This window comes from Podarcis tiliguerta (genome assembly GCF_965153285.1).
Source record: "Podarcis tiliguerta genome assembly, chromosome: 4".
Classification (NCBI taxonomy): domain Eukaryota; kingdom Metazoa; phylum Chordata; class Lepidosauria; order Squamata; family Lacertidae; genus Podarcis; species Podarcis tiliguerta.
Genome location: NC_139537.1, coordinates 22,137,358 through 22,259,253, shown reverse-complemented (window position 1 = coordinate 22,259,253; position 121,896 = coordinate 22,137,358). Strand labels below are relative to the sequence as shown.

At 43.1% G+C, this 121,896-nt stretch overlaps 2 protein-coding genes and 1 long non-coding RNA gene across 6 annotated transcripts in view; 1 reads left to right on the top strand and 2 right to left on the bottom strand.

Moving 5' to 3' along the window:
- The first annotated feature begins 20,224 nt into the window (after positions 1–20,224).
- Positions 20,225–95,062, top strand: ARHGAP20 (Rho GTPase activating protein 20). Of its 4 annotated transcripts, XM_083436478.1 has the most exons (16): positions 20,225–20,622; positions 35,257–35,342; positions 68,344–68,514; positions 75,612–75,761; positions 77,858–77,899; positions 78,317–78,401; positions 80,496–80,573; positions 81,906–81,972; positions 84,503–84,691; positions 89,231–89,376; positions 89,559–89,720; positions 91,432–91,541; positions 91,923–92,112; positions 94,181–94,212; positions 94,273–94,295; positions 94,721–95,062. In XM_083436478.1, exons 1-16 carry the CDS (start codon positions 20,524–20,526, stop codon positions 94,978–94,980), a joined length of 1,890 nt encoding a protein of 629 aa, XP_083292604.1. In that variant the 5' UTR covers positions 20,225–20,523; the 3' UTR covers positions 94,981–95,062. The 4 variants fall into 4 exon arrangements, with proteins under 4 accessions (XP_083292604.1, XP_083292603.1, XP_083292605.1 ...); XM_083436477.1 differs by having other exon boundaries at positions 20,228–20,622; positions 94,181–94,295; positions 94,721–95,061; XM_083436479.1 differs by lacking the exon at positions 20,225–20,622 and adding an exon at positions 21,653–21,924 and having other exon boundaries at positions 94,181–94,295; positions 94,721–95,061.
- A 2,367-nt stretch (positions 95,063–97,429) lies between these two features.
- LOC310675837 lies at positions 97,430–102,625 on the bottom strand. The gene is made up of 2 exons (XR_014510213.1): positions 102,302–102,625; positions 97,430–98,126 (listed from the first exon to the last, which is right to left on the bottom strand). It is a non-coding gene; the product is annotated as an uncharacterized lncRNA (long non-coding RNA).
- An 11,286-nt stretch (positions 102,626–113,911) lies between these two features.
- FDX1 (ferredoxin 1) overlaps positions 113,912–121,896 on the bottom strand; it is a 13,990-nt gene continuing 6,005 nt past the window's right edge. The window contains exons 2-4 of the mRNA XM_083436923.1: positions 118,301–118,425; positions 116,318–116,447; positions 113,912–115,247 (exon numbers count right to left, since the gene is read on the bottom strand). Coding sequence (XP_083293049.1) covers positions 115,127–115,247; positions 116,318–116,447; positions 118,301–118,425 — 376 coding nt within the window. The 3' untranslated portion in view covers positions 113,912–115,126. The remainder of the gene's footprint in view (positions 115,248–116,317; positions 116,448–118,300; positions 118,426–121,896) is intronic.

The window sequence follows — 121,896 nt, the reverse complement described above, 5'->3', positions numbered from 1 at the left end:
AATGCTTTCAGTTTATATTGTTTCACTCCGACCTCTATCCCTTGTACCAACCGGTCCTCTCTGATCATGTTCAATAGCACCTCCAGGACTGAAATAAATAACAGAGGGGATAGGGGGCACCCTTGTCGTGTCCCTTTCTCAATTCTAAATTCCTCCGTCACCACATTGTTCACTATTAATTTAGCCTTTTGTTCTGAATAAATTGCTTGTAATCCATTCTCAAACCCCCGTCCCACTCCCATCCCTTCCAAGTTCTTCTTCATAAACATCCAAGATATGTTGTCAAATGCTTTCTCCGCATCAATAAAGATTAACACCGCCCTTGTGTTCCTATCAGTCTGCAAAAGTTCCAAAATGTCAATGATGTTTCTAGTATTTTCATATAAGTGTCTACCAGGGAGAAAGCCTGCTTGGTCCTTATGAATTACTTCATTTAATACTTTTTTAAGTCTATTTGCCAAAATGTCTGCAAATATTTTGTAATCCACATTTAGGAGTGAGATGGGACGGTAGTTCTTGAGCTGAGTCTTTTCAGATTCTGACTTGGGTATCAATGTGATGAAGGCTTCTTTCCAATAACAATATGAAGGTATGTGTCTCCCAGTGCCATTTTTGCTCATGTCACCCACCCAGAGATCACTGTGCAGTTCAAACAATCCTGTGTATGTCTGGTACATCCCTTTGCATATTCAGTAGAGCTTACTCCTAGGTAAGCATGCCTAGGATTGCCGACTAAGAGCTAGGTAAGATGGTGATTCAAAAAGCCACATCCTTGGTCCCTCCGCTGGATCCAGCTACTTACATCACCAGCCCTCTCCTCAGGTACTGACATTTCTTAGGTTCCCAATTTGCTTCCCTTAACAGGCTGGGACCCTCCCCAGGATCATCCAGTTCCCATTCTTCTCCAGGACTGGACCATCCCTTCCATCACATCTTAGCCGGACTCGTGACATATCCTTCTCGAGGTGAAGTGGCCAGAATTGTACACAGTATTCTGAGTGCAGTCACATCATAGATTAGTATAACGATAGGGCTTTTTTTCAGCCAGAACTCACTGGAACTCAGTTCCGGCACCTCTCAGGTGGGTACCATTGCCATTGCAAGAGAACAAGGGAGGCTTTCATGGTGAGTTCTGGCACCTCTTTTTCTAGAAAAACAGCATTGTGAAATCAGCAGCTTTGTTTTCAATCTCTTTCCTAATGATTGCCGTTTTCAATGCTGCCACACACCGGGTGACATCTTCACTGAGTTGTCCACTGTGATCCCCAAGGTATCTATCCTAGTCAGTCACTGCCAGTGCAGACCCCATGAGCTATAGGTAAAATTTAATTACTGTGCCCCAATTTACAGCAGGAAGCAAGTGCCACGGAAGTGGGTAGAGGTGATATAGAAGCGGTTCTCCTTGGTAGATTTCAGCGGATTTGCTTTTAATGTTAAAAATAGGAGATCAGTAGCAGGCAGCCCCAATCTAGAAATAAAATAAAAATGTGTTCATCACAAAAAGGAACTGAAATGACCATGAATAATTTAGGTGCTTGTTCAAAGGCTGTTTATTAAAGCAACTCTGGACTTGCCGCACAGTCATTTTTGCTATGCCTATCATACAATACGTTGCACTGTTCTGTGCCTTCATGGCTGATACCCAGCTTCAAAACAGAGGTCAGTTTCATTACTTCTAGTGATCCTCCCTGTCCAGTAACAGTGTAATAACAACGCAATGTCGCAATACATCAAAGGCGCCATGGAGGAAATTCTTTTCCCCTCCCCTCCTCTGATTATTATGCTGATAATCAGGAGGACACAAGGGAGGTATTTTTATTCAGCTGCAGGGTATAAAATTAAGGTTGGGTCAAACAGGTTCTGGTGAATTTGAGAATGAATATGTGCACGATGCAGCTGAGTTTTGACAGGGAAACATAAGCAGCTCCCATAACAAGAGAAAAATCCTATCCCGACGGCGGTTTTGGAAGTGGTCCACTGTGTGGCCTGCATACTTCTGTCATCTCTCCTTTTGGATGTAGCACAGCTATGGGTGACTGTGGTACAGACAGAATCAATGTTTTTGGTTTGCTCTAGCACCATATGAATGATGATAAATATATAAAAAACATTCCCAATGCTTAAGTACCTGCCCCCCAAAACAACACTTTAAAATTCCCATGAAGAGCCCACTGTGTTTGAAGTATGCTTCTAGACTTCCCTTTCCTTTCTTGAAAGGCCCATCTGTAGAACCATCGTGTGCACACATTTGCACCTGTCTAGACGGCTTTGCTAACACTCGCCTGCATCATCTGTTGTCCTCTCGCCTCTCTGGAACTCATTGACTGCTTTTGCTGCTTGGAGGAGCATCGCGGCATCATTGCCGCCTCTGGCGCCTGACCCAGAATTTACATGACAGTGCACACATTTCGCTCTGCTCTACTGTAGCGTGGAAAGTTACATCGCAGGCCAAAGACAGCGTCTTTCTGTGTCTCTGGGAGCAGATTGCACATGCTCCCTTCTCCTGCTCCTGCTGCAAAGTTTCTGTCCTTGACATTTCTGGCTACACTTTCCATGGGAAGCTGCGTTGTAAGAAATATTTTGAACCAATGCTCTCTTTGTCTATGTGGCTTATATATGTATTTATAAGAGAACACTGAAGAGGATCTATGGTTGGAATTCACCTTTTTCAGAGGTGCCAGAGGGTTGGTGTCTTTGCTTATCTATTCACCATGATGCAACATCCCTGACCCTTACCATGCCAGTCCTTGCCAGCTCTGACCCTATCAGTGGATATCTGAACCGAAGTCCTTTTTTTAAAAAAAATTGCCCCAGTGTGCATCATTTTATACTTACTTGCACTGAACCATATTTGACATTTAATTGCCGAGCAATCCATTTTGGAGGTATCTTCACATTCCCTTTACCCTAGCATATGCATTTTTGTACACATTCCCTGTCTGGAGACGAGCATTGCAAAACCGGAAAGAGTGTGGATTTTGAAGAATGGATGTTTTTTGTTTCTCATGTTCTTTTCGAAAGTGTGTATTGGGTAGGTTCGCCTTTAAATGCGGACTGAATTGGTTTTCACCCCGCCTCCGTGGCAGTAGCCCATGGGAGGGCATAAGACTTGACCCCTCCTCACTCCCTTGTCCAAGGGCTTTCCAGCCAATTTTGCGTGGTTAAATTCTAAACGAAACAAGGAAATGTTCTATCCCAGCCCTTTCTGTATAATCCACGGTGCTGATTATTTTGACTCTTGAAATAGAGACTTCAGTTTTGGCATGGGTTTGTAGGCAACAGCTGTCTCCATGCCCATGTAGGTAAACAGAACTGTGTAGTGTACAACTAATGTTGCAATGCATTCCAACACTGACCTTTGCTGTGCGCTGTGCATCATTTTACTCAGCATTGTCTGTGTTCTGTGGCTTCGTCTAGTAATCCCCTGCGGCTCCAGCAGTTCATGCCATACAACTCCATCTGGACCCAAAAATCTGGTGTGTTTGCTTGTGTTGAAATCTAGCTGTGCATCCCGGTCTTGATTTTGAAAGCATAGGTTGTTGTTGTTGTTGTTGCCGTTGCCTTGAGATTGTATTTATCCCCACAGTGCGTGGCCAGGAAGAACACTGTGTATGCATTTGCAGAGTTACCGGTACCTCTTAGGGAACTGGGGAAGAGGATATATAGAAAACAACAGGCACAGACCTAGTCATGGTTGGTTGCGATTCATCTGGCATTTGGGATCACAAGCAGGTTCAGCTGGAAGCTTTCTCAAAGGACATTATGTTATGACTGTTCAAGGTGGCAAAAGGATGCCCCCTATGTCTTCTTGTAAAAGGCAACAGCCAGTGTAGTAGTAATATGTGGGTTTCCAGAGATGTCCACATGTTACCTTCAAAGAGTGTACAGTCTGTGTACCGGTGTACACAATAGTTGAGCTGCGCAGATCAACATGTGTACATTCTTTCAGTGCATGCCCAAACATCATCACCACCACCACCACCACCATTATCATCATCATTTATTGAATATCTATATCCACTTCATCTAGGGATGACAGGGCAGTTTACAAGATAAACACTGGTACACATGTAGAGACATTCTGTCATTTAAAACAAACAAACATATAATTAAAATACATTAGTAAAATTATAAAGTAAGGTTTGAAACCAAGCATGACCAAGGATAAGGAATGATGGGAATTGGAGTCTAACAACCTCTCTAGAAGGCCACAGGTTCCCCACATTTGCCCTAACGAATGTAGGTAGAATGCAGGTGTTTTAAAATTTGTATGTTCTATTTTTTTATTTTTTTGCACGTGAGGTTTATATTCCTCAAGTAAATAAAGAAAACCTGCTAACACCTGGGGTGACTTTTCTGAAGAGGGTCAGTGGGTCCATTTTTCTGCCACCTTGGCCTGATTCTGAGCCACATCAGAGGATGCCTTATATAGACCTCTCCAGAGATCTTACCCTTCAAATCCCATGAGACTCTGAAAGTCCATGAGATTTCACACTCTCCTCTTCCTGTGATGACAGGGAGATCTCAGTCATCGCAAGGGCTTCCTCCTCAGCTTGTGGCACCCAGGAAGCTTCCTGAACACCAGCAGTGGAGCCCAGCAATGGAGGACAGGAGATGGATCAGTGCTGCTTCCTCCCACCATCACGGAGTAAAGGGTGTCTAACTGTTATGGGCTCTCAGACTTCAGAATCAGGGTGGGCTACAAATCCAATAAAGGAGCAGTAAAATAAATACTGTAATACAATTTAATTTTGGACTAAATTGGGCCATAATGTTAAACCATGTTTAAATTATGACCCTGCAAAGGTTTAATCAAATTGCTGGAAATGTAACCTAAGAAAAGCAGATTTTAACAAGTAAGGTGGTCATGTTCAAAACTACAAGGATTCTCAGATATGGTATTGTCAGAGTTAGTCAGCTTATCAAAAACTGGCAAAGGATCCTGTTGTTATAGGCCTTCTTGGACTATTAAATGTAATTGATACAGATGACTGGGCACGAATTTTAATTTTTTTTATTTTTATTTTTTGCAGCAGAAAATGTGTTGGCTGAGTCTTGGAAACACTATACAAAACCCGATCAGGATGGAAAATGTTTGCCTGAGGTTCAGGGTATATTGGGAATGGAAAAATTAAGACACAATATTAAAAATTACCAAAATTAACAAGAATCTTACATACAGGATTGTCAGTTTTTTAGTGGGCAAGTTAAAGAGACCAAGTCTATGTAATGTTCTGCTTTGCTTGCTGTTGAAAAACTTTTAATAACAAAAAATTAAGATGCCGGTGATGTTTTACAAGCATCTGGGATTGAGCATGAAACTTACTTTGCAAGCAAAATTACTTGCAAAACTAATAAATACTAGGGAGGTAACCCCTTTCACCAGGCTTTTATAGAAAAATAAGTAAAAGGGGCTGCTAGCAAGGCCACTTTAAAGGCAGCTCGAACCACATGGAAGCAATACATTTTCCCATGGAAGTGTGTTTTGATGAAGTTAACGTATGGCATACATTCCATATAATTAGAGATGGTAGAAAATAACTGCAAAGAAAAATGAAAAAGCCCTCCACGAAATGTCAAGGGGCAACACAATTCTGTGCAATAAACAGCATGTGTTTATAAATAGAAGATCTTGCCAGGGAATCTTGATTACATATTGTGACAGAGTTTTAATATTCCTGGACAAAGGGAATGCGGGCACCGAAAGATTCTTTGAGTTTAGTAAAACAATGGATACAATCTCGCTTTCAAAATATTGATATTGGCACAGATACAGACAACATCGCATGGACTGAATGCGCTGCCGGAGTAACTATAAACACAAGGTTAGAGCAAAGAGCATATTGTCCCGCAAAGCCGGGATCTTAGGAAAGGGCCTCGTGGGGCACCCTACCGATGCAACTCAGGTTCAACATCCCTTTAATAGTGTCAGAGAGTGACTGGCCTCTCAAGGGAATCTCTGAAGATGAGAGGAAGAACAGCAAACATGGATAAAGATAACAGATTTAAGCAGGCTGACCTAGCTAAATAATAAAAATGGAGCAGAAAATAAAATAGACGTATAGATTTAAAAAGAAGAAGAAGGAAGGCTAAACTGATCCATCCTTTCATTGATTATTGGGAGCGAGGGTGATGGTGGTTTATGACCTAAGAGAGAACATCCTTGTGTTGCCTAGACAATTGGGGGTAACACTTCCTATTTTTATCACAATACAGGAAGATATTGAGAGCCATCCCTTACCGATAATATGCAATGGCATCTTTATCTTCCCATGCTGTGTTACAAGCCAGTGCTGGGGAAATATGGACTATCACCCAGTTGCAGTGCCGACCCAATACATTTTGCTGCCTGAAGCAATGGACGAGATGGCTAGCGCCCATTCTGTGTGCAGAATTTGAATCTTACTTCCACAAAGGGGATAATACTGATATAAGAAAGTAAGCCAAAACCACACAGACCTTTACCTGTCCTGGGGCAGGCATATTTATTTTCTTTATTATTTAAATAAAGTTTATTCAACAACAAAAAGCAACAAAGGGGATTGGGCAGCATCCTTCACTGCACCAGAGGCCAGTTAATGCACTGAAAGGCTAGGGCAGGGGTCCCAAACCTGCAGTCCATGGGCCGGAAGTGACACATGGAGGTCGTTTTACCGGCCCACAAGCTGCCCCCGAACCGAGCCGCCCACTCGTCGAGTCCCCACACGCTGTGCTAAACCGGCACAGCACGGGGACTCTCTTCTGCGGCTCCAGAAATTGCTTCTGCCAGAAATCGCGATTTTCGGCATCTGGGCATGCACAGATATGATTTCCGGTGCTGCGCACATGTGCAGATGCAATTTCCGGTGCTGCGGACATGCGCAGACGTGATTTCCGGCGTCGCGCTGTGCTGGTCCAGCCCACAGAGCATCTCTGTGGGAGTGATCCGGCCCATGCCCGGTAAGCCTTGCCAACCCCTGGGCTAGGGAAATGCCTGGGGACCTCAGGTAAAATGGCCAAGGGAATGTTGGTTTCTGTGTGTTGCCACTGTGCAGTGCTCTTGGAGTCACAAGACTCTGTTTACATTCCAGAGACATTCCAGGCTGTGGAAAGTCTCACGGAAGACAGGAGACGGATGTGATGTTACTGGTTTCCTGTTCCTTTGTTTTTTGGTTGCTCTCTGCTCTCACAGAGAGAGGATGTTTCTTTTCTGTCTGCGTAGTGAGAAATAAAACGCTCTTTAGCCATGTAGCTCATACTATCTCGGCTCCTTTCCTGTGCTGGATACTCTGCGTAATGGGAACCGTGCCTGGAGCCTTATCAGAGGCTCAGGTCATTAATCCCGTCGGAGGCGATTCCGGAGGACTCGACCGGAGGAGTCGCTCGGTCGAACGCAAGTCCGACAGGAAAGTGCCAAGTCACACAGGCAACTGCTTCACTCTGCCTAACGGTAGGGCCAGCTCTGCCCAGTTGCCTAGGCAATTTGGGACACCTCAAGAAGCTGTGCTGCAGAGGCTGATAGCTGGAAGGCAACTGGAAGGAAAACCCTCAAGAAGCATTAATATGCCTCCTCTGCCTGCTAATGACATCACTCAAGTCCATGGAATTATGTCAGTATAATCTCTTAGGGATCGGCCTGATCTCATGTGCCAACTTTACTGAAACATGCATTTCAGCAGACTAAGGAAGTACGAGACATCCAGTTTGTGAGTAAAGTATTTATTAGAGGAGATATAGGGAATCATTTCCTCAAAGGGGTTATGGGGTTTTCTTTGGACATGTTAGCTCTCAGAGACAGTAAATTTGAGAAGGCCTGCAATACCTGACAAATGATTTGGCATGTGAAATAATCACTCATTGCCAGCTTTCTGATTCCCCCACAGCAAAGCGATGCAATGAGGTAACACAGGAATTATGGCATCCTTCAGAAAGTAGTATTGCAAACATTAAATCCATCACAGCGTCCTAGGCAAAGCCACTTTACCCTGAGAAATAGTGTTATTATGCCTGGTTGCAATAGTTCAGCGCTGAAGCATTTCAGGGCCTGAAAAAACAGAGATGATGTCATGTTGTAAAGCAACAAAATTCCTTTAAGATCTGACATACATCTTCACATGTTTAAATTATAGTTCACGGACGACGATTTTTGCTTTCTTGGTTGCTCAAAATTAGCCCCTTGGGCACATAACTTGTCCAGAGTCCAAAATGCATTCATTTTCCTGTCAGGCCTCCAGAGATCATCATTTCCTATTCATTCCTCTGGCCAGAAGGAAACCTCTGTGGAATAGAATGAAGCAATAAACCTCAAAACAGCAAGTAGAACCAAGATACTAGTCCTTCGACTATTGATACATGTGGGTGTGAGACTCTTACTGAAGCAATAAACAACATGTTGTATACCTATCCACACTACAAACTTATAGTACTTTTATTATCTTTGCATCTGGAATGGTTTCTTCTCAAAAGATGCTGCGAATTGTAGTCTGAGTGAAGTCCTGAGAATAGTCTTCAGATCCCCTTACAGGACACCAGTTCCACTTACCAGATTTTCCCGTGAAGGTGAAGGATTGTCCTAAACACTCTTACTACGGAATCAAGTCCCGTTGAACTTAATGAGGAGGGATCTGAAGGAAGCAAGAGAAGAGAGTTTTGAAGGTAAAGTCAAGGAGCTTGTCCTGGATCTGGAAGTAGGCAGGAAATCAGTACAACAGAGGGATTTAAGGATGGATGTCATGTGATCAACATGATGAGAGGCGTGAACGATTTTGCCTGCAGAGTGTTGTATAGATGTGAGGGGACTGAGGTGAGGCCTCGTAAGACCAGAAAGGAGAAAGAGGTCTAGCATCAGCATGGCAACAGAGGGAGAAACACTGTAAAATGCTTTGCAAATGGCATATGCAATGAAAACTGAAAGATCATTGATAATGGGCGTGTGTAGTGCTTTGAGTCCCTGACTGAAATCTGACTGCAGTCATGACCATCTCACTATTCTCTTAGAGCAGATCAACACCATACATTTAAAACACATTTCATGCACATTTAAAGCATATGACTTCTCCCAAAGAACCCTGGGAACTGTAGTTTGCACCAGACAAAGCTACAGTACCCAGCACTCTACTCTTAACAAACGACAGTTCCCAGGATTCTTTGGAAGAAATCATGTGCTTTAAATGTGCCTTGAATGTGATTTAGATGTTGTGGATATGTCCTTAGTCTCATCTACTCTCTGCCTCCCACATCTGCAATATGAGGATGATAATATTGACCTAACCTAAAGGGCTGTTTAAAGGATTAACTGAGATAATGGATAAAGGATGAGGACCCTGTGACCTTTAAAATGTAACTGAACTTTAACTCCCAGAAGCCCTAGGTAGCATGGCCAGTGGTCATGGATGATGGGTATTGTAGTCCAACAACATCTGGAAGATCACAGTTTCCTTATCCCTTATGTATATAATGTGGTATGAATACTCAATAAGCTCAATAAGCTCTTCAACACTACCTACAGCTCAATCCCATGCATGTTTACTCAGAAGAAAGTCTCACTAGGATTGCAGAGGTTCCGTGTTCATGTGTTTGGGAATAAGCATAATTAAACTCAGTGTGACTTACTTTTGAGGAAACCTGTCTAGGAGTGGATTGAAAGTGACAGACTGAGCTTTTTAGAATCAATGCTCATACTAAAATTCAACAGCATATTCTCTACTGCAGGGGTAGGCAACCTAAGGTCCAGGGGCTGGATGAGGCCCAATCGCCTTCCCAATCCGGCCTGCGAACGGTTCAGGAATCAGCGTGTTTTTACATGAGTAGAATGTGTCCTTTTATTTAAAATGCATCTCTGGGTTATTTGTGGGGTATTTGTTCATTTTTTTCTTCAAAATATAGTCCGGCCCCCCACAAGGTCTGAGGGACGGTGGACCGGCCCACAGCTGAAAAAGGTTGCTGCCCCCTGCTTTACTGTATATTTTGAAAATGTTTTGTCTGTTCACTATGCATATGTATATGTTTTGTCTGTTCACTATGCATTTGGACACCTCTTTAAGATACCGCACCAAAATTTTGCATGATGGTTCCTGAGATCAAATAGGTGGTTTCTATGTGTGGATACAATTGGAAGTCATTTTGAATCAAGATGGCAGACTGAACTTTTCAAAACTGCTCTGGTTTTTTTTTTTTTTTTATGTTTCTTAGACTTTACCAGAAATGCCAGGTGCTGCTTTTCGTTATGTTAACATTGTTATAGGTTTTGTTTTCTGGTTTTAGTTCCTGATTTTATTAGAATCTGTGTTTGTTTTGTGATACTTGTATAACCTGCCCTAGAATTATTTAGTGAAGGGCAAGTTGTAAGTACAGTATGTATAATAAATGAATAAGGAGTTATGAGCAAAAATCCTGGGTTATTCTCACCCCTTACTTTAAAAACTTAATAGTATTTGGGTTACTTTAGGAAACAGCTCAGACTGCTTGCCCAGAACATACTGACATATGGGAAAGCTGCTCAAAAATTAGATTTTACCTCAGAAGAAAAGAGCTGAGTTCCCTCCCAATTATTTCCCCATGTCTTCCTGTAGATTAAAGAGCCAAAGAACAGTTCCTTCTTTCTCTATTAGGAAACTGAAACTGGGATCACAATGAAAATGATTAATTTTGATCACAGTTTAGTGTTTTGACAGACACTGAGCTCCGCTTCAGTTAGCTGCAGATGCTGTTAATAAATTTAGATGTGAAATTATAGCCACAGGTGATAAAGTTGTCAAGAAACATTCTGGATGCCTAGAATTCAGATTGCGTTTCCAAGAACACATAAGCTACTGGGCAGTTTTCTGTACTCTGAGACAAACGTCTCATTAGTACCTCATTAACACCAGCTGCCAATGATAGGCAGTTCGGGGGCAAGCTGCTGCTCAGAAAGAGACTCCCGTGAGGCCTGAAAAGAAAAAGCTTTGCCAAACGCACAGCCATCTCAGCAGGGTTGGTCCAAGACAACGTGCCGCCTGAGGCGAAAGACAATATGACCATATACAGAAACCAACTATATGGGCACTTGAAGCTGACTACAGTACCAGTGTTGGAATGTATATTGTTTTGCTTATTAAATTTGTATACTGCCCTACATTCAAAGATAACAGGGCAGTTCACAACATCCTCTACCAAACATCAGGCAACACGACGGGTTAAGGGACTCAGGACAGGCCATGTGGCCACAGAGGGGAATGGCTGAGGGTATCTGATGCTGATCCCTGAATCATTCGCCTGAGGCAGCCACCTCACCTTGCCTATTATTTATTAAATTTGTATACTGCCCTTCATCTTCAGATCTTAGGGCGCTTATAGTCTTGCGGCACCTTGAAGACTAACACATTTATTATGGTGTAAGTTTTCATGGACTGAAGTCCACTTCATCAAACACATGAGGTATTATCCTAAATGGCAGGTATTACCGTATTGGCCCGAATATAAGCCATACTCCCCACCCCCCAAATTCTGACCGTGAAAAGTTAAAGTGTGGCTTAAATTCACGACCTTACAAAAATTGGCTTTTACGATATTGCTGCTGAAACAGACATACGGTAAAACGGAACCCAAAAAAGTTTTATTGCCGATTTGCAAGCTTGAGACTCTCAATTAATTCTAATGTCATTCATCGCTTTCCCCGTATTTTACAGTGTTGATTTTTTATTTGCATTTACGGTGCTACGAACAGGTGTTTAACCCACTTGCGGGTCCTCTCTGGTATCTGTATGATTTTCTTCTACATTTGCCATTTACAGGTGTGAGTGCTTGCAGAATTGTAGCAATAGAACAGCGATTTGTGATTTTAGCCATTGTTCTGTAACTTTTGCAGGCGGCTTATATTTGGGTATTGTCATTTTTTCTCTCCCACCCCTGAATTTTAAAGGTGTGGCTTATTTGCGGGTACGGCTTATATTCGGGCCAATACAGTATATCTTCATATGGCCGGAGGAGCGATTGTAAACACTGAGGAGATTGGATAAGTGTCCCATTTTACAGAGGGGAGTCCTCTATTTGAAGGGCTATCGGACCAAGAATCCTACGAATGGAGAGCAAGAGCGTTGAATTCAACCATCAACCGTCTGAACAGCAAGCAGAGGAATTGCACGAGTCACCTGTTTGGGTCTGTGTACACACTATACTTTCAAAGCACATGCAAAATGCATTCCCTGTCCCCCAACAATTCTGGGCTCTGTAGTTTGCTAAGAGTTGCTCTATGAGAGCCCGGAATTCTTTGAGGGGAATATGTGCTTTAAAGGTCTACCCAGCCACAGTCTAGTCTAGCCTCGCTTCAACACCATTTTAATATGTAGCACAGTAGATGGCAGTAGGTGGAGTGGGGACAGGGTCGATCCCAACCATGGCCAGCCCAATACATTTTGCTGCCTGAGGCAAAAGGCACACTGGCACCACTCCATGTCATGTACAGAAACGGCCAGAACTGGCAGATGAATCTCACTTTGGCAGCGGTGACTGCTGAGACAGCATACTGATGACAAGACAGCTAGCTATGGGGTTCAGGATAAGTCTCATACACACACATTTCTTCCTCCCAGTGTTCACCACTGCTCCCTTGCCCTGCTTTCCACTGCCTAAGTTGTCTGCTACATGCTGCCTAATGGCGGAACCACCCTGATATCTTTTAAGGTCAAGGTAAAGGGACCCCTGACCAGTCATGACCAACTTTGGGGTTGTGGCGCTCATTTCGCTTTACTGGCTGAGGGAGCCGGCGTACAGTTTCCAGGTCATGTGGCCAACATGACTAAGCCACTTCTGGCGAGCCAGAGCAGCGCACGGAAACGCCGTTTACCTTCCCACAGGAGCGGTACCTATTTATCTACTTGCACTTTGACGTGTTTCAAACGGCTAGGTTGGCAGGAGCAGGGACCGAGCAATGGGAGCTCACCCCATCACAGGGATTCGAACCGCCGACCTTCTGATCAGCAAGTCCTAGGCTCTGTGGTTTAACCCAAATGGCTCACCATAAGCTAGGTTTTCCACGTAGCTCTCACATGCTGATATGGTTGAGTTGTTCCTGCTATGCTAAAGAAAAAAAATGGGTTGCACAATATGAGTGATGTGTTTTTTTAAAAAAATATTCTTAGGACATTTGGTCAGGTGTTAGTGCTTCTCCAAAAATACTAATTAGACATGAACATTCAGTTGTATCTGGCATCTGCAGGAAAATTCAAGGTCGCGACGGCACAACTGATGCACATGCCCAAGATACCCTGTTTGCACCATTGCATCCTCTAAACCAGAGCATCTCACTAGGAGCCCAGCAGATGGCAGCAGCTCCAGGTTTGGTTTCCTTCTGACATAGGATCCAAATCCACAAGTTCTGCCTCCTCAAAGTACATTGGGCAAATTCTAAGATTAACTGTCAATGTCACTTTGGTCTTCTAAAAATCCACATTTGGAAGTAATGTAATAAATCATCATCATCATCATCATCAAACCTGTGTCAAGTGATATCAACTTAAATCAGAATAACCTGTGTTACAGCTGGAACATGTGACACCACTTCTGCGCCCTTTCTACTGGTTACCAGTGCAATTATGGATCTTTAAGGCCCTAAATAGTTGGGACTGGATTAATTTGAGGACCATCTGCACTGGAGGAGACTCTTGAGAGTCCCATGGGCTGCAAGAAGATCAAACCTATCCATTCTGAAGGAAATCAGCCCTGAGCCCTGTCACTGGAAGGACAGATCCTGAAGCTGAGGCTCCCAATACTTTGGCCACCTCATGAGAAGAGAAGACTCCCTGGAAAAGACCCTGATGTTGGGAAAGATGGAGGGCACAAGGAGAAGGGGATGACAGAGGACAAGATAGTTGGACAGTATTCTCAAAGCTACCAGCATGAGTTTGACCAAACTGCGGGAGGCAGTGGAAGACAGGAGTGCCTGGTGTGCTCTGGTCCATGGGGTCACAAAGAGTCGGACACTACTAACAACTAAACAACAACAACAATATGCATCTGCACAACTGCCTGTAATCTAGGATCTGCTGCTGAGGCCCTGGTTGTAAGTCCACCAGCAGCACCAGTTAGGTTAGTGAGCACATAAGGCAGGGCCTTCTGGGTGGTATCCTCACAGCTGTGGAACTTTTGCTCCAGTTATCATTTCCTGGTCTCTTTACTTCTGGCATCGAATAAGGCCCCCAATTTATATTTTTACTATTGCCTTTCCTCAAGAACATTTAAGTGACCTAAAGCTGCACTCCTAACTCCAATTAATTGGGAGTAAGCCCAGCTGAATTCAATAAAACTGACTTATCCATTGACATGATTAGGATTGCACTCTCATTGAGGATCTCTCTATTTGTCTGTGTCCACTCAATGATCCATACTCTGCCTGAGGTTCTATTGCTTTGTTTTTCCTTGTACATCATTTTGTGAGGGCTCAGCCCTGAAAAGTGACTAATAAATAACTGGAATGGGATGAGTGAATGAATGAATACAGTTCAGCTCCTTTTGATGTTCTTATCCAGCTACTCCCCTATCAGACCTTTAACAAGAACAACCCAACAGATCTCTATTTATTCACATGAGATTTTGGCTCTTTTAGCTTTGAACAAAAACCACTACTTAGAATCTGTAAAGCTGCTGTACAAAAAACAATTGCTTTCAGAACTCTTTGAATATTGAACAAAAAGTGACCTAGCCTTAACCATAAACCAAACAAGATGAGCAAAGAGGTTTAGGGGAAAAGGTGCATATGTTTTAATAAGAATTGCATGTTTTATATAGATTATTTGGCATATTTTTCAGGTACTACAATCTTTACTGGAATTTATACTCTTTGATTTTGGATTTTATGATTTACGGATTTTATGGTGCAGCAGGTAGGACTGGAAATGTCCCCTGCCTGAAACTCTGGAAAGCCACTGGGAGTCAAAGTGGAGAACATTGAACTAGATGGACCAATGGTTGGAATCACTATAAGGCGAGTTTCTGTGGTCTGTGGAATGTATGGTGAACCAGTGGTTGACCAGATGTTGTTGGGTACCAATTTCCATCAACCCCAGTCAGTGTGGACGGTGGTCAGGGATGGGAACTGCAGCCACAACACCACAAGGTAGCTTCCTGTGTTCCTATCTGGAGGACCAAAAGTTTCCCATCCTTGTTCTATGAGATGACTTTGGGCCATTACTTGCCATGAGGGTCAGTACTGAAGCCTTTGCTTGTTTGCTTTATGCTCCATGAGCTCAATAGAGCTAAGGTGGGGTGGCTGGCAGCTGGAGGGTCTTTATTTAGATGCTTGCCCGGGATGCCTGCAGATTGCTCTCTTGTTCTTGCAGTGAACATCCTGTCCACTCCATGAAAGTACTGCATGTTCCAAAGCTCCTAGGAAGCGCAGTTCATAAATTGCTCCTTCCTCTTGAGTCACTTCTTATACTTTCAGAACCTCAGCACACAACATTCTCCGACTTTGTGACGGAGAAGGGAAGATGATCAGCCAACAAATGCTATCCAAGGTTACAAACATTTGAGTCTCACTAAAGGGCAGAACTACATGTTACATTGAGTCTGAGGTCATGGCACTGCAGGGAGAGCCAATATGCCTCCCTTATGTTGGACTCTGTCTCTCATCAGACCCTGCCAAGATGGCCAATGGTCAGGGGTGATAGAAGGTGCAGCCCATCAATATTGGGACTGGGGGAACAGGTTCCCCATCACTAACCTAGTCTATAGGTGGCTTCCTTCTCCAATAACATTTGTGGGTTATGCTTGCTTCACATCATTGACTGCTCCAGGCTAAGAATGCTATGAGATCAGAATTCGCAGGTGGATCGCCATAGATGTTTCATGCAGATGGTAAAAATTTAATGCAATATGTAGTTCCATCTTAGTGTTACATCAAGCCCAGTAACTAAAACAAAAAGAGAGAGAAATAACTCATAACTTAATTGAACTAAAAGACATTGTATGCAGGAACCATAAATATACATAAACTCTTTGAAAAATACAGAATATTTCTTGTTGGCATTCATACGTCTTGAAAAACAATGGAGTGCGCCTGCGGGGGTGAAGTTAAACGGCTGTGTTAGCAGCACCAAAGTAACCTCTCTGGAGCACAAGCTTGGGCAGTGTGTATGGAGGTCCTGGGCTGCCCAGATAACAAGACCCCCTTCTTGGCCTCGCTGATGTGGTCCAAAGGAAAGCAGAGCAATATGTGTGGCACCAGCTTGGCTGCAGGAATTGCTGGAAGGGGATGCATAAGGCACCATCCACCCATCTTAGGGACTCCAGTCCTGATTTGCGTAGGGTTTACGCCTTTGCCTTGTCTTCTCCCAAATATATCCTGCAAGGCAACACAGGTTTAGGGTCAGAGTTTTCCTTCTCCTAGATTGACTTCCTTCCCAGGTGACAAGCCCCATCTGCCCATGACTTCCTCTACAGCTCATGCAAAAACTGCCTTCTTGACTGTTGTATCCATGATCGGTCTCATCCGCTCAATCTATGCTTGCAGGGCAAGGCCCTAACTCTCCATGGGTTTGAGACCCATCGGCTACCCTCACTTGGTTTAATTGGTCAGTTGAAACCATTTGTGGCCCCTGTCACATATTGGCAGCCTCTAGGAGCTGAGTGCAGGGTGGGGACCCAGAAGAAGAAGGATGTGTCCCCCACCAGAGGTACTACTTATCCCCTAACACTCCATACACCCCAGAATACTTGTATTCTGTAATAAAATGCAGAAACTCACCAAGGCAGTAACACAATACTTTTCTCTCTCTCTCTTGCTTTGAGAATGCTATAACTGTCTAGGCTCAATGGAGTCCAATAACACCTGGAGGGTCACCTGTTTTCCGTTCCTGACCTAGGTGAATAGCAGTACAAATTGCTAAATGTATTTTGACCTCTGATGACTTGGTATATCTCAGCATAGTATATTATTCAAAGCTAGGTAGTAATGAGTCTTGTTTATAAAGAAGGAATGCAATAAATATTTAAATATGAAACAATGGAATTTTCCTGTTTTTAAGAACATGAACCCTGATGTAAACTAGCTTGAAATTGTAATTATTCTTGCTGGGTGCACTCTACCAGTAGCTCCTATTTAGTCACTGAAGACGACATTCTGCAATTTAATTCTAATGATGCTTAGAGATAAGTCAAATATGGGGGAATATGTATCTTCTTATGAACTACCAGTGCTATTTTTCTAGAAAAATAGATGGCTGAACTCACAATGAACACCTCTCTCATTCTCTTAGAATGGCAATAAGTGCCCATTTGAGATGTGCCAGAACTGAATTCTGGTGAATTCCAGCTGAAAAAAAGCACTGTAAACTACTATGAAGTCCTTAAAGGAAGGGTGGCATAAATATAATTTTTAAATATTCATTAAAGCAGGGCTGATGAACACAAACTCCCATCAGCCTTAACTAGCAGGAGGAATGACCAGGAATAACAGGAGCTGGAATTCAGCAACATCCAGAGGACCAGAGATCTGCTCTGTATTAAAGGTTTGCATGGTATGATAATTTACACAATTCACTCCTCAAATGTAGCATATCTTTGCTGCTGTAGACATTTTAAAGGAGGGCAGAGGAGCTATGACTCCCATCTTCCCTGACCATTGGCCCAGCACCCTTTTAAAGCTTTGAAATATTGTCTCCTCTTTTTCCATTGTTCAAACCTGAGTGCCATTGCTTATGTATCCAAAACAGCAGCATTCATACATAAGAGATCGGTTATGAGCAAGCTTGGGGGAACCCCAAGGATTGGAGAACTCCAATTTTGCAAGGGAAGGGGATAACCTCCAACCAGACCAGCAAGCATGGAATGCTGACCGACTGTTGGGGACCAGGGGACAAAAAGCCAAGGGGGTAGAAAGGGAATACGGAATGGAGTATCCTGCAGGAGGGCATGGCTGGCTGGATGAAATGCTGAACAGATGCGCTGTGCAGTGCAGCACAGCATTTTGTTGCAGATCCTGCCTGTTTATTGTGCTTGCCTGAGTGTTATGATGCACGGCCTTACTTTGGCTTCTTACAGCTGATATGGAGAAGGCACCATTTCAAATGAAAAATTAAAGGCAGCAAGGATTCAATGAGCAGGAAACAACTTTGCTCTTGAAATGTTAATGCTCATGCAGCTGAAGCAAATGTGCAGACATTTCTCTCTAAAGGCAATATGGTCTAGGACTAGAAAATAATTGCTTCACCCCAAAGCCAAGTAAACTAAGTCATACAGGTCAATTCCTCCATAGCAGAAGGGGTGTCCCAGGAACAGTGTCTGCTTGCCAAGGGATTACTATGCAGTCACAGAATCACAGAATTGTAGATGACCAGGGGGTCATCTATTGCCCATTTCCCATTCTCTGGACAGAGGGAAAGGGAAACACTTTCCAATTACTAGGCAAACACAGAGAAGGCTATGGGAATTTGGAATGAGGAAACAAAAATCAAGTTATATAGTAGGGGCAAAATGCAAGCTACACATATTTCAAATGGACTGTGCTCCTTTGGGAACAGCCCTGCCTTAAGTTGTCCCTTTGTGGCTGGGCTGAGGTTTCAAGACAGTTTGGCAGACACAATTTCTCCCTTTGCTGCAATAAAAGTGGAAGACGACACTGGAATTGTGTCACAGAATTTCTAAAGGGGTGGAAATCTTATGCCACCTTGAACAGAACGCGTAATCTCAAGAGTGCCTACATGGAAAGGGCTGGTGTTTAAGGTTCTCTTTGTTTGCCCAGCCATTTCCTCTGAAAATACAGAGTGGTAAATAGTCAAGTTAAAGCAAATGGGCTGTAAGGAGACAAGTTGCTGCTAAGCCCAGCCTTAAAGGGGAAACTTAGGTTCATGTTCCTACGCATGAACAATATGGATACAGGATCTGACTTGCAGGGAAGGCTTGCAGCTCCCTGAGACAGAGAAGTTAAAAGATGGTGCTGGGAGGGGGTGGTGGAGATCCTTTATTCAGAAGGTCAAGACATGTGGTCTTAGCTCTTTGCTCATTTTACAGAAGGGGCTGGGGTTTTACCAATCCTTTCCTAGGAGGTCACCCAGCCCAATCCCCTGCCCGATGCAGGATGGAGCTGTAGCATTCCTGACCGATGGCAGTCTGGCGAAGAAAAGCTCAGAAAGGCTGTTCCAACGTCAAAGAGCTCATTCCATTAGGAAGCTTCTCCTTAAGCAAGAACAGGTGTGGGAAAGCTTTGGCCTTCCAGAAGTTGCTGAACTACAACATCCATTCTCCATAGCCATGAGCATGCTTGCTGGAGCTGATGGGTGTTGAACTACAACATCTGGAGGGCCCAAGGTTCCCTCACCTGTCCTGGAATGCTCTCCTGCTCCTCTTTAAGGTGTAGATCAGAGCTTGCATTTGCAGGAGCATCAACATCCTGGCTTGAAAGCCTCTCCCTTGAAATGGAGTCTTTCCTAGCTACTAAATTTTACAAGGGCAGCCGCTGCAGATATACCAGCTAAGGAAGGGCGAAATTTCAAGTTGGTGGAGCCCTCCTAAGATTAAGGATTTTTGTTTCTAGGCACACTGCAGGAACACTGTTCTTGACTTCTGAAAATGGGTTGTAGGCTGCATTCTACACCAAGTTTATATTCATTCTGTTTACTCCTGATTTTTTATTATTTGCCTCACTGGGAGTGGGAGAGAATACGGGAGGTCAGTGGCTGTCAGGAAGCATGAAAGGTCGTTCTGTTTACGATAATTGCGAAATTCCAAAGTTCACATCAGGGCAACACCTTCAGTCGGCCAACCTTAATATTATTTATTAGGCACACAGAAAAGTCCACATTAGACTGACGCCTTTATTGAGCCAACCCAAATGCTTGTTCACTATTTCATGGCATTTTGGCTGCTTTAAATAAAGGTACACCCCGCCCCCCTTACCGACACGATTGTTTTCCTTATAACAGCTCCCTCGCCTTGCAGTTGCAAGACGTTTCTCCAATGCTTACAACCCATAATAATAAAAACGACAAAAGAAATAAAATAACCACCAGCGTTTCAGCGAGCCTCTTAATGAAGAAATTCAGCAAGCAAAAATTAGCAACCATAATGGAAGACTAACAAACGAGCAAAATTAATCAAGCCGCTTTACTTCCACCGCAGACCCAACCACGCGGTGTGTCTGTGTGTGTGGTCCCCCTCGGCGGGCGTGGCGAGGGGCGGGGCTTGTAATTGCAGCAGGCGGGGTTCGAGGCGACCGCGGGGGCGTGGGTAACGTTGCTGTGGGGCGGAGCCTCGCGGCGGAGCTTCCCTGCGCTTCGCCCTGGGGGGCGTGGCCAGCTGCGCCGCTGCCTGCCGCACTCGGGTTGCCTGTATGCATTGGCGCGCGAGCTGTTCGGCGCTGCGAAGCTGCTGCTGTTGGGCTCGTGGAGATGCTGCAGTAGCGGCGACGTTGGCGTTGGCTGGGAAGCCTTTTGCTGCTGCTTCATTCATGGTGGCAGGAGGGGTTGCCGTGGCTTCCGCAGCCGCCTTCTCTTGCCCAGGACCAGCCTGTGATGACCCCGGGCGTATTTCGGGCTGTTTGAACGGCGGCGGCGGGGGGGAAAGGGGAGCTTGATGAAAGCGATGTCTCCCCAACAGGATCACATCGGGCAGGGGCGATCTTCCTCCCTGACCGGAGGGTCCCGGCTCTCCGTAGCTTCCGACGCCAGCAAGGTGAGTGAACCCGCCGCCTCCCCTTTGCAACCCTGCCTGGATCGGGGGACGGGGACGAAAACCACCTCCTCCTGTGCAGACAAGAGACGGACCGGTGGCCTCCTTCGCCCTTGGGTTTTGCAGCGAAGGCTCCCCGATGCTAATAATAATAATAATAATAATAATAATAGCTTAACCTGCCCCTTCCTGAAACTTGTAGGCTGGTTCTGTACGCGCAGCTCGGGGAGCAAGCCCCGTCGGTTTCTAATGGAGCTTTGCTCCCCTAGGAAGCCGGGCTGGCGCTGCAGCCTCTCCGCGTGCCCAACTTAAAGCACGCTCGTGGGGAAGCAGCTCCTGCAGAGTTCAAGTAAAAAGACCTCAGTGGCAACTGCAGCCTCTTAACTGGTAGGGAGAGCTCGAGTCTATGAAAGCCCCTCGTTCACTTTTTTCTTTTTTCATGAACCCCCCCCCCCGCTTCCCCCTATGTCATTTTCTCTCCCTGTCCATCAATTTCGGGAAATAATGGGGGGGGGGAGGTGTACCCCCCACCCTCGATGTCTCCTCTCCACCATTTCCAGTGGGTTATCCTTGTCGATGCATTTGCCCTGAAGCGTGCTGGTGGTGGGCGGGGAAGGTCAGGGTGGTGGCGGCGGTGCAAAAAGCATCGCTGCAACCTGCGAAGGTTCCCGGTCCTTAAATGCTGCGGAAAGACGGTCCTGTGCGCGCAACGCGCACGTTTCGGGAGAGCGCAGTAGATGGAGGTCGCTTGCACTGGGGGGGGGGGGGGGAGAGAACGGGGCTGCGCGCCTTGCGGGAAATGTGCTGCATAGCTGGCGCGGGGGATCGATCGATCTTTCCCTCCCCCGCCCTTGGTAAGATCTCCGACGGAGCGTCGTGATCGAGAGAAACCACCGAGCTGCTTTTTTTGGCACATCGCGTTCCTTAAAAGCGCCACCAGGGATCCCTTGAGAGGCGCGCGATCGCTTCGGTCCTCTTCCCCTCCCTCCCTCCGCGCCGCATGCGTGCTTCACCTTCCCTGCCCCAGGTTTGCATGCCAGGATTGGTGTGTTTTGCACTTGATGGATGGACAGACGCGGTTCTGTTTTTGAGTAGCCGCTGCTGCAAGGCGCTCTCGGGGCTTCTCTTTCATTCTGCGCCGGCTGCTCATGGACGTGAGGCTCGGCGACCGGGGGACTTCGTGATCGGTCTGCTTTGAAGGTGGCATCGTCGCGACAGGCGGGCCGGGCGATCTCGTCGTGGTGGCATTTTCTACATAGATGCTGGTTGGACCAGTGGTGGCTCCCTTGGCATGTATTGTTCCAGGTAGTCTTAGATCCTGGACTTACTGGTCTTAGTCGTCTACCTTCTCTCCCACCAGTAATGTGTATTGATTCACTAGCGCTCCCACTCCCCCATAGGAATGTGTATTAATTCACCTGCTTCAAATTGTGGGGTGATCGAGGGCCCACCTACTCATTTTGCTGAATGGGCACCTGGATTGTGTCCTAAAGTCCTGTCCTTGTGGTGCCATTTGATGCCTCTAAATGAGAATGGGACAAAAAGTGGAGATGTGTTGGCATTCCTGGTTTGGCTTGCGCCTGCCGCTGTATTTCTATCTAAAATTACATATTTTAAATAGAGTGGTGCTCTTGCCCAGTGCAAGCTTATCTGAGATGAATGGGGAAATAAGCCCCCATTGAAAAAAAAAAAGCATAAAATATTATGCATTCTTATAATTTGTGTAACAACCTTGTAAGGCAGGCCAGTATTGTTATCCCCATAGTAACGACTGCAAGGTATGAGCGCGGAACTCAGGCTGAGAGATTGTGCCTGGCCTAGTGTCGTTTTGTGGTTGATGAGATTTTTGAACTTTTTGGAGAAGTGAACGGGAGCTGCCCTTGTTCTTGCTTTTGCATGATGTTGTGGTTAATGTGTTGTTTGAATCAAGACCTGGGAGACGTGTGTTCGAATCTCTATGAGGCTATGAAGCTCATTGGGCCAGCCACTGTTTCTTCTCAGCTTAACCAACCACACAGGATTGTTGTGGGGGTAATAGGGAACCGTGAATGTCACCTGGAACTCATTGGAGGAAAGATGGGAATTAAATGGAATCTGCAGTAAGGCTGCAGATAGATGGCTGCATCTTTTTAACATGTGTGTTCTGTGTACCTGCAGCCACTTCCAGCTTCTCGGCATGCCTGTGAGACAGAAGCATGCAACTATAACTGTACGTGCAGCTGTCACACAGTTTCCTTTGCAGAAGTGACAGTAGTACAGGAAATCTTGCCTTTCAAATAATGGCCCCTTTCTCTGTATGAAATCTTAGGGTATTTCCTGGAGCAGGCCAGCAGATGATGGAGAGGAGGAGAAGAGTTGGGTAGTTCCTCTTCCCATCACCAAATAAGGGGAGTTTTAGACATTCCCTGCTGTTTCTGAATTGACTTTGGATAGTACAACGTTTTACATTGGCGTACGAATTGATTTTTATACCTGGTTTTTGTTATACTGCATAAGATTCCATATCTGCTTGTTTTTCCTTAAACAAACTCTTAAAAACTGCCCTAGGACATGAACTTCTGCTGACCTAAGAACTTAAGAAGAACCGCGCCAAGGGTGCATCTTGTTCAGTATCCTGTTCTGGGAAGTCTGCATGCAGGCATGAAAGCAGCAACCCTCTCCAATATTTGTTCTCCAGCAGCAATTCTGAGGCATCCTGAACATAGAGGCTCCATTTAGGTTTTGCAAACTGGACCTGCTGCAACAAAATTTTGCAGTGTGGAGTGCTGCTTTTCAGGGTGCTGGCCAGCCCGCCCCGTCACCTTCAAGGATATTCTTGTCTATCACCCCTCCCGCTTGGTTCTCTGTGCACTGCCCCTCCTCCGTGGCAGCTTGGCCACTGAGCATGCTCAGTCCTCATTGGGCTCTTTTGGATTCTTCTCCCTCCCCAAATATTTTTGTTCTTCTGCAGATCTTGGGTTTCCTCCAAAGCCTGCTGCTACCTCGCTTTTGTGCATAGGTGGCACTGTTTTTGCAATGCCAGAATCCACATGCAGCTGTTAGAGTATAAATAATGCAATGTGGTGCCCTGAGGCTGATGGGATCTGTGGCGGGGAGCATGTATGTGAAGTCTGGTATGTAGGTTGACTAGTAATATACAAAAAAGGCTGAAATCTTAGAAATCACACCCCTTGACCAAATAGAGACACCTGTGTTGGGAGCTGGTTGAATTGGAGTATTGCTTTTTCATATTCTTCCACCTGTTCTAACTCTTAACATTCAAAACATGTTTTGGGATGAGCCCTGGTTGAAAGTAAATTCTGCACTTGCTGTGCTGATTCCACTCAATACTACAGTTAGTTACACTATTTCTAGAGAACTCGTACATAGATTGATGGCTAAAAAGACCATTTGTAAAATCTGTACTGTGTCCTGAAACACTTTTGCATATATGTTTATGGCAGATTGTGGTAAGCATTTCCTTTATTGCGTAGCCTACTGGTCTTCCAGTGGAATCCTGATCATGATACAGGTAACCTTTAACAATGTATAGGAATTCGCTCCCTTTTTATTGTTTCGGATCACAGGATCTGTGATCTTCCACTGCTCATCCTACAGGAGCTCATCTTAAATTCTGGAGGTTGGCATTGGGTTATCAGTGTGGTGTAGCAGATAGCATTTCAGTACTGGGCGTGAGAGAGCCAGGTTCAATTATGTGTTCCACCATAAGGCCCAGCAAGTCTCACCTTTTTGGAGGGATCACTTAGCTCTGGCCCAGCCATGCAGTAAGGTGAAGTGACCAGGTTTGGGCAACAACATGAAAGAAACAGAATACAGTAAATGAAGACAGGAATTAGTACCACAGCATCAGGTTTGCCAGCAGAGTATCTTAGGTTCAATCCCTAGTATCTCCAGGTATGGCCGGGCAGATGCGTGTCTGATAATAATAAAAATAATAAAAATAATTTATTATTTATACCCCGCCCATCTGGCTGAGTTTTCCCAGCCACCCTGGAAAGCTGCTGTCAATCAGTGCGAGTGAGATGGACCAATGGTTTGACTGAGTGTAAGGCAGCATCCTATTTTGTTAATGGAGTAGCAAGATTTTTAAGAGGTTAGGTTATATTGTTTAGGTATGTTCAATGAAATACAGGTAAATTAGAATAAGCAGAGTGTTATCAACCAAATGCACCACTCTTAAGTCGTTTGTATCATCTGTTGTGCTATAAACACCTAGGAGAATTCCAGTGTAGAAACTGCACTATGCTACAAAATTTTCCTGCACTTCAGAATGTGCTTTGGTGTGTGGGCTTGCCTTTGTGTGTGAAACCTGGCAGAAGAAAGAGTGTGATTTATGAGTCAGATATGTTGGGGGCTCAGAATATGTTTCAGCATACATTCCCCCCCCCCATTTTTGTTTTTTAAAAAAACTGGCCCTGCCAGATACTATTCCAGAATAAATAGTGCGAAGACTAAAAGGAACCAAGCTGGGAAGGAAATCTCCTATTTGCAGGGTTTGCATTAAAATGTCATTAAATCCCCGCAAGCGCATTCTCCTTGGAGAATTGCTGCAGCAGGCTGCCAGATTGCTTATTGGGATTTTAATGCCTGCCTGGGTTATTACAGTACACTTCATAAATATTTCCCATCCTGATCATGTTGGGGAAAGAGGGAGAGAAATGGGGACTCCATATATGTAGTTTTCTCCTGAACCACAGCCCTCAAGCACAATGCGAGAGTCCTGTCCTGGTAAACATTTCATTTTTGCCCAGTGCATTGGCCCTTCAAAGTCAAGTTTGAGCATCTGAAATCCTGTTCGACCGTAGTTCTGGTGGCAATAAGAAATCATGCCTTAGCTTAAGATCAGAGGAGTAACTGTGTTAGTCCTTTCTTATAAAAGCAACACAGAAATCCCAATGAAAATCCTCATCATTATATATTTTACATGGCTGTTTATTTGCACATATTTTAAAATTTTATATATGGATGTTTTATGATGGCCTATACTTACAATGCCTAGTAAAGGTTTGGCAATGTAAAAGTAACACACATTCTTGAGGCACCTTAGTGACTATCAAATGTATTCTGGCATAAGCTTTTGTAGATTGGAATCCAGTTAATCCAGTGCATTTGATAAAGTGAACCGTAAGCCACAAAAGCTCATACAGTAATATATTTACTAGTTTTAAGGTGCCACAAGATTATTTGTTAACATCAGTCGATATTGTAAGGAGAATAGCTGAAAATATTTTATTGTAGCACTGCCAATGCCTCCTATATAGATTTTTATTTCTGTGTGGGGCCAGGCTAGATTCTAGTGAGTATTTGAATTATCCTCGTCAGACTATTAGAGAGAGCATAAGTATATGAATACAAGTAACTATAAAATGAGACCGCACTATTTTGCTGTATCAAAATACTGTAGCAAGGAAACATTTGCTCAGGTATGTATTCTCACTATGGTTGCCTGTAGACATCCAGTTGGGAAGCTTTTATACAGGGAAGGAGTGGGTTCTTATTTTCATGTGTCTGATGTGCCACAAACATTTAAGTTTCCTTCTTTGATCTCATCCTCCTGTAAAAAGTTTCAGTTCAACTTTGGCATGCATGCTTCTTGCCACATCTTTGAGACAAATGGGATACTTGTGGGAATGAAATCTTCCAACCTTGGGGTTGTATCCAATGTTCGCCCTTCTCAGAGCAGACCCAGTGAAAAGGACTGACTTAATTTTAGCAGGTCTGCTCCTGAGTAGAAGGTATTTAGATCCAACCCTCAATTAGCAAATGTGTAAGCGGGAAGCCTCAATCCTATATGAATAGGATTGAGCTCACTGTAACATTTTGTAATGAGTCTAAGGAGTTGCTGGTTTTTAGAAAACGGTGGCAGGAGAATCAGTGTAAATATCAGCTTGTGAACATGTTCTTGCGTAATTTCAGATAACGTAGAGCTGAGTTCTGATAGCTACTTACAAACGCACCACACAGAAAATGTGTAGTGATTGTCCACACAATAAACTCATTTCCCTCTGTGGGTAGTAAGTATAACTAGGTTTACCATGTGGCCAAATTGTTACAGATACCTGGTGGCCCACATCTGTCCCATGGTGAGATTATAAGTCATCGCCATGTGGTGTTCTCTGTCACCTTAAATTGCATAGACACCTCATATTTAAAGAGGATGACTTGCAGTCATAACACAGGTATGCCCCTAATGCCTTTGAAAAGCAGCCTGTTTAGGCACTGTGACTCTGTGTAAGATAGAGCTGTTGATTTGGTGTTAGCAAGGCTGGGGAAAACTGGCTGCCTGAACCTCTAAAAAAAGGTCTTCTGGAGCACAGGAACAGTATACAGTACAGTAAGCTCCTAATCACCTGATGATGGATGATAAAAGAATAATAATGCTGGCTTTTGGGAATTGAAAATATTTTTTTCCAGCTGTGTAGTTAGCTGGGTCAGATAGGAGATTTCGCTGTATGCTATGCTGGTGATACGCTGTACTGTTTATTATATATTAAATTTCTATACTACCCTACATCCAAGGATCACAGGGGGCTTACAATATAAAAACACAATAATACATAACATAGTAACAGTAACAACAACAACAACAACAACAACAACAACATAAACCCCCCCCCCAGGTTAAAAGGCCATATATTGTTTAATTAGCCAAAAGCCTGGCAGAAGAGAAATGTTTTTGCCTAGCACCTAAAGATATGTAACAAAGGTGCCAGGTGAGTCTACCATGGGGAGAGCATACCACAAACGGAGCCACCACAGAAGAGGCTTGTTCTCATGTTGCCACCCTCCAGACTTCTCGTGGAGGAGGCACATGAAGAAGGGCCTCAGATTATGATTGCAGGGTTCGTATCTGTTTATATGGGGAAACATTCAATTGTAATATCTGACTAACCAACCTCCTGGGTGTATTCTGTCTCTCACAAAATAAATGCAGAATGCATACAGATCTGTGTGTGTGTGTGTGAAAATATGCAGTGAAACGCATCAGTGTTTAATAGGTTATCCCTAAACTGGAATAGACAGGATAAAGTGGGTGGGGTAGATTTTGCAGGAATGGGGTGAGAAACTATGGTTTGTGTCAAGCTTCTATCAAAATTTGGCCTATTAAGAATTATCATTGTGAAGTCTGCTACAGGTCTTCTCTAATCACATCTTTTGAAACCAAGAGGCAAATGACATTGTATGCTGGAAGATCTGTGTCTTTCCCCAAGTGGGCTAACTTCCCTTGGTATAAACAGTGCTGCAAAAATACAGGTACTTGATGCTGATGGTAGAAATGTGAACTTTTTAGGTAGCCAACATTTTCCCTCAGTGCTGGGACTTGGGTAGTTGCCTCAGAGAATTTGAAAGAGAAATTCTGTAATCTGGAAAGGAGCTTGTGAGTCATCAAGCTGAATAGAGAGGAAGATATTTATATTAATTATCGCATCATGTCTCATGCATCAGAGAGAGAGGGCTTAAGGTTGGTTATTTAATGCAAATAATTTAAATTGGTTTAGGGAAGCAAATGCTTTGAGAATAAGACTCGAGCACTTCAAACAGATGCACAACATATTGACTAGCAGGGGTTAGAAATTTGCAGTGACTTAAGGCCCCTGTAGTATGTAATAGGCACATTTTTGAGAACTATTATACACATTTCCTTTTAGGATAACAAATTTCCTAAAAGGTAACTTGTATAATAGTTATTCAAGTCAGAATTATCACGTGTAGGCTTTTCAGCTTTCTAGAAGTGTTTATACATATTTAGTAGCAGCATGGCAGGCAGAAATTCAATAGAGGAAGCTTTCTAAAGCGTAATCTCAAGAAAAGCTGCATATTTCGAAATTCTTCCTCATGCAGGAAAACAAAGGTTTATGTACCTGTTAGTGACCGCTGCTCCCCACGTGACAAGCTGTTCTTGTTCATAGATCATTTTTCTATGAGAATTCATTCAAGAACCTAAGGACAGTTTGTTATAAAGCCGGTTGCTGCCAGGACAGCTCAGGCGTTGTAATCAAGTGAGTACATTACATACTGTGACAGCCATGTGTCGGTCCTTTGTATTCTCCATTGTTTGTTATCAGAGGTGTTCATAATACTGTACTGTAGTTGTGTTTCTCCGTATCTCACATTTGCTTTCTGCTGGAGCATAGGTCAGTGTGACGTGTGGCTGGCTGGCTGGGACTGATGGGAAGTGTACTTCAAAAGAGTTGGAGGGCACCAGGTTGGCAAAGGGCAGGGGATTCCTCCCTGATTCCTCTGTAACCGTGTGTATGTGAGTCGGAAGGAGGTAGGATGCTTTTTGAAATAGTATTGCTTCAGATGGCTTATCTCTTTCTGCCCTGACTTCTTCTGGGCAATAAGATTGGATCCTGTTTTGTGTGTCTGAGTCCTCTGCATTTCTGTTTTATTTGCTTTCCTATGCTTTTTATAGAATCATAGAGTTGGAAGGGACCCCAAGGGTCATCTAGTCCAACCCTGTGCGATGCAGGAATCTTTTGCCCAATCTTGAACCCACAACCCTGAGATTAAGAGTTTCATGCTCTGTTGACAGAACTTTGTGTTTTTATTCTTATTCTTTTATTCTTACTGGTTTTAAGCTGTGTTTTTGTGTTGTATATACAATTTTTTGAAACTTGAAGCTATTTATAGGTGCTTTTAAATAAATAAAAATACAGGATTCCTTTAAGGCTGCACATTTCGGAGCTCATCACATTGAACACTGAAACATTGAATGTCCATGTAAACATGCCTCAAACAGAGTTGCAGGGATCTTGAAATGCTTCCAGAAATGGGGAAAAAATGAGTTTGTAAGGGTCAGCTGGGTACGATCAGGTTCACTTCAGGTACTGGGTTAGCTTGTCTCAATCTGCATGATTTTATATCGACACCCTTGTCACCCTTAGACTTTCAGACTGTGTCTATCAAAAAGCGTTCATGTGGTAATTATTGTTGAGAGGACAGTGGAATTCCAGCACCCAGTTAAAATGGAAAAGCTGACAGCGGCCAGGATTCACCTTTTGGCCTTGTAGGACGGTTGCTCTAGCCTTTGACATCTCTGTGATGAAACTGGAGTAGAAAACCAGTTCAGTTTTTAGACCAAAGTGCTGGAATCAGAGGGATGTTGGACTCTGCATCTGTTTCGGTGGTCCTTCCTTGGTTTTGGGCCTCCCCGTTTTGGAGGCCTGTTCTCTTCCTGGAGGCCATTTTGAAGAAGGAAATGGCAGCCAAACAAAGTCACTCGCTGTGGGATCCCTGGTTCAGTGGACAAAATGTCAAGTCAGGAAGAACATATATGGAAACCATGTTTAAATATGGTCATATTCAAACGAAATTAGCATTTCATGACAGGAACCATGTAAAGTGAGGTAAGTTCGTAATGGAGGGAATGTGCTTCGTTATATCCCATAAACACACGGCAAAGGCTGCATGTACAAATGTAACATTGGTTGTACATCAGAGCCATAATTTCCACACAGAACCCTAGAAAATTAAAAAGGTGGTTCTGCCTTAGGCCTCTTTGCAGAACTAACCCACAAGACCTGAGTCGCTTCGAATGAGTCAGTCGGTGTTAACTTGTCTTTTGGTTTACAGCTCAGGAATTTCTCGAGACAGCAAGGCCAAAATATTAAGAACTGGAGCTAGTGCAATGTTCATTTTTTGGAACTGCATACGTATTGTGGCAGATTTATTTGTCTCCTATCTCGCATAAAGACATGTATCGGTGTGACTGGCTTCAGGTTTGGCTGAACTAAGATGTCCAAATTTGATTTTTAGTATTTCGTTGTTTCCCAAATATGGAAAGATAAGAACTAAATGAAAAGAATGTTGACAAATGAACAGGAGAAAAAGTGAATTTTATTTAAAACAGTGTTGACTGTGTCTGAGAACTAATTTCAGATCCACATTTTCCCCCAATGAACTTCATGTGGTATTTCTAAATAGAGTTAGAAAAGCTCTAAATTTTGCTTATGGCAATGAATTCTTACATAAACTCTATACAGGATGCTTAGAAATTGAAAACATTTCCCCTGCTTTGTTTTGAAGCACACACTAGTGAAGATTTTTATTATTATACTGATTCCTAGGGTGGGCTATAATTGAGTGATACCTTAATATATTCTGTTTTTGGCTTGGTCCTGCACAGTTGCCTATGAGTTCAGTGTTGCTATGTGTAGGATTGTACATTTTGTAATTAGATTGAAGATAGGATACTTATTTAAAAATTAATAGTGTGCCATTGTACTTCCATGCTACAAACATTATAACTTTCATGATTACCTAGGTGAAAATTTAAGTAGTCTTAGGCTGCGACACTAAACACAATTTCTTTGGAAGCTGCATTGAAATCTTGGGCAATTTTATTATCCCAGCCATAGGCCAATGTAAGTTCATCCAACAGCAGCTATGTGTCGGTTAGCACAACATACCATGTTTAAATCAACACCAATATGCCAATAAAAACTGCAATATCAAAAGCAGAGAATACATTCTCAAATTGTCCAGGATAGCTGATTACATTAGAAACAACCCAATTGGACCTTAACCTCTGTTTAGCTATTGCAAAAGATGCTTCTCCCCTGGCCACAAACCCATTTCTGTGCGCATATTTTATTCTCTGTGTCCAGTGATGATATTTTTTTAGGAGTGGCCTGAATAAGGAACATTCTAGTAAAGACCAAAGTTTGTTTTTCCTCTTTCTTTAAAATATTTATATACCATTTTTCTATTAAGATACAACTTCAGCCTAGAACAGTAATAAAACACATAAAAATACCAAACATAGAGAACTATCACTGCAGAGTGGGTAAATGGCTTAGCCTTAGGACCACCTTTCTCGATATGCAGTTACCCAGACTTTGAGATCATTCACCAAGACCCTCCTTTGTATGCCTCCTCCACGAGACGGCCCAAGGGTGGCAACACAAGAACATTCCTTTTCTTCATTGGCTCCCCATTTCTGAAATGCTCTCCCCAGGGAAATTGGCTGGCACCTTCATTATACACCTTTAGGTGCTAGGCAAAAACTTCCCTCTTCTTCCAAGCATTTGGCTGATTGATATTTTGCAGGAGAGGGGGTTAATCATTTGTTTTTGTTCTTATTTTTGTGTTTGTGTTTTTTATATTACAATTTAATGTTGTGAACTGCCCTGAGATCAACAGGTCTAATAGGACTGTATATAATTTTAATAAATAATAAAATAAAATAAAAGTGCAGGCAACCAGCAGGTAAAAGAATTAACAGGCCCAGCAGCATCAACCACAAATTTATCAAGGAGGAATCAAAATAGGAGATGGGGAAGCTGTGGCTCTTCAGATGTTGCTTGATTACAATTCATGTAGGTCCTGTTGGCTGGGGTTTATGGGAGTTGGGCTCTCAACAACATCACAACAACATCACTTTTGCTACCCTTTCTATACGAATTGCTTTAAAACAAGCAAACGTATGGTCTTTACACTGCTCAAAAGACCACTGAGACAGGCTTCCCTGGGATTTCCAAAGTTCAGCCACAGAGAAGTCTCTGCTTAGTTCGTGCCAAACATCCTCATATGTTAGTGGAACATGTAAGAGAACCTGCTGTCCCAGGCTCTTTCAGGAGAAAGAGTGGCATATAAATTGAATAAATAATAACCTCTGAAAGTCATGATGAATGGGCAGGCTCATACTGAGAAGACCATTCTTCAGGTATTCTGGTCTCAAATCATATTATTATTATTATTACTGTCTAGGGCCCGCAGGTCTCATATTGGACAGGAATGGTGAATATATGGTTCATGGGCTGCATTCAGCCTGTAAAGTTGTCTTCGGGGGCCTGCCAGTCCTCTGCCAAACTCTATTCCCGTTTCCTTAGCACTGAGTCATGGCAGTGGTGCCATGCCAGAGAGAGAACAGGTTATTTTGCAAGCTAAGTGGAGGGCTTTCCTACTTGTTGCAGTGCTAGACTGGGAGAAGCACTGCAATCGTGAGGAAAAATAATTGGTTCTGCTCTTCAGAATCCAGTCTCTCAAGAGTGATCATTTCTTACTCAGTGATTCCCCTTCCACTGCTGCTTTTTACTGATTGACAAGCATCAATCCTCTCTGTATGTCTGGTATGTATGTGGTTGTGAATGACTGAGAGCCTACGTTTTAATGGTATAGCTTCTTCTTGGTTTTATTCATAATAAACCCAACTACTGGTGATTGAGTCAGGTTATGCAGAAAAATATATTCCTGGTGAATCCAGTAACAGGAATACAGAAGTTGGTCATCCCTTATCTGGGTAATGCGGATTGAACATTGTGGATATGGGATGTGAATGGATAGTAGTGTAGCCTGCTGTAGGGTAAAGATGTTTAGAACTTTCAACTTCTTCCTTGGCTGTATTTATATGTTTTGGTATTTCTTCACACTTTGAATGACTTTCACTTGGGTGAACTTTTAAATTCACTTTTGTCGTCATCTCGTTACCTTTGAGAGGGAGTTCACGCTGAGAAACAGTATCTGAGAGCCAGTAACTTGCTTCAAGCTTTCTTACATGTTTTTGGGTCTCTGAGTGGGGTTTCTTCGGCATTGGAACTTGGCACATTTTGTGCTGGCTCACTTGCAAAGAGACGTATCCCTGGTAGCAGTTTGGAACAAGTTTAGGACTGTCTGAGCCATGTCATTTAAAAAAATCCTGCTGGGAAAGCCCTGAAGTCTAGGAGGATGGGCACACTCTGCCAAGTGTTAATCTACTTGCTTTCTTTGTGTACATTTGTGTGTGCATGCACACGCTTCTGGTTAAACAGAAGCTGGAATAAAGAAGCATGTCAAAGTTGTGCTGCAACACTACAACGTCGTAGTCCTGGGCTGAAAGCCTATTGGCAAAGTGTCTTGTTTAAAACATCCGAGTTTTTTAAGCAAATGGTTCTTTCCACCCAAGTTTGATTAAATGGCAATTGATCTCCTGCTGGCAAATGTAAATTATAGCCATAGTCTTGTATAATCTTTTCACCCTTCCACTATTGATGATATATAATGTACAGGCTTTTTCCCCCCTCAATCTTGCAACAACCCTGGGAGCTGACTTGGGATGTAAGAAGCAGCTCTGTTTTTGTTCCACTGCAGTTCATCTTTCAGTAAAAACGATATTATTCATCTTGCTGTTTGTAGCGCTAAAACTACATAACTGATATTGTCATTATTTTATTCCATCCCATTCATTTTATTGCAAAGGAAACAGTGCAAATGTGGTGATGGTGGGGAAGTTATCAATTTCATAGTGTTTTTGGACAGAAAGCAACTGTAACAGTGAATACCAATTGTAGTTGCTGGGTTGATTTCCATTCCGGGCATGGGATGAATAAGTGAATATTGGCAATTTGTGCTTCAATTTCCTCCAGACTTCTCCAAAATCCGTAGAGCTAAATGAGTCACAGTACTCCCATTTTGCAGGTGGAACGAGGCTGACAGCTGATGTTCTGACCAAGGTGCTGGACTTGGGCTTGAACCCTATTTTCTAGGGCCCAAAAAGGTCCTGTGGCCTTTCCTGCTCCTTCAGATGTGGCAACCATTTTGTGTTTGTCACACACCTCACAGCCACCATTTGTGACTAGTGCCTGCACAAAATTCCTAATGTGCACACTGGTGCAAGAAACCTCACTATCCTGTCGTAGAGGCCTTCTCCCTTCTCAGGCACTGGACTGAATGCCTCTTAACATATGCTTGCGATCTGCAGTTTATAAGTACTTACATTAAACACTTTGCCAAAATATTTTAAATTCCTTTATTTAACCGATTAAATGATGCCCTGACACCTACCAGTCTGTATAAGGCTACAATCTTGCAGTTACTTATTTGGGATTAAGCTTTAAGGAAGGGAGTGGTATTTTATTTTTTTATATTCGGTGTCTCAGGAGACAGTTCTCTTTTCTCTGGATTTCATCAATCCTGCATGTTGGACATAGTTTAGCAGTGTATTTTTAACTAATCCCAGAATGTGTGCTCGTGCTAATATTTTTGTTGCTCAAACTGCGAGTGGAGCATGTTACCATGAAGCATTAATTGTGTTATAGTGGAACCTTATGGAAAGCAGGTTTCCTATAGTGAGTGCATGTAATATATCTATATACCGTAAATATAGCTAGCAGCAGGTGCCAGACTGGGACCTCCAAGTAGCAAAGTCTTGTAAAGTCCAGACAGGATATGGTTATTAACAGTGGGCACGTTACTCTGTTGTCTTTATCTTGTTGTTGAACCTTAATCCATTTTTGAGGCAGAAAACTTTGAGTCTGCAGACATACAGTTTACTTTCTCTGTGTGAGAGAGGACACTTCCATAAGAACAAGTAGGATCTGGAACACAATAATTGCTAATTAAGACCCGAGATGTAATTAGTCAGTGGGCAAACAACTTTAGTAACTCTTCTGGAATAAAACGTGCTAGAGTCCAATAGTCTTCTATATTCTCTTACCTGGCGACCTCCACATTGCCAGCATGGAATATTCTGCAGACATTTCTCTCTTAGCTATTGAGAACTGGTGAAGCCATTTCTGCCAACCTGATGTTTTAGGACCTTCAAATGGAACTGATTTGGTTGTGGTGGTTATTTTTCCCCCTTTCGTGTTTTTCTTCCATACAGCTGTTGTTGTGAAACCTTTCTTACATTTTAATTTTGTTTCTGTTTTTCATCAGAAAATGAAGAGCTTGGCCCAAAGGCGTCAATCGGCACCATCCTTGGTTCTCAGCAAAGCGCTGACCAAGTCCAGAACAAGTGTCAGGTAAGGTGGAATGTGTTGTTTCTGGCTGTACTTTTTTGCAGGTTTCCTGGCCCAGATCATAATGTGTTTTTGACAAGTAGTTAACCACACAAGGCTGAAACGCTGTCTGGAGAGAGAGTGGGGGTCCACAGCTGCCTTTTCCAGGTGGTATTGATTCTGAAAAGCACGTACATGTATTGAGCAGAATGTGATCAAGACTTCATAAATCAGGCTTCCCACATTTTAAGATATCTTGGATTAGAATGTTGATAATTAAAAAGTTATTTATTTACTTAAATGTATATCCTATCTTCCTTCCTAGAACGCAAAGGTGGCATTCAACTAAGTTTTATTCAGAGTAGACCCATTGACATTATGGAACATGACTAAGATCCGTTAATTTCAGTTGTTCTACTCTGAGTAAAACTTAGTTTCATACTACCTCAAGGCAGTATATACAGACCTGCTTACATTTAGCATCTTATAAATTGCCCAGGGAACGTTTTGCTCTAGGTTGGCCTATAAATGGCATACATACTTAAAAGATTTTCCAGTGGAGATCTTTGCAAGAAAATTAGTTATTTGAAATCAAGTGCAAGTAGTATACGGCCTGGAGGCTGCATGTAGCTTACATACCCTTTCTGCAATTTTTTACCTCAGTTTGCTCTCTGAGGACCCCTGTCTGATGCTGAGTGGGAGCCCATTGCTATTTACCGAATGAACATTTTCCTTCCACCCTTTCTCCCAATTGATCCCAGTCAGCAGTGTAGCTGGCCGCTTGGGTGCCGGGTGCGACTCGTGTGTCCTGCAGCCGGGGGCAGGGCGAGCTACCCATGGGGGCGGGGCACATTGCATGGAGCCTCTCTACCGCCGCCTCCTCAGCTGTAGGGCGGCTGAGGAAGAGGTGGTGGGCAGATGCAAGTCCCCCGCTGCCGTTTTAGGCAGTGTGGAGCCTTCAGGTACCCAAGCCACCACGTCACTCCCAGGAGACATGTGTGGCTTGGGCACGCTGCAGGTCCTGCGGTAAGTGCCAGCCATGTCTCATTACATTTGTTGACTGAACTAAAAAGTTTTGTGAGCCCAATTTTTATTAGTATTATTTTTTAAAACTCTTTTTTTTGTCATTTTGTCACCGCCCTCAGTGATGACACCCAGGACAGCCCACACACCCCTTCCTCTGCCACTGTCCCCAGTTTATCCTTTCCACCATCTGTAAAACTGTGTGTTTGATCTTAGGCCTTTCTAGTCCAACCTTATCATACTGGCTTTCCACTGAAGATATGGCCCTGTGTTGAAATTGATTGGTGGGAGTGTGGTTTCCTGCTTTATAACCAACCTACCCATTGTTTTGCTGTGAAAATTGTTTTCACTAGTCATGAATATGTTAGTTGGCTTATGAAGGTTTGAATTGTGGAGATAATTCTGGCTGCAGTTACAGTGGCGGAGGAAGGGGGGGCGAGGGGGTAGTCTGCCTTGGGTGCCGCCGCTGCAGCCGTGAGCAGAGAATCCCTCTGCAGCCGTGAGCAGAGGACCACGCAGCCGCGAGCAAAGGATCCTGCCACCGTCCATATGGTGCCGTCTGTAGAGGCGCATGCACTGCTGGGAGGTTTGCCCTGCCCCTGTGGACTGTTCGCCCCATCCCTCATCACCCCACACCGGGTGCCGGAGAGCCTTCCTTCACCCCTGCGCAGTTATCCATGCACTAGGAACAATTGCAGATAACTCAAACGAGCTGGATAGGAGACTATCTTATCTGCTAGAGATGGTGGTTTTCAAACTTCCCATCTTCAGGGAACCACTTTCACATTGACTTGCCCATCCCAGAAAGCCTGTCTACTGAATTCCTTTGCTTGTGCAGCAATCTTGAGCATATAGGGTGCAGTCAGTTCATGCTGAGCACTGCACTGTGAACTTGCTCTTCATGGACTGAGTGAACCATAGAGCACCTCTGGTACTTTTCAAGGTACTCTTCAAGGAAGTTTGTACTTGATAGACTCGGAGCTCAAACTAATTTCTATGACACTGCATGCGACTTGAGATATGTTTGGATGATAAGATTTAGCTAACGCTTGTGCAGCATTTTCTACCTGCATTGTCTGTCTTAAAGGACTTATGTATCAACTATCCTCAGATTAACTGGCACTGGAGAGATATGTTTCTCTCTCCACATTTTAATGTTCTATCCCAATAACCTTTTGAAGCAATTCCTACTAATTTATATGATAGTTCATATAATTTACAGGGATTGCATCTGTGAAAGTAATTGGCAAAATTACATAGGAGCACAGTTTCAGTGAACTCTAAGCTCAGTTCACTTGATTATTTTTTCTCTTACTCTCCCTTCCCCTGCTCCCCAAATTTCCTTCTCTGATTAACAAGAATTCATTTTCTTCATCAATAATCAAACAAATGGTGTTTGGATTTTCTGGTCTGTGCTCAGTAAATGCTTGACTCTTGTGGATAGCTCCTTTTTATAAGCAGAAAAGAGCAATGAGTGACATGACCTCTGGTATGTTCAGATCTTCAAATATTTTGTTTTTAAAGCTGTCTTAATACTTAGCACCCTTTTGTAGGCAAAACATTGATTTCAAGCTTAAATGGATTATAACTTTATTCTGGCACTAAATCCTGTTGTCGATACTTAGTGCACTGTCTTTTTAGTGGTTGATTAATGATCTGTAGATTACAAAACTCCTTTCCAAATCCAACTTACATCTGTGGGGGATTAATATGAATAGCCTTTCCTTAGCAGTTGAGTCATTTCTGTATTTATTAAACATAATGAGGGAGTTTGGTCAGGAAATATTTAGAAAACCTAGTAAGTTTATAGCTTCATACCATTTTATGGTCCATTCTCAAATGTCTTCTTCGTACATGTATATAAACAGTACCTCAACATAGCATTGGCTTATGGGATTATCCCACTTCCTCCTCCTCCTCCTCCTTTAAAAACTCTGAATGACTGTTACTAGGATCCAACTATTCTAACGTCTGCAAGTAGGTGGTATTAGCATTTTATAGAAATTACAGCATGACTGTAATCATGCCCTGGTTAGATAAAGGTAGATCCTGTTGACTTAGAATCATAGAATTGTAGAGTTGGAAGGGAATCTCAACTAAAGCATCCATGACAAATGGCTATTCAACCTCGGCTTAAAAACCTCCAATGAAGGAGAGTTCACCACGTCCCTAGGAACTCTTTCGTTGGATTACTGTGAGCAAGATAGATGGATATTTTTGTGCACATCTGCAATTTCCATTTTGTAGAAAGAAACATGGCAGGAGGCACCCTATCCTGCTCTGTCCCCAAGGTTCCAGGTTGATACCTTTAGAAACATTGGGTGGTGTTCCCCTGCAAAGAACGGCCCAGCCATGTTTGTTAATTTCATTGGGTGTTATTATTGTTAGTCATTTAGTTGTGTCCGACTCTTTGTGACCCTATGGACCAGAGCATGCCAGGCACTCCTGTCTTCCACTGCCTCCCACAGTTTGGTCAAGCTCATGCTGGTAGCTTCAAGAAAACTGTCCAACCATCTCGTCCTCTGTCGTCCCCTTCTCCTTGTGCCCTCCATCTTTCCCAACATCAGGGTCTTTTCCAGGGAGTCTTTTCTTCTCATGAGGTGGCCAAAGTATTGGAGCCTCAGCTTCACGATCTGTCCTTCCAGTGAGCACTCAGGGCTGATTTCCTTCAGAATGGATAGGTTTGATCTTCTTGCAGCCCATGGGACTCTCAAGAGTCTCCTCCAGCACCATAATTCAAAAGCATCAATTCATCGGCGATCAGCCTTCTTTATGGTCCAGCTCTCACTTCCATACGTCACTACTGGGAAAACCATAGCTTTAACTATACGGACCTTTGCTGGCAAGGTTTTTGGTGTACTCTTAAGTAAAACTTAATTCACTGCCACCCATTATTTCCTTTAGTATTTCCTTTAGTAGCAAAGCTGGGTTATAAGTGCTGACACAGACATAATTAGAACCAAAAATGCGGCTACTGAGAAACAAGGGAAAGATATTGGAATCTTTAGGGGAATCCTAAAATTTGCAGAATTATTATTTTTTTTAATCCCTAAGAGGACAACATTTTTTAAAAGCCCAGTGAGAATTGATCGTGCTTAGCACCAACATATAAAGTTCAATTTCTCTTGGAAAAGGAAAGTGGGAAACAGAAGGAGGAGCAAAATGGCTTGATTGAGCTCCTTATAACTTATAGTATTCCATGGGACGACTGGCACCAACATTTCTGGTTGGGACTAAGGATCACAGCATCATTTTATTGCAGAGCTTCCTTGCATAAATATAATATAAATCTAGTTAAAACTAGGATGCAGTCTACTTGCTAATGGCAGTGTATCATTAAGCACACAATTGATAAGAGCCACCCTACCCTTGACCCATCATTATTATTTCAGGCTTGTCTGGATTCAGTGGATTTAGTTTTGCCAGTTAATATACTGATAGGACAGCATTGGTAATATTCAGATATCCTTTCTATTTCTATGTTTGTTTTTCCTCTTTCTTCCATCAGTGCTGGAAGATTTTACAAAATGCTTGCAGAATTTTTCCCTTTAAACTTGACTTTTGTGGGAAATGCTAAGCAGGTTTGCACTAGACATGTTGAAAATGACAGTCCAGGTTTCAGCAAAAACTGGATCTTGCATTTAAATCTGTGAATATCCGATAAAAGGATAGCTGGCTGTGAGTATGGTACACAGCTGTAATCCACTTGTTTACCGTTGGGACCTCATTGTGTGGGAGGCATCTCAATGCTAACTCGTAATGCGGTGCTTGAGATATGCCTGAAACCAAATAATTCTGTTCTTTTCCAATTCTAGTAAAAAAAAATTTCTAAATGAAGACCAGCTAACAAAGCCCTGGTGGTTTGAGCTATGCAAATACAGAATTTTTGGGCCAAAACTGTTTTGTTTTCTTCATACTTGCTTCCACTTCTACCCTGAGCGAAAGCATTTCAAAATTGATTTATTTTGGAGGCAATATGCTTCTGAATACCAGTTGCTGGAAACTGCAGGAGGGGAGAATGCTGTTGTCCTGCTTGAGTCTTGCTTGCAGGTTTCCCATGAGTATTTGGTTAGACACTGTGAGAACAGGATGCTAGACTCGATCGGCCACTGGCTTGATCAAGCAGGACTGTAGCCTACCCGCCATCTGCATTGTTTGGCAAACAGGTTGCACTCTGGATGTTGTGGACTACAGCTACTATTACCGGTATCTCTATTGGCCATGATAGGAATTGAAGTTCACAACATCTGGAGGATACCATGTTGGCTAGTCCTGAGCTATATAAACAGCATGGTAGGGTACTGTACAAAGCACAGACAAAGACACAGTAAAATTATAAAAGCACCAGCCAGCACATCAGAATAGAGATATGGAAAAACAAAGCAAGAGCAGCAGAGCAGGTCAAAGAGCAAAATTCCCTAAAAATTTCCAAGAAAACTAAGTACTGATCTGGCACCAAAACGACAACAATGTTGGCATCAGCTATTCTGCATGGAGAGGACATTCCACAAATGGGACAGTACCACAAAAAAACGTCTTCTGTGCCACTGAATGATGAGAACATGGTTAAGAGCCCTCTCTGAAGATCTGGTTCTGGTAGGAGTTCAGCATATAGAGAGCCACAGTTTCCTCATTTTTGCTCATTTTTTACTTGGGTCTCCAGCTGTTTTTGGAGTACAAGTTCCATCATCCTTGACCACTGGTCCTGCTAGCTAGGAATGGGACATGGATGGTGCTGTGGTCTAAACCACTAAGCCTCAAGCTTGCTGATCGGAAGGTCGGCAGTTCGAATCCTCGCGACCGAGTGAGCTCCCCTTGGCTCTGTCCCAGCTCCTGCCAACCTAGCAGTTTGAAAGTCACCAGTGCAAGTAGATAAATACTGTATTTTTCGCACCATAGGACGCACCGGACAATAGGACGCACTTTGTTTTAGAGGGGGGAGAACAAGAAAAAAAATTCTCCCCCTCTCTGCCCAGCGCCCCTTCTGCGAAGCGGCAGGAGGCGCTGCGCAGAGAGGGGGGAGAACTTTCCCCCTCTTGTTTTCCCACTCTAAAACAAGGTGCCGTTTAACTTGGAAGCCTGGAGAGTGAGAGGGGTCGGTGTGCACTGACCCCTCTCGCTCTCCAGGCTTCAGGTTCCTTTCAACCTGCTCTTTGGGGCTGGCGGGGGGAAGCCCACCACCAGCCCCAAAAAGCAGGTCAGGGAGCAGCGGAAAGGCTCCTGCCATAGCCGCGCGTCACCTCTCCAGCCGGGAGAGGGTCGCGGGGCTATGGCGTCTTCGCTCCATAGGACGCACACACATTTCCCCTTCATTTTTGAAGGGGAAAAAGTGCGTCCTATAGAGCGAAAAATACGGTAGGTACTGCTGTGGCGGGAAGGTAAATGGCGTTTCTGTGCGCTCTGGCTTCTGTCACGGTGTTCAGTTGTGCTAGATGCAGTTTACTCATGCTGATCACATGACTCAGAAAGCTGCCTGTGGACAAACGCCGGCTCTCTCAGCCTGAAAGTGAGATGAGTGCCGCAACCCCATAGTTGCCTTTGACTGGACTTAACTGTCCAGGGGTCCTTTACCTTTACCTTTTACTTGCTAGCTAGGAATGGTGGGAGTTGTAGTCCAAAAACAGTTGAAAGGCCCAAAGCCACCCCAGTCTAGAATTATCAGAAATATATATCTGCAGAATGAGACTTTATCACTGCACTATGATTATTGTTCAGAGACCATCATTTTAAGTTAAGCAACCTGTCTGTACATTTTCTAAGAGAAGATGGTGTACTTTGTACAGGCTGTAACCTTTTAAAAGGTTTCAAGTAACTTGTGGTTTTGAAATATCCTTTTGTAAAGATGTCAGAAATGGAAATCCCTATGATAGGCAATATAATACAGTAGTCTAGAGATGAAAACTACTTGTTCTAAGGAAGAATTTTTAATAGACTTTATAAATAAATGTATTAGAATCCTGTTTATAATTTGAAGTTTAGATTTGCAGACACTGAGAAAAGATGTGGGTTTTTAGGCATTTCCCTTACTTTCTTCCATCCATGTTGAAGAATACCAAAGATCCATGTTTCATGGAAATCCTGCAGTTGTTTAAATCACAGTAAATGATTTTGACATGTTATTTTATACCCCTGTGCCAAATGCTAAGTATTTCTAGATAACAAAGATCATGTGTATTATCTGGTAATGCAATAGGCTTAGCTCTACTATGGAGATACAGTGTGTACCCTAAAGAATTGCACAGAGCGTTCTCAAGGGTTTAATCAGAAGACATGTGGATCATCTGAGCTATGTGACTCGAAGTTGATGACGGAGATCTATTAAATATAAATTGCAAATTGCCAGAAGGCCTTAATTGTCCAGTCCAAGTAGACAGTACTTTGTCCAAACTATTGTGAATAACAGCTTTGCCATTCACATTAGTTTACATCTGTGTAAAAATGAGTTGTGTAAAATGCGGGAGGCAGCGGAAGACAGGAGTGCCTGGTGTGCTCTGGCCCATGGGGTCATGAAGAGTTGGTCATGACTAAACGACTAAACAACAACAATCATACAGTTTTCTGAATTTTGGTTGGTATTCATGATAAACAAAAAATTAACTTTCTCATGAGTAATCATGGTACACTAAGCTGGTATACCTAATCCTCAGTGTTTGTCTTGTAGATTACCCTAAGCCATTTTAATGCATAGAGGAGAGGTTAAACCTGTGACCATGTTGGCTGGGATTGAAAGGAACTGAAGTCCAACCACATTTGCATGGGTCACAGTTTTCCCATCCCTGGTGTACAGGAAGACCTCCCCTCTGGAATGACTACAGGTCTGGGAGAGCTGATAGCAGCTATAAATGAACTTGTCAAGATACTGGCTGGGTTCACATACAAGGGTAAAACATGGTTAATTTTGTCACTCTGGTTCACTCAACGAACCGTAAGTCATCTCAAGACGAGCAGACAAGCAGGGGTGTAGCCAGCTGCTCTGGCACATGGAGGGGCGGGGCAAGCCACCCACGGGTGATCCCATGGGGGTGCCACAGTGATCTGTGCCTGGCAGTGGCAAGCCCCATGCTGCTGTTTCAGGTGGTGCGGGGCCCAAGCCACCATGTCACTCCCAGAAGAGATGCGTTGCTCAGGCGCACTACAGGCCAGGCCCTGCGGTAAGTGCCGCCCCCCCTGGTGTGCCATTTTATCACCCCCCTCAGAGATGACACCCGGGTTGGCCCGCATCCCCCACACTCGCTTCCTACCCCCCTGCAGACAAGCCATGATATGGTTTTTTTCAAGGCTTGATTTGTTTTCCAGCCGCTATTACCTCATAAGAGCACCTGGGTTGAGGTGGCCAAATAAACCATAGTTAGGCAAAGCTATGAAGTTTGTTCATTATGCCAGATCATAGTTAAAGTAACATCCTGCCCTGCAGAATGTTAAATCAGATGGCCCTTGGGGTTCCTTATCACTGTACAGTTCAATGATTCTATGAAGCCACGGCCTCATATCTGCTGGGCAGGGTTCAGACCTTCAGACAAACCACACTTTAGTTGAACAAATCATGGCTCAAAGTTATTTGTGAACCAGGCCACTATCTCAGGTCTTGACTCTCTGAATTCAAAATGTGTGGGATATACATGTTTGTCTGAAATAACAACAACAACAACAACAACAACAACAACAATAATAATAATAATTTTATTATTTATACCTTGTTATCTTGGGTAGTTATAAAGTCACCGTAGTTGCAGTTCCTTCCCTATTTGTATACTAAAGAAGATAATGAGGCTTTTTGTATACAAATAACAGGAGAACAAATAGCAGGGGAGGTGGATAATAATGTCTTAATGCCCCTTGTATAAAAACTTACGCTGATTATCTAAAAGAAAAATAAGTTCTACCCAGCTGCCCATCTTGTTTTAGGGCAAATAAAAAGGTCAGATTCAAAAGAGGGAAATATACAAGAGTGATGGCTATGGAAGCAAATGATAACTACTGAAGGTACCACAAGCCAAATGTTTACTGCTCTCAAAGCAGTCCATTCCTAAGTGGAGGTGGAATATGCATACACCAGAGAAGGAGGAAGAAGACGAAGTTATTTTCAATGCCTGGGAACTGCCGTGGAAGAAGGGAGACTGTGAAGCATTTTAATTTTGTTTTGAAAGGCTGTGTGTGTGATATTGAGAGCAAGCACTCTCCTTTTACCTGGTTATATCTTTTAGAAAATAAACTTTAAGATGGCACCAAACCCTCATTGGCATTGCGTTTTGCCACCAGTTATATGGGCAATATTCAGGAACTTGTGTTAAACAGTTTCCCCCAGACACACATGTATGCACACTCTATTGTTGTGCTTTTGGATGGGTGGTTTTTAATATTAGCAAATATTCCTCCAATAATGCTATTCTCTGTGCACTCATTTGGAGCTCAGCCCCATTGGAAACACACAAAGATGCATAGGTTAGTTTGGGATTACTTAAAAGGACCTCACAACCAAGTGTGCCACTGGTGTATGTAATAGTGGGGGGAGGTGTGTGTTATATGCACCGAGAAGAGGTTGAGTGCTTCTTCATCTCTAAAAGCACATAAGACAACCTCTACTATTGAGTTTCAGAAGTTAAAGCTTTGAAAATACTGCACACTCCCCCCCACAGCCACCTTTGCAAGCAGCTGAAGAATTGCTATGTGTAATATTATCACATTGAGTAATTGTGCTATTGTATCTTCAGCTGCAAGTCATAGACAGACCCTGCAGGGAGCTCTACTGAGAGAGAATTACAATAATCTAACCTCATAGTTATGAGGGCAAATGTTGCTCTTATGGAGTTGTCCCAGGATAAATAAGGATATGACCTGCACACCTAAGAAAACACCTTTGCTCATCCCTGCACTGGCCTGCATAGTTAGAGAAGAGATATAGTAAAATCAAGTGACCAAGTTCTCTTAAAAGCCAGAGAGAAAACCCTGCCCTTTCCTCTTTTGATGTTTAGAAAGCTAATGCCTGACAATACGTATAATTTCAGTATTTTTCCATTTACTTAGATTGGTAAATCTGATAAACATGGCATGGGGTATGATATGGGTAAACGTGGGGGGACGGACACCCAGAAAAATAAAACCACAGCCATTCTCATGTCCTGAGAATATATTACACTCCAAAACTTGAGCAGTTTAGCTCTGTGATAGGAACAGCTTGAACTTCTATCCTTGCTACTTTGTTTTTCTAGTTTTGTTTTCCTCCCTAATTTTTCTCTTGTTCATACCCCTTGTAGCAAACTTCAAATAGCAGTTTCCTGTTTGGGATGTGCTACCTGCATCCTGGAGTGCAGGGCTGACCTAGGAAGCCTACTATGTGCCAAGCCAGTGCTTTGCTCCCTGTTACGTAGACCATACTGGTGTGGTTGGTGCTGTCATGCGGCAGGATATTTTTACCCATGCGCACAGCATTCTGCGAATATGAAATTGGCATGCTAAGCAAGAGCTCTTCTACATTAAACTCTCATGCTTCCCACATAACAATCAGAACTCATGGGTTAACTTTCTTTGGAATGTTTCTTTAGAAAGTTAACCCATGAGTTCTGGTGGTTAATGTTGGAAATGGCCTTGAGCCCACTCAAGAAACAAATGGCAAAAATATAAGCAGTCCAGTTCCAAGCTTGGTTCATTGGAAGTCATAACACTGCCCTTTCTCAAAGTCAATGTGACTGATATTTCCCTGTGACTTTAGTATATCACGGCTGGATCCTAAAGGAGAAAAGATAATAGAAACAGATCTAGCTATGTATAAAAATGTGGGAGTGGGCAGAATGCCAGCAAAGCAGGGCGCTTAGTCCTCCTCATATGAATTCAATTACACCCAGTTCAAATGACTGACAATGCTATTGCACAAAATGAAATTTTGGATCCTCTAATTCCTGTTTCATTTGGGTCAATTATGATGCTAGTATGGGTCCCCCCCTTCCAAAATTCTGTGCACTTGAACTCAGGGTATTTTTTGTGCAATAACAACGAGATAAAATTTCATTAAAACTGTTAATAAGGGACAACATGAACTCTCTGAGGCCTCCAGTAGGCTCTCTCCTCCCTCCCTCCACCCCAACCTCCAAGTTAACTTACAGACTTGAAATCCCTGTCCTCCGCCTCCTCCTCCTGTGGTTTTCTTCCTTCTGTTTTTGTAGGACGTTTCAATTCTACGGTTATTACATAAAAGTGGCTTATGGCTGTGTTTGTACACCTGGAAAGTGAAATGGGCTGTTTCTACACACACACACACACACACACACACACACTTTTATTAGAGCAAAAGGTAGAGTGAGGAAGGAAGAAGGAAGGTTCCAAAAGTGCATTTTCTGAGAATAACTTTGTTTTATCCAGTGTGGATCTATAATCAAGTTTTCTTTCTGCAATAACTTTGCCCCTTCTAAATCAGAGGGAAGATTGAAAATGTTTTGCCCCAGCTCTGAAAATGCATTCACAGAATTAAATTTATAGAATGTTTATTAGACCAGCATTTGACCAGTGTTCATCATACCAAATAGGGCATTAAGAAAAAGAAGAAAAAGAGTAGAGCTGTGACTAGCAGAATACATTCTCCAACCAAAGAAGTGTCTGAAACTTTTTATTGGAAAGCTAGAAGGGTTCCCAGCTAAGTGACCCATTATATACTGCTTCTAAATGGGCTTAAAATGAATTATTTGCTCTGTGTCTGCCTTTTTGCACAGCAGGTGAGTTTCAAGAATTGGGAAGACTTTCTCTGTCATCTTCTCAACGAACCAGTGCAATACTTCCAAATAACAACCTGCTAAGGTTAGGTTCTCAACAGTCCATATATTTGAATGTCAGTCTCTTGTACCAGGTCATATGGAATCTGGGTCATTCCGCATTTACCACAGCTACCAAGTACAGAGGAACTGATTGAAAGTGAATAATCACTTTAGTACAACAGAATAATTCCTATCCAGTGGGACATGTATTTAAAATATTGTCTAAAGCTCTACAGATGAATCAAGGTTATAGTTATTCATGTTAAGAGCGCATCCATTGTGGAAAATTTGTGCTTGGAAATTTTCCCACAGTATCCACACAATACCACCCTGGGCTCCTCTGAGAGAAAGAGTGGGATATAAATTCAAGAATAAATGAGTGTGTGTTGTCATCAGAATGCTAGACCATACTTTTTTGTTTTGTTTAATCTGGATTTCCCTTTAGTGCAGAAAATCTGGTAAGGTAGAAATAACCTGATATACTTCTGTAGTCTCTGCTGCTGTGGAATCTTCCCTAGCACACTTTTTGGATGGGCTGTTTGTCAGGTGTGTGGTGATGGTTCAGGGGATAGCATCTTTCGCCACACCCGTATACCTCTTTACTCCTCACATGAACAGATTTGTCATGCTCTATAATTATTTTTTAAAAAGTCTTCAGGGGCTGCTTAGTGCTCTGAGTGGGGTTTCTACTCTTTCTGCAAATTAAGATAGCCTTAGCCTTCTCCAACTGGTATTCAGCTTCAGCTTAAAGCACCCAAGGTTCCAGTTCTGCTGGGAACGGTGAGAGGATTCAAATAACTCTTGAGCCACCTCTAGCGTATTTTTCGCTCTATAACACGCACCTGACCATAACACACACATCGTTTTTAGAGGAAAACGGGGGGAGGGGGGGGGTTCTGAATGAAACAGTGGATGTATCATTTTTGTGCTTTATCCTGTGGCCACAGACATGTGATCTGATGGTGAATTTGGGGTGACCCAATGCAAAAATCCTGAGAATCCCTGTGGATCTGTGCTTTGTAACCACGTCTTAAGTGGGGAGGGAAGCAAAAACACAGAAGGGACAAGGAGCACGAGAGGGGTGTGCAGAGAAGCAGCTGGCTAAGAATGCAGGAGAGGGGTTTAACGGGAGGGAGGAAAGGAAGGCAAAAGTTTCCACCCAAGCCAGCCCCTCCCCCTCCCACCTGCATGTTTTCCGGCTGCCTGCGAGTCCCTAGACACAGCAGCAGCACCGGAGCACGGAGAGGAATTAGAAGGACACTTTGCTTTCCCCTCTGCTTGCCTGGAGGGGAGGGGCTTTCCCTGCTCTTTGTTCCGTTTGAGCAAACACAGCAAAGAAACAGTAGAGGGTGGGCAGTAAGACCCTGAGGCAGAATGCTGGCAAGCAGCAGCTTCCTCTCTTCAGGCTTCCCTTCTCAGTGACTCATGATTTGATTTTTGCCTGATTTTTGCCCCTGCACTCGCACCACTCGGCTCCAGGGACCACACATTCGCTCAGTAACATGCACAGACATTTCCCCTTACTTTTTAGGAGAAAAAGTCTGCGTGTTATAGAGAGAAAAATACGGTAACTGCTTTTTCAAACTTCCTGAAGATTGTTCTGCAGTAGGAGAGCAGTTTTTTTGGTGGGGTGGACAACAAGAAGAGGCAAGCATCTCTGTGCCTCAGGAAGCCCTCTTGCCCCCTCTAGCTGGTTTCAACCCCCACCCAACCTTTCTGATGCTACAGGTGACTCTTGGCATTACAGTGGTACCTCGGGTTACATATGTTTCAGGTTACATACGCTTCAGGTTACACACTCCGCTAACTCAGAAATAGTGCTTCAGGTTAAGAACTTTGCTTCAGGATAAGAACAGAAATCGGGCTCCAGCGGCGCGGCGGCAGCAGGAGGCCCCATTAGCTAAAGTGGTGCTTCAGGTTAAGAACAGTTTCAGGTTAAGAACGGACCTCCAGAACGAATTAAGTACTTAACCTGAGGTACCACTGTACTTAATTTACAGAAACATTGGCATATGAACACACGACACTTAGAGAAAGAGGCAGCCCCAGAAAACTTTAAACATTTAACAACACTGACAAGACTAATTTAAAGCACCGATTTACAATTAACATAATTTTGTGATTATCAGAATTGTATAGAGAGTAAAGAGGGGAAATATGAAATGCAATTAAAAATATATGTAATTTAAGGTAATCATGGACTGGGAGGGAGAGGAGTCAAGTGATCGCGAGAGTGGAATATAATGTGAAAAATTTGAATATGTTATATTTATATAAAATGGAAACTAAATAAAAATGATTTTTAAAAAATAGAGAAAGAGGCAGCCCCATTTGTTTTTATTATAGTTAAAAAAAAAAAGAGCAAGCAAACTAAATAGATCGTAGAATAGAGCCATAGAATCATTGAGTTGGAAGGGACCATGAGGGTCATCTAGTCCAACCCCCTACAATGCAGCAATCTTCTGCCCAACATGGAGACTCAAACCCACATCCCTGAGATTAAGAGTCTCCTGCTCTACCAAATGAGCTATAATCCTACAGGATAGGGGAAGGGGAAGTGATTATGGGGAGGGACCAAAAGCCACACCTGGAATATATTCTGTCACACTCCATGCACTGGTGTGGACAGCCCAAGCCTCAAAGTAGCAATGGATATGTTGATTGAAAAAACAGAAATGCATAGACTCCCATGTACCAAATACACTCCCAGCAACTGTAGATTGGAATGACCCATTTGCCAAATACAGCCTCTGCCTGTACAAAGTCTAATTCTATGGTCTTGATTTGACCTTTCAGAGGCTGTTCAGTCTTTTAACATTCAGTTTGAGTTCCAGATTCCAACCTGGACTTCAGTTGTATTGAAAGATTTCCCTGGCACCAGTGGTGGAGCTAATGCTTTTTCTGAAACAACGGCGTATGAAATGTACATCATACTGTGGAATATGGCATCTGGCCTGTCAAGTGGAATTGATTAACTGGAAAAGAGAATCTCCAGTTCAGACAAGCTGCATATTGCATATTTATCTGTAGGGGCTTCAGTGGTAAAAACAGAACTTCACAATACTGCAAACACCAAGGCATCCTCTTCCTGTCATGGGAGGGAGAACTGTGGTTGAGGTGCCAAAGGTTTCCCATTTGTAGATCTGTTTCCTGGTTTGGAAATTTTGAAATGTACTTTTAATCCAGTGTACACTTCATGGATCTGGGACGCGGGTGGCGCTGTGGGTAAAAGCCTCAGCGCCTAGGACTTGCCGATCGAAAGGTCAGCGGTTCGAATCCCTGCGGCGGGGTGCGCTCCCGTTGTCGGTCCCAGCACCTGCCAACCTAGCAGTTCGAAAGCACTCTCGGGTGGAAGTAGATAAATAGGGACCGCTTACTAGCGGGAAGGTAAATGGCGTTTCCGTGTGTGGCTCTGGCTCGCCAGAGCAGCGATGTCACGCTGGCCACGTGACCCGGAAGTGTCTCCGGACAGCGCTGGCCCCCGGCCTCTTAAGTGAGATGGGCGCACAACCCTAGAGTCTGTCAAGACTGGCCTGTACGGGCAGGGGCACCTTTACCTTTACCTTTACACTTCATGGATCACTGCCTTGCCATGGCGAAGGGGCTTGAATAACTCAGAGAAGCTATGAGCTATGCTGTGCAGGGCCACCCAAGATGGACAGGTCATAGTGGAGAGTTTTGACCAAACGTGATCCACCTGGAGCAGGAACCGGCAAGCCACTCCAGTATCCCTGCCAAGAAAACTCCATGGACAAAGGCAACATCACTGGAAGGACAGATCGTGAAGCTGAGGCTCCAGTACTTTGGCCACCTCATGAGAAGAGAAGACTCCCTGGAAAAGACCCTGATGTTGGGAAAGATTGAGGGCACAAGAAGAAGGGGATGACAGAGGACGAGATGGTTGGACAGTGTTCTCGAAGCTACCAGCATGAGTTTGACCAAACTGCGGGAGGCAGTGGAAGACAGGAGTGCCTGGCGTGCTCTGGTCCATGGGGTCACGAAGAGTCGGACACGACTAAACAACCAACAACAACACTTTTGCAGTTTGTTTTACTTGCATGTATACATTCATAGGGTTGAGATGTTAAACAGTGGTGAAGAATAGGCTTTTGTTTTTTTTAAGAAAGAAGAATCTAACCTTTTTCTTTCCTCTTCTGAACTCTGTTATTTGAGTTCAGGATCTAGTTGTTGTGATCGACATGGAAGAACAACAGAGAGATCTTTGTGCTATTTAAAAGACATAGCAGTGCTATTTAATTGATGTAATTGTTACGGGAATGCTGCACAAGGTGACTTCTGCTATGAATAAAACTTTAATGAGAGTGGTGGTTTGGGAACAGAGGGTCGATTCTTCTGCAGTCTCTATTTCAGCATACATCTCTCTTTCTATATTTATAAATATTCTTCTGGGTTGATAGGTATGCTCTGTAGACAAGTTGCTTCTACTCTTTGGCCTGGTTGAGTTCAGTGTTTGGGGTGGGATAGATGCCCGCTGAGTGATCGCTCCTCCTCCTTGCTACAGTTGGTGCTGCCCGTCCATTTGTCCTCCGGGCCCAATTGCAAAGCCGTGCCAGAGGAAGAAGGTAAGGCAAGTGGGGTCTCCTGCTCCTCCCCCCTGCCACTATTCACTCACGCAAAGAGGATAGCAGGTGAACAGGCAGCAACAGCAAGGAGATGCAGGGCTTGAGCTGCGCTGGATTGGGCTGATGGGAGTTGTAGTTTAAAACATCTGGAAGGAACCAGGCTGGGGACAGCTGCTCCAAACTATGGAGGATTATCTGTGCTCATGGATTTTGCTGCTTAACTTTTTACTACAGAACCTTGAAAGCCATTTTCCTCTCAGTCTTGGATTCTTTCATCTTGCTAGTGCTTAAAATCTTTTCCCAGATTCCTCTAGCCACCTCTTTTACTTTTCCCTTCAAACATTAAGCACTGTGCTCTGGTTCAGGACTTCTCTCTCTCTCTTTCTTTTTTTATGATTTTCAATTTTATACATTTTAATAATTTTATAACCATTTTAACATTTCAAAACTTGACTTCCTTCCCCCTCTTTCTGTGGTTCCTAAAATTAATTTTTATTACTTTCTGCATATCCAAAGTAACTTAATTTGCTCATTTATTCATCTACTTTAAATATATACACTTTTAAAACTGCAGGTTATTACAATAATCCTGCCAGTGCTCTTATCTGTTTACAGTTTATTTGTAAATATTCAATAAACCATTTCTATTCTTTTATAAAAAAATTGTTATCTTGATTTCTTATTTTTCTGGTAAGTTTTGCCATTTCTGGCTCAGGACTTCTCAAAGCACACCTGTTCTGAGGTGTGCCAGAAAGGCAGGTAGACATACAGCTCAGGACTGCAATACATCAAGGACCGCAATACATCAAGCCTCTCCCGGAGCTTGAGATCGTTATCTGAGGCCCTCCTTCATGTGCCGTCTCCACGAGGGGTTTGGAGGATGGCAACATGAGAACAGGTCTTTTCTGCAGTGGCTCCCCGTTTGTAGACTGCTCTCCCCAGGGAAATTCGCCTGGTGCCTTCATTATACATCTTTAGATGCCAGGCAAAAATGTTCCTTTTCAGCGAGGCCTTTGGATAATTAACATCTTAGGTACCCCTGCCCGTACGGGCCAGTCGTGTCCGACTCTAGGGTTGTGCGCCCATCTCACTTAAGAGGCCGGGGGCCAGCGCTGTCCGGAGACACTTCCGGGTCACGTGGCCAGCGTGATGAAGCTGCTCTGGCAAGCCAGCACCAGAGCAGCGCATGGAAACGCCATTTACCTTCCCGCCGGAGCGGTACCTATTTATCTACTTGCACTTAGGCGTGCTTTCGAACTGCTAGGTGGGCAGGAGCTGGGACCGAAAGACGGGAGCTCACCCCGCCACGGGGATTCGAACCGCCGACCATGCGATCGGCAAGCCCTAGGCACTGAGGTTTTACCCACAGCGCCACCCGCGTCCCACAACATCTTATAACATTAACATCTTATCCCCCTTTTAAATGTTGGAGGGGATGCGAGGAAGGGAGGAGAAGAATTGGTTTGTTCTTTTTCTTCTTGTTTTTATTGATTGTTTAGTGCTTTTATATTGTATTTTTATGTTTGTGAACCACCCTGAGATCAGCCAACAAAAGGCGGTATACAAATTTAAATTACAACAACAACAGTATTTACTATATTTTCACTATGCTTTTCAGGCAGTGATTGGAATATGGAGGGGAAGGTTAGAGGAGAAAGATCAGTTCTTCAAGGCCAGAACAAAATGGCGATCCATAAGATGGCTTTATATCTGGCTCTGGCCAGTTCGATCTGTCTGTTGCTGGTGTTGTTGCTTGAATAACAACAGTTGGTGGTTCTTGTTCCACCAACCGATGGATGGCATCTGGGTGTTCTGCTAGTATCCTTTTGAATAGGCAACTGTCATTTGGAGAGGAGTTGTGGTAGAGCGAGTATTGTTTGAGTTTTGATTGTTGCAGCTTTGATTGTTGCAGCCACAGTGATCTTTCTGGTAGGAGCGAAAGTGCCTTCCCAGCGATCCTTGGTCCCTGAAATATACTCGGAGTCGAGAGTGGATTTCATGCTCTTTATTCAGCTCATAGTGCTGAGGAGGAATGGAAGTTCCCCCAGAATGTCTGCTTTATATACATTATTTATACAATGGGCCCCACGTGATTGGCTAATTCCGGGATTCTCCTGTAGTCCAATCAGGTTGCGGAATCACTTCCACCTGGAGCTGGATTGGGTGGCTCCTGTGGACCAATCAGACTGCTGCATTCTGGGTTCTATTGTTCTAGGACCAATCAGACTGCTTCATTTTGGATCCTATTCAACTCAGTACATAACAGTCCCCTAAGAGGGAGAGTGAGTAAGGCGGCACAGGTAGAATGAGTTTGAAGCAAGCTCCCTGTTGCTGTTCCTTCTTTGATTGTTGGAGCCACAGTGATCTTTGGAGAACAGTCAGTCACCATTTGACATACTGGCTTTATTAAGCTATTTTGCAAGGCATGTTCAAATAAACGCTGATTTCCAGTGGTCTGGCAGATCCAAGCTTTTCCAGATGTTGTTGGGAATTGTTTTGTTTGGCTATCAGATTCTGCTTTTTGTTTTTTGCTCATGTGGATAATTGGTGTTTTTTATATCATGGAAGTTTGTACTTGATGAGCTGTTTTAACACCAATAAACTTATGCTGATAATAAAATCCCGATTCCTAGCTGCATCTTTTCCAAAAAGTGCTCGTATAATGGCATTATGATAGTGGCAATTTATTGTCAATTCCTTTCCTAATGATTGCTAGAATTGAATTTGCCTTTTTCACAGCTACCACACACTGAGTGAATGTCTTCACTGAGCTATCCATTATGACTCCAAGGTTTTGTTACTAGTAAGTCACCATCATGGGTGTAGCCAAATGGGGGCAGGGAGGGCAGTTGCCCCCCCCCCATCAATAAAACTCAATAAAAATACATAGCAAACTGAAGTTCTGCCCCCCCCCAAGCAAAAGGCCTGCCTCCCCCAACAAAATCCTGACTACGCCCATAGTCACCACCAGTTCAAAGCACATGAGTGTATAGGTGAAATTTAGGGCGGGTGTCCCAGTTTTCAACAGGAAACTGACCCTGAGCCCAAATCCTGCTTGGTAGGGGCCCATAGCTGCTTTTTCTTCAAAATAAGTGCCCAGTTTTTAGCACACTTCCTTTTTTTATATAATATTTTATTAAAGTTTTACATAAAAAAAGAAACAAGAAATAACAGAAAAATACAAAATTACAGAAATACAAACAACAAAAAACAGCAAAAAAGAAAAAAAGAAAAACAGATAAAAACAATTCCATCTTCATAATATTTCTTGCGTTTACTTATTTCCCAGACTTCCCCACACCTCCCCTCACTGTATTCCAATTCATATATTTGATCCGCAAATCCCTTCCCTTTGTCTTAACTGATCTTTATCTTAATTTTGATATCTTAATATATCTTAATCTCCTTGGCATCTCAAAATATTAAATCTTTTAATTTTACACCATTTAACTAATAACCTTTTACGTTCAATCTGATGTCATTCTAACATTCATTAATCTTATAATATTTCTGTAGATAGTCTTTAAATTTCTTCCAATCTTCTTCCACCCGTTTTTAGCACACTTCCCCTCAGAATGAATACAGTTGTTTGACCAGTCTCTTGGCTGCTGCCCTACATTGGCTCTCTAAGGAAGATAAAAATTCAGCTTTCATCTCTACAGGTGAAATTTTAAACCGGCAACTAAATTTTAAACTGGCAACAAAACGTATTTCAGGCACAGAGGGCTGCATCCTGCCCTAGTAGTGATGAAGGAGGGCCTTGCTGAAGGGCCCTTTCTTTTTTCTTTTCCAAAATCATAAGCTTTTTTAATCACAGAAGTACTTCGACTGCTACAGATTGGCCATTGTTAAACAAAAGGGCCGCATTCTTGGAATGAGGCTGGCCTAGAGCTGAAGGGATCCGGTTGATGGTAAAATTTCAAAACAAGGTTGGCCGTCCTTAGGAGAAAGGAAGTTCGATGTTTTCCTGCATCCGTGTACTGTCTATTAATAGTATAATACAGCGACTTCATTGGAAATCTGGAAAGTTACTCTTATTTATCCCAGCTTCTCAAAAGAAAATAATCAAAACAAAAAATAGCTGGCATTTTTAAAATAAAATGTCTCACAGAGCAATGTTATTTAGGCCTACTCAGACGTAAGCTCCACTGAGTGCATTGGGAATTACTCTCAAGCAGTGGCCTTTGGGGGAGAACTTACCTGACCTGGCAGGTGAGTCAGCACAGCTGCTTACTGGGAGGGTGAGGTAGCAGGAAGGGTGTTAAGGTGCAAACACACCAGTAGATCCCAATCTGGCACCCCTGCCAGTGTGTTTGCCCCATGCTGCCCACCTCACCCTCCTCTTCCTCTTCCTTCCAGTAAGCCGCAGCATCTCACCTGCTTGGAGATCAGGTAAGCACCTCTTTCCTCCAAAACCATTTACTGCTGCTCCCAGGTAAGTAGGTCACAATCCTGTGCATTAAACTATAATGCTGTGCCTATTAATCCAAGTGGAAGATCCAATGAATTTAGTGGAGATTACCTCTGAGTGACGTGATCATAGAATTAGAATTATAGAGTTGGAAGGGACCCCGAGGGTCATCTAGTCCAACCCCCTGCAATGCAGAAATCTCTACACACAGCTCCCCATCCAATCTCAAACCATACTAGACCCTGCTTAGCTTTGCAAATGCGCTGGCAGTTTTATTGCTGGTCTCAAACCTTTTAAATAACTTAAGTATACTTGGCCTCTCTGTTTTTAAATCTGTGTTTTAGCTGCAGGCGGTGCAGTGAGTTTTGCTTATGTTTACATTTACATAGTTTTCAACTTTATGACTTTGTCTTAAAAAGAACAAAGTAAAAAAACAGTAGCACTACTTCACTATGAAGAAGAAGAAGACCTAAAAGATGGGAAATCAAGTAATTAAACCATTCTACTTCACAGGATTGGAAATGGACATTGGGGCTGTTAAGAGATGCTGTTCATCACTAATCTCCCACTCATGTACATCAGGAGACACTCAAACAGGCTGAGCCTTAAAACAGGGTTTAATTACACAGGAGCCATTAGAAGCTTTGACAGTATTTTACCTGTCCACATTAGACAGGCTGATACTGCCACTGTCTTTTATTAGAAAAAAATAGCCACAAATCAGATCAGGGAAGGGAAGCAGGAAATGGAAAACAAAGAAACAGGGAGAAGCTACGATCTGACAGCAATGTTGTCTAGTTGGCTCCGTAAAAATAAAGAAAACTAGATTGGACAAAAGATGGCACAAAAAGGCCTAGTGTGGAAGCAGCAAGTCTTCTCTTGCAGCCAGGAAGAGTTTGTGATTATTATTTTTTTGTAAGCTTCCCAGAAGTTTCTGGCTGGTTGCTGTTGAAAGCTGGATTCTGGACTCGATGGATTTTTGGTCTGGCCCTTCGAGGTTCTTCTCATGCTATGGTTTTTCACCAGGCCAAAATGGTTGACCAGTCTGAGGGAATGATAGTTGCCATTTATGGCCTTTTATCAGAACACAAATTAGCTTGAATTAAGCAGGACTTGTTTGTAAGTAAATCTTAGACTAAGATCTTGGTCACAGGGAAGGGATATTTCTATGTAATGGGGATAAGGACCTTTTTCAGCCAAGAGCCACATTTCATTGTGGGCAGCCTTCTGGGGGCCACTTGGGCAAAGCAATGGATGTGCATCTTACATCCATTGCACATCCATTGCACAATAGGCTACATTACAAACAAGCAAGAGTTCCCAGTTCCCAGTTGAAGGATACCTTCCAGCCAGGCAAAAGGATCCAAGGAGGTTGCGGCCTATGGAGAGTCCCGAGGTCCAAATAGAGATGCCTGGAGGGCCAAATTGGGTCCCCAGCCCTGAGGTTTTTAAGCAGAGGTCAGATGGCCATCTGTCATGGATGCTATAGCTGAGATTCCTGCATTGGAGTGAGTTGGACTAGAGTAGGGGTCCCTTCCAACTCTACCATTCTATGATTCTATGAACTCTAATGTGGAAGTGAGTATATATAAGGATGTAATACTTGTAAGATGCCAGCTGAATATAATTTATATATGTGGTCAAATGGATTAAATTTGTGTGTTCTTGCAACTGTGGCACCGCCTTCAAGTGCTCTATAAATAGCTGAGGTACATGTTTACTTTTTGCCATATTCTCCCGTCCTCTGATACCCAGTTTGGAGGTTCATTATAAGATAATAGCTCTGAATGCAAATGATGTAGCAGGCAGAATTAGTTAATTATCAGCACTTTGAAGTCTGCTAATAATGAGAGATCAGTTTGGTTGCTAAGATCCAGTTAGTTACATGTTTAAGTCACATTTCTTCAAACAAGCTTTGAATTAATAGTGCACCAAAGGTTTCTTCTCAAGGGGAATTGTTGTGAGAATCTGGAAAACTGGCCATGAAATAGAGCAGAGGCTGCCATCTGCTCATCAGAATAATCTTTTCCAGAGTGAACTTGACCTAGCTTTGTCATCTTTGGATAATACCAAAAGAGAGTGTCACAGCATCGGTCCTCTCAACATGTGGCATGAAAACGTTATTTGACACAGACTGGGTAGTAAAGGAATTAGAGCAGGAATAAAATAAACTCAGGCGGAATGAATTGTACATTAGAGCACTGTGGTCTAAGTGGGTGCAACAGGCCCAGTGGTTTCTGTTTGGCAGTGTTAGGGTTATATAGGTTAGCTGATGCCGGGCTCCCCATCTAAGTTTTCCCATTTCTGTGAATGGCCATCTGTCATGGATGGTTTAGCTGAGGTTCCTGCATTGCAGGGGTTGGACTAGGTGACCCTTGGGTCCCTTCCAGCTCTAAGACTCTATGATGTATAAAGGAAGGAAGACATGAATATGTTAAGTGGAAATGGCAACCCTGATATAGATAGATAGCTGTTGATAAATCAGTATTTAGTTTTAAATATTTATTCTAAGTTGAGAATTCTCCTTGGCCCATACCATTATGAAAACTAGGTTGGGGGTACCAGGGTTTTCCTGTTCTAGTCCAAGTGCATGATGAAAAGTTTCCCCTTCTGCAAGCACAGACTTCTGGGCATGTGGCATGACTCCATTGCCTGCATTGCTCATAAAATCGTAGAATTGTAGAGTTGGAAGGGACCCAAGGGTCATCTAGTCCAGGCTTCCTCAACCTCAGCCATCCAGATGTTTTTTGCCTACAACTCCCATGATCCATAGCTTGCAGGACCAGTGGTCAGGGATGCTAGGAATTGTAGTCTCAAAACATCAGGAGGGCCGAGGTTGAGGAAGCCTGAGTCCAACGCCCTGCAATGCAGGAATCTCAACACATGGTCTCTCATCCAATTTTAAACCATACCAGGCCCTGCTTAGCTTTGCAAATGTGCCAGCAGTTTTATTGCTGCACTCTTACAAAGGTTAGGACTCTTATAAGGCTACCCAGTGGTCTTCATGGGGGAAAGTGCATGAAGCATATGCCAAAATCAACCCTAAGTGGCCTGCATTTGCACAGTTTGTCCAATTGCCAGTACGGATGACTAATTGAAAGGTCCAAGTTTGAGGTGTCTGGTGGATAAGTTGACAGGTTCAACTTAAGTGGGGAGGAGGAGAAACCAGGTTTGAATTCTCCAGACATGAATGCAACAGTTCTGGTGCTAGGAATGGTAACCAGACATCTTTAATTTACCTTGCTGCCATGGTAGGTGTCCCTTGTGGGATATGGATTGGAATTTGCTTTTGTGTCCATCAGTAGTGCTGGAAGCAAAAGGTATTTTTCTCCCAGTCTCCTAAGATTTTTTCCCATTCCCCATCACTTGATGGGTGAAAGCCAACCCATTATAGGATTATCACCAGCAACTTGACTCTCGTTGTTGGGTACTTGCCTAAGATGATAAGAAGAGTGAACCATTATAACTCAGCACAGGGATGATTGTTTATATCAGTTTCACACATTCAGGTAGTAGATGACTACAGTTGTCACTCAAAACTAGTGGCTCACGCCCCTTTTGCAATAGTGAGAGGCTTATACCATTCGGATGGAATAAAAATATATGAAAGCTCCCCCCCCGCCCCCCAAGTCTTGTGTAAAAGTACCGTAATTGGAAGGTAGTTTCCACGGCACATCTAGATACAGGTAGATATCCTTAACTGCTTCTGTCTTCCTGTTATCTTCCTTTCTCTCCCAGCCCCCTTTTTCACTGCTAAAAAAAAATGGGGAGGAGATACTCTTAGATGGAAATGGTTTTATCTTTGAACAGTATGTTTTTAATTCTAAGGGCATAGGTTGGGGTGGAGAATCTGCTAGTAACAACCATAATACTTGGCTAGAAAATATATTTTCTAGATTCTTTAGACTGCTAAAGCGTCTAACTGTGCAACATACCCGCTGCTTTCTTTGATTTCAGAGGCATGCTAATAATAATAATAATAATAATGTGATAGTTTATGGAATTTCTATTTCCAAGGGGTTATATACCCGGTTTCTGCCCAATTAAATTATTAGCATGGGGCTCTTGCAAAGTAGAACGAGCAATTTGTGCAAAGTTGAGCTGAAAAACAGAAAGTGAATGGAATGCCACACCACAGTTCTCCATGGTCCTTTAAGGTGGGAGTTGCTTTGGCAAATGGGACACATTTTTTAAAACAAAACCTTGCTGGATTGGACCAAAGCTCTGTTTCTGGCAGTGGCTGCCTGCAGGACGCTTCTGAGAGCCTTGCAACTTCTGAAGGCAACAATTCTCTCACTGTTCTCTATCCCCAGCATCTGATATTCAGAGGAATATTATAGGCTTGTAAGTAGTTATTTGTGTGCTTGCAAATGGCTAAAAATTATTGTCTCTGTTTTGTAGATGGCTTGATTTCAAATGTTCATGGTGCTTCTCATAGATCACAATGTTATAATTACCATATGGGGTGGGGGACAGCGAGGCTTGTGGAATTCTGACTTGCCTAAAATCAACTAGTTGCCTTGTGGCGGGGGGGGGGGGGGGTTGAACTAGGGACTTTGGCACACAACTCAATTTTTTGTCTGCTGTGCAGAAATAGTACCACCAAATCCTCCAGGGCAGCCCTTAATCATTCTTCATTCTTTTAAAAGTGCAATGTTACCCAATCTAGATTGGCTCAGTGTTGTTCCATTTCCCAGTATTTAACAAGTCCATTGCTATCCCTTTGCTACACTTGATTTCTATGCCTTGTAGATTGCAAAAGCCCAGTTCCAGTTTTGCTTCAATGGATGTTGATGCTAGTGCTTCTGTTTAAAATTATAGTAGGTTAGCGGGTTTCTAAGAGGCGTCATGATTTCTTGGTTCTGTTTCATCTAGCAATAGATATTAAAATGTAGTATTAAACATTTTGGCATTCACATAATAAAGATATTGGTTTTATTTAGAAACACTGATGAAAGCTTTGGAGGAAGAAACTGTTTGCTTGTGGGCTCTTGGTTTAATTTTACTACTGCAGATGATGTCATAATGATGTGAGACCAACAATGTTTGTTTTCACTCTGGTCGCAGCAGGATGTTCTCTTTGATATTTAGCTGCTTCTTGGTGCTAGGCGCAGAGTTATCAGTTACCCATATTACACAACACCTGATGAAGCTCTTTTCAGGATGACTTCAGGAACCTGCTAGCTAAGTCAGAGGTCAGGATGTCACATAATGAGGCAAAGCACGGAATGGGTTTAGGCAGAATGACTGATTTTGCCATGAAACTGCATTGCTCTGAAAACCTTCCTTTGACCAATGGTGCTGTCCAAGCAGGACTTTGGGGTCCAAGGCCCTATTTAGCGACATGACCTGAAGGGCTACCAAATGCAGTAGGGTGGGCTTAACCACATTGTTAAGTAAGTGAAGTAATAATAATTACCGGGGGGGGGGGGGTTAAACTGTTACATACAGAGTCTAAGATTACTTATTGCACCACTGTCTTTCCCCTTTTGGAAGTTTCCGTTTTACCAGATATATTTTAAAAAGGAAACAAAGCTCTGGTTGAGAATTACACTGTCATTTGGGGAAGGGGCATGGGCATAAATTGTCCACATCCAAAATGACACATTCCTTGCCTCTTGTCATTTCCTGTGTTCTTGGAGCAAGTTGGCTAAATCCAGAAACAGGGGAGGTGAAGTTTTTGTCAGACTAAAGCTGTCTGTCAAAATAACTTGGGGCCAACTAGATCACACTAGTTTTTCCTTAAGTAATTAAAGGACCAGGGGAATCCAGTTCTCACTCTGAAGGTAGCACTTGAGAAGAAGAGAGTTATCCCATACCATTGCTATATAGCTGTGCTGGTTAGAGCATGGTGCTGATATCACCAAGGTTGCAGGTTTGATCCCTGCATGGGACAGCTGCAAATTCCTGCATTGCAGGGGGTTGGACTAGATGATCCTCAGGGTCCTTTCTAACTCTATAATTCTATTATCCTATCTTGTAATTCCCTGCTGATAGCGGAATGGAGATTGCTCTCCTCATATACAGGGCTAGGAAAATTAGGAAAAACTGGTACCAATGGGGATCCCCCCCAAACCCCCTCCAGACTGTATGGCTAATCTCCACGTTGTCTGCTTACTGGGTCCTGGGGTGGGCAGTGGCTTTGACCCATCACAACAAGCCCTGATCCTGGGGAAGCAGTGCTGGGCTAGGTGGCCAGCCTTTGGGAAATTCCCAGGGCGGTGGCTTGGGGATAAAGAGAGAATTGTCCTCTACAGTGAGCATGGCCTTTGCAAAGATATCTGGGTCCCTTGTCCCTGTAGTCAAGGAAAACATACAGTATACAAAGCTCCCTGCTACTTATTAAGCGCAGGTGTAGTCACCACCCTCTGGGTTTCTGTCAGTGACTTTCTGTTGGCCATCTGCCATGCTGCCCTGGAGCTAGATTGTATGTCTGAATTGTGGATAGTATCCAGGTGCTTCAAGTGCTAGGGTGGTCCTTGGTTCAGTTCCAAGGCTGGCAGCTGCTATTTTAAAAATATAACCAAGCAGTTATAGGGTTCTTTAAATTTCAGGAAAAGGTCATTCAGAGTTGACTGACTTGGTGATGCACCAGCAGCAAGAGAGGAGCAGCAGCAGCAGGGACAACTGCAGAGCAGGTAGAACCTTTGCCATCTTCCTGCTCTGCATTCACTGCTGCAGCCTCAGAAACGACAAGAGAGATAGCATCTAGATCAAGGGAAGTAATAGTGCCACTGTATTCTGCTCTGGTCAGACCTCACCTGGAGTACTGTGTCCAGTTCTGGGCACCACAGTTCAAGAAGGACACTGACAAACTGGAACGTGTCCAGAGGAGGGCAACCAAAATGGTCAAAGGCCTGGAAACGATGCCTTATGAGGAACGGCTAAGGGAGCTGGGCATGTTTAGCCTGGAGAAGAGGAGGTTAAGGGGTGATATGATAGCCATGTTCAAATATATAAAAGGATGTCACATAGAGGAGGGAGAAAGGTTGTTTTCTGCTGCTCCAGAGAAGTGGACACCGAACAATGGATCCAAACTACAAGAAAGAAGATTCCACCTAAACATTAGGAGGAACTTCCTGACAGTAAGAGCTGTTCGACAGTGGGAATTTGCTGCCAAGGAGTGTGGTGGAGTCTCGTTCTTTGGAGGTCTTTAAGCAGAGGCTTGACAACCATATGTCAGAAGTGCTCTGGTGGTGTTTCCTGCTTGGCAGGGGGTTGGACTCGATGGCCCTTGTGGTCTCTTCCAACTCTATGATTCTATGATTCTAAAGAAACCTCTCCACCTACCTCTACTTTAAAGCAGCTGGCCTTGATGCCAGACTTCTTGATGGGTGGGGAGGAAACAAAAAAGTCACTGGGTTGATGTGGATGGTTTTTGGGTGAGGGAGGGGGGTGTCAGTGTTGAGCTTTTATTTTTGTCTGTTAGTGGATGGGAGTATTGTTTTGTTTATTGTCTGTGTACTGCTAATGTTTTTTGTCATTGTTATGGGGTGCTGGTGGGTTTTTTATTTCCTCAATATATCGTATGGCATATTCATAGAACGGTAGAATTGGAAGTGACCACGGGGGTCATCTAGTCCAACCCCCTGCAATGTAGGAACCTTTTGCTCAATGTGGGGCTCGAATCCACAACCCTGACCTGAGATGAAGAGCCTCATGCTCTTCCGAGTGAGCTATTCCTCACCAGATGTATTAATGTGTCATATACCCCTCCCACTGCTTTTCAAGGTATAGTGTAAGTCATTTGAAGAGCCATTGGGGGACAAGCAACTAATAAATAAAAAATGTTGAGATGAATTAAGCAAAAGCTTACCTCAACTAGAAAAATTAAGGTCTCTATTGCACGCCCCCCCCCCCCCCGCGCGCGCGCACACACACACACACAGCACTAAAATTCAGGGGTTCTGGGTGAACAAATAATCAATGTGATTTAGTAACAAAACCTTTGTTTCTCTTTGTTGTTTTTTAAAAATAAGAATACTTAAAGTATTAATAGTTTATAAGAAAGAATACTTAAAATACTAACGATAAAGAATCTAACACCCTATCCCTACACCTTTTGGGACCCTAGGCAAGTCCCAAAAGCTCAGGATAAAAGCACAGGATGTGCCCCTTTCCCTTATGTCAACCCAATAGAATTACTTGGAAGTGACCTTTGATCACAGTCTACCCTGAGGTCTGCTGATGCTCTCTAACTTGCTTGCTGTTGGGTCCCCAGGGGGTGGTGGAAATGGAAAGTGGCTCTTCAGTGACTCACTCAGCCACTTACCTCAGCCTGTGAGCTTACACCTCCTCCAGGATCAGAGGTACTGTGTAGACCAGGCACCCCAAAACTCGGCCCTCCAGCTGTTTAGGGACTACAACTCCCATCATCCCTAGCTAACAGGACCAGTGGTCAGGGATGATGGGAATTGTAGTCCCAAAACAGCTGGAGGGCCGAGTTTGGGGATGCCTGGTGTAGACAAAGTGCTAGAAGTGGAAGAGGGCTGCTGCCCTCACGCCCTGCTTGTGGGCTTCTCATAGATAGGCATCCAATTAGCTACCATAAGGAACAGGATACGGGACTTTGGCCTGATATACCCGGGCTTTTCTTATGTCCTTAGGATATTGTATGATTTATTTTGTTGATGGAGAAGATTACTGATCAAGTCAAAGTTGGCAGGAGCCAAGCCAGTCTGGCATATTGGCTTGGTTGCTTTCCCCGTCCCCCTTAAGTATACAGAAACTTCAGCATGATTTTATCTTAGGGTCTAGTAAATATGCTTCTGTTTATGTACATTCTAAATGGTTTGGCTTTAGTTCAAGCAAATATGTTCTGAATGTTTTACTTCGTATGAGTTGATATCAAAATGAGGGATGAGAGCAGGCTTCTCAATTCCTCCCTGTTTACATTACTATTTATTTTGGAGGATTTTATTTTATTTTTGTAAATGGTATTATCTGCACATGCCTGGAACGTGGTGGTGGGGGTCCTCAGTTGGTGGCATTTCTGTCCATTTTCCTATTTTATGAATAGAGTAAAAACAAATAGTTTGAAAAGAGAGAGAAGAGCTTTGCTGCTTTGCACCCTTTGGTGCATAATATTTCTCGGTCAAAAGTTCCACAGTACACTTGATTGAAGCTTTAACCCTTTGACTTTGCTTTTTTATTGCATGTTATTTTGGCTTTAATAAAGTAGCTCTCAAAAACTGCGCACACCCTTTGGCCCCATTTAAAGCAGTGGTTTAGCAGTTAATCTCACTTCCCAGGGAATTCTGGGAATTGTAGCTCTTTGAGGGGACTAGTCTTTTAACAACTCTCAGCACCCTTAACAGATTACAGTTCTACGGATCCTTTGCGGATAGTCATGACTGTTTAAAGTGATGTTATACTGCTTTAAATGTATACTGCAGGTGGGGCCTTTCTACACTTGCTGCATTCTTCACACTGCACCTGAAAAACCTTCTTTATGCATATTTGCCCTCCTGGATAATAATGCAAGAATTAAAAAAGGAGAAATTGCTTATTATCCCACTGGGGTTATAGTTACTATTTGTGAACGTCCTGAACCTTGGCTGTTATAGGATTTCTTAGTAATAAAGGCTTTCAAAATTGTTCACCTCACCTCAACTACCCTTTCCTCTGCGTGTCTCTCACCTCCCAGTTTGAGCACACTGTTCAGACATTATCGCACCATCCAGTTTAGCATGTGAAATTTGAAGCTTTAATGATTTCTGCTTGCTTTTGTACATAACACGGGAGACTTGCCAGGCAAATATCGAAATGAGACCGAAAATCCCGAACACATTGTTCAAGCAAAGTGTACCATAAAAAATTATTCTTGAATAAGTTTCCATAAATGCTGAAATCCCAATTATTTTAATAATCTGAGTTCAGTACCCTGGTATGACCCAAATGCACGAAGCAAAGAAGAGTAGAAAAACTTCTTTGTGCATTTACTATCTTTTTAAAAAAACGAAGAAAAGAAAAATGATGATAAAATGAGGGTTCTCCCTGTTTCTGAAGTAATGTCCCTATGTCTTCAGAAATGGGTACTTTTTTCTACTTGAGCTTGCATGAAGGACTGCTATTTATTTCCAGTTTCCCCGCTGTACCTATTTAACAGCAGAATGTCAAGCAAGAATTCAACAGATGCCATTTCCTTTACACTTTAGCTTCAGGGTTCCATTTCCATACGACTTGGTCAAAAAACCTTTGAACATCTGCTGCGGAATGCTAGTGTGTTGCAGAGGATTGGGGGGGTGTTATAAGGTTGCATACATAGTTAATGCGGGACGCGCTCTTCTGGGCCCCTGTTGATTTACATGAACTGAATATGCAACCTAGAACACACCTCATATTCACTTGTAAACAGGAAGGTCACTAGTGATGGGCAATCTTATTCATTGTTATTGATCTTCCCACTGAAGGAACCCAGCTAAGTATGGAAGGACCCCCAGTGTTTCCTAGAACACGGTTTGAACACTGCATTATAGTATTGTGGTGCTTCAGCTATTGACTCGTTGTCATAGAGGCCTTCAAGGTGCAGAGGCCTTCCAGGAAAATAATGTGGTAATGGAAGGGGGTTGCACCATCCAAATCCAAAATTGTCTCCAGCTGTAATTTGTAGTGTTTTAGTCACACTTGATGAATTGCACATAATTTATAACCTTTCTTTAGTCCAAGGGCTGCAAATCCTATCCATTAATGGGCACTAGTGGTGACAACAGGCCTACTTTTCATTGTTTAGGTCAGGCATAGGGAACCTGTGGCATTTCAGATGTGCCTGGATTACAATCTTCATTCCCCAGGGGTGAGACTAAGAGAGCCTCTCCCACCAGCTAGCCTTACCGGGTCTATGATCCACCCTGGGTGAGGGGCCACCCCACTCTCCCCAGACCAGCCCTGCTTCATGAGTGGAATGGTCAAGTTTAATGAGAGCTCTGAGCAAACTCATACCCCATAACTATTCCCCATAACTGTTCCCCACCCCCTTTTCTTTTCCCTCACCTACTTCCTTCTCCTTTCTGCTCTTTCTCTTGCCATCCCCACTCTTCCTTTTATCCCACCCGCTCTCTCTAACCAGGTGGGGGCAGGGAGAAATTTCCTGAGCAGTTTGTGGCACGGTTATTCCTGATGATTGACTATGCTGGCTGGCTGGGAGTCTCACAAAATCCGGAGGGCACCCGGGTTGCCTATCCCTGATTTAGATTAATATCATGGGGTGGAATAAGATAATGACAAGTACCCAGATTGGGACAGGGTTTCTTGATTCACTGTTCTCCTTCTTGAAGATTTAAATCTTCTTGAAGATTTAAACCAAGGAGAAGGGGGCCTGGGGTATATGGAGAGAAGGGTTTTGTCAATTTTGCAGAGTGGTTAAAAATGGCAGATCTGATCCAAACTGGAAAATATTCATCAGACTTAAGAAATAATAAAATGCAGCATTTTTGACCCAACAAACAAATGATAAGGCTGAATTCTCACAGTCAGGCAGCAACTATCTGCATCCTCCCTGTGGTTGTAGTTTGTGTCCTCTCAGCACCAGCTGTTAGGGTTTCCCAAGTCAGCATTGTCATTAGACACCTCTGAATAATCCAGCTGCACTCAGCAAGGGCCATAACAAACACCAGGATGGTGAAGCCAAGAAGCATCCAAACACAGCATGAGTCTCTCCACTCAGGGAACGTTCCTGCAAAGTTCTTTGGGTGGTCAGCTGTTTCGATTGTTGTTGTTCCCAGTAAATAGGATTGGGTGGGGAAGGATGGAGGATTCTGGGAAACTGTGTGCACAGCCAGATGCAGAAGGGGTGTGTGTGTAAAAATCTGGGTAAAGGAAAGCTGGGAACAAAACTGGGTTTTCCCAAAGATAAAATAAATATTGCCCCACACATCTATGATACCAGTAACTAAATCAAAACTTGGATAAAACTCAAGAATTGGAATTTAGTAAATTTCGATGGTAAAATTAACACTGGAGGGTGTTGCGTGGGGTGTCAATGGTATTCAAATAAGAGTTTGTGGGGGTTTTTTCTAAATAGGTTCTAGGTGTGTCCATTTTCAAAGATTTGATTTTTTTTGTCAGAGTTTGGAGGAAATCCTGTTCTGATCCCTCAAATGATACCTGAATTTCACCTCTGTTCTGAGTACATGAAATTTGTTTGGTTCTCAGCTTGATTTCAAATTTGAAATGGTTTATTCATTCATATTGCTGTGTGGACAAGGATGGCATGTGGATTCTTTGGTTCAGCTCACACTGTCTTCCTTTCACATTTGCTACAGGGAAAGTTGCTTCTCTCCCATCAGTCCAGAGACATGTCCGCTGGTGCAGTCCTTCATTTGTCCCAGCAGAACATTCCTTATGGATGGACATGTGCAGCTGAAGACTGGCCTGCAGACCCAGGAACGACACCTTTTCCTCTTTACAGATATTCTTGTGGTCGCCAAACCCAAGTAGGTCCAGCACTGAAGAAAGGACTCTTTGAGATTCCTGATAATTTTCTTTACAAACTACTGTTCTGGGGTTTGAAGCTCAGAATATTCCTGTAGTTACCTTGTTATTACTATTTATTTAGCCAGATTTATTACACCTAATACATGGTGTAATACCTACAGCCACTGTTGACTTGGAAGTAAGAAGTATGTCCAGTTCTATTAATAAGAATGTACTTTTTGCACATGGCACTTAAAAGGAGCCCTTTTATTTAACTTGCTTAACATGTCACTTTTGAGCATTGTTATTTAAAGCTTTCACAAACAAATCCACGTGTAACAGAGGAACAACCAGATCATTTTTTGTTGCAATAGGGCCCTGTACAGTTTTTAGTTACTGCAAATGCAAATGTCATCTAATAATTATTTTTAAAATGTGAGAACAACCCTGCTTTGATGAGAACTCTGATCCCTAATTTAAGCATGGATTTTTAGCACCTTGGAAACCCAATCACTCTGTGACTTTGGGCTAATGAAGGCATAACTGTAGTTCAGGAGTCAGTTGCAGCATTGCATTCCATCTCACCTCCCATCTTCTTGTAAGAACTTAGCCACAACTATAGCTGTTTCCAGGGAAGAAGTTTATTGCTTGGGCAGTTGCACTGGTGGCGAGTGCATGAATGCAGCCCATGCAAGCCCATTCATGGTGGACCTGGGGGTTTGCTATTTTATGATTTCATTGTATTTATTAATTGTGCATTTGTATCTGTACTTAACGGTAGTTTTGTTGTAGTTTTGTTGTATTAATCTGTTCACTGCTTTGGAGGCAAAAAAAGTGGTATATAAATAAGCCAATGATGGTCCTACCACCTACCAAACTTTCTCAACCTGGTGCCCTCCATATGTTTTTCACTTCCACCATGGACGATGGGAGTACACCAAATTGGAGAAGGCAGTACAACACTTACTATATGACATCAGGCTTTTTCCTTCTTAGCTTCTTCCTCACATATAATCACATGTGAAAGAACCCCCAAGGATTGCCCGAAACCACAAGCACTACAGGAGGCTGGAATGCTAGAGCTCCAGCTTGTAAATTTGATTTAATTTGTGTACGGCTGAGTGAATAATCCAAGCTCAGTGTCAAGCCTGACTGCACACAGACGGCTTACCCAGACTCCTCGGTGCTCTCACCTTCTGTTTCGGAGCATCTTCCAAACAGGTCTTGCTAATGCAAGATCATTAAAGCAAAAGGGTGTACTCGTGATAACAAAGCAGAGAGTGGTATTGAATGAAGTTTTATTCAGAACAGACCCGTTCAAATGAATGAACATGACTAAGTTACATCCATTACTTTTAGTGGGTCTGCTCTAGTAAAGTTTATATGAATACTACTCACTTAAATAAATCTATTTATGAGATAGTTATCAATAGGATCTCCCTTTGTTTTTAAACCACTCATTATTAAGAACTAGATAGATTTCCTTACCTGAACTCACAGCCGCTTGAACTTGTCGCAAATGAACTCTGAACCCCAAAGCCAAATTAAAGCAGGATTTTATTAGAAATATGAAGGAGGAGACAAGAAGGGAAAATAGGTTGGTACTTTAAGAAAAGAAACATCAAATACCAAACACCAAACTTTTCTGTCTATTAGACACCCCCATGTATTAGACGCCCCCTATTTTGGGGGGCTCGCATTTAAGAAAATAAGCAATTGGGGGGGGGGGGATATGCCGAACCAAATGTCACTCACTCAACTGGCATACTCTAACAATCGCAAGCAATGCAAGCCAAATTGCTGAAGCGGCAGCCAATCCAAAGCAGCCCTTGACGCATCCGCTAATAACCCACCCATTTGACAAAGCAGCAGCCAATCCAAAGCAGCTGTTGATGCATCCACAAATAATCCACCTGATTGACAAAGCAGCAGCCAATAGAAAAGCAGCCCTTGCAGCAGACACCATTCACCCACCCAATCGCTAGATCCTGCTTGTGGAAGCAACTACCCATGTATAAGACACCCCCCCCCCCATTTTTCTACTTTATTTTGGAGTAAAAAACCCTCGTCTAATACACGAAAAAGTAAGGTAACTAGTTAATCTATGGAAAACATTGCTTGTAGCCCTGTTACAGTCACAGATAGGTTCACCCAATGCATCCTTGATGGTCAAAAGTGGGGATAAAGGAATATGGACATCTTATCCTGTATTTTTCATGTTCACATCCAAGTGGCTTTGATTGACAGACTGCCTGGCACAACTAATGTGCTGAAGCACTCTAAACGTTTTGGAAAGCCAAGAAGTGAAGAGAGCAAGGTGTTAATTAAAAAGGCGATTGCCAGGTCTGTTGCTGATACACAGGATATATAATCAAAGGCTGGCTCAGATTGTGTACTCAGTAGTGACAGGAGTTAAATGACTCGGTTCTTGGGAGGAATGGTGACTTACATGCCTCAAAGAAAGAAATTCTGACGGGGAAAATCTGCATCTCCATGACAAAGTAACTGTTGATGTTTATCAGAATACCAGACTTCCATATTGCTTCTGTGCAAATTTTAATTAATTTCAGGCGGAACAGTTCTATATATGCATTTACTCATAAATGCAGGATTGCTTCCTCTTGTTTCTTTTGCTATCTTGTTTTCACATTCTAATCCACTACATTAGATCTTAGTATTTTTATGGTATAATCCATACCTCTGAGTCTGTGTGTCAGCCTTCTCCTTGCAAAGTGCTGTGTTAAAGCACACAAGAGGGATACATTAAGATAAATAATGTGTTTGGGGAATTTTTCATCTAGAAGTTCAGAGGTTCCTCACCTGTATGCAGTGCATAAGGAAATGGCAATTGCTTTTCCCTGCTTACAGGAAACTTGAGGGCCTTTGTGATGTTGGCAGCTATAACTTCACCTTCGGTCCTGGCTATTTGCATATCTGGCAAAGATATGGGAGGAAAAGATCAAGAATGACTTAATCCCACTTCAGAAATAACACCTCATGGATTCCATCAATGCACAAATTAGCCCCTCTTTCTGGCATCTGAACATGCAGCCTGAACATCTGTAGCAGAGAAGCTGTATGTGTGAAAAATTCACATGATCTGGGAGAGGCTTTGGAGGGACGATATAAAATTTGCGGCATGCTATGATTTAAAAGAGAACTGCATGAAAATGCTCTATAGGTGGTATTTAACACCTGTCAAGCTGGCCAAAATGTTCAGATCTAGGTGAAACACCTGTTGGAAATGCAGGGAGGTGGAAGGCACATTGATCCACATGGGGTGGAACTGTAAAAAGATCAGAGAATTTTGGGAGATGATCTATAACGAACTTTTAAAAATGTTTAAATGCTCTTTTCCCAAGAAGCCTGAAGCCTTCCAGCTAGGAATAATGAGCAATGAAATCTCAAAGAAATTCAGGAGAATTTTCATGTATGCTACAGTAGCAGCCAAAATTTTAATCGCAAAAGGTTGGCAAGGAGAAGCTATCCCGTCCAAATTAGACTGGCAAAACAAATTGCGAGAATATGCAGAACTAGCTAGATTATCAGCAAGGTTCCATGATGTTACCGATGAGAAATTCAGTAGAAAGTGGGATGTATACAGAGTTTATTTAAAAGAACATTGCAAAAATATAAATCCGTTGGCAGGTCTGGATTGACTTTCTGCGTGTAATAGGAGAATCTTATAAAATTAATGTAATTGAAACAACCTAGAAGAGACAAAAGTTTAGTGTGCAGATAAAGAATGTAATCTGGGAACCACAATGGGGGGACCGGAGGTCATGTTGAATCCAACTACAAACTGTTACAACAAGCACCAACTATGGAATGAATGAATGTTTGTTTATTTTTATTTTCATTTTCTGTTGATTACTTAGGTTACACGGTTTTTAAAACCAATAAAACATATTATTTTTTAAAAATCACATGATCAGGAGCCATTTCACTGTTCATTATCACATGGCACCCTTGTGTGTTCATCTGTAAAGTATTTTTTTGCTACAGGTTTGCTATATGTACAGGTGCCAGAGGGTAGGGTCAGTCAGTAATACCCCCTCTCAGACTGGTCAAACATATGGGTGTAATTTCTCAAGAGGGCTATAGAAATGGAGGCATCCACCAGAACAGTTACTGTCTAGAACACAGCTGATTTGACTGTGCTGAGGAAGCAAGAACATACGTTTTGGTGAATTGGGGCATTTCACAGACACGGTCACCACAAAGATGGGGCTATAACTGAATAGAACTGAAAGGATATGGCGGGGGGAACTGAGGTAATGATACACGTGAGGCGGTGGATAGAGGCAATTAAAGAAACTCTTGGAAGCACTAGTCTAAATATGCTATTTCCATAGGAATTAGAGTAATGTTCATTTGAATCATGCTCATTAAAAGTAAATTACCAATTGAGCATGGGACAGATCTGGGTTACAAGCAAGATTTTATAGTATCAGAAATTGGGAGCAGCTTTTGTTGCTTTAGCCCATAGTCCTAGGTGTGTAATGTGGTATCTGGCACCTGGGAGGAATTTACTCAACTTGCAATTTGCATCATGGAACTTTGTCTACAAGCTGATCTCATGACTACAACATCCTACTTGATTTTTATACTTATTCTTTATTTTTCCTTCCTGGGTAGCATCTTGCCTGATTAAGAGTTCTCAAATCTTTCCCCAATTTTGTGACAATCTGCTTGTTCTTAATAAGGGCATTTCCCAACAGCAGATTTGGAAGGAGATTTTAAACAGAGCAACATAGCTACTTTTTTCTTTCCCCGTCACATTGTGATTGGTTACAAAAAAAAGGGGGTAGGAAGTTTACTTAGTGTATTTGAAATGTCGGTTCTTATTCAGATTTTATTTGAGGCTGGCTCCTAGGAGATGGCCATTAGTACCGACTCCATTATTGTAAACCACCTCTGTACCGTTGTTGATTCAGGCAATTTGTGTTGAAGTGGTTTCAACAAAGAACTGAGCTGCTTTTAATTGTTTAATTAGACAATTAATTGTCAGCTTGGCGTTCTGTGTTCAAGAGAGCTATATAGCTGCCAACTTTTTGGCTATTGCTTCTGTGGCTTTAATGGCTGCTCAGTATGTGGAAATTTAACAGATAAAATGAAGCGTTTCCTGGCATGGGGATAAAGTGATGAGGAAAAGCTGTGTTTCTCAGATTTTCCTGGGAAGATCCCTGCCAGGAAAAAAAGGTTAGCCATAAGAATATAACATTTCCCAGAAATGAAATATCTGAAACTGAGATAGCAGAAGGGAGGTTTGGTGTGGATGTGACCAAAGTCTTGTGGCACCTTATTTTAGTCCCAACATTCAGTTTCATTGGATGCTCTGGGTTCCCATACCATGAGAGAAGAAGATAAACTTTTGTTTATCTAGTTTTTCCAAACCATATATGTATCTTCCACTTACTTACCTTTTTTAAAAAAACAATATCTCCCAGTGTTGTAATCATTTCTCATTGGGAGGAATGCTCTATAGTCCTGCTGATTTACACTGCCATTTTCTGCATCACATTAACCCCTGAGAATTTCAACATTAAATGCTGAACTAGGAGCAGGAGCTATGATAGGGAATACAGAAGTTTGATTCTCAGAAGGCGCTGTCTACCTAGAATGCCTGGGGAAACATCAGCGGAACTTGAGAGAATTGTCTAACGGAACGGCTGTGATCTTGCCCAACTCCTGTTCATTTCGGTGAGGTTTTCATTGGAGGCTCTTCCCAGTGAGTTGTGTCCAGAGCTATGTTTACATCTGTGGATATTTGAACTGGTGCCAGTTCCTCTGCGGCACAGCATCCAGCCACAGCTGTTAACAGACGAGATATTAAAAGCTCTGGAAAAGTAAGAGCATCATAAATGTAGGTCAGTCCTTTGAAATCCACAAGGGTCAAGTGCTTTCACATTGGAGATCTAGATTGCTGAATGTGTCCTATGTTGTTTGTACTGCAAATTAGACTAATACCGAAGAAGGAATTCCACTTTGCCTATCCCTCCCAGGGCTTGTTCTGCCCTTGCTTAGCCTTTGGGTATCCTCTTGAAATGAGACTGGGAATGTGGAACTAAGGCTCATGTGTACCTTCCCCATAACGAGAACATGGAGAGACACCACATTTATTTGAATGTGAGATCTTCCTTACCCTGTGATAGAGATCAGCTACAGCACCTTATAATGAGAATGACTGGTATGTGTGTATATGGTATGGGGGGATTAAGGCATGCTCTCAGTTTCTAATGCATCAGATAACAATAAGCAAAACACTTCCGGACAGAAGTGACTATTAAAGAAGATTATTTGAACACCTACTGGAAGTTAGGTCTTCTCTGAACTCCTAATGCAAGGCTGATAGAAACTCTCCCATCAGCATTTTGGCTGATGGGGCCTGCATATATAAAAGCAGAGATGTCTTGCAGTGGCTTGCAGTATAAAAACACAATATAACCAGCCAAAAGCAAGCCAAATTAGAAATATCAATACTAATATCAGCAGCAAAAGTAATAGTCAGCAAAATTATGCATATGCTCAAGTCAGGCGTCTCTTCCATGTCTGTGGTAAGCCTGCTTGTCCCATTGATGCACATCTGACAAGAGTTGAGGGAAAGGCCAAGTACATGTGACCTTCCCCATACTTCCTATGTCAGCCTTTTTATCCTTCCACACCAGGCTTCACACACAAGGTCAGCAAGTGTGTTCATTTTCGTTTTTATTTATATTAATGAGCTGCTTTTGTACCGAATGACTCGAAGTGGCTTGAATACCAAAGTGACATCAGAACATTCTCTGACCTTTCTTGACATGGCTTTGAGATAACCCTTGTTTCCACTTGTAAGGGCAGATATATACTCCTGGATTCACTGAAATACAGCATTTGGAAGCAGTCTTTGTTTCACTAGAGAACTTGGTCAGGTCCAACGAAGCCCATTTTTGAATTGGTGATCATCTGTTAGTTCACCCTTTTTGCCTCCAGGGCTGTGTCAGTTGCAACTCCTGTGTGTAGTTCCAACAGAGTCCATTGTTTCTAGTTTTGCACTGGCTGAAATGTGCCTGTTTTATAGTTATTTCTAACCTTCAGTTGCCAGGGATTTAGTATAACAGACTTCTTTTAATTACAGGTCACACTTGCATTTCAAACTGAAGAGCCAGGCGCGTCTCTGTGACATGTGGACAGCTTCTTGCCTGGAAGAGGTCTGTGAAGGTAGCACGGACCTGGAGAAGTCTTTTGTTTTAGGATGGCCCACCACCAACTGTGTTGCCAGCTTCAGGTACGAGAGACTATTTGCATTGGTTGCCCCCTTTCCTGCCTGCATTCATCCAACAGCGTTAAAGTTCATGAATGACCAAGAGTTGAAAATACCCAGTACCCTTTTTTATGAATTACCTCAATGAGAGACCCTTCATAGCGCAAATGAAGTTGGTGCCGAATCATGATTCCTTCTGCAGCTTGGAATGAGTGGAGCCCTCTGGGTCTTGCTTTTCAGAGTAACAGTTTTGTGGCAGTTCTTCAAATGCACATGAAATTATAATTTACATGCATGCAAGTCATACTTACTTTTCTCATGGTTTTGTGGTGCATTTGTGGTATAGACCTTCTGCCTGTACAGTTTGACTGTCATGGCTTCTCTCAAAAGATTCTGGAAACTGCTGTTTTGATAAGGCTGTTAGAGATCTGTGGTCACCCTCACAGAGCTTCAGTTTCCAGAGTATCTGGGGAGAGGGATGCTACTGAGGTCCTCCTGGTGGTCCCCGCAATGGATATAGAGCAGAAAAGGGAAGCAGTTGAGCCAGTTGGTCAGTCCCCTCTGATTCACTTTTTACAGCCAAGAAGGGCAAGAGAGATGAGAAGACATAAGATAGGTTGGACCCCTTCTGGTACTAGTATCAATTACTGTCCATGCCTGAAGGAAATGAATTTCTCCTTATGGAATGGACTTCACCTCCAAAATCTGCTCTGAAGGGTTGGGGAGCAGATTTTAGGGTGTGCAGAGGTCTTCAGGGCAAACATAGGAAGTTGAAGTTCCATTTTGTGAGTGGGAGATACAGTTGTGCCGTGTTGGATTCTATCCAGTGAACATCTGTCATTCTATTCTAGAAATCCATTGGCACTTCATCAGTCATAATAAAACCTTTATTTTTAACAACAGCAAAATGAAGTCTAATTATATTGAGAGAAATCCAACCTTTTATCATACCCTTTGGTATTTCTAATTCTGGCTTAAGATTATATTTTTGCTTTCAATACAGTGGTACCTCAGGTTAAGTTCTTAATTCGTTCCGGAGGTCTGTTCTTAACCTGAAACTGTTCTTAACCTGAAGCGCCACTTTAGCTAATGGGGCCTCCTGCTGCTGCCACTCCGCCAGAGCACAATTTCTGTTCTCATCCTGAAGCAAAGTTCTTAACCTGAAGCACTATTTCTGGGTTAGCGGAGTCTGTAACCTGAAGCGTATGTAACCTGAAGTGTATGTAACCCGAGGTACCACTATATTGGAGAAGACTGGGGCAGGAGGATCCCCTAAGAAGATACTTGGAATATGAGTGACAGTATAGGGCAGGCTTGTATGTGGAAGGCTTCTTCTCTGAGATATTCTGTCCCGGGCCAAAACTGTGTACCTTGAATGAAGCCTGGAAACAGATTGGCAGCCTGGCTTATAAATGGCAATGTCTGTATCAAGAGAGAATATATAAGGTGGCACTCTTTTATTTCTTGCCAAATAAATTTGACAGAAAAGTTTTGATTGTCTATGCTGCAGTTCACGACCCATTTAATCGGAATCTCACTTATCTCCACTTTTACAATTTTAGAGTAAGTAGGTTCTGGTTTATGGTGATAGCATAGCTTTGATTTTATATGTCAGTGGAAAAAAACATGTTTTAAAAGGTACTTTTTCTTGACTGTCTTTTGTTGACTCTGAAATAGTCTGACTTTATAAATATGATGGCCTCTGTTAAAAAGGGAATTTTAGATTTTATGTAAGCCAAGCCATTCACAATGGGAGGTAAAGAGGGCATTTGAAGAATTTTACAAGAGTTGTTGTAAAGGAAAGTCCAAATATTTATGAAGTGCATGATGTGGAAGCAATTTATACTTCCCTTAACATCCTCTGAATCCACGGGAGGCTTTGAAACACTTTCTGAGAGATGAAAAGATACAAAGAGGTACATGAATTGATGGGTCGCTTGCTAAGGCCAAAGCTATTGGTGCCATTTACAAGCTGGCCTCATCCAACCAGTTTAGTTTCTCAGCTCTCAGCTTGGGCATGGAGGGAAGGATCTACTTCAAAATTTTGATTCTAAAGCTTTTGTTAAGTTGGGAAATGTGGTACACAGCTATCATTTAAAACTTGTTTTTCTTTGTTTCAGTTCCGTCGAGCAGAAAGAGAAGTGGCTTACTTTCCTGCAAAGGTATTTCTGTTTTGCCATAATAGCCCATACAAAGTCTTGTCTGTCATTCGGAACCTAGGACAGTTCCTTGTTGCCACCTAGTAGATATGTAGTTTCATTTTGTGCCTCCAGAAATTGAAAAAGTTTTGTGAAAGTAGATTAGAGAAACTGGCATGTTGCTTAGATAGCAAAATTGGATGGAGCTTTTCTTACTGAATAGGATTTAATTTTGCAGACTCCAAATCTACCATTTGAAGGGAATAATCAAACTATTTGTGTAGAAGAGGTCCTTCTCATTTTAAAGGTGCTTTTTAGAGGCAAGCCGTTTCAGAAGAGCTCTTCGCATTTAGAGCATCAGCATAACATATTTTCCCTTCTATTATTCTGTTGTTTCAATCTCGTTTTGTTAAACAACTCCATTTCTGCTTGCTTTGACAGCCGTATCAAGGAAGAGAAGGAAAAAGACTATCCCAAGAGCATTCCGTTGAAAATCATTGCAAAGGATATTGGAAGCTGTGCATATGTAAGTGTTCATAAGCTGTGTTGAATGAAAAGCACATCAGTGCTATCGTTGTGCCTGTTCCATTGGCAAACAGCTGTGAAAATTCAAATGCTGCATGATGTGTAACGCTTATTTCCGAGAACAAAATTTAGGTGTTTGTTTACAAGACCATTAACAAATACAGCACAGAGTCTTTGCAGACTATGGTTTCACATTACATGAACAAGCCATGGGTTTGAACACCATACCCCCATCTCATCTGCTATGATGGCAAGGAGGCAGTCAGGAGCATCTGCTTTTAAACTAATCAGAACTCCCTACTGCATCCAAACATGGGGGAGCTCTGGTTAGTTTAAACTATGGCTAGTTCAAACCATGGTTTATGACCTTGGCTTCTTCACAAACCATGGTTTATAACCACGGTCGAACAGCTCTTACTGCCAGAAAGTTCTTCTCTTTTCTTGTAACTTGAATCCAGTGGTTTGGGTCCTACCCTCTGAAGCAGGAGTAAACAAATTTCCTCCATCCTCCATGTGACAGCCAGTTAGATATTTGAAGGTGGCTATCATGTCTCCTCTCAGTCTCTTCCTATTTCCTGTGTTGGAGACTGTTCACCAAAGAGAAGCCCGGCATCCTGCCTGTTCTTGTTTCTACAGATATATGTAGGAAACCTCTAGTAGGCATCTCAGAAGCCCTTTGAGATTTTCCCTATGCTGTACTCGGTACTCAGAAAATTCTAGTCTCCTGCGTGAATTCTGCTGGGGAGCATTGTCCTAATGCTTCCTCGTTCCCCCAAAATTTCCTTGTATATCTCAGAACTGAATTCTAGCACTGGGATTTTATCTAGTCACATTTTACCAGTGGTCCATGACCTTCTTTTTCATTTTTTATCACTCCGGTTCATTATAAAATTGGCTATAAGGAACTGAGGATCAAAGCAAGTATTTCTGATTATATCCTCCAAACAAATGGTAATCATACTGGTTTAAGACAGTTTGAACAAAACTCAGCTGAGATGTTCAGGGAACGGCATCTGTCAGTTTTGCGTACGGACAAAAATTGTTCAGTAGTTCAGAACCTTTACAACTGAGTCTCTGGAGGCTCCCTTGGACTGGTCATCCTTGAAGTACAACACAGTAGTGCCAGAAATATCACTGATAAGGCAGTAGAGTGGCAGATGGAAGCTTCCTAAAAATCTGAACACTTTCTATGAAGCTCGCCTTCCCTTTTTTTGCAAGAGCAGCTGGAGATCTTGGGGAATTGTTTCATTTTATGCTAGAGTAAGGGCTAGTTAGGGAGGAGGCATATGCAGCACAAATTATTTTATTATATTCTCTAGCCAAAGGCAAGCCTTATGCAAATGTGCTGACCTACTCCTGGGTGCCAGATGTCATTGCTTTGGGAAAATGTTACCCCCCCCCCTTTGTTTATGTTCCGATCATTCAGCTATATCCCCAGGCAAAAATAGACTGCGTTTGTACTCCTTCGCTTAAGTCTTTTTGTCAGTTTATTATTTTTCAGTGGCTCATGCAGAAGGCTGTTTTTGATATTTTGCAGAGAAAAAACTGGCGCAAGATCCTGAAACCGAGAAGTCCTGTGGACATTTTTTTACTTTATTTGTCTCACTCTCTGCTAGGGCAGAAGCTTTTGCAGTTAATTATGTAATTAATTTTAGTGCATTTCAGTGGAAGAGAAGCGTCAAAAGCAATGTAGAAGATAACATTATTCACATAATGTTTGCTGACTGAAAAAAACAACAATTGCATCAAGCACTCCTATTGCATGATTTCTGTTAGTGACCTCAGACAAACATGCAAGTTGTGAGAATTTCTGCTTTGGTTTCAGTTTCTGATGGAATTCTTCTATCTCCCTAATCACAAGTGGGGTTTCCATTCAGCCATATTGTATAATTACTTAAGGATACTTTTGATCTGCCCTTCCTCGAAAAGGTATATGGTAAAGTTAAACGTTGCTTCATCAGATGTGCTTCCTGGGTGTAGACATTACATCAAAGTTCTCCTGCAAAAGTATAAGTTTCATGCTGTACTTAACTACTTTTAGAGTGCTGTGATTTGGGTAATAATGTTCTCTTCAACCTCTTTTCTCCCCCAACAGTCAAAAACCTTAACCATAAGCAACACAGACACAGCAAGTGACATAGTCCTCATGGCCTTGCAGCAACTTGGAATCAACGTGAGTATTCATGATGTCATTTTAAAAAATGTACTCTTTAACAACTTGCATTATTGGCGGATGTGTGCTTATGTTATCCCATAGGTAGTAGAAAGCTATAGCACTCTCTAACTTGGGCCACCAGGAAAAATCATTGGTGGGGGAATGAACATTAACAGGACTCAGAGGAAATATATTTATTTTTCTGAGTTTTAATCCCCCCATCTCCTTTCAGCAGAAAAGACAATCCACTTCTTTGCCTTAATGAATCTGTGTGTAGAGGAAGGTTGACTCTTATTTCTACTTAGCCACCCACTTCTAAAGCCTCAGTTGCCCCAAGAACTCATGCAATATGTACAAAACCTACAGTGTGGGGCTCTGGACCAAGATTGTAGCTGGAGTCTGGATAAAGCAAATTGTTCTGCCTGAAATGATCTGGGATTCTTCCTCTTGCCTTAATTTTGCTTCTTAGGTCAGAATTAAAAAAAAGGTAAAGGGACCCCTGACCATTAGGTCCAGTCGTGGCCGACTCAGGGGTTGCGGCGCTCATCTCACTTTATTGGCTGAGGGAGCCGGCATACAGCTTCCGGGTCATGTGGCCAGCATAACTAAGCCGCTTCTGGCGAACCAGAGCAGCGCACGGAAACGCCGTTTACCTTCCTGCCGGAGCAGTACCTATTTATCTACTTGCACTTTGGCGTGCTTTCAAACTGCTAGGTGGGCAGGAGCTAGGACTGAGCAACAGGAGCTCACCCCGTCGCGGGGATTCGAATTGCCGACCTTCTGATCAGCAAGCCCTAGACTCTGTAGTTTAGACTGCAGCACTACCCGCGTCCCTAGCTCAGTGTTACAAATTGCCAAAGGTGTACGCCCATCATTGTAGGAGTCCCTTCCATTAGCTGTGGTCCTCTGTTTCAGAGCCAGGTGTATAAATAGCAGAACAATTGCATTGGGCTTTGAGCACTGATTCTGTGGGGAAAAGAAACTGCATGGTCTGCAGGCCGCTGAAGTGAACCCTGCAGTGGTATTGAAGTAGCATCCATGGTGCAAGACGTGTATTTTAAAGAAGAGAGCAAGAGCCATGGGGATACCATCAGACATAACGTTTCTTTCCTTCACCTATGTAATACCTAGCATAAAATACCCCATCTCCTAATACCACTCTGCTGCATATTTCCATATGCCTGGGAGCAGGAAACCACAAAGCATAGTACCAGTTTCTGTGACTGCCCTGTGTAATAGGAGCTGCCTTAACTGTGGAATTGCATTTCTTTATTTTAGTTTTAGTTGGTTTTCTTCAATATAGAATTACAAACAACAAATTGCAATACTTGTGTGATTGTGTTTTTAAAGGGCTCTGAAAAAGAATATCAGCTTTGGGTGAATTCTGGTAGAGAAGATGCTCCATATCCCCTTATTGGTAAGTTTCTGGGAAGTTTGTTTTTTAGTTCCTTTTCTATCCTGTCCCCTCCTCAGGGCTTATGAGCACGCAGCAGCAGCCAAAAAGCAAGCAACACACACACAAAAGACCAAAAGGAAACCCAACCCTTACTTGCACAAGTTTGGTTGTGGAGAGGCAGCAATTTTTATGGTGTTCTCCATTTGGGATTTCAAATATGAAATATAAAAAAATATGTATCAGTCCATTAAAGTTCCCTTGGGAGGGTGGCTAGTCCTTTTCAGCTTAAGATGACAACCAACGTACATGAGGCACAGGCCTACGGATGGTAATGCAGGTCTAGATCCACTTCTTTGTTTCTGCAGACTAGGTAGGTAAAAATGACTAGGATGGTGGTGTGTTTGCCAGTACATCACTAAAGATTGACCAATGAAATCCAAGCATCCTCCCCCCACCCTTGCAGTTAAGAGCTATTGTAGTTACAGGCTCTTAATAATAGTAGTACTGCTTGATTACTAATAACCTGGACATTTTAATCGAGAAAGATACCCATTTGTCTTCTTAGATTCTGCACGTGTTCTTTAATTCTATATCTGTTGGTGCAAAATATCAGGAACAGTCTTGAAAAGCAGATGGAAGGACGTTGAGTTCGCAGAATCTCTTCCCCTGAAAGTTAGAACATAATTGTCTCCTATTAAAACTGTGCCAGATACTAAAGTGAGACTCCTTTTTTACATTCCCCCAGAAGCTTACCCTGTTTCCATATCTACTTGATTTGCAGTGGGAGTTGCACAGATGCAGATCAGAAGCCAAATTGGTGGCCCTTGTTGCTTCAGCTTTGTTCTCCGACTCCCATTACACCCACAAACAGATTTCCGCTTTCATAGCTTCCAAGTACATTTTAAACGATTAATTCTCTGCAAAATTTCACAGAAGTGATCAAGCGTGCTATTCCAGCATTAGACAGGATGTGTTTGAATTAATTTTGGAATATCTCCTTTTCCTTTTGGAGCCATAAAGTGCCTTGGCTGTTCACATTTGTTGTGATCTGAAATCTACTTCTCTGTGCAACTCAGCAGTGGCCAGACAGATGCATCTGGAAGCTCCCAAGCAGCCGCACAACCACCCCCACTTGTTTGTCTACATGGTGGTTCCATTTAGCTACCATGGCTAGTAGCAGTTGACAGATCTATAATCAGATCCAGACCAGGGCAGTGTAGTGTAGTGTAGTGTAGTGGCTAAAGCATTGGGCTAGGACTCAGAAGATCCTGGTTCATATCCCCACTCAGCCACGAAGGTCAGTCATGTTTTCTCAACCTAGCCTACCATAGTTGTTGTGAAGGTGAATGTCAATGTATGGCACCTTAAGCTCCTTGGATAAAAGGTGAGGTAGAAATGTAATTTAGAGGAAGGGCTTTTTTTCAGCCTGAACTTGCCAGAAATCAGATTGGGCACCTCTCAGGTGGGCGTCATTGCCATTATAAAAGAACAAGGGAGATGTTCAAATTGAGTTCCAGCACCTCTTTTTCTAGTAAAATAGCATTATTTAAATGCATTTGGGTGCCTGGGGAAATAGACAAGATGGCATTCCTCACCTCTCCCAATTCCAGATGCCGAAGTTTATAGGACTGCCGGTTAGGTATTATTTCAGCACTGGCAGTGGAACAGTGACCTCTATTGCACCTGAGGGCAGCACCTTGTCTTAAGGGGTACAAGAAGGTCTTGTGGTGGGAAAGATGGAAGTAAATGGGCAAAAGAAGCTAAACTAAGAACTTGTGGAAGAGCTTCTGATATTTAAATAGTTGAAAGACTGTCAAGTTGGATGCAGAACCTGGTGCCTTTCAGATGTGGCTCAGCTCCCAACTCCCTCCAGCCCCAGCCAGTATGACCCCAGTCTCCCCATTTCTGCAGCAAAGGGTAAGGAGCCCTATGTTGAAGCTTCATCCGCTCAACTGGGCCACCAGAAACACATCCTTTCGCTGGCTGGTGCCAAAATGCACGTGGATGGGGCATTTCATTTCCCTCTATTTCTGATGTTTCGGCTTATGCAGCCAAAACAGCAGGCTTGGGAGAACCCTGAAGTTTGCCAAAGTAAGGGAAAGAAATATTTAGATAAACCCTAAAGGCTTGGGACCCAAGGCAGCCCAAGGACGGTTGAATGTGTTCAGTGCCCATGCAATGGTGACTGACCGTTGAGGGCAGGAGAGTGAAAACCAGGAATACAGTGGAGGAGAGGGAACCCCAACCTGGGGACATGCCATCCTGCAGCAGTCTAAAATCAGGCGAGTAAAATGAGCACCAAACTGCCAGCTAAGGTTTCGGGAATGAGGGAGAACAGATATTGAGGCTTATCAGAGGAAACATTGCACGGAGATCATAGTGTAGTGTAAGTCTGGTAGAGAGCATTTATTCCGAGGCTGCTGTGTGTTTTCTTTCTTCGTTTGTTTTTAAAGAGATAATAAATATCATTGCAGCATCCTTGGGAGGTGCTCATTCGTTGCCTGACCGCCGCTCAGTGAAAATTAAACCCGCTTCCTCTTTCTTTGATAAGGACACGAGTATCCATTCGGAATTAAAATGAGCCACATTCGTGACACTTTGCCTCAGACCCAGGAATCAAAGGACTGCGTCTGCCCTCTGGAAGTTCAGGAGGCCATCCTAATTGAGCAGCTGCCCCGTGAGCGCCAGTGCCAGTTTGTAATCAAGCCAAGGCGCCTGGCCACTGGCCATGAGCTGAATGGTGAGTCTCTCTGCTTGCAGAAGCTTCGTTCAGAGAACATTTGTCAGGTTAACTCTGTGTGGTAACAAGTCAGCATCCATCCTGGAGAACGGGCAAAAGGAAGCACAGGGGCAGGCTAGACAGGGGGTCGTGCCAAACAAACTTCTTACTCCAGGGTTAGGTGGAGGTGGGGGTATTTTAAGAATTCTTTTCTTATTAGACCAAAGCTTACGTGAAGCCAGCCAAAGCTCGCAAGGAAATGGCCAGATTTCTTCATTTTAGAGTCTGTGCTTGTGAATGACTAGAGCTTTTGTTCAAAGCAATCATACTTCAGCTTCAGAAGGCCTACTTGGCTTAAAGAGAGAACACATTGGGTCTAGTTGTCCCTTTTTTCCGCTGTTTTTTTTCATAAGTGAACATTTCTCAAGGCTTACCTGAATGGTTTATCCATACTTTTGCAATTTATTTATATATCATCCATTCACATATCTGGTCTCCTCTTGAGGGCCTTGGGGAAGTAACAGTACTTAAAATGAGGGGGCGGGGTGAATGGGGGATGGACTGCACATTTGAACTCTCTCATTGCAGTGTTGCATCAAAGGTTGTGGCTTCTGGAACCTCTTTTTTGTGAGTTGAGGAACTCCTGAACGTTTGCAGAGGAGCTCCTGTGTGTGTGTCACAGAGGATTCTGGAAGGTGGTCTGGAATGCCCATGCAGTTCCCATGGGATTCCTGTTGAGCTTCTCACTGTTACTTCCTATGACTTTGGCCTACAGGAGGGAACAGGCTTCTTTTGAGAACTGCGCTCCCTCAGATGCAAGCTGTCAAGGGCTGCCTACAGACTCTGGCCAGAGCCGGAGCCAGTGGTGAATGCAGCCACTCACTTCTCTTGCTTAGCCCCCCACCAACACCTCTCTCCTTTCCCCAATTTCAGTCATGGTGGGGAAGCTTGTGTGCTAGATGAAATGCTAGATAAGCTTCCAGTTATGAATTTGGTGAGGTCCCATCCAGGCCCTGTTTATAATCTTGTAGAAGAGGCTGCTGAACCAGCCAAAACAGTTCCTTTGTTAAGATAATGGCTTTGGTTGGCCAGTTATGTACTGCTATTTACTATATCCAAAGAGGTAGCTCTGTTGCCATAGAGATGAATGGTTGGACCATTTCCCATCTCACCTGACTGGATGCTACCATCATTTTAGGATGGGGGGGGGCTGTGCAAGAGAGAGTTGTATGTATAAGAATTTGGCTGAAACTGAAAGCTGGGGACACAGAAGCATGTCTTGCTTTGTGCTGATCCCAAACTGTGGCTGCGGGGGCTTTCCTTGGAAACCTGGTGGGGAAGCAAGATCTGTTGGGGTGTTGACGCTGCGAGCTCCTTCAGCCTGTGCTCAGGTTGTGTATATTGGTAAATGAAACCATATATCCTAAAGACACCACCATCTCCACTGACCATAATTCCATGGAACCTGAACCCTGGGTAAGCACAGGCACCTCAGCACTTTCTTGCTGCTTGGAGATTGGAGTTGCATGCAGCAATACATAGAAGACATTGCCTACTGTTTTCAGGACTACAGCTTTGCATTGTTTTTGCTTAACAGAATGTAATACCACTATCTAATGTAAGCGAGTGTATTATAGCATAGCTGTTCCAGGCACAGAAGACACCTGCCTTCTCTGCCCTCCTGCCCAGGCTCCTTGCCACATGGTTTGCTATTTCTGAAGCAACTTTGCAAGTATAAAGGACATGTTTATTCTCTAACCCATCACAGTCAGCAAAATGCTCCAAGTGCATTGACCAGGGCACCCTACTTGTGAAAGCGGAAGTAGTTTCCAAATTTAGCCTCTCTTATGACCTCTACAAAGACCTCTTTCAGATTCTCTTCTTTTGTTTGGAGTGGTGATAATTTCCACATTCAAGCTTCATATAATGCTTCTCTGAACCTCCAGTATCTCTGTTGCATCCACACACTGCCCCTTCTTATCCACATTCATATTATGACCCTTTATAGCTTATCTTTTCCATCTGGTGTAGGCAGACACTTCCTGCCAGGCTGAAAAATGTGTAGATCCTGTTCTTCTGTGTTCATCAGGAGTTTGTTCTCTGTTCTCTGCGGAGTTATTTGGCAACAGAAGCACCCCCTTGTGGTTATTCAGTGCTCCAATAAGAAGCATTGCTCAGTAAACCCTACCGGACGTGCATATATTCATTAATTTTTCTAGAAACAATGATGGCTAGAAACTTAAGAATCTGAGCAAAGCGTCTTAAACTCCCAGCTTTGTTGCTTTGTGAAGTGGTTGTATATCTTTGCTATCTTTAGCCTCTACAATTCTTAAAAGTTAGCAGTCCAGAATCCAGAGAATTGTCTGTTGCTGCATCATTGCTGCAGATGTTGATCTGATTTTTTTTATATATAAAAAACAAACATCAGTAGGAGGCTATTGGGAGCTGCATATAGAAGTGGGTTGTTATTTTTAAAAATGTTAGTGCAGATGTCTTTGGCTTTTGTTACAGAACCTGACCTTCCTTTGTCTCATTGTACTTCCTTCTGGACATCTTTTCTGCCTGCTGAGATGCCATATGGCAGCTGCCCAGGCTTTCCAGAATTCACCAGCAGTGTGAAATACGTTTGCATAGGAATTAGATTGACAGTTGCTTCCAAAATGGATGTGCATTGCCTTGCAAGGCAGACACTCTACAGCTCTGTTTTTTGACACAGTCAACTGGCCAAGTCACAACTTGAGTACAAAAATATATCCAAACCATTCTGTGTAAGATAATCCTTTCCTTTCTGAGCAGGTTTCCACCACCCCCTCAATATTCATGGGCAGATGTCCCAACATTCGCTTCTCCACACAGTCTTTTATATTGATATTGCTAACAATCAATGTGATGTATTTTATCATTGCAGAGGGTCTGCCCTCCAAGTACTTATATAGCCATCTCTTACAAGACAACTGAGCACTGTCATTTGGTCTCAAATCTTAGTAACTGAAGAAACACAGAAGTCTGCTGCACAAGTAGAGCTGTAATCTTGGATACAACCCAGTATTTTTGGATCGATTTCATGCCAATTACATTGATGCAAATTACATTTGTCTTCTCTTGCCTACGCAGCTTCCCCCATTCTCTTCAAATGCCGGTTTTAACTTATAAAGTGTTAAGCAGCTGCAACCCAGCACTTCTCCACGGAGCTCACATAGGAAAGGGGTTGAAAGTGAGACTGCCCAGATCATAACGCTGCTATACATATCTGCAGTATCTGTCTGATGCAACCTTACTGAAAATCAGCAGGGCCTTCGTGAACTTGGGGTTACGTCAACTGCTTCTGGTTCCAAGAAGATAACTGCTACTGCTGTTCTCTCCTCTGGCCAGCAGCCATGTTAACACAGAGGGCGCAGCTGGTTGCTGAGTCTGGAGGCCTTAGGCTCCAGAAAGGTGATTGCTGACACTGCCACCCAGTGCAGCATCTGATTCCTGAATGGTTAAGTTTCTAGATCTCATGGTTTGGAAAGACAATTAAGCAAAAAACTCCTACCCCAAAGTCTGCATTCAAAAGCAAGCCAAGCAGTGATAGTTTTCACCAGGCTGCTATGCAGTTGGTATTTTTCATTTTTACATCACTGAATATTTTGTGGAAAGAATTCACCAGCCAAACAAGTTTAAAACAAGCTTTAAAACAAAGTACATTTTTCAGTCAAGTGCTGCTGACTTTTAAGCTTTTAGCTAAAAGTATTCTTCCCATTCCCATGGTTAAAGCAAACTTCTGTAATTACATGCTGTTCAACAAAAACAATTTTCACCTGCCTGAAATCATATAGGGTAATATTGCATGATCAATATTTTGCTGTATAACATGGTCAGGGATGGGGAACCGTTTTGGTTCTAATGCCATTTTTTATCATTATTATATTTCTTTATTTGATGGGTCTCTAGTCTGCCTTTTAGAGTATAAGACACTCCTCGCCTTTTTGTACAGTTGCATTGGACATAAGTAGACTTTCTGTGCTCCTTCCCCCTTATGAAGGGAAAGCAACATGGGGAAAAACAAAAACCACCTGCACCTGCAAAAGTTTCGGGGTGGTCATATGCTTTGTTTGCAGTAAGTGCATGTCCTATAATTTCCTATTGAAATGCCATAACTATTCATGCCACAAATATTTGAGATAGCGGGGTTAATCCCACTTGCATTGCACTAACCCCCCCCCCCCCCAGTAATACTCTTGTACCACTGGGGAAGTAAAGCAGAATAAAGCTGAATAAATCCAATCCTAATGCAATATTTTTGTGTCAAGAGCATGTTGCGGAATGTAGCTGCAAAACACCCATCTGGAGAAGGCCTTAGTGAGCTGGATTTTTAAAATATGCCCTTCATCGTATGAATGCAGCCATCGCTAAACACATTTCTAGGAATTCCTCTTAAAGCCATGCACGTTACCATATAGTGTGGGTGCCAAACGGAAGACGGTTGGTTCATCGCAACCACTAAAGAGAAGGAAATAAAGGATATGACATGACTTTGCGTGGTGTAGTGTAACAAGAAACCTCTTTCTTTCCTTGCAGAGTGTAGCCAAAAGCCACTTAAAAGGAAAAGATCCACTATAAACTGGGCCTTCTGGCGGGGTGCAGAAGCTCCTCCTTCCCCAACCTCTGCCCAAGGGAAGCTATTTGGACACCCTCTGCCAGACAAGCTGCCCAAGCCAATCTTTGTAAGTATCCCATACATTCAGTGACTGGTGACTGAACTTCAGTAGAATCCCTTTGTTGTTGTTTTTTGAGATTATCTATGACGACTCATTTTGCATACCTGTGCAAAAGAGGACGTGTCCTGGAAAAATAGGACATATGGCAACCCTAAATATACATATATATATTTCTTTTTCTTTAACAGGACATGCTTTCTTTCCTGAACCAAGAGGGGCCTTTCACTGAGGGCATTTTCCGACGTTCTGCAAGTGCAAAATCTTGCCGAGAGCTAAAGGAGAAGCTTGATTCGGGAGCTGAAGTGAACTTACTCAGCGAGTCCATTTTGGTGATAGCATCTGTGCTTAAGGTAGACAGGCATTTGTCCTCCTTCATCCCCTCTGCCACGCTCTAAGATTTATGTTATGGATTCTGTAGCCTAGGATGTTTCTTTTTTTGAACCAAGTTAGACTTCCAAAATAGTCATCTGTGTTGATCTTATCAACAACTGGATTATGGGCATTCTTGAACTATTTTTGGACTCAAGAATAGGATTTCCACTGGGCAGCCAATTCAGATCTGCTCTTCCATAACTGAGCCATCCTTTAGCCTTTTGTTGTGCCCATGGTAGATCTCTTACTCTCCTCTATGGGCAGGTCCACAGTGCAGGGATGGGAGGCCAGGACGGTAAAGAAATTCCTGCATGGCTTCCAAAAAAGAAAACAAACCTTGTTAGGAATTTTAAAGAAAATGTAACATCTTAGTAAGGAGAGAGAGAAATCAGAGCAAGTGTCTTATCATAGAGGCTCCTGGTGGCTTTCAGGATGTTCTGTAATGGAATGTGTTGATGTCTAGATTATAAGAAATGTTAGTGTAGTGGTTCTAGGGGTTGCTCGTGCGTAAGCCGGTGCAAACACCTGGCTGGGTTGCCTGAGTGAACCTTTCCTGTCCGGACAGCCACTCACCCGTGGCTGTCTCAATCGCTGACAGAATCCGTCAGTAGGCGTTTCTTAAACTTCTTCCAGCAAAGAAGCTCTTTGACGCCTAGTCTTCTCCTACTCTCTCTGCGTGAAAGCCTTCTGCGCAAGGAGGGCGTAGGCAGCGGAGGACCTCTACTCTCCCCGCTGGTCCCCGGCAAGGAGTCATGGGGCCGCTTCCCCCATCTGCTCCCCTTCTCCACTGGTGCTACGCTGATTCTCTTCCCCAGAAGATGGGCTGCCTCTCCCACTCCCGGGACGCTCTCCGGAATCCCTCTGGATTTTGCTCTCTCCCTCTGGCACTGATGGCAGTTCCCTGACAGTTAGTAAATAGAATGAGCTACTCGTGGGGGAGTAAGCTGGGATAACTGGGGCCACAGGATAACTTCAGAATAGGATAGGTTTCAAAATGCAGGTGCTTGATGCCAAACACATGCTGATGGATGAAAGAAGGAATAGCCACCATGACACCCTCCAGATGTTGTGGGTTCCAACTCCCATCATCCCTAGCCATGCTGGAGGGCACCACATTGGTCACCCTTTCTTTAATACATAAGGAGATGTTTTATTTGCTCCTTTGGAATTTTGCCCTTCTTCCAAGGAGCTCAAAGGGGCTATCCAAATAGATTTGTGTAGTAAGCCTCGGAGGTTGGTTGGGCTAAGAGGTGCTGAACTGCATAAGGCTACCCTGGCTGTGTTGGACTTTGAGACAACATTTTGTTTGTTATTCTGCATTGGCTGATAACAGATTAATTTTTTTCAGTCTCAAACCAGTGAAGTTGCTATTGCACTCATGCCCTTCTCATGATCTTCCCATAGGAATCTGGTTGACCACTGTGCAAGCAGAATGCTGGGCTAGACAGACCTTTGGTAATTAGCTAATTGAAGTAATTAGCTACTGTTTCATTTACTCTGTGAGAAATGATTCAAATCCATCCATAGCAATCAAAATGGTTCAGACAAGACCAAAATTGTTCAATGATACACTAGTAGACAATCGTATGATCTACAGGGATTTTGTTCCAGCAGTTCCATGGTTTACTTATTATGAAACAGTCCCCCACAAATGGTTGCTCATCCATACTTTTCTTCCTTCTTCCTCAGGATTTTTTGCGCAATATCCCAGGCAGCGTTTTCTCATCCCAGCTCTGTGATCAGTGGGTTTCCTTAATGGATGAAGGGAACGATGAAGAGAAGATAAAAAGCACCCACAGGTAGAATTGTTTGTGTAACTTCCTGTGCTGCTTCCAAAAACGAATACCCAGAAAAAAGCAGAATGTTTGAGGTGCAGTTTTTGTTGCAGACAATCTTATAAATTTAGATTTGATTGTTCAGCATTCCATTTCGGTCCCCTGATCAATCTTCTCACCTATTCATGGCATGCAGGAAAGAAGATATATGGTGCAGATCTCTGTGCTTTAAAATAGAATGTGGGGAGATTTATTTACTTTGTGGATTTCCACTTACCATGAAGTGGGCTCCAGATTGGCATAGCTAGGAGGCTAGGCTGGGGAATGGCAGAAGGAAGAGTCTTGAGTGTAATTTTTGCAAACAGTCTTGTGTTCTGAAGAGTTGTGTGTTTTGTGTGTTGCTAGGCTAATGGAACAACTACCTGGAGCCAATGTGATGCTGCTGCGTTACCTGTTTGGAGTCCTACACAGCATAGAAAGGCAGTCTGAAGACAATAAGATGACGGCGTTCAATTTAGCAGTGTGCATTGGACCCAGCTTACTCTGGCTACCGGCTGCCACAAACTCTTGGACTGAAGAAGAATTCACCATGAAAGTAGGCTAAGAAACAGTTCTGCTTAGAAGTTCTGCTTCAGAGTTCTGCTTCAGAAGTTCCCATAAAGTGGCAGAAGGGCCAGTCTGCCTTAAAATTAAGCTATTTGCTGTGTAGGCAGGGCAACCTTAGTGAGTTCAGACCCAAATCCCTTGCTCCTGATTTTTCCCAGCTTTTTAAGCTCCAGCGTTTACAACTTTCTACCATTATATTATCTGTTTTACTTTCCCTACTTCATTGGTCTTGCTCTGTGCACCTGGCCAGAAAGCTGGTGAGATGCATTACTTGGGAGGAGGTGGTGAGGAACGTCTTTCTAACCTAAGTTTTTCTAAGTTTCTAACCTAATACCATAGTATACCCTGTTCCTTCTTCAGAGATCGCCTCTAGAGCTAGGTGTGTCATACATAGCTGCTTTTGAAGAAACAGATGAGCCTGTGAGCAGTATTCAGCTAAGTTGTACGTATGGTAGACCCATGGAAATTAATGGACCTCACTTAAATATGTCCGTTAATTTCAGTGGGTCTATTCTGAGTAAACCTTGGTTGACTACTAACCTGTATTACTGAGACAGTAAAGATTTGTGATGATCCAAAATCCCAGTATAACTTTTGTACTGGGAAGGCACAGTTGCAAGATGGGAGGTGGGATGCAAATAGTGGCAAAGAGTTTGCCTCACTCCTGGTGCCATTTGCGCTACCTGCTTGCTTGGAGCAATTTCTTCAGTTCTTCCTAGTTTCTTCTATCCAGAAGACACTAGTGTGAGGACAAGAAATGTGACTGCATGGCTCAGATTGAGGTCAGGAATAGGAAGTAATGCTTTCTGCCGTCTGTCTGGAATCACCTTTGGAGGTGCAACTAGGAAGCACTGAACAAAAAGCCTTCTCCACCCAGCCACCCCTGGCAGCAGCAAGGAATGCAACCTCTGCTGGCAGTAGGACCATGTGAACCGACACCAGAAGCAACAGAAATATGTGGGCAGGGGCACAGCTTCAGGAAATCTTACCACCACAACACTGACCACTCCCAAGCACCCAGCTTCAAGGTGCTGTTGTAGCAAAAAGGACAAAAGCTATGCCCATTTCTTTTTAATGTCTCTGTTAGAGACAGGAAGCTTAGATGGATCTGTCATTAGCTTTAAGACCACTTTTGTACAGTTAACAGAATCAAGTAGTAAAGTTCTGCCTCGACTGTAGCCAGTGAGAGTTTGCTTGTGTGCATATTCTCCCACACACAAAAAAGGAATCAACATTTTTATAGAATCTTTATTTGAGGAAGAGAGAAAGACATTTCCCCCTCTGTGCAGAGAGTTTTTGTTTGTGGACAAGTAGCCAAATGTGCAGCTTCCAGTGTGCAGCTTGAAGTGTTTTAATTTTAAAAAAGAAGAAGAGGAGGGGATCAAATTATTTTGTTGAATGCATGCATTTGCCTGAAGCCAGTGGTGGCTCCTGTGCTCTGTTTTGCCCCAAAAATGAATAAATGTTATTTTTGTTAACTGAAAAGACATGCCCGCACAGATGTTCAGCTAGGTGCTCTTAAAGTCAAGAGCACCAGTCATCCCACCCTGCTTTCCATATGCATCCAATAACTCTAATAGGGCACTTTCAGATTCCAGTCCAGTCTTTGGGAGGCAGCCTAGAACAAACAGGTTGAACTAGGAGGAATTGTGTGGGAGGAAAAGAACTGGCACAGAAATGAGAGCACACAACAGATGACAGGAGGCAGGCAGGCAAGGGAAATGTTCTAGCGCTAAGCAGAAGAGGAAGGCGTTGTGGAAAGAGCCTGTCCTGTGCCAAGGAAACAGCAGGGACTGGAAGGAAGGCTCATTTGCTTTAAAAAGTTCGTGCTAATACATATATATGCTTTCTGTAAAAGAAGCATTTGCATAAGTGCACATTTGTCTATAGCATACAACCCCAGAATTAAAAATGATGCGCTACATAATGTGATATGCAGAATGTGATAATGGGAGGAACAAGAGGGACTTCTTGAGGATGGACCTGTCAAAGGAGGGCCCAGCTGGAGCTTTGTAATAAACTATGTGGTTTTCACAACTATTTTTCTTTGCTTGCAGGCTTCTGTCCTCATAGAGTTTATGATTCAAAACGGAAGCAGGATTTTTGGGGATGAAATTAATTACATCTTTGCAGCCATGATGCCCCAAAATGACAACCAAGAAGATAGTTCAGGTAAAAGAAACTTTTTTTAAAAAAGTAAAGTGGAGAGAGAGAGTGAGAGTGATTATCTAGCATTTTGACTTGGACTCCATAGGAAGCCTGTTTGGCATCTTCTCCATAGTGGTTGTAATATGTACTCCAGGTCACAGTATGGTACAGGGAAGTGGGCAATGTGTGGTCTGGATGCAAGGCTCCTGGGATTAAATCTCATAAAGCTGACTGAGCAGCCTGCAGCAAGTCCACTCTCCTCTGTCTCTGTTCTGAACCATCACAGGATGGCTGTGAGAATGACCAAATTTAAATTAAGAATGGTAAAATACGTCGCCTGCTGCAAAATAGTCGATAAAATTCTGCTTATGTTTTAATTAAGCGATGTTGCTTTTGATGGAGTGAGTGACACCTGAGGGTGTGCTGACACCTATTTCATCCTCTTGCAGATCTCTCTTCTGTTCGTCTGCATGACTCCTCATCCGACAGTTTGGAAAATGAATTGAATGACTGCGCAAACCTCAATAAAAAAGAGGTGGGGAGCAAAGAGGTGGTGTCCCTGAGTGACATAGATTTGGACCTACTGGAAGCAGAGGACCCCCAAATCCACTGCACCTCGTCAGGAGAGCACTCTGAATGTGAGTCTGGGTATTCATCAACACCCATTTCTGATGCTCTCGAACCGCCTTCTCCCACCACCTCCACTTAAGTTGAATATTTGCTCAAGGGTGAGCTTATCATCCCTGGGCACTTTCCCTTCAGGGTCTTCAAGGGGAGACTTTGAAGGGGAAGCGCCCAGGGATGATAAGCTCACCCTTGAATAAATAAGTGGCGGTGGTGGGAGAAGGCGGTTCGATGCATCTCTCTTTTCACTGCTATGGCTTTCTGGATCATCTTTGCCCACATCAATCCCCACAACCCCATGACCTTCCACAAATCTCCACAAATCTTCTGCCAAGTTGCCAACCAAATCTCAGCCAGTGTCCATTTCTGCGGGCTTCCGCCACAAATCTCCACCAGGAGAGCACTCTGATGCATCTACAGATGCATCAGAGTGCTCTCCTGATGGAGATTTGTGGCGGATTTGGGCGGGGGTTGTCCTCTGCTTCCGGCAGGTCCAAATCAGTGTCACTCAGGGTCAACATGGAGTCCCTACTCCTGTTCTCTTGATCTCATTTTTAAGATGCATCAGAGTGCTCTCCTGATGGAGATTTGTGGCGGATTTGGGGGGGTCATTGATGGAAACTTAAATGAAACTCCGCCTGAGTTAAGAAACCCACTGATCACAGAGCTGGGATGAGAAATACAAGGAACTCTGCTCTTTTCACTGCTATGGCAAATATTCAGTCTAAGTGGAGGCGGTAAAATGCACAATCAAGAGGAAAGGAGAAGTCATTTTCTTCAGCAAACAAAGGACATACCCAGACTCGCTTTCAGAGTGTTCTCCTGATGAGGTGCAGCAGATTTGGGGGTCCTCTGCTTCCACAATATGAGACCATGGCAGTCCAAGAGTCATAAAGGCAAAATGTCACAGACATTTCCACACTTCCTTGGACCTTGGATCAGGGGTTGGCTCTTTCTCTGGCCTGCGCGAAGAGAGTCTGGAGTGGCCTCCGCCCCAGCATGTGGCTAAAAAGCAGAGCCTCCACCATGGAACGAGAAAAGAACTGTCCCGTTAAAATAACCTTGGAGTCACAAGCGTATCCTTTGGGTGCCAGGAGAGTAGTTCTTCTGAGGGAGCTGGGCAGCTCAGCAGCCTTTCCTTTAGACACTTATCCTTGACTCTTGATTTTAAGGCAGAGTTTTGGTCAGTCTGGGCTCCTTAGCTATGGTATCATATTGCTCTTTCGAAGCTCCAAGGCGTTTGGTCCAATGGAAGTCAAGGATAAGTGTCTCTTCAAAAAAGGGAAAGAGCCTCTAAGCAGGAAGAGTCCAGTCTTTCATGGTGGAGGTTCCGCTTTTTACCCACATGCTGGGTGGAGACAAGCAGGCCTTTTGTGAGGAGGCCACCCCAGACTCTCTTCACACAGACCAGGGAAAGAGCCAACCCCTGATCCAAGGTCCAAGAAAGTGTGGAAACATCTCTGGCATTTTGCCTTTATGACTCTTGGATTGCCATGGTATCATACTGCAGAAGCAGAGGACCGCCCCAAATCTCCATCAGGAGAGCACTCTGATGCATCTACACCCACCTCAGATGGATCAAACCGCCTTCTCTCACCATCTCCATTTATTTTCTGTCAAACTGTACAGAAGCCTGCAAGCAAAGAAAAATAGTTGTGAAGACCACCTAGTTTATTACAAAGCTCCAGCTGGGCCCTCCCTTGGCAGGTCCACCCTCAAGAAGTTCCTCTTGTTCCTCCCATTGTCACATTCTGTATATCACATCTGCCTTAAGAGAAACTCTTGATTCTACAGCACTTGCAAATAATTATACACGTGCTTGCTATTCAGTTTTTCTCTGATCCATTCCTGTACATTCTAAACATTTATTTTAAGGCAGTTTCACTCTTAAGGCAGAGTTTCATTTAGTAGGTTTCCATCAATGACCCATTGACCATCAGTGCTGAAGACAGCACCTGGCTCGGGTCTATGTTCAGCACTTAGATTAAGGGAGGAAGGGGAGGGGGAAATGAAGAGCTTTCTTCCTCTTCCTCTTCCTCTTCCTCTTCCTCTTCCTCTTCTCTGCTTTGCTCAGCCAAAAGCTCCAAGGCGTATGGCCCACTCTGAAAACGAGTCAGGCTATGCATCTACATCCATCTCTGATGGATCAAACTGCCTTCTCTCACCACCTCTACTTATTTGCTCAAGGGTGAGTTTATTATCTCTGGGCACCTCCCCTTCGGGGTCTTCAATGAGCTCTCAACACCATCTCTCTGTTCACTGCTATGGCTTTCTGGATCATCTTTGCCCACATCAATCTCCATAACCCCATGACCTTCCACAAATCTTCCACAACAAATCAAGTTGCCAACCAAATCTCAGCCAGTGTCCATTTCTGTGGGCTTCCACCACAAATCTCCATCACGAAAACACTCTGATGCATCTACACCCATCTCAGATGGATTGAAGACCCCAGCTCTCTTTTCACTGCTATGGCAAATATTCAATGTAAGTGGAGGTGGTAAAATGCACAATCAAGAGGAAAGAAGAAGTCATTTTCTTCAGCAAAAAAGGGACAGTTTTAATTGAAGCATAAATCCTGCCCTCCTATAACTTACAACTCCCACGTTTCGTGTGCATCTCCTAATTGTGTTTAATTTGGATATTACATTTTTCTTTCCCTTGTGAATTGTATTTAGGATTGTATAATATATATTGATAAAACTTTGCTATTGTATATGTTCTGAAATAAATGTGTATTTTTGTACTTGCAAAAAACGCTGCTAACTTTTTGGGTGGTTCGGGCTCTGGTGGTGATGTGTATCCATTGAGTAGTGTATTTTGAAATAAATATAACATTTTTTGCCATAAAGCTGCTGGGATGAAAACTGCTGGGCAAATGGCATTCTTCTTGGTGACTTTTCATGTTTATCTCTTCAAAGAATGAGACGTTCCTTTGAAAGTAGAGAGCACAATTCATAAATAATTTTCTCCACTGCAGTCCTCACAGAAATAAATTGCAGTCACGCAAGAGTCCCCACACCATTGCTGGATATTCCTGAGGATGACTTGGAAGTTATCCATGTAATATTCAGGGTGATCCATGTCCGGTCATCCTCTGGTTCAGTGATTATGATGAGGAGGTTGGGACATCCATCTTCAATTGCTGTTATAAAGACTTCTGGGTTTAAACAATCTGCTCCTCTCCTCTTCCCTTGGGGTGGCTTGGAGAAATTTGCAATATAATGACACCTGTAGATGAATTAACATATATAAAAACTGTTAAAAACAATTGCAAATAAAAGCAGTGTGTATGTTTTTAAAAAAAGACAGAACAAAACACTAAATATAAACAGTTTAAAAGAGCAACACATGCATAAAATCAACTCATATCCAGAACTGATAGCAACTGGGATAAATATTTTTGAAGGCTAGTTGGAAAATGAACACCTTTAGCAGGTGCTAAAGACCTAATGGAGAAGACGCCCGTTTAATGTGCAATGGGAGGGAGTCCCCAAGAGTAGGTGCCACCACTCTAAAGGCCCAATTTTGACAAAGGACCCCTTGAAACTGGGATAGCTCAGGCAGTAGAGCATGAGACACTTAATCTCCAGGTTGTGGGTTTGAGCCCCATGTTGGGCAAAAGATTCCTGTATTGCAGGGGGTTGGACTAGACTAGGTGATCCTTGTGGTCCCTTCCAACTCCATGATTCTATTATAGGGTGTTATCTGCAGGATGCTCTCTCCTGCAGAACACAGCAATCAGTATGTAGTGGATGGTGTAGTTACAAGGTATTTATCACACTTGGCTCACAAGTTACCTTACCAGTCATTCATCCATAACTGAAAGTCTCAAATTGGTTTGTGTACATGTGAACTGAGTCCCCATCTATCTTTTCAGATTGCAAAACAGTGGCTCCTTCTCTTTCCCTCGCAGCTCCCTCTGGTATAATTGCTTCTCATTTCTGTTACCCCTCTTCACCTCTGCCTTCCCTTTTTGTATTAATTTAACCTGCCTGGAATGGTTTCAGTCGCTCTGCCGTCGTGACAGAACAACAGCCAGTGAAACACCCACCTATCAAAAGCAACAGGGGTCTTCTGGGCTGAGGGTGAAAGGCTGTAATCCTGGCACCAGTTGCGTCATGACCTTTCCTCGAAAATGTAAGGCTTCAGAAACATGGCATGCCAAGATTCTCATCATTTTAGCAAAGACTTCCTGAGGGGAGGGGAATGTTGTTTGGTGGGCTCAGTGCAGCCTACATACCATATGTTTATCTGAGCATATGGAAGAATCCAGAAGGGATGTCTAGTTATCCTTTCTCATTGTAATAGTTTGGGATGGTGTCAAAATTTGTGGTAGGGGGAGCTGGAAAACTCATTCCTGATTTTCCAAGGAGATCTACTAAAATGGCTTAAAATTGTTTTGCCCTTTGTCTTGTTTCATGGGTTAAGGCTCTGTTTAGGTGGGAAATAGAGCTGACCCATGTGTGAGTAATTAAAAAAAGAATTAGCTGAGTGTCTAGATTCAAAATGTGGGGCTTTGCACACTTTCCAGCAGGACAGAGCCCATAGCAGAGCTTAAAACACTCTTGGAGTTAAGCAGCAGCATAGTGTGGAATATAGATTGTTCAGCCCTTTTGCATATCCTGTTTAGTCTGCTTTAAAGCTTTTGCTCCTCTCTCTACCCCTCTAGCAATGAACAGGCCACACACTGTTGAAAAGCTTAGAAGCTTTACTTATTAAATCCAAAGATCAGGTTCATGTGTTATTCCATGCAGCAGCAAGGATAACATAAGTAGATTACTTGTGTGCAACAAGCAGAATGTAGTTTCAAACATGCAGTCTGAACTTGGACCAACTTCAGACATGTCCATACTGGTTGGTTACATGGTGTGGAGAGAGAGTAAGAGAATGGGAATAGAAGCAGCTTCACTTCCTCACAGAGAAGAGGGGGCATGACCCAGCCAAGTCTAGGAACAGAACTCTACAATCTTAACCCCTTCATGCATTAACTTGAGCTATCTCAGTGGTATGAAATTGCATCCCAGTTCAATTGCTCTTACATACAACTAGTCCAGGGGGTGGCTCTAGCTATGGTTGGCTTCTTCCTTCTTAAACCCTTGTGTAGAACTGCAGGGAGGGCCAAAGTAGGGCTGGTTGTCTCTGTCTGCCATTGACTCTGGCGCCACCTATGGTTAGCCTCCCTGCATTCCGCCCCCTAGCTCAGTGGGCAACCAGCCATCACTGTAGGAAAGCAAACTGTGTTTCTTCTGCTGGAAAAAAAGTATTGGTATAAAAAAACCAATAAGAGGGAAGGCTACATCCCTAGTGCCTACTGCCTGAGAAATCTCCACTAAAGTAAGTTCACTTTCATAGTTTCCGCAGGCAGAAATATGGTCTTTGAAATAGCTGGCAGGAAAGTCTGATCTCAAATTCTTGGCATCCATCTGTCTCAAGAGACAACTGAATGCATCTCTCGGGGGGGGGGGGGAGTCAGACCACTGCATTAGGGTGGCTTCCCCAGTGTGTATAGAGGTCCTGGGCTCCCCAGACAAGAAGACCCCCCTCTCGACCTCAATGATGTGGTCCAAAGCAAAGCAGAGCAATACATTTGGCACCAACTTGGCTTCAGGACTTTCCCGAAGGAGGCATACAAGGTGCCAACCAACCATCTTGGGGACTCCACACCGGATTTGTGTAGGATTTACTCCTTAGTCTTTCCTTCTCCCGAAGATATCCCACAAGGCAGCGGATGTTTAGGGTCAGAGTTTTCTTTCTCCTGGATGGGCTACCTTTCCAGGTGGATGAGCCCCAACTGCCCCTCACTTCCCTCCACACCACGTGCCTTCTTGACCAGTGAACCCAGTTGTGATGGCCTGGGATTTGGACTCGGAGGCTGAACCTGAGGAATCCCAGCCTGCACAGGAGTCCCCGCTTCCAGAACCAGCTGAGCCAGGGCTGGGGCTTGAACCTGAAGGGCCCTCATCTGTGCTGGATCCTCAGGTGCAGGCACCAGCTGAGTCTGCTCTGGCTCCTGAGGTGATGGAGGACCCATTGCCTGCAGGTGCTGCACTCTCAGCCCCGTCAGGGGAAGCTGAGGTTGCCTCTGGGTCCAGTAACCCTCCAGCCTCTTCTGAGCTGCAGAGGCTCAGGGCAAAGAGGCGGAGGGAACTAAGTTCCCGCAGGAGGAGTGCTCGCCTCCAGGCCAGGAGAGGCGAGTCACCTGTGGACTGGGACCACCCTATGCCTCTGAGCAGATAAAAGCCAGCCAGCCCCAGTCCCAAGTTGCGGGAGCAACATTGTTGGTAGCCTGTTCCTGCCTGCACCCTGTCCTGCTTTTCTGCCGGAGCTCCTGACCTCACCCGACTCCCTGCCTTGGACCCCGCTTCAGCTTTGACAGACAGCCTCAGGACCAGCACACCAGTATTGGTCTCATCTGCTCAATTGGTCAAAGCCTGTCTTTGCATGCAGGGGAAGTCCCTAACTCAACCATGGATTTGAGACCCATCAGCTACCCTCACTTCATTTAAATGGCCAATCGAAGCTATTCCCGGGGTATGGCTGCTGTCGTATGCTGACAGCTTCGAGGAGTCACAGGTGAGAGCTGAGAGCAGGGTAGAGACCAAAGGTGGACAAACTACCCCAGAAGGAGCACAATATGTCCCCCCACCAGAGTTACTACCCCTCCCCCAACAAGAAATTTACATCCCAAATATGATGTAAATATATACAATGCTCATTACTTACAAAATACTTTACATGCCTTGTTTCAAAGTACACTTCCTGTGCATTTATCAACATCAGCTGCAACAGCAGGTGGGCACCATTGATCATATTTGATTAAACACAATATTAAGCACCATGACTATAAATGAAAAGTGTTGTTTTTATGTAAGGGGAGGGTAGGGGTGGGCAACGATTCACCAGCCAGCTGATAATTACATACTTGCAAATGTATATAGCCTTGGTGCAGCATGCTGACAACATGTGAAATGTATTCTGGACTTGCAAAACTGTGATAGATTAAGAGGGAAGGTGGGATATCCATCACCCTCTGGCTGTGATGAAACAGACACAACCAGGCCAAACGCTTTGAAAGGAAAAACGAATTCTCAATACAAAGCCTGAGCAGATTTGGTTACTATTTGAGTGGCAATATTTGCTCGGATTTGTAGCTGCCAGGAGAAACATAACATAAATCCAGGGTCCTGCAGATTAAAACATTTTGCTGGCAAAACACAATAGGCCTATTTAAAGTGACGTTACAGCAAAATTATTTGTTTTTATTTACTGAATTCCCATGCCACCCTTCATCCAAAGATCAGAGGGCAGTTTACAATATGAAAACACAAAAATGCACACCATAGTAACAAACAAAAGCAATAAGCCACACACACAGTTTTAAAGGTCATCAATTGTTTACTTACCCCAAGGCCTGAGAAAGAAGGAATGTTTTTGCTTGGCGCTTAACGCTGTGTAGTGAAGGTGCCAGGTGAGTCTCCCTGGGAAGAGCAGTCCACAAGCGGGGAGCCACCTCAGTGAAAGCCGTGCTTGTGTTGCCACCATCTGAACTTCTCACACAGGAGACACATGAAGGAGGACCTCAGATGAAGAGCTCAGAGTCTGGGCTGACCTATAGAACATCATCTTTGTATACGTGGTGCTCCAGCAAAGTTTACTCTGAATTTGTTCGGCAAGATACCTGATGGCGATGATCAAGTGAAAACCACCTATTACATCATTGGTTGCTATGGGCCACAAGTGAAGAATATCATTATGATGTCATGCTATGAGGTCAGTTCTTCCAGATGTTAAGACTTAATACTGAACAAGCAGTTGCAGCCAGACTTTTACTATCGCATCTAGTTTTGCCTGTGGTGAATTGTTCCGGCAATGAAATATCTAGCATTAATATTTGTTTTCTTTTATTTTGAATAGGTTAGCTTATGTTTTCATAATTTTTTTTTTCTTTTGCAAATACAGCCAATGTTAATCTATTTCCCCCCAAGCAAGTATGCCAATGAAAACTTTAGAGATACTTCCCTTCTTGTCTTAGTTTGGTAAAAAAGAAGAGGGGGGAAAAGAGTAATATTTAAGATTTGCTCATCCTCCCAGCAGCCTCATTCCATATATGAGGAAATAGACAAGAGGTTAAGAGCATTGCCTAAAGGCACATTGAGGGAATTGATGTGAAACCCAGCATTGAATATTCGAAAACTTCACCAGGGTCTCCAGTTTTGAATTTTCCTCCGTAAACCAAGGTCACTGTGGTTAAGTATAAAATATGATCACGTCAGAATTTCACTCCTGTGGCAACATTGGAATTACAGGCACATTCGGCAGAATGCATTTCATAACAGGTTATTTGACTTGAATAGTAAGTGACAACAGGATCAAGTGAAGAGAAATGTTTTCTGTGTTGAAAACGCGTCTCTTAAATAAGGTCACTGAATGGCTAAATTCTGGACTATTTAAGCTTGGCTACGGCTAGTTGTCCCCTAGAAACAGGTACCCGCCTACTTGTCCCCTAGAAACAGTTGACATTTTCAGTCAAGCCACAGAAAGATTTTGATGTGATGGAAGCCCAGGGCAGCCCTCGCGTTGAAGGGAAGTCCATGTTCAGCATACAATTCACATTAACAAATTGAGCTCATGTGCCAAGCTTAATAGGCCTCATGTGGGAGACGTGTCCCATTTGGAACCCAAGAATGATGCAGACCCCCCCTTCTGTGTAAATGTGGATGAATTAGTCTGTGTATCCACTGTGACAACAATATGGCAGCTGTACTAGCAAAGCGAAAACATTTGTGGAGGCCGACACGCCTAGCTCTGGACCTGAGGGACGCTGCCCGTAAGTCAGGGAACTCTCCTGTTTAAATGTGCTTCAGATATGAACTCACCAGGCGTATTTAGGGAAGGACTGACACGTTGTTTTTTTTGTTTTATAATAAATAAATGCTATCTTCAGACCTTAGCAAAGCTGAATAAAGTGTAGTTGAATGAGTGAGTGGCTGAGTGGGGAGAGAAGAATATGTCAAAGCACGAAGAGATCTCTGCAAAATGATTTTCTTTTCTTTTTGCTATTGCACACACTAGGCATCTTCCACATCTTTGCCTTGGGGGCTTTTTGCTAATTCTGGCCTGGCCACAGGGCTGAGGTTGTGAGAGTCTATGATTCTATGAGATAGTGACTTGCCTAAGGGTAAAATGCAACTTACAATGGCATGTTTCCCTTGTATAACATTACTGCAGGGTATTGGCAGGGGAGAATTGATAGGCAGGAGTGGGTGGGTCAATGTGTAATCCTCCTCTCACTCCTATTTCCCCAAGTGAGTTATTTTTAATCATCCCACCACCCAGCCAGGCTCCGAAATCATCCTCTAGGGTGAGAATTAGCAGGCACAGGAAGACTTCAAGTACACCTTTCCCTTTGTTCACCAATTCTCCCCTGAAAGTGTACCATTGCCATACATTATCTCCTGAAAAGGGTCTGGGAATGTGCATTTGCTGAAGTGATGGCTAGTTCCTGCCCAAGGTGAACTGCTGAGTTCCTGCCTGGCATCCTTATGGAAAGTGGACTACAGATATTTAAATAAATCAGCAGAAGTTGGGAGGCAGTCGTAAAGCTGGGTATGCTGGCAAACAGCTACGCAATAGGACTTTTCTGTTTCAACACTGGGTAGGCAATGTAGGTCAAGGAGCTTCCTGTGACCCTGCCTGCCCATGTCTCGTTCTGCCGCTATGGTTTCCGAGCCAGCTGAAATAACATGGGCAGCAGGGGCTGTCAATCCCTTGTTGACCCCCATGCAAATTCAACATTACACTCAGCAGATTGGGCCGTCACTCACAGTGATGTGAAGCAAACCGAAAGATGTGGTCTGCACTGTCGAGTCGCATTGCGAGCCGTCGTGTTAACGGCACACGACACGGCGGTTTTGTACATAGCCTGGCACCAGATTGCAAAAACTGCTGATGGGCTTGTGCTAAAGAAGGAACAAATGTCTCCCAAAGTGTAGCATATATAGAAACTTTTCCCAGGCAAACTATGCATTGCATAGTAGGGATGCTTCAACGACTCATATTTGGGAATTCCAATACCTCTCCCAGACTAGCATGAGGCTCAAAACTAGCATATCCATGTTAGGCAAGCTGGTGCCCTCAGATGTAGTGGGAAGACGCTCTAGAATTGCAAGCAGCAAAGGAAAATTAAACTACTACTAGCCTGGTCTTGCTGAGTGAGATTCTGGCCCAGTCAAAGGTTTTGACATCTTTGTGTATCCTAATTGTGTCTAAGACAAAACACACATTATTTTCTCTATGGTCCTAAAGGTAGCAGATAATTGATGGCTGCCACTTCCCTGCTCCGTGCCGATCAGATATTTGTTTCTAAGACTACCCCCGCCCCAATGTGCCACACATATTTGCTCATTTTATACGCTGTGATAGTTTGCCGCTCTCAGGAATGACAGAATCACCTCCCTTCTGTTTTACGCATCAGTCATTCAGCAGCGACGCTTCTGGCTGAAGAGTGTGTTTCTGTGTCAGGCAGGAGAAGGTTGACAAGTTGAATACTTATTAGCTCCTGCGGTCAACCCTGCAGGCCCGAGTGCATAGACATTTGTTTCCATTAGCAGACTGAATAAATATGACATAGATGAGACAGGACCTCCCCGCCCCCAACAAATAAACATAGAAGACATGAGTAAACAATAGAGATGCTTAAATGCATCTCCTGGCATTGAATAATTGTAAAGAGTTGCTGCTTTGAAATTTGGCAAATTACCGTATTTTTTGCTCTATAAGACTCACTTTTTCCTTCCTAAAAAGTAAGGGGAAATGTGTGCGTCTAATGGAGGGAGTGCAGGCTGCACAGCTATCCCAGAAGCCAGAACAGCAAGAGGGATAGTTGCTTTCACTGCGCAGCCATCCTTCTTGCTGTTCTGGCTTCTGAGATTCAGAATATTTTTTTTCTTGTTTTCCTCCTCCAAAAACTAGGTGCGTCTTGTGGTCTGGTGCGTCTTATAGAGCGAAAAATGCGGTACTTCTACAGCCTTGTCACTTCTGTTTGATTGAATTATTCAGGGGCCCTCTCCGCCCCTTCTGGCTTTGTGGGCTGGCTCCCAAGCCTCCTCTCTGAACTGGCCTATTGCTGGCCAGATCATCCTCCTGCCACCAAATTGGCCAATGGTGGCAGGAATTACAGGGCATTTCCTTGGGCATGGGACCAGCTAACCAATGGTGGTGCTTGGCCCTGCATGCCCAGGGTAGGGATAAATTCCCATCCTGCTGGGCCCTTCGGTCCTCTCCCCAGAACAATGGCTCTGGGGTTGGTATCTCTCCACCATCCCTTGTTGTGAAGGCTGATGTGTCTCACTACATTATCGACATTTGCATATTCATACTAATATGCCATCGCCTGTTTGTTGACATGTTTTCCTCCAACGTCAGCTTGTTGGTCAGGTGGTACAGTATTACTCCTAGTCTGCCATTCTGGAAGGAACCAGGTTGGCAAAGGCTGCCCTGTTATCTGGAGGACAAGGCAGATGCAACATTTTCACAGCAGATCCAGGAGACCCCTCACCTGTAGGTTGTGTCTCCCTTTGCAATTTACCTTGCAAGCAAATGTCTCAACAAGGCAAATGTTGCTTCCTGTTCAAACATAAGAACCTTGCAGGATCAGGCCAGCAACCCATGTGGTCCAGTATCCTGTCAGCCAGATGCCTATGGTAAGCCCATAAGTAAGATGAGCACAGCAACACTGCTATCAGGTTTGCTCCGCCACTCCTCCTGCAGGTGGGCTACATACCTTTAAAATATTGGTTAAGGCTCCTATACACATTTATCCTTCATATTAAAACAAAGGCAAACAATAAACTCTACAATTCTATTATTTAAAAAAAATCCAGCAAACTGGCCAAGGGCTTGTGGGGGAGTAGAGGCAGACATGTTTTGGTGATGTCTTCTTCTTCTTCTTTGGCAACCAAAGTGGGGACATAGGTTTCCGGGTGGGAGTTGATCATGGTGAGGGTTTGCCAAACGTGCCTTCCTCATAGCACATTTCTCCCTTTTGTCCTGAGTTCGAGTGTCTTCAAAGCCCATGACACCTTTGGTAAAGGCTGTTCTCCAACTGGAGCGCTTGCAGACCAGTGTTTCACAGTTATCGGTGTTTATACTACATTTTTTAAGATTTGCCTTGAGAGAGTCCTTGAACCTCTTTTATTGACCACCATCATTACACTTCCCATTTTTAAGTTTGGAATAGAGCAGTTGCTTTGGAAGAGAATAATCATGTCATAGGTACACAGCCATAAGCACTTTCCACTATTGGCTTTTCCCCTGATTCAAAAAGGACTGTGCTGAAAACATGCAAAACTCTGCTTTCAGAGCCTACTTTGGGACAGAAATTATGTTACCCTGCTTTCAAGATACAAGTCCTGGTCTGAATGTGTTACTTCACCCCCTTTGAACCTTGAATACTTTTCTGGGGAGGGGGTGGGAACCCTATCTATCTGTCCAACTGTTGCATTTTGGAGGCAGGGTAATAATCTTTTCAAAGTGGATATTTAAAAGAGCAACAGCCATGACCTCGGCCATCTTTACAGCAAAGCAGGCAGCATCACGTCTCCAACAATATGATCCATCTGGGCTGCCCCCTTCCTTGACTCCCGCGGTATGTTGACTTTCACTAACAGGGTGGATAGCATCACCCCTCTGGCCCCTGTCTTTTCTGAAAAGCATTTCCAGTAGGGATGGATGGTCCAGTTCTTTGGAAAGAGACACCAGTGGAAGTGTCAAAGTCACCTCCTGGGCACAACACAGGAGACCAGTGGCTGGCTGGATGTCCGAGTCAGCTGAATACACAGCATTAACTGCCCTGTGGGCATATTTACGTTCCTTTCAGTGCCAGCTCCCCATAAGCAGAGGCTTGTCAGAGGAAGACATATTCTTGCTAAGTGATAGCTCTGGAAGTGGTATGCCATTTGAAGCAGTTTTAGCGACAAGATCAGGCAATGGACCAAAGCTAGAGAGATGTCTAGAGACAGACACCTAGAAGAGGCACGCGGAGAAGCAGAGTCTAATCTTGCGGCTAACAAATCTAACCGTGCATTGACACACAATTCTCACCTTCCTTCATACTGGGGGGACCAGCAAGAGACTTTGGAGATTAATAGTAGGCCACGGGCATTATGATAATTTTCCAACTATTTGCGGAGATGTTGCAGCATAGGTCTTAATACTTGGGTTCTGAAACAAGTTGATACTCTGTCAATTTCCCTACCTTCTACAAATCTATACTCCGGAGGCTCCTCTATTAGTATACCAGACCAGGGGAGACAACACGCCTCCTAACTAGTTTGGGATTCTTCTTTTCTCTTCAGAAGATCTATCCCCTTCTGACTGACTGAGACCCAAGTACAGTATTCCCTTACAACTCCACTTCTCCTTTCTCAGTTTCAACATCCCAGTTCTCAATTATCTGTTTATTCTAAAAAAACACACAAAACTCTGTCTTTCAATCAATCCCCTAGCTCAAAGACTTCCTCCCCTAGCTGTAGATATTTCCTCAGGGCAAATTACACAGAGCTAAGAGGCTATACTTCTATCCAGCTGAACGCCAAGAACCTCAGCTTTTGACTGCTTTTCTTTCCCCCCTAAGTACTAGCTGTATCTGCAACCAATCAAAATGAGTCTCCAGTCCATCACTCTGAAAGTTAACACCACCACTGAGAAGATGCCTTTGCCAGGAGTCTTTTTTTTTGAAGGCTTATCAAAGGACCGTTCTCTATTTGAAGGTGGGGCAGACGGGGCTCGCCCACCCAGGAAGGTAGCTGTGATGGAAAGCTCAGGAAGACCAGTGTTTGGTGATGCAGTGCTGCGGAATTCCACCAGGACTTAAGTTACAGGCAGATGTCATGGACTGATTGCACACAGAGCAATGATGGGAGGAACCAGCTGGGAGACCACCAACACCCCCCCCCCCAGGGAAGAAGGCCCAGAGTCCAGGGAGGAGTGATGGGAAAACAACGAGTGGTTAGAGGGAGAAGGCTATGAAGAGGAGGTGTCAGAAGCTGATGAGGTAACAGGGCTTGGTGAGAAGTGAGTGTGGCAGGAGGAGCCCAGAAGCTTAAGCAGAAGAGGAGGAAAGCCAAGAGGCAGAGATGGGTCTGGCTGGAGAAGCTGCATGGGTGTCTCCTCCTCCTGCTGCAACAAGCTCCCCTCCCAGAACCAGGAGAGGCATACAGAGGGTGGAGCATAAGTTCATACAGGCACAGTCTCAAATTGCTTGGGGAAAACCTGGAAGAGGAGGGGACTTAGGCAGCTGTGGGGAGGTGGGGACTTTCAGTCTCAGCAACTGCTTCATGGGGGCAAGATCTGCCAGAATATGAGTTGCTGTGCTCATTAGGCCTGACACTCCTCTGCTGATCCTGTTTTTGCTAATAAAGAGTTAACTCCAATTTGCGCAGTGTGGTTTGCTGCTGCTCGCTCCTGTCAGTAGTCTATTTAGGGAAGCTTTTAAGGTTTAATAGGTTATTGTATTTTAGTGATTTGTTGGAAGCCACCCAGAGTGGCTGGGGAAACCCAGCCAGATGGGCAGGGTATAAATAATAAATTATTATTATTATTATTATTATTATTATTATTATTATTAGGTTGGGGGGGGAGAAGCTAGGCCAACCCTCCCCGCCATCTCCTCCACAAAGCACCCCTCTTGTAAAAGTAACCCAAACCAGCCTCTCTCAGAACTGGTGCACCCTTCAGCTGTTACATTGAATTGCCTCTGTACAAGGGCAAGTTCCAAGGCTCTTGCCATTTAAGCAGTTGCATTGGCTTATAAAGAAGGGAAGTGAATCTATTAACACTTTAACAGAAAGGAGGAAGTCTCTGTGCTAAAACTGACATGGAGAGCATTGTTAACAGGACATGGCCAGCTTGCCTACGCACCCGAAGCAAGGAGAACTAAAGGTAGAAAGAGGAAAGAGGCCTTTGTTGCCAACTCAGATCTTGTAGCACAATAACATTTCTTTCCATCTCGACCGAAACCGGCCTTTCTAAAACATGCAAAGGAACTCGCAGCTTGCCAGACATGAAGCCCTGAAGTCAGGCTAGACAGAGTATTATCATATTCGACTGCAGCCGCCTTCTGCGCCTACGGGGCCTTTGATGGCTAGAAGTCTTGGACTCCTCCCGTGAGAATTACTCAGAGGAAATGTCAACTCATCCCGCATCGTTCCAATTTATTCTGCAATTCTCTTCCGCTCCCCATCTCGCAGTAGGAATGCTGCATCGGCTGCTGGCTGGGAAATTAGCCCAACGGAGCAAGCCGAGCCGCTCTCTCTGCCCAAAGCCAAGGAGAAAATTGAATGGAGACTTCTAGTCTGTCTCCTCATTAGGCCAGCGAGCAGCAGCAGCAGCAGCCTTTACTTTCCCCAGAGTTGCTGCAGGACATGGCGGGCTGGCGGGTGAAGAGAGGGGAGCCAATTTGCTACCCATGCTTGTTAGCGTTCAGCACGTGAGTTGATGAGTTTAAAGCCAGACAGCAAAGTTCTTTCAAACAGCAAACCTAGACAAACCTTCCCTTTACACTACACCAGAGGTAAGTTGGGAAGCAGAAAGAAAATTGCTGTGCCCTAAGAACAAAGGGTAACTTATTCTCCTTCATGGCACACAGAATAATCTTCAAGATCTTAAATTTCCAAGGCAGAAAACCAGGCAATTAATTTTAAATGCACTGGCTTTGCAAGAGAGAGATGTTTAATTCTTTACTTAACCTATTTCCCTATCATACAAGCTTTTCAATGATATTAGCACTAGGTTTTTCTCCAAGGAGCGTAGACTGCTGCTGTTAGGTTTCCAACCATCCATGCCTTTTTCCAGGATACTCCATTCCAGTTCCCCTTGTTTCCCATCCCCCTAACAGTCAGTGAACTTTCTGCACCCACTGAGCAGGCTCTTTTTAATTGTTCTCCTTAGCTTACTTTGACCAACACCACTTTTTAAAATGTTGTCTGAACTTTTGGAAACCTTCAGGTTTTCCAGCTTGTTAATACCATCTCCTCTGGCTTTCTTGACAGTGGCATTTCACCTCTAGCTGTCCCTGCCCAGAGCAGCTCATAGCGCCAGAATGAAAACTGTCTTTGGTGGTAGGGTTCGACCCTGCCCATTATAGGTTAATGAGGCTGAAATGTGGAAACCCTGTTATTTCATGGGTGGGTTTTGATTTCCTGTTGTCAAGGTGGTGTGTTAGAGCATTTTATCACATCCTTGTTGGACACAGAGCTTCAAGGGCATTCTCAGAAAGTGGTATAGACTAAAAAATAAAATTGCTGAAACTAGCTCCTATATTTGTTCACATAGCAATTGACTGAATGAGGGAACAATTAACTGCACCATAAATGCTCTGTACTTACCTTCCGTGTAAAACGTGATGATGCGTGCGTGCGCACACAGACACTGGAAAGTATAGTTTTCAGGCATTTTTCTTGCATGGTATTCATTCATTCATTGAGTTGGAGGAGGTCTATACAACCCCTTGCTTAACACAGGAAATCCAGAGCACCCTCATGATGCACTGGGGTGAGAACTATAATACATCCTGGAGATTCTTAAAGTAAGTTAATTTTTTCTGTCTCCTGGTGCAAAACACAGACACACCATGTGATAGAACCCAGGTTTGATTTAAAAAGGCACCTACCTATTCAGTAGAAGTATGTGGCATAACCCTCCTCTGAAGACATTAACTCCATGCGCATGGAAAACTAGCACATCAGGACTAGGCTATGGAAACCTTCGTCTTGATATGCTAGTTGCTCTGTGTGCAGGGATTTTAACATGGGGAAAATATTCACTCATTCCAACCCCCCTTTGCAATACCCAGGATTATAGCACATGCTTTCTATGAATACACACTTTATCCCCAGAAGGCTCTGAAATATACCACACAAGAATAACTCCACAAGCTGTCAGCCAAGTCTTGCACCTTACGTATGACTATATCTTAACATGCTGAAAATGCAAGTTGTTTTTGCAGCAGAATTGTGCCTGTGGTTCCTCAACATGTGCATGCAGTGTGACATTCCAGTTCAACACACGTTGTAAAGCCTTCAGGACATGGAGAATTGTGAATTCAGCACACAGGAATCCACTGAAATTATGTCTGCTGATCTTGATGACGTGGACTTGGCTCTCGGTAGTTGAATAGTACCTTAACTTAAAATACTCTTTGCTGTTAATTCTTAAAAGTCCAGGTTTTTTTTTTAAAAAAAAAATACACAGTTCTTCCACTGGTTTTGCTTCCAAGGCCAACAAATCTCAGTCCAGTCTTTGGCAACAGCTTAAGCGTAGAAAATTTGATGGATGATGTAGCTATTCAGGTTCCGTACTACAGCCACAGTATATGGAGCAACCAGGAGTTAGTTGTACCCCCTTGTCCAACCCATTTCTGACCTCCCAACTTATACTGTAAAAATATCAATGATGGCAAATCTTCTAAACTGTAATCTGGATTCTTGAAACTATTAGCGAATTCTTCCTCCACTTGAAACCAATAGCTGATAAAAGAAACACAAAGCATAGCCAAGAGTCCAGGAATGCATTTCTGACTACTCTATTAAAGCCAGATGTATTGAGCTTCCATGCATTACACACAAGGATACTCGCAAATCCTTTTTGCAAAGGCTTCACAACTATTTTTGCAAAGGAAGAAAGGGCAAACAGAACACTCAACTGATCTGTGAATAGCGCTTAGTGATGGCGTTTCTCAGTCAATTCATTCAAACACAGCAAAAAAGATGGGCTTTTTTCGTCGGAAAGGGAGTTGTACAATGTAACCGAGATGAGAACACAGAAGGAACAGTGCTACCAGAACTGTCCTTTACCCCGACCTGATAGAAAGAACAGCTGGCTATTTTGTGAAGCAACTTTGAAGAACGCTGCGAAATTCTTGTTTCCTTGTCCTTTCCATCAAAGCTGACATTTAAGCCCAGCAACAGCAGCAAGCAAAACATTACAGATAAAAGCACTATTTTTGGAAATACCTTAGTGCCATCAATCAATTTTCAAGTTCAAGGGACTACTTTGTGTCTATTAGTAATCATTTTAGAAATATGATACACAGAAATGCAAGCCACATTTAGCCAGAGACTGTATAACTTATGAGCATGGTTTGTTTGTCATTAAGCTGCTAGGTAAGGTTTGGACGATCCAATAAACCATGGTTTATGTGTGAATCAGGCTATTGAATGCTGAATGGAGTCCGACTTTCATATGTTAGCAAACCATTCATTCTATTCCAACAAAGCAACCCTATGGACTCAGAACGAACTCCCCAACAGCACAAGAATTGCATGTGTAAACACCCTGCCCAAGACAGGTTGGTGGGTAGCATTCAAACCCACCACTATGTTCCTGTAATAATAGAGGAAGAGACCAGCTCCCTGCCCATTTAGGCCTGCAGACATCCCACTTCAAATAGACAATATCACCTGTTTCGGGGTGGATGGGGAAGAATACAGATATTCAAGCATGTAGTGGTACTGTGGAAATCAAATGCTTTTCCAGCCTTGTAATATAGTAACAATGCACATACTATTTTAGACATGCTTAAATTTCTCTTAGGACAGAACCCACATGGCCAAGAGTTTGCCATAAGTAAGGGATGGAGTTGTCCCTCCATAAGGTTTACATAGCTTTAGATCTGGGCATATCAACTCCTACGCCCAGACAACATTAAACGAGACTATTTTATCACAGGCAAAATACAACAGAAGTGTCTAGGATTTAGGTAACAAATAATGCAAGTGTATATTAATATGCTTCAGGCTCTGGGGATCAAATGAATTTTGAAATTGGAATTTCAGGCCAAAATTATGTGCAACTGTGAATTTCCAATTGGAACTTACTTCAATGGGGCTTACTTCTTAGTAGAGATGTATAGGACTGCACTGTTATTCTCCAAGAAATTTGGCTCCGCTTTCACTGCTTAACACATTTGCTAATTAAACCTAAAAATGAAAGACACTTCCTAATTACAAAAGCAATAATAGAAAAAGAATTTATTTTCAGATTATTAAAACTGAGAAATACATACATCTCCGAGTAGTCCATCACCAACATTTACAGGATAATTACAGGACTGGAAAGAAACATTGGTCTCTTTCTGCCTAGCTACCTAGGATTAATTCAAGAAACATTTTCTTTTCAAAGGAAGCAAAGGTAAACTTTGCGTTGAAATGCCACCACAGAAATGCTCTTTACCAATCTAAAGCTTACTGTGTTTGCCACTTCACAATCACATCCATTTGATATTGTGGCAAGTTGCTTTAGGATAAAAGACTTCATCCTACAGTATGCAGAGTATAATGTTTCTGTGTAAATCATTGTGGCTCATGTTGGAAAAACCAACGTGTGCATGAAAATCTTCTCTGCAACAAAAACACCAACTCTAGAGCATTTTAAGTCGTATTGTTTATGCATTTATTCTGTGCCACTGGAGTACAAGATGCCTTAAAGGAGACAAAAGAGGCAGAGCAGGATAAATGTGGCTCTTTTTCATTATGCAACTGTACAGTCCTCATGGACCAGTGGGGGAAGACAGTAATTATTATCATCTCCCTTGGCTTATTTCATTTCTTGATTCGTTCTTTTATGCCCTAGTGCATACTGTAAATTACCTTGGTAAATGTGTTCTCATAAGATGTGTTATTTCATGTAATAGTCTAGAAGAAATCATGAACAGGTTACGGGGCCAGAAATCCAGAAGGAATGTCGGCCCATATGCCAAAGCCCTCATTTGGGTGATCCCGCAGTCAGAAGTTACGTGGGTGACAACTGGGGACGAGGGACTTCTCATTAGCGACACCCATTTCTGGAATTCTCCCCCACAAAGAGGGGAGAATTATTAGCAGTAAATGCTAATAAAAAGGAAGCATTCCTCTAGGAACAAAACGGCACAGTTGGTGAAATCCTCTGCATGTTTGTGTAGCAGCTACACTGTGTAGAGGTCACACTGAATTAAATGGAACTTGCTCCTAGATTAGTGAGTACTGGACTGTAGCCTGTGTGTCCAACACAGTCTTTCTAAGCGGTCTCTAATTTTAGATTCAAAAACTCTAAGGCTAACAGATAAAGTTAATCTTTACAATCTAATCTTTATAATCAAAAAATGCATATTTGTGTGTATTTTCTCATTCCATTAAAACATTTAGAAATAAGTTATAAAAATATTTTATGTCCCCAAAAATACCCTGAAGGCCTTATTTTAAAGAGTTATTGCTCATATCCATGGACTGGCGGGCATCAGCCACAGCATCAGGCACTCGAACAGTCATATTGTTCATAGACTTCTTCAGGCAGATCTGGCAACCCAGTCGAGATCTACAGAGGAGAAAAGAGCATTTACATAAACTTGTATAAATGCATGGATGTGGCAGTCTTTGGGGGAGGGGAGGAGGTAAATTCAATGGGTTGTATCCAGCAAAGTTTTACTCTGAGTACTCCTGTTGAAATTGATGGACCCAAATTAGTTATGTCCATTGTTTTCAATGGGTCTCCTCCAAGTAGGATTAGCACTGGATACAACCTATTAAATATGATATGGACAAGGACAGAAATCAAGGAAGAAAAGGCTTAAATTCACATACATTTGCTTGTTGTAATTCTTATAACAACCCTGTACGGTAGGCCACCATTACTAACATTTTACACCTAAGGCTAAGGGAACATTTCCATTCCCAAACTGTTAGTCTAAGACTGCATCAATTACTGAGCTTCTGGGTTGGTTGGTTGGTTGGTTGGTTGGTTTACCAAATTAAAAGGTATGGAACACCACAAGAGAAGACTATCTGCCAAAAATGTCTGCTTGTCAAGTCACAGTAAAAGAAACTGACAAGGGAATTTTTTTTTGCTGATAGTGAAAACCTGCATTCAAAAATGTAAAGAAACTCAAGAGTATGGATTTGCTTTGGGCTCTTTCATTGTTTTGAATAGTTGAGTCCAAATTTTAGAAGAAGTCAAAGAAGCTTTAGAGCCAGAGCCAATCTTACAGGCAGGAGCCTGCATCATACATTGATAGAGTAACCCAGAGGATGCATGGCTGCTTTTACTCTGGGGTATTATGATTAACCATCACAAAGGGAATGTGTCATAGGAAGCTTTCTAGCCATGCATTTCTTTCCTTCCCTGGCACGGCAGTACAGCAGAAACTTTTGCTTCCATTTTTTATTAACTACTGTTTAGTCCTAAAATGTGGTTAGTATCAGCTAAGGTTTGTTGAAACAAGCCAGCTTCATAATCCATAGTTTGAAATTGTCTTGTTTCCAATAAATTGAACTTATGATAAGCCACTGTTTGCGGGGTTCATATACTTAGTATGACCTACTAGGTATGTCAGTTCTGGAGTGATACTATAAGATCATTTGGTAGATTTTAAGCTGGTTTCCCCTTACCTGTCTGTCAATCCATAGGCAAGGTCCAGCATATCCATTTCCTCATCAGTGATTGCATCTAGGTTTTTAAATATATTGTCTTCAAAGATTAAGTGGCAAGTGGAGCAGGCAAGAGTTCCTTCACATGCACCTAAAGACAAACATAACAATTAGGCAGACTAGTAGGCAGACATTTAAGACTTCTGCATTAAATTCTACTGTTGGTAAGATGACTTTCCCAGAACACTTAAACTGGAAAATGTTCTGGAAGTTTTAAAAAATGATTTAAATTGATTTAGCCAATTGTACTAATATTTAACAAACACTAAACACGTATGCCATGTCAAATTATCTCAAAACCTTCTCCATTATCTAAAAGTATCTGAGTAGCAATGTTTTATCACGCTAGGTGTGGTTTAAATGTTGAATTAAAACAAATCCCAAGCTTAAATTTATTTTTATAGGAATGTTTGTAAAAAAAAATTAAGACTGGACAGTTAAACAGCATTTGTTACATTTAAAATTTTAGGGAAAAATGAAAACACTGTAAACTAATTCTTATACTAGTTTCAGCAGACTTAATGAACTGTGCATAAGATAATACTGAAGCTGAAACACTGAAAGGAATTGGAGAACCTTTGGCCAACTTTGCAAATCTTTCAGAAGCAAAGACAGAATGCAAAGCAGGCCTATTTCCTTTGCAGTCTTCACTGCTGTATTTCCCCCTGCCCTTTGGTATCATATCATCATATCTTAAAGAAACTGGCTATATATTTACTATTCAAGTGGAGGGCAATATGTACCTTAAACTTGACAAGTGGGACCGAATGCAAAATGTTACAGCTTGGAGTGCCTCCCTCCCTCTTGTCCCACCCAAGACAATTTGCATTCTGTTAGCCACTAACCACTCTGTTCTCATTGTGGGGGCTGTGTGTTTGTGTGGGGTGTTTCATAGTGGTCCTGTTTTGGCTACACTTATATTACCAGCTGAGTTTGCAATTAGAAGGAATGTTTTTCTTTAAAATGAATGTAAGGTGTTCCTTAAACTTCTAACATAAAAATAGTTCATCAACCACAGAGGGGTTGCAGAACCCTGGCTTTCTTTCTCCTTGTTAAAGATATTTTAGGAAACATGAACAGCAACAAGTGTTAATAACCAAGTATTAGGATAGTTTCTGTGAAATACGGATCAGGTAAAAATCGGCAACAGAAATAAAGCCAAAATAATTAAATATAAAATTGTGGTTGTAAACACCATCTTAAGAGCAACAGAGCATTATGCTAAAGGAGGGAAGATCTGCATGAAGCAGGCAAATATGTTTAAGTCTTTCAGGAGCAGTAAGCTATCTAAATCTGCAATGCCCCCTAGTGACAAAATTAAAGACACAATTTTCAAAAATATTTTAAAAATCAGAAAAATCATTTGTAGGCATTTTAACACTAACTGGTAACCATTTACAATAGTCACTGAGAATTTCCAACAGGAAAACTAACTTTTTCCTAACTTTCTAGATATTGGTTGTTAGATAGATAACTGAAAATTTCATATATTGGCATGTCAAACAGTATAGTATGGGCGCATCTTACGCACATTTAACTTGCATGATTTCAACCAGAAAAATTGGAAACATATCCTGAATAATGAAATACAGTTACCTTATAGTTATGAGGCAACCCATTAAATTTGGAAATCTCTTGCAAAATGCACTGTACTGCAGAATAAAATTAAACCAACTGAATTTTTGGGAAAAGACAATTTCTTCAGGGAAAGCTACCATTTACTCAGAGACCAATGTCAAATGAAACTCATGCCTGTTTCAGAATGCACTATTTTGGTTAAAATTCACTGGCTTTGGAGCTCTCTAGTAAAAACTCATCTCGCCCACTCAGATCAGTAGGACCTAGAAGAAAGCATCCAAGACTAGATCCAACTAGTCAAACAAAGTAAAACAATATTTCCTTCCCCTATGAACTCGTATTCTCTAGTTACAGGGAAGTACTTACCAAATCCATCTATATCTAGGTTGTTATCAATCACAACATCTAGAAGAGAGTCTCCAACCTTCCCTTGGGCTGTTAGCTTGTCACCATCACGATTTATAAAGTGCACAGTAACTTTATCTTCTGAGCTGAAAAAATAAAGAAACAACGATTTTTAGCAGCCTTTACCTATAGTAGTGTGAAGGATTCAAAAGGATCACAGAATCATAGAATTGGAAGGGACCCCAATAGTACAAGCCCCTGAAATGCAGGAATCTCAGCTAAAAACCTCCAAGGAAGAAAAGTCCACAACCTCCCAAGGGAAATTGTTCCTCTGCCAAACAACTCTTAATATCAGAAAGTTTTTCCTGATGTTTAGTCGGAATCTCCTTTCTTGTAACTTGAAGCCATTGGCTGCAGCTCCCTCCTTATATCATTTATTCTCTAATCACCAGGTTGAGCATCGCTTTCCTTTTGTGTGAAGACAGAGGCAAAGCAGGTGTTGAGTAGTTCTGCCTTCTCTCCGTCACCCAATAGCATTTCTACGTCTTCTCAATGCAGAGGACCTAGCACTTTCTTGTTCTTCCTCTTACTTTGGACATAGCCAAAGAAACCTTTTAAAATTATTTTTAACCCCTCTTGCAAGCATGAGCTGATGCTGAGCTTTAGCCAGTCTGACCTTCACCTTGCAACTGTTGCCTACTCATGTATACTCCACCCTTGTGATTTCCTCTTTCTTCCACTTCTATACATGCCCTTCTTAACTCTCATCTAACCTGTAAACTCCTTATGCAGCCACACTGGTTTCCTCAGATCCCTAAGGATATTAGTTAAGCAACCCAACAACAATTTGTGAACATTTGTGGGCCACTTTGAGGAGAAAATCGGTTGAAGATTAGAACACTTTTGATAAATATAGATCTTTTACTGCAATCCTTTAATGTAGCTATAAATATATTTAGTGTACTTAAACATATCCAAAAACATTTTTTAGTTCTCTCAAGTTGAGATTTTTATTGTAATTGCTCAGTTTCTTTAGTAGTCATTGCTATCAGAATTACTGAATGCAACCTCTTATTATGATCCCTTTAAAGTGGAGAATGTTCTCTGCTTAATAAGCCAAGGTATGAATGAACTCCAGCTACCTGCATACTGCCACTGTACATGAGCAGCAAGATTAGCAAGAAAGCTGCAGAAATTATTATTAATAATAATAATTTATACCCCGCCCATCTGGCTGGGTTTCCCCAGCCACTCGGGGCAGCTTCCAACAAAATATTAAAATACAATAGTCTGTTAAACATTAAAAGCTTCCCTAAATAGGGCTGCCTTCAGATGTCTTCTAAAAGTCTGGTAGTTGTTTTTCTCTTTGACATCTGGTGGGAGGGTGTTCCACAGGGCAGGTGCCACTACTGAGAAGGCCCTCTGCCTGGTTCCCTGTAACTTAGCTTCTTGCAGTGAGGGAACTGCCAGATGGCCCTTGGCACTGGACCTCAGTGTCCGGACAGAACAATGTGGGTGGAGAAGCTCCTTCAGGTACTGTATTTTTCGCTCTATAAGACCCACTTTTCCCCTCCTATAAAGTAAGGGGAAATGTGTGTGCGTCTTATGGGTCAAATGTAGGCTGCACAGCTTTCGCTGAAACCAGAAGTGCAAGAGGGAAGTGCAAGAGCACACCGATCCCTCTTGCTCTTCTGGCTTCAGCGATAGCCACGCAAAGCCTCTTGAGTGCAGCCAGAGCGCTCCTGCCTCTTCGCTCAAGAGGCTTTGCGTTGCTTTGGGTGTGTCTTACGGTCGGGTGCGTCTTATAGAGCGAAAAATACAGTATGCTGGACCAAGGCTGTTTAGGGCTTTAAAGGTCAACACCAACACTTTGAACAGTGCTTAGAAATGTACTGGGAGCCAATGTAGATCTTTCAAGACCAGTGTTACGTAGTCTCAGCGGCCGCTCCCAGTCACCAGTCTAGCTGCTGCATTCTGGATTAGTTGTAGTTTCCGGGTCACCTTAAAAGATACCCACTGCTTCCTAGTTATGTCCAAACAAAGAAGCTTCCAAACAAAAAATAATACAAAAGTGGTTTAAAAGTTGGTTTCCAGAACTTTTGTTTGATTGGAAGCCATTAAATTAACAGTAGTTAACCATGGATTTAAGTGAAACTGTGCTTTGCAGCTTTACATCTTTGGTATACGGTTGATAAACTGCATTATAACCAAAGTTCTCTAGCTGGTTTTAGAGATTAAAAATATAACAAACATTATAATCAAACAATAAAATGCAATCAAAACAGTGCCATCATAATATCACAACTTGCTTTTAAAACAGAGTGGAAAAGGAAAAGAAATTTTACAGAAGCTAATCAACACAAAACAGAGCACAGCACACCTGGAGCAGCGTTCAAAACTCCTATAGTTCTAGGCACATTTTGTGAGAGGGAATTTCATTAATACAAGCAGTTTCTGAGCTCTGGGAGACGTACTGTGCCTAAGATTTCAGATTAAAACTGCTGCTGCTGGAACGAAAGGACCTTTTTCTGCCTCCCCACTTCTAGCCGTTCTCTGAGGACTGGAGAAGGGACCCTCATAAGAATATTAGGGGGTGGGCTGGGGAAGTATGGCTTTGCAGTCTTCAAATGAGCAGTTTTTTGCAGTCTTCAAATGAGGATTAGACCATGTGAAAAATGAATATAAGATTTTAGGTGCAGCTAATTCATTTTCAAGGGACGCGGGTGGCGCTGTGGGTAAAAGCCTCAGCGCCTAGGGCTTGCCGATCAAAAGGTCGGCGGTTCGAATCCCCGCGGCGGGGTGCACTCCCGTTGCTCGGTCCCAGCGCCTGCCAACCTAGCAGTTCAAAAGCACCCCCGGGTGCAAGTAGATAAATAGGGAATGCTTACTAGCGGGAAGGTAAACGGTGTTTCCGTGTGCGGCTCTGGCTCGCCAGAGCAGTGATGTCATGCTGGCCACGTGACCCGGAAGTGTCTCCGGACAGCGCTGGCCCCCGGCCTCTTGAGTGAGATGGGCGCACAACCCTAGAGTCTGTCAAGACTGGCCTGTACGGGCAGGGGTACCTTTACCTTTACCTTTTAATTCATTTTCAGCTTTGTACTGTTATAAAAAAGCACACCTAGACATTCTGTTGCAGTGCTCATAAGCTAGGTTTAAGCTGCTATTTAGCTACTAGTTTTCATATCTCAGTTTCTAACATTGACCTAGAGCTTCTTCCCAGTTAGAAAAGTGAGAAGAATGCCTAGCAATATAACAGAGTAAAGTTACCACAGAAAAATATTAATAAAAAATAGGTTGAGATGATGTTGGTGCCATGTAGCCCTCCCTAAGGAGAGCATTTGATGGATGGTAAGCTATTACATAAAAGGTCTGCTCTCTTGTCATCACCCTCCAGACCTCCTTCCCAGGTGGCATGCAGAAAAGGTCTTCAGAACTAGTTCAAACACTTATAAGAAACAGTTTCTATCAGATCACTTGCTTGCAATGCTTTCAGCCTCTGTAGCAGTAGCTGTAAGCATGAGATATACGGTACTCCTTTGTTATGGGGACTTGTTTGGCTGCTGGAAGGAGTCTTATTTGTCACAAGCAACCACGCTTTTCTTTTGTCACAGTCTGAA

Coding starts and splice junctions, on each gene's coding strand:
- ARHGAP20 (XM_083436477.1), top strand. CDS start 20,524: ATGAAAGCGATGTCTCCCCAACAGGATCACATCGGGCAGGGGCGATCT. Junction 75,762..77,857: donor AACTGTGTTGCCAGCTTCAG/GTACGAGAGACT, acceptor TCTTTGTTTCAG/TTCCGTCGAGCAGAAAGAGA. Junction 92,113..94,180: donor AAGAAGAATTCACCATGAAA/GTAGGCTAAGAA, acceptor CTTTGCTTGCAG/GCTTCTGTCCTCATAGAGTT.